General features: G+C 54.6%; 6 protein-coding genes across 9 annotated transcripts; all 6 read right to left on the minus strand.

Annotated features, from left to right (window-relative positions):
- Window positions 1–6,742: 6,742 nt before the first annotated feature.
- Window positions 6,743–14,144, minus strand: LOC101540825 (phospholipase A2-like). The gene is made up of 4 exons (XM_004611221.2): window positions 14,111–14,144; window positions 9,703–9,868; window positions 8,387–8,514; window positions 6,743–6,867 (listed from the first exon to the last, which is right to left on the minus strand). The coding sequence occupies exons 1-4, from the start codon at window positions 14,142–14,144 to the stop codon at window positions 6,743–6,745; spliced, it is 453 nt and encodes a 150-aa protein (XP_004611278.2).
- A 3,695-nt stretch (window positions 14,145–17,839) lies between these two features.
- Window positions 17,840–22,975, minus strand: LOC101540453 (phospholipase A2-like). Its single transcript, XM_055147099.1, has 5 exons — window positions 22,942–22,975; window positions 20,207–20,363; window positions 19,705–19,761; window positions 19,451–19,575; window positions 17,840–17,967 (listed from the first exon to the last, which is right to left on the minus strand). The coding sequence occupies exons 1-5, from the start codon at window positions 22,973–22,975 to the stop codon at window positions 17,840–17,842; spliced, it is 501 nt and encodes a 166-aa protein (XP_055003074.1).
- A 4,658-nt stretch (window positions 22,976–27,633) lies between these two features.
- LOC129407012 (phospholipase A2-like) lies at window positions 27,634–33,028 on the minus strand. Its single transcript, XM_055147100.1, has 4 exons — window positions 32,995–33,028; window positions 30,375–30,531; window positions 29,391–29,515; window positions 27,634–27,770 (listed from the first exon to the last, which is right to left on the minus strand). Exons 1-4 carry the CDS (start codon window positions 33,026–33,028, stop codon window positions 27,634–27,636), a joined length of 453 nt encoding a protein of 150 aa, XP_055003075.1.
- Window positions 33,029–37,066: 4,038 nt separating this feature from the next.
- On the minus strand, window positions 37,067–43,124 carry LOC129407138 (phospholipase A2-like). The gene is made up of 4 exons (XM_055147546.1): window positions 43,062–43,124; window positions 40,265–40,424; window positions 38,936–39,066; window positions 37,067–37,194 (listed from the first exon to the last, which is right to left on the minus strand). The coding sequence occupies exons 1-4, from the start codon at window positions 43,093–43,095 to the stop codon at window positions 37,067–37,069; spliced, it is 453 nt and encodes a 150-aa protein (XP_055003521.1). The 5' UTR covers window positions 43,096–43,124.
- Window positions 43,125–46,063: 2,939 nt separating this feature from the next.
- Window positions 46,064–53,475, minus strand: LOC101542848 (phospholipase A2-like). The gene is made up of 4 exons (XM_004611076.2): window positions 53,413–53,475; window positions 48,276–48,435; window positions 47,550–47,677; window positions 46,064–46,245 (listed from the first exon to the last, which is right to left on the minus strand). The coding sequence occupies exons 1-4, from the start codon at window positions 53,444–53,446 to the stop codon at window positions 46,121–46,123; spliced, it is 447 nt and encodes a 148-aa protein (XP_004611133.2). The 5' UTR covers window positions 53,447–53,475; the 3' UTR covers window positions 46,064–46,120.
- Window positions 53,476–65,222: 11,747 nt separating this feature from the next.
- MSI1 (musashi RNA binding protein 1) lies at window positions 65,223–92,645 on the minus strand. Of its 4 annotated transcripts, none has more exons than XM_055147372.1 (15): window positions 92,350–92,643; window positions 92,139–92,179; window positions 91,501–91,582; window positions 91,277–91,361; window positions 87,962–88,003; window positions 86,382–86,474; window positions 82,979–83,027; window positions 81,547–81,629; window positions 80,679–80,796; window positions 75,062–75,142; window positions 73,528–73,584; window positions 70,758–70,826; window positions 69,077–69,231; window positions 68,624–68,684; window positions 65,223–67,088 (listed from the first exon to the last, which is right to left on the minus strand). In XM_055147372.1, exons 1-14 carry the CDS (start codon window positions 92,406–92,408, stop codon window positions 68,643–68,645), a joined length of 1,056 nt encoding a protein of 351 aa, XP_055003347.1. In that variant the 5' UTR covers window positions 92,409–92,643; the 3' UTR covers window positions 65,223–67,088; window positions 68,624–68,642. The 4 variants fall into 4 exon arrangements, with proteins under 4 accessions (XP_055003347.1, XP_055003346.1, XP_055003349.1 ...); XM_055147371.1 differs by having other exon boundaries at window positions 69,077–69,264; window positions 92,350–92,640; XM_055147374.1 differs by lacking the exon at window positions 73,528–73,584 and having other exon boundaries at window positions 92,350–92,645.
- Between the last annotated feature and the right edge of the window lie 46,098 nt (window positions 92,646–138,743).

The following is a 138,743-nucleotide window of genomic DNA, read 5'->3' on the forward strand; positions in this document are numbered from 1 at the left end:
TTATAGTCCAATAGGGATCTTGTAAATATCAAGCCATTCTCTATTTTTTTTTTTTGGCTTTTTGCATCACACCAGCGATGTTCTGGGGTTACTCCGGGCTCTGCACTCAGGAATCACTCCTGGCGGTGCTCAGGGGACCATATGGGATGCTGGGATTTGAACCCGGGTTGGCCGTGTGCAAAGCAAACGCCCTACCCAATGTACAATTGCTCCATCTCACCCCTTCTATTTTTGATGAGACCAAGATCACATCTTACCTCAGGGGTCAGAGAGACAGTGCAGTGGTCGAGGTGTTTGCTGTGCATGTGGCTGACCCCGGTTTGATCCCTGGCACAGTGTATGTTCCTCTTTGAGCACAGAACCATGAATGGCTCCTGAGCACAGCTGGATAGGGCCTCATGTTTCTTTCTCCCAAATCCTACTCCTACTCCCAAGATTTAAAAAAACTCACCGAAAAAAAAAAAAACAACTCACCTACAGTACAGCCACTGCAGTTTCAAAGCCAGGACCAGACCAAGGAACACAGGGGTCCTAGTACTTTTTGATTGGGGTGTGTGGACTGAGCCCAGGGCCTCATACATTCAAAACCTCATACATTTCCACTGAGCTTGATCCTGTGCCTCCACATCCTCTTTTTTCGGGGCGGGGGGTTGGTGGTGGTGATGAGAGGACTTCCCACACGATGCTCAAGATGCAGCTTTTTTCCTTTCCAAATGAACCGTGCTTGGGGCTGGAGCAATAGCACAGCGGGTTGGGCGTTTGTCTTGCACTCGGCCGACCCAGGTTCGATTCCCAGCATCCCATATGGTCCCCTGAGCACCGCCAGGAGTAATTCCTGAGTGCAGAGCCAGGAGTAACCCCTGAGCATCGCCGGGTGTGACCCAAAAAGAAAAAACAAACAAACAAACAAAAAACAAACCAAATGCACCGTGCTTCTCACGAGCCTGAAACTGGTTAGAAAAGTCAGAAGCAGACGTGGCAGACGCCAGCCGTGTTCCTGGCGAGGAGCCGAGGAAGGGTTCAAGTGCGGTGGGCGGTGAAGAGCAGGCGAGGCTGTCTGGGGCGGTGGGGGACGCCGGTGTTTGAGGGGGGTCACAGGCTCTTGTCTCCTCGGCAGGATCTGTGAAACCAAGCCTTGAGGGCCTGAGCAATGTTTGTTCTGTTTCTATTTCTTCCTGAGGTGGAATTCTTTCCACAAACCGCGACTCAAGAGGAACAATATTTCCTGAAGCTGCGGCTTCTCATGTCTCCTTTACATCCTCAGCCTTCTCACACACAGCACGCTAATGAGACCACTCCGAGTGGCCTTGTGGAGTCCCACACAGTCCACTCATGGGCATCACCAGCTTGTCACTGACCTGGTTCCATGGTTCGAAGGACAGAAGTCAGGCATGACGGTTCCTCCTCACTCCTCTCGTGGCTCCCATGGTTCTGCTCTGCGCTAATTCAATTTTTTATAGTTCCAGAGATTGAACTAGGGTTAGTCATAGGCAAGGCAAAATGCCTTAATCCAGCACTATTTCTCTGGCCGAGAGTGTTCCTTCTTTTAATCTGTGATCGCTTCTCACCTCTCTCTCTAGAGAGAGCAAATTTTATCCTCAGCACTGTGCAAAGCATTTTATCACACAGTATCTCACTTAAAGTGGCCACGAGAGGGGGCCAGAGAGACAGTACAGCTAGGAGGGCACATTTGCCTTACACAAGCCATAACACAGCGGTAGGGCATTCGCCTTGTACTCGGCCAACCCGTGTTCGATTCCTCCACCCCTCTCGGAGAGCCCGGCAAGCTACCGAGTAACTCACCCGTATGGCAGAGCCTGGCAAGTTACCCGTGGTGTAATCGATATGCCAAAAACAGTAACAATAAGTCTCACAATGAGAGACGTTACTGGTGCCCCTCGAGCAAATCGATGAGCAACGGGATGACAGTGACAGTGACAGGCTAAGGCCCACCAGGGGTTCGATTCCAGAATCTCCTATGAGTAATTCCTGAGTGCAGAGCCAGGAGTAATCCCTGAGCCTCTCTAGGGGTGGCACAAAAACAACCAATAAAACAAATCTTCCTACAGAAAATAGTGTATTGGGCTGGAGTACAGGGGTTAAGGCTCATGCAGCTGACCTTGCTACCACTGATCCCGGGCACCACAGCTAGGACCCTCTCCCTCCCCCTCCCCCAAAAGAAGAGTATCTTCCTTCCTCTTTCCCTTCAGGAAATGGGATTTACTGTACATTTACTATACATCAAGCACCACAAACGGCACTTTACAAAACACTCAAACTTGGGGCTGGAGCAATAGCACAGCGGGGAGGGCGTGTGCCTTGCACGCGGCTGACCCGGGTTCGATTCCCAGCATCCCATATGGTCCCCTGAGCACCGCCAGGGGTAATTCCTGAGTGCAGAGCCAGGAGTAACCCCTGTGCATCGCCGGGTGTGATCCAAAAAGCAAAACAAACAAACAAACAAAACAAAACACTCAAACTTGTGATCTGTGCAACAATAGATATTTTTCTTTTCTTTTTTTTTTTTCTCTTGGGCCATACTGGGTGGTGTCCAGGGGGCTACTCCCAGATCAGACTACATAGTGCTGGGTACCCAACGTGGGCCTCCCCGTGCAATGTTCTCTGCAACTCTAAATGGTGATCTGAAACAATGTGAACTCATAAGCTCTGAAAGGAACCTCGATGCAACTTGCTCAGGGTCGCCCACAGTGACCAGGGCAATAATCGAAACTCTCTTTGTCCAATTTTGTGGAAAACTGCACGGGGAGGGGGGTCACTGAGCAACTGGACACTGGGAATAGGGATAAGAAACTTTCAGCAGGATGAGAGAGACAGCACAAAGGTTAAGGCGCTTGCCCAGTACGTGGTTCGAATCCCCCGACACTGCACATGATCCCCTGGGCCCTGCAGGAGCGATCCCGGAGCACTGAGCAGAAGGAGCCCCTGAGCACCTCCGGGTGTGCCCCTAAAACCTAAAGAAACTTCCAGAAGTAGGGGCTGGAGTGATAGCACAGCGGGTAGGGCGTTTGCCTTGCATGTGGCCGACCCGAGTTCGAATCCCAGTATCCCATATGGTCCCCTGAGCACCGCCAGGGGTAATTCCTGAGTGCAGAGCCAGGAGTAACCCAAAAAGCAAAAAAATAAAAATAAATAAAATAAAATTTAAAAAATAAAGAAACATCCAGAAGCTAGCTATCAGGTGGGGAACAGGTCAAGTATTTCACGCATGGGGGCAACAACACCCTGCAAAAATACGACGGCCAGAGCTGCAGGTTCCCGCCCTTCGTCTCCATCGTGGAGGTGGGGCTGGGGGGATCCAAGTGTGACCCCACCGGCCGGAAGCCGGCCGGGGTCTGGGGGCGGCGGGACTGTCTGCGAGGAAGGGGCCCCGGGGAGACAAACACGTGCCCCGCAGGCTGGCCACGTGGCTGCACCCTAGTTTTAAGCGAAACACACTCATCTGCCCTTCCTGCGGGATGCTGGCTCGGGAATCGCCTTGATCAACCACTGCGCCTGCGCCGACGCGGCTCCACCCGCGGGGCGAGGGAGGCGGGGCCTGAGCCGCAGGGCGGGAGCCGGGACACGGACTCACCAATAGAAAAAAGGAACTGAGACCACGTGCTCAGAAGAGTCCCAATCACAGCTCCTTTTCGGAAATCTCCCCGCCGTCCCCCCCCACCCCCCCCCCCCCGCGTTCAGTCGGGCTCGGAGGGATTGAGTTATACACGAAGGATCACGTGACTTGAGAAAGTAAATACGGCCACGTGGTTTCTCCTTGTCTTGGGGAAATCTTTTTGGCCACGGGTGTCTTCTGGAACTTTATGGAATATGCATGCCAGTGTAAAGATACTCTGGCTGCTAGGAGATAATCCTGCTTTCAGTTTCTGTAGGTCCAGTTAATTCATTTAAGTCAGTGCGCATTTTTTTTTTCTCTTCCAATACCAGGGATAATGAAAAAAGTGGATTTTTATGTGAGAGCATATTCTTAGAGCCCTGCTATATAACCTTTAGTCCTTTTGTGGTTGATTTGTTTTTTGTTTCTTTTTTTGGGGGTTTTGGGGCCACACCTGGCGATGCTCAGGGTTTATTTCTGGCTCTACACAGAAATCACTCCTGGTGGTGCTCAGGGGACTATATGAGATGCCCAGGATCGAACCCGGGTCAGCCGCGTGCAAGGTAAATGCCCTCCTCACTCCTCACTGTACTATCGCTCCGGCCTCTCCTTTTATGGTTGAAAGACAGGAAGAAAAGAGCGAAAGAAGAAGGAAGGAAAACAATATGACGTTTTGTTTCCAAAATGTTGGAAATAGGCAACAATCTCTTAAAACCCAAGGATGTCCCATTACCCACAGATAAGGGTGATGCTACTAAAGAGCTTGTTTGAATGTAGGGAGTTTAGATATGGAATATTTCTTTGACTTTTGAGTCACACTTGATTATGCTTGAGATTTCTTTTTTTTTTTTTTTTTTTTTTTTTTTTTTTTTTTTTTTGCTTTTTTGGGTCACACCCAGCGATGCTCAGGGGTTACTCCTGGCTTTGCACTCAGGAATTACTCCTGGCGGTGCTTGGGGGACCATATGGGATGCCGGGGATCGAACCCGGGTCGGCCGCGTGCAAGGCAAACGCCCTACCCGCTGTGCTATCGCTCCGGCCCCTATGCTTGAGATTTCTGACCCTGTGCTCAGGGGTCCACATGCATTGCCATGGATCAAATCTAGGTCAACTGCTTGCAAGGCAAGTGCTTACCTTCTATTATTTCTCTGGCCCCAAGATGTGAAACATTTTTAGTACAGCAACGTTCGAGAGATAGTCCAATGAGAAGGTAATTGATTTGTGTACATCTGACCTTGGTTGAATCCCCAACAACAATATGGTCCCCAGACCCCCGCCAGGAGTGATTCCTGAGCACAGAATCAGTAGAAAGCCCTGAGGACCACTGGATGTGATCCAAATACAAAGAAAGAAAGAAATTAGAATCTGGGGCTGGACATAGGGCTCAGTGATAGAGAATTTACCTTGCATGTATGAGGACCTGAATCTGAATTTCAATATCATATGGCTCTTGAGCACCGAACATGGAGGATCCTGAGTGTGTCTCCACACCCGCCAATAAAAAAGAATCAGAAGCTTCTGAGAGTGTAGCTGGGTAGTAGAGCACAAGCTTTGCATATATGCAACCCTAGACTTGATCATTGATCACTCATATACAAAGTGGAGACTATTCAAGGTTTATTGCATTTGATGACCACAAATGTGAAAATCAGCTTTAAATGTGTTGAAGCCTTTTAACGGTTTGAAAAAGAAAAGAATTGTGGGTGTCAGAAAGCTGGTTTGAGGATAAGTTGCTTGCCTTGGGGTCAGAGAGATCGTATAATAGGTTAAGAAATTTGCCTCCTACACAGCGAACCTGGGTTCAATCCCTCACACCTCATATGGTCCCCCAAGTCCTTCCTCCATGAGTGATGCCTGAGCACAGAGCTTGGAGTAAGCCCCGAGCACAACCAGGTATAGCCCAAACTGCCACCGACACAAAAAAAAATGTTGCTTGCTTTGCATATGACCAATTGAAATTCAAATCCCAGCACAATGTAAGGTTTCCCCTAAGTACAGTCAGGAATTACTCTTGATCATAGACCAAAGAATAGCCCCTCCCTGAGTGCCTTCAGATGTGACCACAAAAGAAAGCAAGAGAAACAGTCAGAGAGAGCTATAGAAAATCCAGTTGAAAAAATGTAGGAGAGGGAAGATGGCTCAAAGGACTGGCATGCATGCTTGACCCATATTGGAAGCCCCAATTCAGATCCTCTGCTACTTAATAAACGCAGAACTTTGGGCAAGTGAGTCTCTGCCTAGGAAAATAAGCAATAGAAGGTGTGACTAGAGTCCCAAGCTCAAAAGGTTATTCAGGGAGGGATACTGGGAACATTGATGGAAGAGAATGGGCATGGGTGGAGGGATGAGTACTTGAACATTGTATGACTGAAATGTAATCATGAAAGTTTGTAAGTCTGTAGCTATCTGACAGTGATTCATTAAAATAAAATTTAAAAACATTTTTTTCTTTTTTTTTTTTTTTTTGCTTTTTGGGTCAGACCTGGCGATGCACAGGGGTCACTCCTGGCTCTGCACTCAGGAATTACCCCAGTGGGGCTCAGGGGACCATATGGGATGCTGGGAATAGAACCCAGGTCGGTCGCATGCAAGGCAAACGCCCTACCCGCTATGCTATCACTCCAGCCCCAATTTAAAAACATTTTTAAAAAAAAGGTTATGCAGAGGACTTAGCGACACAAAGCCATGGCACAGAGTAAGTGACAGTGGATGGTGGTGGCGAATCAGTCTTCAGGTCGCTTGGAAATATCACTGTAATTCAACAACCAAGACAGGAAGGAATGAGGGGGCCAGAGTAATAGTATAGCAGGTAGGGTGTTTGCCTTGCCCAAGGCAGACCCGGTGGCATATTGTTCCCCCAGCTGACAGGAGTGATCCCCGAGTGCAGAGCCAGGAGAGAACTCTGAGTAGAACTGGGTGTGGCCCCACAAAACCAACCAACCAACCAACCAACCAACCAACCAAGAAAGACCGGAAGAAATGAGGCATACAAGTGACATGAAAGAAGCTTTATTGTGTTCAGGAGACAAAGACTTAAACCATCTCCAAGCACAAGGTCTTTCAACAGATGCTTTGGTGCGGGGAAGGGAATCCAGGAGGCAGGCAGACTCCTCCCTCCAGAGGCTATGCTCATGGCTTACAGTACTTATTTCTGTCCAGGTTCTTGTACTCCTCGTTGTACGGGACCTTGGAAAAGCAGATGGCGGCAGCAAGGTCACAATGGCAGAGGAAATCCTCGCAAGGGTTGTTCTTGCCTGGAAAGAGCAGAGGAAGGGGACTGAGCAGGGGGAGGGACCCACCTGCTGCACGGAGCAGGGGCCGGACAGTTAACTGCAATGATCTGATAAAGTTTCCACTGCAAGTTTAGGGTTAATAGAGTTATTGAATCAAAGTACGGGAATGACAGCTACACAATCAAAGTGATTTTGGGGATCATGACTAAAAACTTATGTTCCTGATGTGAAACTCCAGTGGAACCCGGCAGCCTGTGCCTCCCCAGGTGATCGCAGGTGAGGCACCTCATACTCTCTCGGGTAAGTCTCTCCTCTGTCCCTCACGTCACCAAGGGGCTCACTGCCTCCAAACCCATCAACCACAGAGCGTGGATGACACGGGCAAGGAACTGTGAGGTCGGGAAACACTAAAACATATGCTCAAGGCACAGAGCATTGTACATTTCCTCTCTTTTCTCCTCCTCGTGCTCCTCTTCCTCCTCCTCCTCCTCCTCCTCCTCCTCCTCCTCCTCCTCCTCCTCCTCTTCCTTTCCTCCTCCTCCTCCTCCTCCTCCCTCCCCAGCTTCAATCAGGATTTACTCCTGGCTCTGAGGTCAGGGATCACTCCTTGTGGAGCTCAGAGGACCATATGTGGTAGTGCTGGGGATTATGCCTGGTCAATCACATGTAAAGCAAGCACCCTACACACGGTACTAGGAGTGATCCCTGAGGACACAGCCAGGAGTAAGACCTGAACACTGCTGATTATGGCCCCAAGTCAAAACAAAACAAACAACAACTGGGGCTGGAGTGATAGCACAGCGGGTAGGGCATTTGCTTTGCATGTGGCCAACCCGGGTTCGATTCCCAGCATCGCATATGGTCCCCCGAGCACCTCCAGGAGTAATTCCTGAGTGCATGAGCCAGGAGTAACCCCTGTGCAATGCTGGGTGTGACCTAAAAAGCAAAACAAAAAAACAAAAACAAAACAAAAAACAAAAAACAAAGCAACAACATCAGGGCAGGAAAGATAGTACAGGAGGTAAGGTACCTGTCCTCATGCCTCTATCCATGGTTCGACCCCCCACACCACTTAAGGCCACCTGAGGCTTACCAGCAGACAAAACAAATACCCAAACACCTGCAGAGCGATGTGGCTCAGGGGCAGAGCACCTGCCGTGTGGGTTTGACCCCTGGTGCTGCCCTATATGCCCGAGTGGCATCCCTCTGGCCCTGCTCTTTGTGATTTCAAGTGACCCCAGTCATCACAGTAGCCAGAGCCACTAGCCACAGGCAGAGGAGTGCAGAGAAGGACAGGAAGAGAACAGACACCACTCCTTGCTCAATTTAGGTCCTGGGCAAGTGGCTTGGTCTTCCGAGGCTGAGTTTCCTCCCCAGTGAGTGGGGGCAGCAGCTCTGCCTACCTGTGAGGCTGTTTCGGGGCCAGAGGGGACCAGGCACCTAGGGAACCGTGAACCATAGCTGAGAAGGGGCTGCCCACTGTGTGCATTGCAATGATGCCACCCCAAGCCTGCCAAGGTCAACCGGGAGGTAAACTTACTACTGCAGACGACCTTGGACTTGGTGCAGGAGTAGGAGTACCACTTAAAGTAGGGGTGGTCCAGGAGAGAGCTGCAGTGTCCCAACTTTGCAGCTTGGCCATAGCAGTTGTCGTGTGTCAGGCAGCATCTGGAGAAGACAAGGGGCCAGGAAAATCAGCCTTTGCTCCTTCAGGAGCAGGTGATGTGACACGGGAGATATCGGCCCTTTGGCTTGAGAAGAATGACATTTTATCCGGTTTATGGAAGACAACTTACAAACGGTTGTAGGAAACCTCACCCAGGCTGCTGAGGGGACCGTTGTGAAGAGCGCCAGGGGACAGCTGAGTGGGCCCTGTCTCTCTGTTTTACAACGTTTCGCCTCTAGAGGGCAGCAGCAATCACCGCCTAAGACCTTGGATTCTGCTTTTCATCCCTAGCAGTGTTTTGATTTTCTTTTCTTTTCTTTTTTCTTTCTTTCTTTCTTGCTTTTTTCTTTTTTTTTGCTTTTTGGGTCACACCTGGCGATGCACAGGGGTTATTCCTGGCTCTGCACTCAGGAATCACTCCTGGCGGTGCTCAGGGGATCATATGGGATGCTGGGAATAGAACCTGGGGCTGGCCGCGTGCAAGGCAAATGCCCTATCCACTGTGCTATCACTCCAGCCCCCAGTGTTTTGATTTTCTATCACTGTCCCTGTCACTGTCGTCCCGTTGCTCATCGATTTGCTCAAGCGGGCACCAGTAACGTCTCCATTTTGAGATTTGTTACTGTTTTTGACATATCGAATACACCACGAGTAGCTTGCCGTGTGGGCGAGATACTCTCGGTAGCTTGCTGAAAGTAAGCTCTCTGAGAGGGGTGGAGCAATCGAACCCGGGTTGGCCTTGGGCAAGGTAAACACCCTACCGCTGTGTTATCACTCCAGATCCTATTTTCTACTATTGAATGTTATTATATTCATAATGTTAGAATTCAGATTCCTTTTAAAAAAGTTATTTATTTATTTATTTATTTATTTATTTGGCTTTTGGGGTCACACCCGGCGATGCTCAGGGGTGACTCCCGGCTCTGCACTCAGGAATTACTCCTGGTGGCGCTTGGCAGACCACATGGGATGCCGGGGATTGAACTTGGGTGCTTGCCTGCCAGGGAAATGACACACCCGCTATCCCTCCAGACCCAGGTTCTTATGTTAATGACAAGAAGTGAATGACGGTGCTAATGTTCCAAATGTGCCTCCTCCCTCCGTGCTCCCCCGCCCCCACCGTGAGCTCCATGCATTGGACCTGCCTCATGCCATGGGCTCGCTGCTCCTCCTGCCCATCCCACGCTCACCTGTCCAGTTCGTCCACGGGGGTGCCGTATCCACCTATGCCACAGTAGCAGCCGTACTTGTTAAATTTCAAAGGACTCATGCTAGGGATCAGGCACGAGATCATTTTGCCGAACTGTGGAATACTTTGCGCGTTGAGAGTGCTGAGACCGTCCACTGTAGTGGCCACTGCAAAAAGGACAGGGAGAGGGGCTGGAGCAATAGCACAGCGGGTAGGGCGTTTGCCTTGCACGCGGTCGACCCAGGTTCGATTCCCAGCATCCCATATGGTCCCCTGGGCACCGCCAGGAGTAATTCCTGAGTGCAGAGCCAGGAGTAACCCCTGTGCATCGCCGGGTGTGACCCAAAAAGCAAAAAAAAAAAAAAAAAAAAAAGGACAGGGCGAGCTGAGATCCCTCCTGGTGGGCGCTGCTGGTGCCTTCTAGCCACCCCTGCCTGCTTCCCTCCCAGCCCTCCGCACTGGGCAGCGGCGGAAGAGCAGAATCTGGCGGAGTGAGCAGGGTTTCTCTCCTCTCTTTGTCTGGTTTTTGGGTTTTGGCCACACCTGGCTGTTCTCAGGGCTTGCTTCTAAATTTTATTTATTTATTTATTGTTTGCTTTTTGGGTCAGACTCAGCGATGCACAGGGGTCACTCCTGGCTCTGCACTCAGGAAACCATATGGGATGCTGGGAATTGAACCTGGGTCGGTCGCATGCAAGGCAAACGCCCTACCTGCTATGCTATCACTCCAGTCCCTCTCAGGGCTTGCTTCTGGCACTGTGCTCAGGACTCACTCCTGGGGGGCTCAGGGGACTCTGGGATGCCAGAGATTGAACCCAGGTTGGCTGAAGCAAGGCCATGCCCAAAACAATGGGCTGTGGGTCCAGTTCAAAACCAGACCTTTCCTGACCGTTCAAGCAAAGAGGCCACTGTGCTCTCTGATCCCTTCATCCCTTCATCCCTTCATCCACTTTCCTCCGCAGAGCCTCCAGCAACCAGGAGGCGCCTCTTTGCCTCATGCCTCCCCCTCCCAGGACCAGCGACGCAAGGAGGGGTCTCGGGATTCTGAGGCCCCGAGTCAGTGGGCTCAGACGTCTGGAAGGCAAACAAAAGGCCTCATCATGAGGCTATGGAGCGTCTCCCTGGCACGGACTAGAGGCCCAGTAACTAGGACTGGTAAGTGACAAGCGATAAGTGATAGGTCACATCCGCCTGCAGCGAGCGCTGAAGCCCAGCCCTGCGGGCAGGGGGAGCAGGGCACTTCCCCCTGACCCCCCCCCCCCCAGAGCTGGGCTCCTTCAAGAGAAGCCGCCAGGAAGCGCTTTGGGGGCCACACGTGGCTTCGCCTCCCGCCCGGCCCCTTCTCTCTCTGGCTGCCGCTCACTGTGAGAGCCGGACTCCAGGGCATGGGCGGGAGGCGGCTGGGGGCTGCAGCCTGTGGGGGACGAGGCCCCATCTGGGAGCTGAGGCTGAGTGACCTGCCCACTGGGCGTCTCCAGCTCCCCCTGCTGCCCCCGATGCTGTTTTGCTGCTCCCCCCGCAGCCCACCTGCTCTTGGCAGAGGACACACCCACACAGGGCCCAGGGGGGCTCCAGGCACTGGGAGTGTCTCCCTCTGAGTAACCAGTCTCTGCCCAGCCTGGTGCCACGGGGGCTCAGCTGCCTGCAGTCTGAGGGGAGGGTGAATGACTGAAGGCTGCCTGGAGGAGGAGGGATTTGGGTTCCAGTGTGAGTGGTTTCCCTCACTCACTCCAGACACAGGGCGCTCAACAGCCAGACTCTCTGGAGTCCTGGGGGTCCCACTAGGCATTGGGGAAGCAGGAAGGGACAAGAACAGGAAGTCAAGGTAGGAGCTGCTGAGACCTTGACGAAGGCCAGGAGGAGGAGAGAAGAGAGGGGCTCTTGGCCGGGGTGCGTCTGCCTTCTGAGGGCTAAGCTGAGGTTCAGGGATGAAGGTAAAATGTGCCTGAGAGGGGGACTTCAGGGAACCCCAAGAACAATTTTTAAGTAGTATTTTTTTCTTAAGTTTTTTTGTTTGTTTGTTTGGGCTGGAGTGATAGCACAGCGGGTAGGGCATTCGCCTTGCATGCGGTTGACCCGGGTTCAATTCCTCTGCCCCTCTCGGAGAGCCCAGCAAGCTACCGAGAGTATCCTGCCCGCACGGCAGAGCCTGGCAAGCTCCCCGTGGCATATTCGATATGCCAAAAACAGTAACAACAAGTTTCACAATGGAGACGTTACTGGTGCCTGCTCGAGCAAATTGATGAGCAACGGGATGACAGTGACAGTGACAGTTTGTTTGGGGGCCACACCTGAGGTTGCTCAGGGCTTTCTCCAGCTGAGCACCAGAAATCACGCCTGGCAGGGCTTGAGGGATGGAGTCCCAGGATGGAGTCTGGTCAGTGGGTCAAGGCAAGAGCCCTACTTACTGCACTGTCTCTCTGGCCCCATATATATATATATATATACATATATATATATGTATATATATACACATATACATATGTATATATATATATATATTTGTTGTTCTTTTTGAGCCATATTCAGTGATACTCAGGCATCACTTCTGCCTAGTGGTGCTCAGGGGACCATAGATGGCCCCAGAAATTAAATCAGGGTCCGCAACTTTCTAGGTCAAGAGCCTTCCCCACTTTACTATCCTCCAACCCTGAATGATTTATTGATTTATTTTGTTTTGTGTTGAGAGTAGAATCCAGTATCCGGAGCCAAGAGGTAGAAGGCTGCCCTGTGGGAGCCAGGTATGCGACATCCAAGGGAATTTCCCCTGAAGGAAGCCCTTTACGGCTGCATTTAGCCAAACTGTGTCTGTTTGACCAACAATCTCAGATATGCAAAGCATAATCCAAATAAAACAATATTTGTTATTCTCTCAGTGTTTACTGGCTCTAAGCGACACGTACAGCAAGCTGAGACAGTAAGGTCTCGGTCCCCGAGTCGCTTAGACCCTGATGCCGCGCTCTGTCTCTTTTATTCTGTCTCTTTTCTTTTTTCTCATTTTCTTTTTGGGTCACACTCGGAGGTGCTTGGGGGACCATATGGGATGCCGGGGGGTTGAACCTAGGTCGGCTGCGTGCAAGGTAAGCGCCCTCCCCGCTGTGCTATGGTTCTGGTCTCTCTCTCTCTCTCTTTTTTTTTCTTTTTGGGTCACTCCTGGCGCTGCACTCAGGAATTACCCCGGCAGTGCTCAGGGGACCATATGGGATGCTTGGAATCGAACCCGGGTAGGTCATGTGCAAAGCAAATGCCCTACCCGCTCCAGCCCCACTGTCTCTTTTCTTAATTCTCATAGCGCCCCGCTTCACAGTAAGATTAAGAACTTTACTGTCCTCAGCCTGCTCACCTGGGGCTGGTCCCCAGCAATTTGGGGGCCACACCTGTAGGTTTTCAGGGCCTACTCCTGACTACACTCAGGGATCACTCTTGGCAGGCACTAGGGACCATACGGGGTGCTGCGGATTGAATTCTACTATCTCGCTCTACTATCACCCTGCTCCCCTGGATGTAAATATTGACATTTTATGTTTTTCGGCCACCCCAGCGGTGCTCAGGACCTACTCCTAGCTCTGTGCTCAGGGATCACCCCTAGCAGAGCTAGGGGGCTATCTGGGATGTCAGGGATCGAATCTGAATCTGCCACCTGCGAGGCAAACATCACACCTGCTGTACTGTCTCTTCAGCTCCTTCATTTAATTTTAGGGGCCTGGAGAGATAGTACAAATGCCCTCATTTGCCCTGCACACAGCCAACCTGGGTTTGGTCCCCAGCACACTATATGATGGCTCCCCGAGCCAGCCAAGATTAATTCCTGAGTGCAGAGCCTGGAGTAACCCCGTTGCCAGGTAGGACCCAAACTCTTTAAAAATCATTCATGGGCTGGAGTGATAGAACAGAGGGTAGGGCGTTTGCTTTGCACGCGGCCGACCCGGGTTCGATCCCCAGCATCCCATAGGGTCCCCTGAGCACCGCCAGGGGTGATTCCTGCGTGCATGAGCCAGGAGTAACCCCTGTGCATTGCTGGGTGTGACCCAAAAAGCAAAAAAAAAAATCATTCATTTTTAGGGGAAGTATCCAATGATTCTTAGAAGTCCTTGGGGTACGACTAAAAATACTCAGCCGGGTTGGTGCTCTGGCCTGGGGCTTGTTGCTGCTCAAGGTCAACATATCCAGGGGCCACTGTGGGCCATTCCTGGTGGGGAGGGAGGGGAAGGGGGGCCATGATGGGACTCGGGGTCTCCTGCACACAAGCCTGTGCTCCAACCCTTTGACGGTCTCCCTGACCCACACAGACACCAGTAGGCCTCGGGGGAGCCCCGAATAAGGGCCTCGGCTCTGTCTCCTGTAAGTGGGGGCCCCTTCCAGAGCAGGCAGCTCTTGGCCGCACTCGGAGGGAGGAGGGGGTCGCCTACCTGAGAGCCAGGCAGCCAGCACGAGCAGCTTCATCTCGTCTCGGCGGGGAGGAAGAGAAAGCCCTGAAGCCGCCCGGGCCTCCCTCCTTGTACCTACTCAAAGGCCCCAATGAAACTCGAGTGTTTGCTTTGCTCACAGCTGACTCAGCAAAGGCCGGCCCTGAGACTGTCCGCACTGGAATGAACTTGACCATCAAGATTGTAGGTGCTAAAATGGTGGCAGCGGCAGCAGCCACGCGGTGAGAGCCACCCTCTAAGACCCCTACACCAGGAGGTAGGACTTTCTCTAGTGACGTAGCCTGTAGGTGATCCTGGGAGGGGAGGTGTTCCCGGCGCGCCTTCCGCCCAGAGATGAACCAAGAGCCGCGGCACGAGAAGCAGAGCCTCCCGCCTACTGACTGTGATCCTGAGGTCTCCTAACCCATTTTGGCACCAGAGCAGATTCTTGCAACCATCCATTTTGACTGTGAACTGAGCTAAAATATTAGAAACCCAAAACCTTCAAAGTCTTCACTTTTACCAAGGAAGAGAAATTATTAGATGATGCTTATTCAGCAGGCCTGATTGTTGGGGAAAATTTCCAGTCAACAATAGTGAGTTCTGTATGGAAATATGAAATGTACTCAATATATAGAGAGAATAATGGGAATATCATCAGCTACTTGGATGGGGGGTGGGGTGGAGGGGGGTGTATTGGGGTTCTTGGTGGTGGAACAGGTGCACTGGTGAAGGGATGGTGGTTTAATCAGTATTTGACTGTGACTTAAACCTGAAAGCTTTGTATTTTTTTGTTTTCACGGTGGTTCAATAAAATATTTCTTTAAAAATAAAAAAATAAAAATAAATAAAAAAAAAAAGATTGTAGGTGCTGGAAAGGACTGGAAGGCCTGCAGGCCCTGCCAGCAAGGGGCCATGGGGACGGGGCCTGTGGCATCATCGGGATTTTCTGGTGAAAGGAGCCAGGTCTGGGGTGCCCAGTCTTGAGTCCCCACAGCCTCCAGCTCTCTGCACTCGCCCCGGGGGGAGAAGCCAAACCCCTGTGGGACAGCGGGGACAAGGGGGCTGACCGGAAGTGCCCGGCTCAGGCTGCCGGTCTCTTCCCAAGAGTGGGGGGAGACGGGCACTTGGAGGAAGCGGCTCAGAGCCGGGGAGGGACCAGCCTGAAGTGACCCTGCAGCCCGGGGAGGAGGAGCCGCTGTGGGTGCGTCTGAGTCTGGGGCTGCTCCTTCCCCTCTCTCTCCCCTACCCGGCCCCTTCTTCCCACCACAGTGTGGCCTGGAATTTGCAAGGCCTGGTCTCACATGAAGAACAAAACACAGGTTGGTTTTTTTTTTTTGCTTTTTGGGTCACATCCAGTGATGCTCAGGGGTTACTCAGGGGCTCATGCACTCAGGAATTACTCCTGGTGGTGCTAGGGGACCCTATGGGATGCTGGAAATCAAACCCGGGTCGGCCGCGTGCAAGGCAAACACCCTACCCGCTGTGCTATTGCTCCAGCCCCCAAAACACAGTTTTTTTTTTATTTTTAATGATGAGTTCAAAGATCTTTATATGAAATCATGTGGGTGGGGAGGGTTTGGGCTTAGCCAGTGTGATCAGGAACTACTGCCGGCTCTGGGCTTGGGGGTCCCCCATGGGTGTTGGGGGTCCATAGGGTGGCTGATACCTAACTCTGCATTACTCAGAGTTACTCTTTGTAACAGCGCTGACAACGATGGGAGCCTTGTGGTTTCAACTGATTAATTAATTTACTTATATAAACACCCTTAAGGATAAAATCATTATGGTCAGTGGACCAATATCAACATAGTTTTCCTCCCAACAGTCATGGGAGAGACCCCAGGGCTGTGGCTTCTTCAGAGTCCCCTGCTTCATCCCCAGTGTTCCCTTCTCTGTCCCAGGGCCCAAAGCAGCGCCCAGGGCTGCTCCTCCCGCCCATCCGGCTCCTCCTGGCATGGCAGCGTCTCTGCCTCTTGTGTCATTAACCTTGACGGGGACACGTGCCGCTCACCCCTGTCCTTAGTGACCCTCGGTTGGGATTTGTCCAATGTGTTCTCGTGTCTAGATGCGGCTGGTTGGGGACACAGGGTTTGGGGACGGAAGATCATGGTGGAAATTGTCCTTGTCATCACCCGACCAAGTTCTGTTGATTCACCTCGGGGCCACTTTGCAGAGGAGACGGGGAGGGGGTGCTGAGATGGCCACGCTGCCCAGACTCCCCCACCCCTCCAGCCCCCCAACTCCCCCTGTCCTTTCTCTCCACCTGGGAGAGGGGTCCTGGGTGTGAGTCGGTCTAGCATGAGTGGCCGCACTCTGACTGGGGCCCAGAGTTCACTCCGGGTCAGCTGGACGCTGAGCTGGTCCCCCAAGGAAAGGCTTTTCCTGGTGAGCCCCAGGCTAGGAGTCCTGAAAGGGTCTTCCAGATGATGAGATAAAAACCATGAACAGCCCTTAGTAGCAGACAGGTAGACTGAGGCTCAGAAAGGGACATGACCAATAGGCTTGGACCAGTCCCCATTGGGACCCGGTATGCTTCATGCCTCTGCACGTGTGGGCACTGAGGCCTGTCCAATATGGTGGCCATCGCAGTCAATAAGTCAGAATTGGGGTTCTTGGTCCCATCTCTGGGTCTCACATTCCATGGTTACATGAGGCTGGTGGTCACTGTCCGGGACAGGGACACTGAGAGCATCTCCACCCTCTGGACAGTTCTATGGTGCTGAGCCGATCAGGATGGACTGGAGCCTGCCTGGGACCTGCTGCCCCGAGGCTGGTGGGGGCTGTCAGATCTACTGAGGGGGCCGAGGAGATCGTCCAGGGCCTTTGTCTTGCTCTGCACACGGCCGACTCTGGCTCCATCCTCTTAGGGTCCTGTGAGCACAGCCAGGAGTGACTGTGACCACAGAGCCAGGATAAGGGCCAGAGAAAGTGCAGTGGGCAGGGTGCTCCCCTCACACACAGCTGCCCCAGGTTTGATACCCAGCACCCCACTGGCCCCCAAGTACAGCCAGGGTCATGCTTTGCATAGAGAAAAAAATAACCCCTGAGTCCCTCAAGGTGTGACCTAATCACTGAGAGAGACAGAGACAGAGACAGAGACAGAGACAGGCAGACAGAGTAACAGACAGAGTGTTCTAGAAAAAGGCTCTAGTTTTAAACAGCGGCGGCCGGCGGATGGACAGGGAGGTGCTGGGGGGCTCGGTGCTTCCTCTGACGAGCCAGCCCCACCCGACCCTCTGCTCCTCACCCGTGAGACTCTGGCTGAGTGAGTCTCTGCCGAGGAGAGCCAGTGAGGAGACCGTGCGGCTGGAGGCCAGGGCTGTCGGGGGACAGAGACTCAGAGACGCTGAGCCCGGCGCAGGGTGAACACCAGGAGGTGAGGGGGTGGGTCACTCTGGGTCCCACGGGACTCGCCCTCTAACTCACAACCAGGACTGGAGGGAACGAGGCAAACCCACGACAGGGAAGGACCTTCTAGTGTTCAGGACACAGAGATAAATTGATCTCTAGGCTAGAAACTTTCTCTCTTTTTTTTTAATTCTTTATTATTGAATCACCGTGCGATAAAGTTACAAGCTTTCATGTTTGAGTTTCAATCATACAATAATCAAACACCCATCCCTCCACCGGTCCACATTCTCCACCGCCAATACTCAAGACTTTCTATAGATGCTTCATTGGGGGGTAGGGGAGGTTAGAGACCGACAGATCCTTCTCCCGAGGTGACACTCAATCCTGACAGTACTTCTTTCTGTCCAGGTTATAGTATTTTTCTTGGGGCCTTGGGGCCTTGATAAAGCACATGGCTGCAGTGCGGTCACAATTGCAGATGAAATCCTCGCAAGGATTGCTCTCGCCTGGAAGAGCAAGCAGAAGAGACAGTTGTCGGAATAAAGGGATAACAAGTTCCAGTGCCAATTGAGTGCTAATACATGTATTGATTCAAAGAACAGGAATGACAGCTACACAGGCAATGTGACTTTGGGGACTGTGACTAAAAATGTGTTGCTTATGTGAAACCCCAGTGGAACCCGGCAGCCTGTGCTTCCCCAGGTGGTCGCAGGTGAGGCTGCTCATAATCCTGCGGGAAAGTCTCTCCTCTGTCCCTCACGTCGCCAAGGGGCTCACTGCCTCCAAACCCATCACCATAGCGTGGATGACACGGGCAAGGAACTGTGAGGTCAGGAAACACTAAAACATATGCTCAAGGCACAGAGCACTGCACGCTTCCTCCTCCTCTTTGTTCTCCTCCTCCACCTCCTCCATCTCCTCCTCTTCTCCTTCCCCCCCAGTTGTGATCAATCTTACCCCTGGCTCTGAGGTCAGGGATCTCTCTTTGTGGGGATCAGAGGCCCATATGTGGTAGTTCAGGGGATTGAATCTGGGTCCACCACACACAAAGCAAGCACCCTACACACTACACTATCACTGTAGTTTTGGCGTTGGTTCCAGGTTCAATCATCTGCACCCAATCTGATCTCCTGATCCCCTAGTACACATTCAGGAGTAGGCCCTGTATACTACTGAGTATGGCCTCAAACCAAAATAAAACCAAGGGGCCGGAGCGATAGCACAGCGGGTAGGGCGTTCGCCTTGCATGCGGCCGACCCAGGTTCGATCCCCGGCATCCCATATGGTCCCCCAAGCACCGCCAGGAGTAATTCCTGAGTGCAAAGCCAGGAGCAACCCCTGAGCATCGCTGGGTGTGACCCAAAAAGCAAAAAAATAAATAAATAAAAATAAATAAAATAAAACCAAAAACAGGGCAGAAGAGATGGTACAGGCGATCTCTCACATCACATATGGTCCCCCTATTATTACCAGGGACTCTCCTGATGAGCACAAAGCCAGGAGTCGCTCATGAACAGCGGGAGATGTGTCCCCAAACAAATCAAACACCCAAACACCTGTGTAGTGACGTGGCCCAGGGGCAGAGCACCTGCCTTGGGGGCAGGAGGTTTTGAGTTTGATCCCAGTTGCAGCCCAATATCCCCGAGTGGCATCCATGTGCCCCTGCCCTTTGTGACTCCAAGTGACCCCAGTCATCACAGGAGTCATAGCCACTAGCTATAAGGAGAGGAGTTCAGAGAGGAAAAGGAAGAAAAACACACACCGCCTCTTGTCACTTAGTGCCTGGGCAAGTGGCTAGGTCTTCCGAGGCTGAGTTTCCTCTCCAGTCAGTGGGGACAACAGCTCTGCCTACCTGTGGGGCTGTTTCAGCATAGGATGGGACCAGGCACCTGGGGAACCAGGAACCGTAGCTGAGAAGGGGCTGCCCACTGTGGGCATTGCTGTGAAGCCCCCTCAAGCCGGCCACAGTCAGCCAGGAGGTAAACTTACCACTGCAGGTGATCACAGAGGCGGCGCAGAAGTAGGAGTAGGATTTAATGTAGGTGTCCAGGGTAGAGCTGCAGTTTTCCATCTCTGTGGCTTGGTTCCAGCAGCTGTTGAGTTCCTGGCAGCACCTGGAGAGGGGGAAGATTGGGGGATCAATCAGCCCTCGCTCACCCAGGTACAGGTGACACGACCCGGAAGGCATAGATCCATTGGTTGAAAATAATGACATTTTATGGCGTTTACGGAAGACAGCTCACAGATGGCGTAGGACAACCTCCCCTAGGCTGCTGCTGAGGACACAGATGTGAGCATGGCTAGCGGACAGCGGAATGGGGCTGTGCAGCCATTACAGCGTCTCGCCTCCAGAGGGCAGCAGCACCCACGCCTTGGAGCTCGGATTCTGCTTTCATCCTTCAGAGAAACTTCCAGTATGGTTCTCTTGAAGGTTTTGCTTTCTGGGAGACACCCAGCAGTATCCAAGGATCACTCCTCTTCCTGAACTCAAGAATTATTCCATCTGGTGTTTGGGGGACCAAGTGGGGTGCTGGGCGGGCATCCAACCCGGGTTGCTTCCGTGCTGTCGAATGACACTAGCTATCACGGCGTACCTAGTTCTTTCCTTCTTATGACAAGAAGTGAAGACCTGTGCTACCATCCCAAATGTCCCTCCTTCCTCTCGATGCTTCGCCTTGAGCTCCGTGCAGTGGACATGTGTCCCTCCCACAAGCTTGTCGCTCCTCCTGGCCATCCCACACTCACCTGTCCTGTTCGTCCACGGGGGAACCCGATTTACCCCCACCACAGTAGCAGCCATACTTGATATAATCTGTTGGAGGTATATCAGGGTCCAGACAGGCGACCATTGTCGCCATCTGCGGAGAAATCCCCACGCTGAAGACATCCTCTGTGGTGGCCACTGCGAAGGACAGGGAGAGTTGAAATCCCTCCTGGTGGGCTCTGCTGTGCCTTACACACCCCTGCATGCTTCCCTCTAAGCCCTCCGCACCTTGCAGCTGCCTATCTTGAAGAGTGGAATCTAGGGGCTGGGGCCATAGCACAGCGGGTAGGGCATTTGCCTTGCACGCGGCCGATCCAGGTTCAATTCCCAGAATCCCATATGGTCCCCTGAGCACCGCCAGGAGTAATTCCTGAGTGCAGAGCCAGGAGTAACCCCTGTGCATTGCTGGGTGTGATCCAAAAAGCAAAAAGAAAAAAAAAGTGTGGAATCTAGTATCTACTAAAATAGTATTTCTCTCTCTCTCTCTCTCTCTCTCTCTCTCTCTCTCTCTCTCTCTCTGTGTCTCTCTCTGTCTCTCTCTCTCCCTCTCTCTGCTACTGTTTTGTGGCCTAATCTTCCTATGCTCAGGGCTTATTCCTAGCACTGTACTCAGGACTTAGTCCTGGCGGGCTCAGTGGAACAATGAGATGCTGGGGATTGAACCCTGTTGTTTTTACAAGTAAATGTCCAAACCAGTGGACTATGGGTCCAGCCAAAAGTTTGACCTTTTTTACCTTTGTTTTTTTTTTTTTACCAACTGTACTATCTGACCATCAATCTAGTTTTTGTTTAGTTTTTGTTTTTGCTTTTTGAGCATGTCCAGTGCCTCTCAGGGATCACTCCTGGCAGTGCTCAGGGGATGATGGACAGTGTTGAAATTAAACCGGGGTTGGCAAAGGCTAGCTTTAGTAGCATTCCCACTCCCCAGTCCTGGTTTGTTCATCTATTTATGTATTTTGTTTTGTGTTGGATGTCGTATTGGATATGCCAAAAACAGTAACAATAAATCTCACAATGAAGACGTCACTGAAATCCGCTCGAACAAATCGATGAGCAACGGGATGACAGTGTTGGATGTCAGATTCCAGTATCTGAAGCTGGAAGGGGGAATGCGGCTCTGGGGGGCAGCCCCAAGTGATGGGTCTCCTAGAGAGTTTTCCCCAAGGAAGCTGTTGGCTTCATTGTTTACCAAATAGTGTATGTTTCACCAACAATCTCAGAAATGCAAAAATTTGATCTACAGAAAGTTTGTTGTTCTCCTCACGTTTACTTGTTCTAAGGGATACCTACAGCAAGTGAGGGCAGTAAGGCTGTCAGTCAGAGTCTCTTAGCCCCTTAATGCATGCTTTCTCTCTCTGATTTTTTTTTCCTATTTGGGTCACACCTGGCAATGTACCAGGGGTTACTTTTGGCTCATACACTCAGGAATTAATCCTGGCAGTGCTCAGGGGACCATATGGGATGCTGGGAATCGAACCCAGGTCGGCCGCGTGCAAGGCAAAAGCTCTCCCCGCTGTGCTATCGTTCCAGTCCCTCTCTCTGACTCTATCTCACTCTTTTTTTAAAAAAAAATTGAATCACTGTTACATACAAAGCTTTCATGTTTGAGTTTTAATCATACAATGATCAATCATACACCCACCCCTCCACCATGCACATTCTCCACCAATATTGTCCCCAGTATTCCTACCCTTTCATACTCCTCCCCCAGCCTCTATGGCAGACAATTTCCCCCATACTCTCTCTCTACTTTTGGGCATTATGGTTTGCAATACAGATGCAAAGAGGCTATCACGTTGGGTCCTTTTTCTACTTTCAGCACACAGCTCCCATCCCCAACGAATCCTCCAACCATCACTGACTTAGTGATCCCTTCTCTATCCCAGCTGCCTTCTCCCCCAGCTCATGAGGCAGCTCCCAACTATGGGGCCATATCTGGGGCCCTTGTGCTGCTGTCGTTGGGTGTCAGTCTCGTATTATGTTATTTTATATTCCACAAATGACCATAGTGGGTGCTGAGGGCTGAACACGCCATCTGGCTCTGCTTTCATTCTGGTCCCCTGAATTGATTAGTTTATTTAATATGATTTAGGTCACACCCAGTGCTGCTAGGGCCTACTCCTGGTTCTGTGCTCAGGAATCACTCTTAGCAATGCTTGGGGACCATATGACATGCCAGGGATCAAACCCAGATCAGCCACATGCAAGGGGCAAACATCCGACTCACTCTACTAGCTCTCTTCGGCCCCTTTATACATACATACATATCTATATACACATACACATACACACATACATATATATATATACACATATACATACATATACTGCACCATACTATTGCTCTGGCCTCATTAATATATTTTTAGGGGGGGCAGCCAGGTGATTCGAGTCCTCAGGTTATGACTAGAGATACTCAGCTGGGGTTGGTGCTCCCTGGAGATGTGTTGCTGCTCGGAGTCCAACAGTGCTCAGGGGAACCCCAGGGCCATTCTTGGTGGGGATGGAGGGGGAGGGGGGCCACCATGGGACTCGGGGTCTCCTGCACACAAGCTTGTGCTCCAACCCTTTGACTGTCTCCCTGACCCCACACAGACATCGGTAGGCCTCGGGGGAGCCCCAAATAAGGGCCTCGGCTCTGTCTCCTGTAAGTGGGGGCCCCTTCCTGAGCAGGCATCTCTTGGCCGAATGCGGGGGGAGGCGGGGGGTCGCCTACCTGAGAGCCAGGCAGCCAGCACGAGCAGCTTCATCTCGTCTCGGCGGGGAGGAAGAAAGCCCTGAAGCCGCCCGGGCCTCCCTCCCTATATCTGCCCACAGCCCCCACCAACGCCGGTGTTTGCTCTGCTCACCGCTGACTCAGAACGAACTTGATGGCCAACAGCCAGTAGGTGCTGGAAAGGACTGGAAGGCCTGCAGGCCCTGCCAGCAAGGGTCATGGGGACGGGCCTGTTGGCATCCTCAGAACTTTCTGGTGAAAGGAGCCATTTCTGGGGTGCCCATTCTTGAGTCCCCACAGCCTCCAGCTCTCTGCACTCGCCCCGGGGGGAGAAGCCAAACTCCCGTGGGACATCGGGGAAAAGGGGGTTGACTGGAAGTGCCCGGCTCAAGCTGTGGGTCTCTTCCCTCGCGTGGGGGGAGACGGGCACTTGGAGGAAGCAACTCAGAGCTGGGGAGGGACCAGCCTGAAGTGTCCCTGCAGCCCGGGGAGGAGGAGCCGCCGTGGGTGCATCTGAGTCTGGGGCTGCTCCTTCCCCTCTCTCTCCCCTACCCGGCCCCTCCTTCCCACCACAGTGTGGCCTGGAATTTCCAAGGCCAGGGTCTCACATGAGGAACAAGAATAGGTCTTTTAATGATGAGATCAAAGATCTTTATAGGAAGTTTTGTGGGTGGGGAGGTTTTGGGCTTAGCCAGTGTCATCAGGAACTACTGCCAGTTCCAGGCTTGGGGGTCCCCATGGGTGCTTGGGGGTCCATGGGGGGCCTGATACCTAACTCTGTGGTACTCAGGTTACTCTCGCTTGTGCTGAAGGATCACACCTGGTGGGGTTGGGGGGCCCTGTGGGTGCAAGGCTGGAACAGGAATCAGCCGTGTGCCCGCCAGTGCCTCAGCCCCTGGACTCTCGCTCCAGCCCCTTCTGTTGAGTTTGATGTGACCTTTGTAACAGCCCTGTGAATGATGGGAGCCTGTGGCTTCAGGTGAATAATTCATTTTCTTATACAACCACCCTTAAGGATAAAACCGTATGGTCAGTGAACCAATATCAACATAGTTTTCCTCCCAACAGTCTGTGGGAGACACCTCAGGGCTGTGCTTCTTCAGAGTCCCCTGCTTCATACCCAGTGTTCCCTTCTCTGTCCCAGGGGCCAGGGCTGCTCCTCCAGCTCCTCCTGGCCAAGGCAGCATCTTTGCCTCTTGTGTCATTAACCTTGATGAAGGGGACATGTGCTGCTCACCTGTATCCTTAGTGACCCTGGGTTGGATTTGTCCAATGTATTCCTCAAGTCTAGATGTGACTACTTGGATACACAGGGTTTGGGAACAGAAGACCCAGTGGAAATTGTCTGGTTCTTCAAACAAGTTTTGTTGATTCACCTCTGGGCCACTTATTGAAATGCATCTAGACTGTGAACTGAGCTGAAATATTAGAAATCCAAAACCGTATAATCATATAATCTCCATTCTCAGCAATGGTAAACAAATTATCAAATGATGCCTTTTCGGCAGGTTTGATTGTTGGGGGAAAATTTCAAATAATAATAGTGAGTTCTCTGTTGAAGGATTGAATGTATTGAAAATATAGAGAGAGTAAAGTGAAGATCATTAGCCACTCAGGTTGTGGGGGTAGGTGTGGGAGGGGCGTATATTGGGGTTCTTGTGGTGGAACATGTGCACTGGTGAAGGGATGGGGGTTGAATCATTATATGACTGAGACTTAAACCTGAAAGCTTTGTAACTTTTTTCACGGTGATTCAAAAAAAAAAAAACTAAGAGAGACAGAGAAAGCGACAAAGAAAGAACCAGAGAGACAGAGATGGAGAGAGACAGAGAGACAAACAGGCAGAGTAACAGGCAGACAGAAGTGCTATAGAAAATAGCTCAAACATTAAACAGTGGCGGCGGCAGATGAACAGGGAGGTGCTGGGGGGCTCGGTGCTTCCCCTGATGAGCCAGCCCCGCCCGACCCTCTGCTCCTCACCCGTGAGAGCTCTGCCGAGGAGAACCAGTGAGGAGAACGTGCAGCTGGAGGCCTGTGTAAAAACACAAAAAAGAAAAAGGAAGAGCACTTCGCCGCGCCTGCCGCCCCAGTATGACCGAGGAGGACAAGGGAGCTGCTTTGGACACCAGCAGCCCACTGGACAACTTGCAGTATGTGAACTGAGCGTTTCCGCCAGGCCGCCCCTGCGGGGGCCCAGTATTTCTCTAGGTTTTCCCATCTTATGAGCACCATAAAAGGGTAAAAGATTGTAGCAATAGAATTGCAGGCAGAATTTTCCCTGGACTTTATACAGAAACCCAAAACCGCTCGGCCGCTGCCGTGGCAGCGCGACCTAATATCATCTAATCATCAGCAATATGAAATGGTTCCCTCTTAACGGGTCGGACTTTGGTGGGAAACCCTAACAAGAATAGTAAGTTTTTTGTTGAAATATTGAAGGCAACCAAAGTGGTAGCCATCTCTCTAGATTGAACTAAGCCATACACCCACGCCAGCTGAGAAGAAATATCCTTCTTTCTCGGGAAGAAACGCGGCGTGGCGTTAACCATAGTATTATGTCCATTAAGTTGACACGGACCTGGTGGCATGGGAATGGGATACAAGGGAATAAAGTATTATGTACATGGAACAGCGGGACGCTGGTGGAATCTCGAGCCGGGGCAGATACCAGCGCACTACTTTTGGTTCCAGAAACTGCAGACTTTCTACCAGACTATCAACTAAGCCAGAGCCCCACGCCGGCTGATGACGGGAAATAACCATCTTTTTCATTTTTTTTTCCCTTTGTCAGGCAGCGTGGTGAATACTAAACAGGCATGAACTCGGTGGCGCGGGACGAGGGGGAAAAAAAATAGTAAAGTTATGTAACAAACAGCGGGACTTAATATCTCTACATTCTCAGCAATGGAGAACTATCAAATGCTTCCTTGACAATAGGACTGTCTTTTCTTTTTTGGGGGAAACCCCAGCAACAACAGCGAATTATGTGTTGAAACATAGAATATAACCAAGATAAAGCGTAAATGAAGTCAAACTTATCACTTACAAGGGCGGAGAGGGGGGGCGGGAGGTATACTGGGGTGGTTGGTGATGGAATAGGGGCACTGGTGAAGGGAAGGGTGTTTGAGTATTGTATAACCGACATAATCCTGAGAACTATGTAACCCTCCACATGGTGATTCAATAAAATTTTTTTAAAAAAAGGAAGGGGCGAAGAGCGCCTCACCGCACCAAGCAGGGACAGGGCACAGGGCAACGGTGCTGACTCTCCCGCCACCCAAGTTCGGTAGTCTCCAGCCGCTTCCCCCCGCCCCCCGGGGGAGGTTGATGGCGATGATGAGGCAGGCAAAGGAAGGAATGGAGGCAAGATGGTTGGTCTCAATCGCAGTTTATTCCAATCTCTCTATACACTCCCATCTCTCTCTCTGCTTCTTCCCCATCCCCCTCATACAGCCACCTTAAATCCCCCCTGCATCCAGCTCCGGTTATGCATAGGTGTGGTTACAATCAACAGGGGGTAAAGTTCTATCCCTTAGGGGATGCTTTCACTAGGACAGAATTTCTTTCAGCAGGACACCTGCCCAAGAGCGGAATCCCATGGGTGTGTTGCTCCTCTCTTTGTCCAACTAACATATAAGTATTCATATTATAAGTCATTTTGTATGGACATAGCAAGAGATGCATTAAGCTTATAGAATTGCTCTCCCGGGGTCACCTCGATCTCAGACTACAGTGCTCAGGCCAGATTAGTCTTTCCCAGCCCTAGCAGGGTCCTAGTCTTACCGTTGCTTCTGGATTATGACATGACATGTCCATGAACAAGCTCTTAACATATAGTTAAGCATTAGGCGCTTTGGCCAGGCCCATCTCGATGCCAGGGTAGCACACAACTCACCGCTTGCCCTGGGTCCGTCCCGTCCCTTTGTCGGGACCCTGCTTTTGGGGGTGCTAGGAAGTAAGGGCAGCTGAGGCTTAAGTCCAGAAAGCAGATGCCCGGGAATGAATAATATTTGAAGCCAATTAAATCCCATGTTGCCAAAGCATATTAATAAATGTCTTTCTTTATCCATACAAAAAAGGTATTGTTTTAAAGTAAACTATTCAAAAGACATAAGAGAGGAGAAAGACAATATTAACTTACAATACAAGTTCACTGTCCTAGCAAGGTCTGACCTTACAAATTAACAGAGTTTGATTAGGGGAAGAGCAGATAAACTCGTAGAAGTGATTACAGATAAACAAAGGAATGGGAGTGACTCGGGAGCACTTTGATGGGCGTGACTGATATACCTAAGCTCCTAGTGGCAAGGGGAGCAGGACATACCAATGTAGTCAAGAATTGTTTATAGATTATTACCAGATAAGCCCAAACTCTGTGGCAAGGGAGAAAGGACAAACCAATGATATCCAACAGAGGCCAGGGCTGTCGGGGGACAGAGACTCAGAGACGCTGAGCCCGGAGCAGGGTGAACACCAGGAGGTGAGGGGGTGGGTCAGTCTCGGGTCCCACGGGACTAGCCCTCTAACTCACAATCAGGACTGGAGGGAATGAGGCAAACCCACGACAAGGAAGGACCTTCTAGTGCTCAGGAGATAGAGATAAACCGATCTCCAGAGTCGAGACTCTCAGCGGATGCTTTATTTCGGGGAAGGGAAGGCAGGAGGCGACAGATCCTCCCTCAGAGGCGACGCTCAAGCCTGACAGTGCTTCTCTCTGTCCAGGTTATAGTACTCCTCCCGGGGCCTCGGGGCCTTGGCAAAGCAAATGGCAGCAGCGCGGTCACATTTGCAGAGGAAATCCTCGCAAGGGCTCTTATAGCCTAGAAGACCTAGAGGAAGAGACAGTTGTCGGAATAAAGGGATAACAATTTCCAGCGCCAATTGAGTGCTAATACATTTAGTCATTAAAAGAACAGGAATGACAGCTACACAGGCAATGTGACTTTGGGGACTGTGACTAAAAATGTTTCTTATGTGAAACCCCAGTGGAACCCGGCAGCTGTGCCTCCCCAGGTGATCGCAGGTGAGGCTCTCATACTCCTGTGGGAAAGTCTCTCCTCTGTTCCTCACGTCGTCGCCAAGGGGCTCACTGCCTCCAAACCCATCAACCACAGAGCGTGGATTACACGGGCAAGGAACTGTAAGACCGGGAAACATTAAAACATATGCTCAAGGCACAGAGCACTGCACACTTCCTCCTCCTCCTCTATGTTCTCTCCTCCTCCTCCTCCTTTCCCCCCAGATGTGATCAAGTCTTACTCCTGGCTCTGAGGTCAGGGATTTCTCTTTGTGGGATTCAGGGGTCCATAATGGTAGTTCTCGGGATTCAATCTGGGTCCACCACATGCAAAGCAAGCACCCTACACACTACACTATCACTGTAGTTTTGTGTTCGTTCCAGATTCAGTCACAAGCACCCCATATGATCTCCTGATCCCCTAGTACACATTCAGGAGTAAGCCCTGAATATTGCCTGGTATAGCCCCAAATCAAAACCAAACAGGGGACTGGAGCCATAGCACAGTGGGTAGGGCATTTGCCTTGCACACGGCCAACCTGTGTTCGATTTCCAGCATCCCATATGGTCCCCCGAGCACCAGGAGTAATTTCTGACTGCAAACCAGGAGTAACCGCTGTGCATCGCCAGGTGTTACCCAGAAAGAAAAAAACAAAAAACAAAAGAAAGCAAAAAGCAGGGCAAGAGAGTTCATATAGGAGCCTGGTTTGCTGTCCCACACCAGCATGGTCCCCTGAGCATCACCAGGAGACACTCCTGATGAGCACAGAGCCAGGAATATCTCATGAGCAGCGGGAGATGTGTCCCCAAACAAAATAAAGCACCCAGGGGCTGGAGCAATAGCACAGCGAGTAGGGCATTTGCCTTGCACGTGGCCGACCCAGGTTCAATTCCCAGCATCCATAGGGTCCCCTGAGCACCGCCAGGGGTGATTCCTGAGTGCAGAGCCAAGAGTAACCCCTGTGCATTGCCCGGTGTGACTCAAAAATAGAAACAAACAGACAAACAAAAAACAAAGCACCCAAACACCTGTGTAGCGATGTGGCTCAGGGGTAGAGCACCTGCCTTGTGGGTTTGACCCCTGGTGCTGCCCTCTGTGCCCGAGTGGCATCCCTCTGCCCCTGCCCTTTGTGACTCCAAATGACCCCAGTCATCACAGTAGCCATAGCCACTAGCCACAGGCAGAGGAGAGCAGAGAAGGACAGGAAGAGAACAGACACCACCCCTAGTTCAATTTAGGTCCTGGGAAAGTGACTCAGTCTTCCGAGGCTGAGTTTCCTCCCCAGTGAGTGTGTGCAGCAGCTCTGTCTCCCTGTGAGGCTGATTCTGGGTCAGCCTGAAACAGGCACCTGTAGCTGAGAAGGGGCTGCCCACTGTGGGTATTGCATGAAGCCACCTCAAGATGCCACGGTCAACCAGAAGGTAAACTTACTATTGAAGATGACCTTAGAGTCGTAGCAGGAGATTGGGAACAATAGAAAGTAGCTTTCTATGAGATCGCTGCAGTGTCCCAACTCTATGGCTTGGTCCCAGCAGCTTCTGTGTTCCTGGCAGCACCTGGAGAGGGGGAAGGATGGTGTGGGGGGGGGGCGGTCAACTAGCCCTCAGTCCCCCAGGTACAGGAGACGTGACCCGAACTCATCGGTCCTTTGTTTGAAAATAAGGAGTTTTGGGGGGCTGAGCAATAGCACAGAAGGTAGGGGTTTGCCTTGCACGTGGTAGACCCGGGTTCGATTCCTAGCATCCCATATGGTCCACTTAGCACTGCCAGGAGTAATTCCTGATTGTACAGCCAGGTGTAACCCCTGTGCATCGCCACTTGTGACCCAAAAAGAAAAAAAAAAGAAAAGAAGGAGTTTTATGGCGATTACTGAATAGGGCATTTACTGAAGACAACTCACAGATGGCGTAGGACAACCTCACCTGGGCTGCTGCTGAGGGCAGTTGTGACCACGGCTAGCCGACAGCTGATGGGGCGGTCTCTCTACGTTCCGCCTCTAGAGGGCAGCAGCACCCACACCTTGGAGCTTGGATTCTGCTTTCATCCCTCAGGAACTTTGAGTCTAGCTCTCGTGAAGGTTTTGTTTGTTTAAAAAATTACCAATTTTTATTTGTTTTCTGGGACTCCTTCAGCAGTATTCAAAGATCAAATTTTCCCCTGCACTCAGGAATGATTCCATATGGTGTCTGGGGGACCACGTGGGTTGCCGGACATCGAACCCAGTTGATTTCATGCAAGGCAAATGACACTTTTTACACTGCACCCCCAGTTCTTTCCTTTCTATGACAAGAAGTGAATGATGGTGCTAACCTCCTGAATGTGCCTCCTCCCTCTCGGTGCTCCCCCGGGAGCTCCCTGCACTGGACCTGCCTCATACCACGGGTGCGACACTCCTCCCGCCCATCCCACACTCACCTGTCCAGTTCGTCCACCGGAGAACCTGATCGACCCCCACCACAGTAGCAGCCGTACTTAATGAATCGCGTAAAAAGTATCTCAGGGACCAGAGAGGAGATCATTTTGTTCAATTGCTGAGTAGTTCCCAAGCTGACGACGCCCTCTATGGTGACCACTGCAAAGGACAGGGAAAGCTGAAATCCCTCCTGGTGAGCTCTGCTGTGCCTTACACACACCCCTGCATGCTTCCCTTGGCCCTCCGAACCTTGCAGCTGCCCCCTTTAAAGAGAGGAATGTAGTAAAATAGGATTTCTCTCTCTCTCTCTCTCTGTGTGTGTGTGTGTGTGTGTGTGTGTGTGTGTCTATGTCTCTGTCTCTCTCTCTTTTTTTTTTTTTTGCTATTGTTTTGCGGTCTCATCTGGCTCTGATCAGGATTTACTCCTGGAGAGCTTCGTGGAACAATGAAATGCCAGGGATTGAACCTGGGTTGCTTGAAGCAATGCAATGACCAAACAATGGACTATGGGTCCAGCCAAAAGTTAGACTTGTTTTACCTCTTTTTTGATCAACCGCACTCTGACTTCCAACACAGTTTTGGTTTGGTTTTGGTTTTGGTTTTTGGAACTGTCCAGTGCTTCTCAGGAATCAGTCCTGGCAGTGCTCAGGAAACCATAGATGGTGCTGAAATTAAATCAGGACCAGCAACATGCTAGGTCAAGAGCCTTCCCCACTGTAGCACTGTAACACTGTCGTCCCGTTGTTTCTCAATTTGCTCAGGCAGGCAAATTATTCCATATGCAACTTCTCCATTGTGAGACGTGTTGTTACTGTTTTTGGCATATCAAATATGCCACGGGTAGCTTGCCAGATTCTGCCATGCTGGCGGAATACTCTTGGTAGCTTGATGGACTCTCCAAGAGAGATGAGGAATTGAACCCAGTACGGCCGCGTGCAAAGCAAATGCCCTATCCACTGTGCTATCGCTCCAGGTCCTTCCCCACTGTACTATTCTCCAACCCTGAATTATTTATCTATTAATTTATTTTGTTTTGTGTTGAATGTCAGATTCCAGTATCTGGAGCCAGAAGGTGGAATGGTGCCCTGGTGGGCAGCCCCAGGTGTTAGGTCTCCTGGGGAATTTCCTTGGCTTCATTGTTTAACCAACCCGAAGTGCATGTTTGACAACAATCTCAGGTTTGCAAAAGCCTGAGCTAAATAAGCAATGTTGTTGTTCTCCTCCTCTTTACTGGTCCTAGGGGATACCTACAGCAGTGAGGACAGTCATGCTCTCTGTCCCAGAGTCGCTTAGACCCTGATGCCAGGCTTTGTCTCTCTTGTCCTCTCTCTTCTTTATATTGAATCACCATGAGAAAGCTACCAATCTTTCATGTTTGAATTTCATTCATACAATGATCAAACACCCATCCCTCCACCAGTGCACATTCTCCACCACCAATGTCCCCAGTATAATGTCCCCATTCTACCCCTCCCCCTGCATCTATAGCAGACAATTTCCCCCATACTCTCTCTCTCCTTTTGGGCACTATGACTTGCACTATAGATACTGAGAGGCCATCATGTTTAGTCCTTTATCTACTTTCAGCACACATCTCCCAACCCGAACAATCCCTCCAACCATCATTGACTCAGTGATCCCTTCTCTATCCCAGCTGCCTTCTCCCCCGGCTCATGAGACAGGCTTCCAACTCTGGGGCAATCTTCCTGGCCCTTGTGTCAACTGTCCTTCAGTGTCAGTCTCATATTATGTTATTTTATATTCCACAAATGACTGGAGTCATTTTATGTCTCTCTCTCTCTTTTTTAATTTTTTGGGTTTTTAGGTCACACCCAATGATGCTCAGGGGTTACTCCTGGCACCTGCACTTAGGAATTACTCCTGGCAGTGCTCAAACCAGGGTCAGCTCTGTGCACGGCAAATGCCCTACCCGCTGTGCTATCACTCCAGTCCCATGTCTCTCTATTTGTTTCTGACTCATTTCACTTAGCATGGTACTCTCCATGACCATCTACTTAGAAGCAAATTTCATGACTTCATCTTTCCTAACAGTTGCATAATGTTTCATTGTGCAGAGGTACCAAAGTTACTTAAACCAGTCATGTTCTCGAGCACGCGGGTTGTTTCCAGATTCTGGCCATTGGGAACAGTGCTGCAATGAGCAGACAGGTTCAGAGGTCATTTCTACGTTGCTTTTTTGCCAGGAATTGAACCCGGGTCGGCCATGTGCAAGGCAAACGCCCTCCCTGCTGTAGTATCATTCCAGCCCCCTTGATATATTTTAGGGGCCACCCATAAAGTCCTCAGGGTTACGACTAGAAGTACTTGGCTGGGTTGGTGCTCTGGCCTGGGGATTGTAGCCGCTCAAGCTCAGTGTACCCAGGAGCCACCACTGAGGATTCCTGGCGGGGACGGAGGGGGAGGGGGACCACGATGGGACTCAGGGTCTCCTGCATACAAGCCTGTGCTCCAACCCTTTGACGGTCTCCCTGACCCACACAGACACCGGTAGGCCTCGGGGGAGCCCCGAATAAGGGCCTCGGCTCTGTCTCCTGTAAGTGGGGGCCCCTGCCAGAGCAGCAGCTCTTGGCTGCACTCGGGGGGAGGTGGGGAGTCGCCTACCTGAGAGCCAGGCAGCCAGCACGAGCAGCTTCATCTCATCTCAGTGGGGAGGAAGAGAAAGCCCTGAAGCCGCCCGGGCCTCCCTCCCTATATCTGCCCACAGCCCCCAACAATGCCGGTGTTTGCTTTGCTCCCAGCTGACTCAGAACGAACTTGATGGCCAATGCCAGTAGGTGCTGGAAAGAACTGGAAGGCCTGCAGGCCCTGCCAGCAAGGGTCATGGGGATGGGTCTGTGGCATCCTCAGAACTTTCTGGTGAAAGGAGCCATTCCCGGGTGCCCATTCTTGAGTCCCCACAGCCTCCAGCTCTCTGCACTCGCCCTGGGGGGAGAAGCCAAACCCCCGTGGGACAGCGGGGACAGGGGGGCTGACTGGAAGTGCCCGGCCCAGGCTGCGGGTCTCTTCCCTCGAGTGGGGGGAGACGGGCACTTGGAGGAAGCGGCTCAGAGCCGGGGAGGGACCAGCCTGAAGTGTCCCTGCAGCCCGGGACGAGGAGCCGCTGTGGGTGCGTCTGAGTCTGGGGCTGCTCCTTCCCCTCTCTCTCCCCTACCCGGCCCCTCCTTCCCACCACAGTGTGGCCTGGAATTTCCAAGGCCTGGTCTCACATGAGGAACAAGAAACAGTTTTTTTCCCCATTGTTTGTTCAATTGCTATTTACTTCTTTCTTTTTTTTTTTCTTATTGAGTCACCATGAAAAACGTTACAAAGCTTTCAGGCTTAAGTCTCAGTCATACAATGATCAAACCTCCATCCCTTCACCAGTGCACATGTTCCACCACCATGAAACCCCGTATACCTCCCATCCCACCCCCGCCCACACACACACACACACACACACACACACACACACACACACACACACACACACCTGTGTGGCTAATGATCTTCACTTTACTCTCTCTTTACTTTGATTACATTTAATATTTCAACAGAAAACTCACTATTATTATTTGGAATTTTTCCTGAACAATCAAACCTGCTGAAAAGGCATCACTTGATAATTTGTTTTCCATTGTTGAGAATGAAGAGTATATGAGGTCGGTTTTGGATTTCTGGTATTTTAGTAATTAAGTTCAGAGAAGTTTCTGCCAGAAGTTGCATCGCTGCAAGCTCGTACCTCTGGTTAGTGGGTCTATAAGATGGCGGTCGCCACGCCACTGGCCAAAGGAAAGGCCGAGAGAGATAAACCTTCCCCTCCAGTGGCGGCATGGGGTCGCAGCTCAGTTCACAGTCTAGAGGCATGTCTGTAGAAGCTGCTGGGTGCTGAAAGTAGTTAGTGGGCCTCCGGGATCCTGGTCTTTCAGGAGCAGAGGAGCCGTTCCTGTGTGTCCGCTTGAGGTCTCGTCTGGGCAGGAAGCCAAGAAATAGTTTTTTTTTTTTTTTTTTGCTTTTTGGGTCACACCCGGCAATGCACAGGGGTCACTCCTGGATCATGCACTCAGAAATCACCCCTGGCGGTGCTCAGGGGACCATATGGGATGCTGGGATTTGAACTCGGGTCGGTCACATGCAAGGCAAACGCCCTACCCGCTGTGCTATCGCTCCAGCCCCCAAGAAACAGGTTTTTTAATGATGAGATCAAAGATCTTTATAGGAAGTTTTGTGGATGGGGAGGGTTTGGGCTTAGCCAGTGTGATCAGGAACTACTACCGGCTCTGGGCTTGGGGGTGGGTGCTTGGGGGCCCATGGGGTGCCTGATACCTAACTCTGTGGTACTCAGGTTACTCTCGCTTGTGCTGAAGGATCACACCTGGTGGGGTTGGGGGGCCCTGTGGGTGCAAGGCTGGAACAGGAATCAGCCGTGTGCCCGCCAGTGCCTCAGCCCCTGGACTCTCGCTCCAGCCCCTTCTGTTGAGTTTGATGTGACCTTCGAAACAGCCCTGTGAAAGATGGGAGCCTGTGGTTTCAACTGAATAATTCATTTTCTTATACAACCACCCTTAAGGATAAAACCGTCATGGTCAGTGAACCAATATCAACATAGTTTTCCTCCCAACAGTCACGGGAGACACCTCAGGGCTGTGCTTTTTCAGAGTCCCCTTCTTCATCCCCAGTGTTCCCTTCTCTGTCCCAAGGCCCAAAGCAGTGTCCAGGGCTGCTCCACCCGCCTGTCCAGCTCCTCCTGGCCGGGGCCGTATCTCTGCCTCTTGTGTCATTGACCTTGACAGGGGGACATGTGCTGCTCACATGTATCCTTAGTGACCCTCGGTTGGGATTTGTCTAATGTTGTCTTCGAGTCTAGATGTGACTACTCGGGCACCCAGGGTTTGGGAACAGAAGACCCAGTGGACATTAATTGTCTGGTTCTTCAAACAGGTTCTGCTAATTCACCTCTGGGCCACTCTGCAGAGGGTTCCGGGAGGGTTGTGCTCAGATGGCCAGGCCCTGGCTCCCCCACCCATCCATTCCCCCTCCCCTCCCCTCCTCTCTCTCCACCTGAGAGAGGGGTCCTGCTGTGTGAGTTGGTCCAGCATGAGTGGCCGCACTCTGACTGGGGCCCAGAGTTCACTCCGGGTCAGCTGGACGCTGAGCTGGTCCCCCAAGGAAGGGCTTTTCCTGGTGAGCCCCAGGCTAGGAGTCCCGAAAGGGTCTTCCAGATGATGAGATAAAAACCATGAACATGGGCCGGACTGATTGCACAGCGGGTAGGGCATTTGCCTTGCACGCGGCCGACCCGGGTTCAATCCCCGGCATCCCATATGGTCCCCCAAGCACCGCCAGGAGTAATTCCTGAGTGCAGAGCCAGGAGGAACCCCTGAGTATCGCTGGGTGTGACCCCAAAAAACAAACAAACAAACAAAAAACCATGAACAGCCCTTAGTAGCAGACGGGTAGACTGAGGCTCACAAGGGGACACGATATACAGGCTTGGGCCGGTCCCCACTGGGACTCAGTATACTTCATGCCACTGGACTTATGGGCACTTCGGGCTGTCCAATATGGTGGCCATCAGCAGTCAGTAATAGAATCAGGGTTCTTGGTTCCGTCTCTGGGTCTCATGGTCTATGGTTACATGAGGCTGGTGGTCACTGTCCGGGACAGGGACACTGAGAGCGTCTCCACCCTCTGGACAGTGCTGAGCTGATCAGTATGGACTAGAGCCTGTCTGGGACCTGCTGCCCCGAGGCCGGTGGGGGCTCTCAGATCTACTGAGGGGGCCGCAGAGATCGTCCAGGGCCAAAGGCCTTGCTCTGCATACGGCCGACTGTGGCTGCCCCAGGTTTAATACCCAGCACCCCACTGGCCCCCCTAGTACAGCCAGGGAGCCAGGGTCACTCTGAGAAGAGGGCCAAAAATATATATATATATTTTTGCTTTTTTTTTGGGTCACACCTGGCGATGCACAGGGGTTACTCCTGGCTCTGCACTCAGGAACTACCCCTGGCGGTGCTCAGGGGACCATATGGGATGCTGGGAATTGAACCTGGGTCAGCCGCGTGCAAGGCAAACGCCCTATCCGCTGTGCTATTGCTCCAGCCCCAAGAGGGCCAAAAATAATCCCTGAGCATGTCAAGGTACCAAACACAAAGAGAGAGAGACAGAGACAGAGACAGAGATACAGACACAGAGAGAGACAGAGACAGAGACAGAGACAGGCAGACAGAGTAACAGACAGAGTGTTCTAGAAAAAGGCTCTAGTATTAAACAGTGGCTGGCGGACGGACAGGGGGGTGCTGGGGGGCTCGGTGCTTCCCCTGACGAGCCAGCCACACCTGACCCTCTGCTCCTCACCCGTGAGAGCTCTGCCGAGTGAGTCTCTGCCGAGGAGACCCAGTGAGGAGACCGTGCGGCTGGAGGCCAGGGCTGTCGGGGGACAGAGACTCAGAGACGCTGAGCCTGGCGCAGGGTGAACACCAGGAGGTGAGGGGGTGGGTCACTCTGGGTCCCACGGGACTCGCCCTCTAACTCACAACCAGGACTGGAGGGAACGAGGCAAACCCACGACAGGGAAGGACCTTCTAGTGCTCAGGACACAGAGATAAACCGATCTCCAGAGTCGAGACTTTCAGCGGATGCTTTATTGCGGGGAAGGGAAGGCAGGAGGCGACATATCCTCCCTCAGAGGCGACGGTCATTCCCTACAGAACTTCTCTCTGTCCAGGTTGTAGTACTCCTCCCGGGGCCTCGGGGCCTTGGCAAAGCAAATGGCAGCAGCGCGGTCACATTTGCAGAGGAAATCTGTGCAGGGGCCATTTTCACCTGGAAAGAACAGGGGAAGGGGGCTGAGCAGGAGGGAGGGACTCGCCTGCTGCCCAGAGCAGGGAGGACAGTTATCTGCAATAATCGGATAACAACTTACTGCAAAGTGAGGGTTAATACACAAGAAAGTGACAAAGTCAATTGGGGACAGTGACTAAAAGTATGTTGTTTATGTGAAACCCCAGTGGAACCCGGCAGCCTGTGCCTCCCCAGGTGGTCGCAGGTGAGGCTGCTTATACTCCCGCGGGAAAGTCTCTCCTCTGTCCCTCACGTCGCCAAGGGGCTCACTGCCTCCAAACCCATCAGCCACAGAGTGTGGATGACACGGGCAAGGAACTGTGAGGTCGGGAAACACTAAAACGTGTGCTCAAGGCACAGAGCACTGCACACTCTCTCCTTCCCTTCTCTCTTCCCCTACCCTTCCTCCACTCTTCCTCTCCCTCTCTCTTCCTCTCCCTTCCCCTTTCTTACCCCTACCAAATCCCCCTCCTCCCCTCCTCCTCTCTTTCTGCTCATCCTCCTCTTCTTCTCTTCCTTCTCCTCCTCTTTCCTCCTCCTCCTTCTTCCCCTTTCTTCCTTTTCCTCCTCTTCTTCTTCTTCCTCCTCTTCCTCCTCTTCTTCCTCCTCACCCTCTTCCTGTCTTCTTCCTCTCTTCCTCTTCTTTTTTCTCTTCTTCCTCTTCCTCCTCTTCTTCTTCTTCCTCTTTTTTTCTCACTTCTTCCTCCTCCTCCTCCTCCTCCTCTTCTTCTTCTTCTTCTTCTTCTTCTTCTTCTTCTTCTTCTTCTTCTTCTTCTTCTTCTTCTTCTTCTTCTTCTTCTTCTTCTTCTTCTTCTTCTTCTTCTTCTTCTTCTTCTTCTTCTTTCTTCTTTCTTCTTCTGCGATCTGATTTACTCCTGGCTTTGAGGTCAGGGATCACTCCTTATGGGGCTCAGAAGCTGGTATGTAGTGGTGCTGGCAATCAAATCTGGGTCAGCATGCAAGGTAAGCACCCCACCCACTGTACTATCTCTCTAGTATCTGATGTTGGTTCCAGGTTCAATCCCCAACACCCTCCATGGTCGCCTGAGCCCCCCTCCGTCAGGAGTGATGTCTGAGAACACAGCCAGAGGTCAGCCCTGGTACAACCACAAATCAAATCAAAATCAAGCAAACAGAAGGGTAGAAAAGACAGTACGACAGGTAAGGTGCTTGTCCTCATGCCACTGACCATGGTCGATCCCCCACACCACATATGGTCCCCTGAGGGTCGCCAGGGGACACTCCTGATGAGCACAGAGCCAGGAATAGCCCACAAACAGTGGGAGATGTGTCCCCAAACAAAACCAAGCACCCAAACACCTGCGTAGCCATGTGGCTCAGGGGCAGAGCACCTGCCTTGTGGGTTTGACCCCTGGTGCTGCCCTCTGTGACCAAGTGGCATCCCTCTGCCCCTGCCCTTCATGACTCCAAATGACCCCAGTCATCACAGTAGCCATAGCCACTAGCCATAGGGAGAGGAGAGCAGAGAAGGAAAGGAAGAGAACAGACACCACCCCTTGCCAAGTTAGTGCCTGGGCAAGTGACTCGGTCTTCCGAGGCTGAGTTTCCTCCCCAGTCCGTGGGGACATCAGCTCTGTCTCCCTGCGAGGCTTTCCCAGGGTCAGCGGGGACCAGGCACCTGTAGCTGCAAAGGGGCTGCCCACTGTGGGCATTGCCGTGAAGCCACCCCAAGATGCCACGGTCAACCAGGAGGTAAACTTACTACTGCAGGTGATGTCTTTGTCGGTGCAGGAGTAGGAGTATATTCTCAGGAGGGTCATGAAGCCCAGGAGAGAGCTGCAGTGTCCCAACTCCACGGCTTGGCCCCAGCATCTGTCGTGTGTCTGGCAGCACCTGGAGAGGAGAGACGGGAGTGGGGGACGGGAGCGAGGGGGGTGGGGAGGTGTCAATCAGCCCTCGCTCTCCCGGTACAGGCGGCGTGGCCCGCAAGACAGCAGTCCTTTGGCTTGAAAACAATGACATTCCATGCGGCTGACCGCAGACAACTCACAAACAGCGTCGCAAACCTCACCCTGGCTGCTGCAGAGGGGACAGTCGTGAGCAGCGCCAGGGGATCGCCTCGCGCGGCTGCCTTTCGGTCTTGCAACGTTTCGCCGCTAGAAGGCAGCAGCAACCGCGGCCTCCGAGCTCGGACTCGGCTCTGAGCGCTCAGAGAAACTTGCAGTACGGTTTGATGGGCGTGTTTTTTTTTCTGGTTTGTTTAAAAAATTATTTAGGGGCCGGAGCGATAGCACAGCGGGTAGGGCGTTTGCCTTGCACGCGGCCGACCCGGGTTCGATCCCCGGCATCCCATATGGTTCCCCAAGCACTGCCAGGAGTAATTCCTGAGTGCATGAGCCAGGAGTAACCCCTGAGCATTGCTGGGTGTGACCCAAAAAGCAAAAAAATAAAATAAAATAAAAAATAAAAAATTATTTATTTCTTTTTTGCTTTCTGGGCCACACCTGGAAGTCTTCAGGGGTTACTCCCGGCTCTGTACTCAGGAGTCACTCCTGGTGGTGCTTGGGGGACCCTATGGGTTGCCGGGGATGAAACCTGTGTTGGAAGCGTGAAAGCCAAATAACACACCTGCTGTCGCTCCAGACCCAGGTTTTTATGTTGTGACAAGAACTGAACAACTTACGGCAAGAAGTGAGTGATGGTACTGTCACTGTATCACTGCATCACTGTCATCCTGTTGCTCATCGATGTGCTCGAGCGGGCGCCAGTAACGTCTCCATTGAGAGACTTGTTACTGTTTCTGGCATATCGGATATGCCACGGGGAGCTTGCCAGGCTCTGCCGTGCGGGTGGGATACTCTCGGTAGCTTGCCGGGCTCTCCAAGAGGGGTGGAGGAATCGAACCCGGGTAGGCCTCGTGCAAGGCGAACGCCCGACCCGCTGCACTATGGCTCCAAGATTACTTATTTAGAATGACGGTACTAACGTCCCAAATGTGCCTCCTCCCTCTCGGTGCTCCCCCGAGAGCTCCGTGCACTGGGCCTGCCTCGCAGCACGGGCTCCCCGCTCCTCCTGCCCATCCCGCACTCACCTGTCCAGCGCGTCCACGGGGGCGCCCTTTCCACCCCGGCCACAGAAGCAGCCGTACTTGTTAAATGTGTGGTAAGGTGAGATGTTAGGGATCAGACACGAGATCATGTTGCCGAACTGCCAGAAGGCCCTCGTGCGGGCTCCTCCCGCCGTGTCGGCCACTGCAAAGGGCAGGGAGAGCTGAGCTCCATCTGGGGGGCTCTGCGGTGCCTGACACACCCCTGCATGCTTCCCCCTCAGCCCTCGCACCTTGCAGCTGCCTCCTCGAAAGAGTGGAGTCTAGTAAAATAAATAGGATCTCTCTCCATCTCTCCATCTCTGTCTCTCTGTCTCTGTCTCTCCTTGTTTTTGTGCCACATATGCTATTCTTTTTTTTTTGCTTTTTTTGGATCACACCCGGCGATGCACAGGGGTTACTCCTGGCTCTGCACTCAGGAATTACCACTGGCGAGGCTCAGGGGACCCTATGGGATGCTGGGAATCGAACCCGGGTCGGGTTGCTCCAGCCCCACATCTGCTATTCTGGGTCTGACTCCACCTTTTTTGTGCTGTGCTCAGAACTCACTGCTGGTGGGCTCAGGGCTCAAGAGATTGAACCCAGGGACTGGAGCGATAGCACAGTGGGTAGGGCGTTTGCCTTGCATGTGGCAGATCCGGGTTCGATTCCCAGCATCCCATAGGGTCCCCTGAGCACCACCAGGAGTGATTCCTGAGTGCAGAGCCAGAAGTAACCTCTGTGCATCACCACGTGTGACCCAAAAAGAAAAAAAAAAGAGAGATTGAACCCAGGTTGGCTGAAGCAAGGCAAATACCCAAGCCAACGGACTAAGTGTCCAGCCCCAATTAGACCTCGCCTGAGGAAAGCGAAGAGGCCACTGAAGTCTCCCGTCCCTACATCCACTTTCCTCTGCAGAGCCTCCAGCAACCAGGAGGCGACTCTTTGCCTCATGTTTCCCCCTCCCAGGACCAGTGACGCAAGGAGGGGTCTCGGGATTCTGAGACCCCGAGTCAGTGGGCTCAGACGTCTGGAAGGCAAAGGAAAGGCGTCATCATTAGGCTGATGGAGCGTCTCTCTGGCACGGACTAGAGGCCCAATAACTAGGACTGGTAAGTGACAAGTGATAAGTGATAGGTCACATCCACATACAGTGAGTGCCCGAGCCCAGCCCCGAGGGCATGGGGAGCAGGGCACCCCAAGAAAAAATTTTTAAAAATTTTGTTTTGAGGGCTGGAGTGATAATACAGTGGGGAAAGCGTTTTCCTTGCATGTGGCCAACCTGGGTTCAATCCCCGGCATCCCATATGGTTCCCCGAGCACCACCAGGAGTGATTCCTGAATGTAGAGCCAGGAGTGTAGATGCTCAGGAACCCCTGAGCATCGCTGGGTGTGACCCAAAAAGCCAAAACAATGTTTTGTTTCGGGTCACACCCAACGTTGCTCAGAACTTTCTCCAGGCAAGTTTGAGGGAAGGAGTCCTGGGATGGAGTCCGGTCAGGGGGAGCAAGGCAAGAGCACTACCTACTGCACTGTCTCTCTGGCCCCCGATATATTTTTTGTTTAGTGTTGTATTTTTTTTGGGGGGGGAGGGGAAGCAAATCCAGTGACTCTCAGGAATCACTCCTGGCAGTGCTCCTGGGACTGTACAGGGTGCCTGAAATTAAATCAGGTTGGCAACTTGCAAGGTCAAGAAATTTCTCCACTTTCATCAGTTATACAGTTGGGGATGGGGGGCCAGGGGCGGGGGGTATACTGGGTTTTTTTTTGTGGTGGAATATGGGCACTGGTGAAGGGACGGGTGTTTGAATATTGTATAACTGAGACAGAAACCTGAGAACTTTGTAACTTTCCACATGGTGATTCAATAAAAATTTAAAAAAAAAAGAAATTTCTCCACTGTACTATCTCTCCAGTCCTGAATGTATTTACCGATTTATCTATTACGTTTTGGAGCCACCTTGGGACTCTCTCAGGCCTCCCCCTGTCTCTGCAATCAGGGATCACTCCTGGCGGCGTTGATCCACACAGGTTCCGAGGACGGCACTCTGCACTCCCGCTCTACTCCGCTCTCCTGAATTTATTTATTTATTTTGGTTTGGGGGTCACACCTAGAGGTGCACGGGGTCTATTCCTGGTTCTGCTCGGGGGACCACATGGGATGCCAGGGGTAGAACCAGGATCAGCCAGCCACGTACAAGGTAAACATCCAACCCGTGCACCCGCTCTCTACGGACCCTTCATATATTTTTATTATCAATATATTTTTTTTTTGCTTTTTGGGTCACACCCAGCGATGCTCAGGGGTTACTCCTGGCTTCAGGAATTACTCCTGGCGGTGTTTGGGGGACCATATGGGATGCTGGGATTCGAACCCAGGTCGGCCTCGTGCAAGGCGAACGCCCTTCCCGCTGTGCTATCGCTCCAGCCCCCTATCAATATATTTTAATATATTTTTATTTTATGGGCAACCATGGTGACTCAAATCCTCGGGGTTACGACTAGAAATCCTCGGCCGGGTTGGTGCTCTGGGTATTGTAGCCGCTCAAGCTCAGTGTGCCCAGGGGCCACCACTGAGGATTCCTGGCGGGGACGGAGGGGGAGGGAAGCCACGATGGGACTCAGTGTCTCCTGCACACAAGCCTGTGCTCCAACCCTTTGACTGTCTCCCTGACCCACACAGACACCAGTAGGCCTCGGGGGAGCCCCGAATAAGGGCCTCGGCTCTGTCTCCTGTAAGCGGGGGCCCCTTCCAGAGCAGGCAGCTCTTGGCCGCACTCGGGGGGAGGAGGGGGTCGCCTACCTGAGAGCCAGGCAGCCAGCACGAGCAGCTTCATCTCGTCTGGGCGGGGAGGAAGAGAAAGCCCTGAAGCCGCCCGGGCCTCCCTCCCTATATCTGCCCACGGCCCCCAACAACGCCGGTGTTTGCTTTGCCCACAGCTGACTCAGAGACTCTCAGCTCTGGAATGAACTTGAATGTCAACAGCCAGTAGATTCTGGAAAGAACTGGAAAGGCCCTGCCAGCAAGGGGTCATGGGGACGGGGCCTGTGGCATCATCGGGATTTTCTGGTGAAAGGAGCCATTCCCGGGGTGCCCATTCTTGAGTCCCCACAGCCTCCAGCTCTCTGCACTCGCCCCGGGGGGAGAAGCCAAACCCCCGTGGGACAGCGGGGACAGGGGGCTGACCGGAAGTGCCCGGCCCAGGCTGTGGGTCTCTTCCCTCGAGTGGGCAGAGACGGGCACTTGGAGGAAGCGGCTCAGAGCCGGGGAGGGACCAGCCTGAAGTGACCCTGCAGCCCGGGGACGAGGAGCCGCTGTGGGTGCGTCTGAGTCCGGGGCTGCTCCTTCCCCTCTCTCTCCCCTACCCGGCCCCTCCTTCCCACCACAGTGTGGGTTTGTCAGAGGACCCTGGACTTGGCGTTTTCAGGCTTGCATCTGACATGAGGAACAAAGGCAAGTTTTTCAAAGGATGAGATCACAGACCTTTAGGGCAAGTCTGTGGGTAGAGAGGGTTGCTGCACCCAGTGCTGATCAGGAACTATTGCTCGTTCCGGGTTTGGGGGCCCCTCATTGGGGTGCTTAGGGGTGCCTGATAATCAAGTTCTGTGCTACCAGGGTCTACACTTGGCTCTGGGCTCAAGAATCACACCTGTGAGGTTGGGGGGCCCTTTGGGGTGCCGGGGATCAACTGTGGTCAGCTGCACTCAAGGCCATGGCTCTAGCTCCTGGCTCCGCCCCTTCTCCTGTAGAGGTTTTTTTTGGTTTTTTTTTTTTTTTTTTTTGCTTTTTGGGTCACACCTGGTGATGCACAGGGATTACTCCTGGTTCTACACTCAGGAATTACTCTTGGCAGTGCTCAGGGGACCATATGGGATGCTGGGATTCAAACCTGGGTTGGCCGCGTGCAAGGCAAACGCCCTCCCCGCTGTGCTATCGCTCCAGCCCTCTCCTGTAGAGTTTTATGTGATCTTTGTCACAATCCTGTGAATGATGGAGGACTTGTGGTTTTACCTTAAGTAATTCATTTTTATATGTATAACCCCCCCTTAAAGATACATCTATTGGGGTCAGAGGACCAATATCAACATAGTTTTCCTCCCAACAGTCATGGGAGAGACCCCAGGGCTGTGGCTTCTTCAGAGTCCCCTGCTTCATGCCCAGTGTTCCCTTCTCTGTCCCAGGGCCCAACGCAGCGCCCAGGGCTGCTCCTCCCGCCCATCCGGCTCCTCCTGGCATGGCAGCATATCTGCCTCTTGTGTCATTAGTCTTGACGGGGACACGTGCCGCTCACCCCTGTCCTTAGTGACCCTCGGTTGGGATTTGTCCAATGTGTTCTCGTGTCTAGATGCGGCTGGTTGGGGACACAGGGTTTGGGGACGGAAGATCCCGGTGGAAATCGTCCTTGTCATCACCTGACCAAGTTCTGTTGATTCACCTCGGGGCCACTTTGCAGAGGAGACGGGGAGGGGGGTGCTGAGATGGCCACGCCCAGGCTCCCCCACCCCTCCTCTAGCCCCCCAACTCCCCCTGTCCTCTCTCTCCACCTGGGAGAGGGGTCCTGGGTGTGAGTCGGTCCAGCATGAGTGGCCGCACTCTGACTGGGGCCCAGAGTTCACTCCGGGTCAGCTGGACGCTGAGCTGGTCCCCCAAGGAAGGGCTTTTCCTGGTGAGCCCCAGGCTAGGAGCCCCCGGAAGGGTCTAACAGCTGGTGAGATAAAACCATGAAACAGCCCTTAGTAAGCAGATGGGGAGACTGAGGCTCTGAAAGGGACATGACCAATAGGCTTGGACCAGTCCCCATTGGGACCCGGTATGCTTCATGCCTCTGCACTGCGGCCTGTCCAGTATGGTGGCCATCGCAGTCAATAAGTCAGAATCGGGGTTCTTGGTCCCATCTCCGGGTCTCACGTTTGATGGTTACATGAGGCTGGTGGTCACTGTCCGGGACAGGGACACCGAGAGCGTCTCCACCTTCTGGACAGTTCTATGGTGCTGAGCCAATCAGGATGGACTGGAGCTGCCTGGGACCTGCTGCCCCGAGGCTGGTGGGGGCTGTCAGATCTACTGAGGGGGCCGAGGAGATCGTCCAGGGCCTTTGCCTTGCTCTGCACACGGCCGACTCTGGCTCCATCCTCTTAGGGTCCTGTGAGCACAGCCAGGAGTGACTGTGACCACAGAGCCAGGATAAGGGCCAGAGAAAGTGCAGTGGGCAGGGTGCTCCCCTCACACACAGCTGCCCCAGGTTTGATACCCAGCACCCCACTGGCCCCCAAGTACAGCCAGGGTCATGCTTTGCACAGGGCAAAAAATAATCCCTGAGCCCCTCAAAGTGTGACCTAATCACTGAGAGAGAGACAGAGACAGAGACAGAGACAGAGACAGGCAGACAGAGTAACAGACAGAGTGTTCTAGAAAAAGGCTCTAGTTTTAAACAGCAGCGGCCGGCGGATGGACAGGGAGGTGCTGGGGGGCTCGGTGCTTCCCCTGACGAGCCAGCCCCACCCGACCCTCTGCTCCTCACCCGTGAGAGCTCTGCCGAGTGAGTCTCTGCCGAGGAGAGCCAGTGAGGAGACCGTGCGGCTGGAGGCCAGGGCTGTCGGGGGACAGAGACTCAGAGACGCTGAGCCCGGCGCAGAGTGAACACCAGGAGATGAGGGGGTGGGTCACTCTGGGTCCCACGGGACTCGCCCTCTAATTCACAACCAGGACTGGAGGGAACGAGGCAAACCCACGACAGGGAAGGACCTTCTAGTGCTCAGGACACAGAGATAAACCGATCTCCAGAGTCGAGACTTTCAGCGGATGCTTTATTGCGGGGAAGGGAAGGCAGGAGGCGACAGATCTTCCCTCAGAGGCGACGCTCAAGCCTGACAGAACTTCTTCTTGTTCAGGTCCTTGTACTCCTCGTGGTATTCGGACTTGGAAAAGCAGATGGCAGCGGTGCGGTCACAGTTGCAGATGAACTGCTCGCAAGGGTTGTTCTTGCCTGCAAAGAGCAAGAGATGGGGACTGAGCAGGGGGAGGGGCCCACCCGCTGCTCGGAGCAGGGGCCGGACAGTTAACTGCAGTAGTCCAGTGTTTTGTCAGGGTGAACAGAGTTACTGCATCAAAGCATGTAATGACAGCTACACAATCAAAGTGACTCTGGGGACTGTGACTAAGAACGTGTTGCCTATGTGAAACCCCAGTGGAACCCGGCAGCCTGTGCCTCCCCAGGTGGTCGCAGGTGAGGCTGCTCATACTCCCGCGGGAAAGTCTCTCCTCTGTCCCTCACGTCGCCAAGGGGCTCACTGCCTCCAAACCCATCAGCCACAGAGCGTGGATGACACGGGCAAGGAACTGTGAGGTCGGGAAACACTAAAACATATGCTCAAGGCACAGAGCACTGCACACTTCCTTCTTCTCTTCCCCCTCCTCCTCCTTTCCCTTCTCCGTGTTCCTCTGTCATACTCATCTTACTCCTAGCTCTGTGCTCAGGGATACTCATCTTACTCCTAGCTCTGTGCTCAGGGATACTCATCTTACTCCTAGCTCTGTGCTCAGGGATACTCATCTTACTCCTAGCTCTGTGCTCAGGGATACTCATCTTACTCCTAGCTCTGTGCTCAGGGATACTCATATTACTCCTAGTTCTGTGCTCTGTGCTCAGGGATCATTTCTGGCTAGGACTCGGGAGTGGGGGACTTTATGAGGTGCCAGGGATAAAACCCCGGTCAACCCCATGCAAGGCTAACGCCTTACCGGCTGGGTCCCGGGTACAGGTGCCCGGTGTAATCCCCAGCATCCCATATGGCCTCCTGAGCCCCACCAAGAGACACCTCTGTGTGCACAGCCAGGAGTCGATCCTGAGACTGCTGAGTGTGGCCCAAAACAAAGCAACCCAACATCAGGACAGAGGAGACAGCAAAGCCGGTGCTGGTCCTGCACACGTCTTCCGAGGCTGAGTCTAATCAGCAGCCGGCGGGGACAGCAGTGCCCTCTGTTTCGGGGTCAGAGGAGAAAAGTCCTCTAGGAAATCACAGCTGAAAAGTCACTGTTGGCTTAATATTATTTATTATTATTATTATTATTATTATTATTATTATTATTATTGCCATACCCGGCAGTGCTCAGGAATCAGTTCTTTCAATGCTGTGAGGACCATGTGGGGTGCTGGGGGATGAACCTGGGCCGGCCGCATGCAAGGCCAGTGCCCTCCCCCCTGGACAGTGGCCCTGGCCCTGGCTGCTCGCTCTATACACCCCCGCAAGCATCCCGGGTGCCCTGGGCCAAGGAGGAGAGGGAACTTACTGCTGCAGGTGATCTCGCCGTCTTTGCACGAGTAGGAGTACATCTCGGTGTAGGGGTTATCCAGGAGGTACCTGCAGTCGGCCATCTCCCTGGACTGGCTGTAGCAGTTGTCGTGGGTCTGGCAGCACCTGGAGGGAAGGGGAGGGGTCAGTCAGCCCTCGCTCTCCCAGGACACGGCCCAGGAGATATCGGCCCTTTGGCTTGAAAACAATGACATTTTATCCCGTTTACTGGAGACAACTTAACAAATGGTTGTGGGACAACCTCTCTCGGGCTCTTGAGGGTTAGGGTTAGGGTTAGGGTGAGCAGCGGCCGGGGACAGCGGAGCGGGCGCCGTCTCTCTGTTATGCAACATTTCGCCTCTAGAGGGCAGCAGCAACCACGACCTCAGAGCTCGGGTTCTGCCTTTCATCCCCAGCAGGGATTCTATTTTCTATTCTTGAATGTTATTCTATTCATAATGTTAAAATTAATATTCATTTTTTTCTTTTTCTCTCGCATACCCGGCGATGCTCAGGGGTTCCTCCTGGCTCATGCACTCAGGAATTACCCCTGGCGATGCTGGGGGGGGAGGGGGAATGCTAGGAATTGAACCGGGGTCGGCCACATGCAAGGCAAACGCCCTCCCCGCTGTGCTAGCGCTCCAGCCCCTAGAGTTCATATTCCAACAGGTGTGCCTCCTCCCTCCCACGGGCTCGCCGCTCCTCCTGCCGGCCCCACACTCACTTGTCCAGCTCGTCCACGGGGGTGCCGTATCCGCCCAGGCCGCAGAAGCAGCCGTAGTCGTTATACTCCAGCAGAGGCCAGCTGTCCGGGAGCACGCACTTGATCATCTTGCGGAACTGCCACACCGCCTTCGTGCTGTCTTCGCCCTCTGCGGCAGCGACTGCAAAGGACAGAGAGCTGAGTGGCATCCTGGGGGCTCTGCTGGGGCCTCACCCCCCCACACACACACCACATACACACGCAAGGGGGGAAAGGCCAGAGAGAGAGCACAGCTGACCCCGGTCCAATCCCCAGCACCCCGAGAGCACCACCAGGAGCGAATTCATAGTTCAGAGTCAGGAGTAAACCCTGAATATCGCCATGTATGGCCCCCCCACACACACACCAAAATTTGTTTGGGGGCCACATCCCACAGTGCTCAGGGAGTTACTCCAAGCTCTGTGCTCAGATGGTGCTCAGAGACCCCTATGGGGTGTCAGGGATCGAATCTAAGTCAACCACGTGTGAGGCAATTGTCCTACCTACTGTACCATTGATAGGATCCTGGATTATTATTTTTTGGGGGGGAAGGGACACACCTGGTGGTACTCACGACTTAGTCATGGTCTTATTTTATTTATTTATTTAATTTTTGGTTTTGGGGTCACACGGCGATGCACAGGGGTTACTCCTGGCTCTGCACTCAGGAATTACTCCTGGCGGTGCTCGGGGGACCATATGGGATGCTGCGATTCGACTCCAGGTCGGCTGTGTGCAAGGCAAAGGCCCTCCCCACTGTGCAATTGCTCCATCCCCATGACTTAGTCATGGTTTTTTTGTTTTTGTTTTTGTTTTTGTTTTTGTTTTTGGGTCACACCTGGCGATGCACAGGGGTTACTCCTGGCTCTGCACTCAGGAATTACTCCTGGCGGTGCTCAGGGGACCATATGGGATGCTGGGATTTGAACCCGGGTCGGCCGCGTGCAAGGCAAACGCCCTACCCGCTATGCTATCACTCCAGTCATGGTTTTAAACTCAATGATCACTCCTGATGGTGCTCAAGGGACCATATGTGATGTCAGGGATTGAACCTGGGTTGGGTGCATTTTTTTTTTTTTTTTGGAGGCAGGTGCCTTCCCACTATACAATCTATCTGACCCCGAGGTCTGCTTTTGAAGGAAGGCACAGCCTTACATGCTAGAGGAAAGGGCAGCTCAGACAGAGAAGGGAGCACCAAGTAAAGGGTACTGGAAGGATCCACTCAGGTTGGGAGCTGCCGAAAATGGGCTATAGACCGAACACGATGGCCACTCAATACCTCTATTGCAAACCACAATATCCAAAAGGAGAGAACAGAAGGGAATGCCCTGCCACAGAGGTGGGATGGGGAGAGGGAGGGGGCGGGGGGAGGGATACTGGGATCATTAGTGGTGGAGAATGGGCACTAGTGGAGGGATGGGTGGCCGATCATTGTGTGACTGAAACGCAAACACGAACATTTGTAAGTATGTAACAGTAACTCATGGTGATTCACAAATAAAAAAAAATATTAAGGGGTGGTGAAAAAAATCACTGTCACTGTCATCCCATTGTTCATTGATTTGTTCAAGCGGGCACCAGTAACGTCTCTCAATGTGAGACTTATTGTTACTGTTTTTGGCATATCCAATACGCACGGGTAGCTTGCCAGGCTCTGCCGTGCAGGCGCGATACTCTCAGTAGCTTGCCGGGCTCTCCAAGAGGAGCGGAGGAATCGAACACGGGTCGGCCGCGTGAAAGGTGAAAGCCCTACCCGCTGTGCTATCGCAAAAATGTTTTTTAAAAAATTAAAGAAAGGCACATCCCCAGGCAACCACTAGGAGTGAACCTGCACACTCCTTAGCGGTGTGGCCGTCCCCTAGCCCTCACAAAGCAACCACCGGCTCAGTGGGTTTTCAGTATATTCACAAGGTTGTACAATGATTAAGACTGGACTTCCGGGCTGGAGCAATAGCACAGTGGCTAGGGCGTTTGCCTTGCACGCAGCCAACCTGGGTTCGATCCCCCGCATCCCATATGGTCCTCCAGCACCGCCAGGAGTAATTCTTGAGTGCAGAGCCAGGAATAACTCCTGAGCATCGCTGGGAATGACCCAAAAAGCGGAAAGAAAAAAAAAAGAAAAAGACTGGACTTCCTTCCCACCATCCCCCTGTTCTTCCTGGACCCTGGCAGTCATGCCCACAAACTGCCTCTGGCACCATATAAGCTCATTAACCAGCCGAGATCCAGAGGCTCACGATTCTCGGTAGAGATCACCAAGCTGCAGAGATGCCTCAGACCCCAAAGTCCCCATCCAGTTAAAATTTAACTCCAGCTCTATCACCCTATTTAAAATTTTAGAATTCCTGGAGTGCGGGATATCTCATACTCTGTACCACTGATGTACCAGGAATAGCACACATTGGATAGGATATAAGGTAGAAGGTAACCAAACTCAATTAAAAAAAAAAAACATTAGCACACAAGGCTCAACCTGTAACAACATGTTAGTCACTGTCATCCCATTGCTCATCAGTTTGTTCGAGCGGGCACCAGTAACGTCTCTCATTGAGAGACTTATTGTTACTGTTTTTGGCATATCCAATATGCACGGGTAGCTTGCCAGGCTCTGCCGTGCGGGTTCCATACTCTCGGTAGCTTGCCGGGCTCACCGAGAGGGATGGAGGAATCGAACATGGGTCGGCCGCATGAAAGGCGAACGCCCTACCCGCTGTGCTATCGCTCCAGCCCAACATGTTAGCAATCTCTTATATAAGGGCTTACTGGCTCCAGGGTGAGATACAACAATCCGCACGCACTTTCCTTTGAGGAAATCCTTTTTCATCACTTTAAGAGAATCATGCATAACAAGTAATACATAATAAATTATTTAGGGCCTGCTATTGAGGCAGGCTTGGGTGGAGGCTGGGAAAATTCGAAATAATGGTGGTGGGTAAGGAAGGTATCATGGTGGTGGGACTGGTGTGGGAATACTGAATGTAAAAAGTTACTGTGAACAACCTTATAAAAATAAAATTTAAATTTACAAAAGACTGGATTTCCTTCTGGGGGCTGTGTGAGGTGAGGCACTCTCCGTGGTATTTGGAGGTGTTTTTTTTAAGTGTTTTAATTTTATTTCTATATTTTGCTTTCTGGGTCACACCCGATGATGCTCAGGGCTTACTCCTGGCTCTGCACTCAGGAATGGCTCCTGGTGGTGCTCAGGGGACTATAGGGGATGCTGAAGATTGTACAAAACCCTGCCCCTTGTACTAGCACTCCGGCCCCAGGTGTTTGGAGCTCTTGCTGCAGGGGAACCCAGGGCTTCCGCATGGAAAGTTCCAGATCTTTGAGTCATCCCCTGACTCCCTTCCTACATTGTGTTAATTGTGACTCGCGCTACTATTTATATTTGTGAACTATTACACCACCCCCCCTGGGCCTCCGTTTCTAAGAGGGGAGAGTTAGAACCAGGCCCGACGCCTTTCTGAGCAAACATTCTTCAAGACCCCACCAGGGTCAAGTCAGTATTCTGGAGCCGGAGATAATTCTGTAGCACTGCAGCCCTGTCGTCCCGTTGCTCATCGATTTGCTCGAGCGGGCACCAGTAACGTCTCCATTGTGAGACTTGTTGTTACTGTTTTTGGCATTTCGAACACGCCACGGGGAGCTTGCCAGGCTCTGCCGTGAGAGATACTTCAGTGAACAGAAACAACCCACCCAAGTCCCTGGCACGGACTGGAGGCCCCATAACTAAGACTGGTGAGTGACAAGAGCTGCCCTCTGCCTGCAGGGGGCGCCCAAGCCCAGCCCCGAGGGCAGGGGGAGCAGGGTACTGCCCCCTGACCCCCCAGAGCTGGGCTCCCTCAAGAGAAGCCGCCAGGAAGCGCTTTGGGGGCCACACGTGGCTTCGCCTCCCGCCCGGCCCCTTCTCTCTCTGGCTGCCGCTCACTGTGAGAGCCAGACTCCAGGGCACAGGCGGGAGGTGGCTGGGGGCTGCAGCCTGTGGGGGACGAGGCCCCATCTGGGAGCTGAGGCTGAGTGACCTGTCCACTGGGCATCTCCAGCTCCCCCTGCTGCCCCCGCTGCTGTTTTGCTGCTCCCCCCGCAGCCCACCTGCTCTTGGCAGAGGACACACCCACACAGGGCCCAGGGGGGCTCCAGGCACTGGGAGTGTCTCCCTCTGAGTGACCAGTCTCTGCCCAGCCTGGTGCCACGGGGGCTCAGCTGCCTCCAGTCTGAGGGGAGGGTGAATGACTGAAGGCTGCCTGGAGGAGGCGGGATTTGGGTTCCAGTGTGAGTGGCTTCCCTCACTCACTCCAGACACAGGGCGCTCTCCTTGCTTAACAGCCAGACTCTCTGGAGTCCTGGGGGCCCCACTAGGCGTTGGGGGATCCCGCAGGAAGGGACAAGAACAGGAAGTTGCAAGATGTAAGTTAGGACCCCATCCTGAGGCAGTGCGTGTAGCGTGTGCAGGGGTGCGCAGCTGAGCTGGTCCTGCCTTCTGAGGGGTGATCTGGAGCTCACCCAGATCTGCCGCTGAAAATGTGCCTGGTTAAGGAGAACTTTAGGGACCCCCACCGTACAGGTTATAGCTTTTTTGTTTTGTTTTTTTGTTTTGTTTTTTTGTTTTTTGCTTTTTGGGTCACACCCGGCGATGCACAGGGGTCACTCCTGGCTCTGCACTCAGGAATTACTCCTGGCGGTGCTCAGGGGACCCTATGGGATGCTGGGATTCGAACTCGGGTCGGCCGCGTGCAAGGCAAACGCCCTCCCCGCTGTGCTATCGCTCCAGCCCCGAGCTTTTTGTTTTTTAATTATTCTTATTATTTTGGCTTTTTCGGTTTTCTGTACTCAGGGGAATCACTCCTGGCAATGCTCGAGGAACCTCAGTGTACCCAGCGGCCACCACGGGCCATTCCTGGTGGGGAGGGAGGGGGAGGGGGGCCACGATGGGACTCGGGGCCTCACAAGCCTGTGCTCCAACCCTTTGGCTGTGTCCTGACCCCACACAGACATCAGTAGGCCTCGGGGAGCCCCGAATAAGGGCCTCTTCTGTCTCCTGTAAGTGGGGGCCCCTGCCAGAGCAGCAGCTCTTGGCTGCAAGCAGGGGGAGCGGGGGGGGGGGGGAGTCGCCTACCTGAGAGCAAGGCAGCCAGCACGAGCAGCTTCATCTTGTCTTGGCGATGAGGAAGAGAAAGGACTGAAGCCTCTCAGGGCCGCTCTCCTTATACCTGCTCAAGACCCCAAGATAAGACTCGAGTGTTTGCTTTGCTCGCAGCTGACTCAAGTCGGCCTTGAGACTGCTGGAATGAACCTGATGGCCCGAAAGCCTATCAGTGCTGGAAAGAACTCGACGGCCCCAGGGCCTTGCCAGCAAGGGTCATTTGGATGGGGCCTGTGGCGTCACCAGAACTTTCTGACGAAAGGAACAACTTTGAAGTGCCCAGTCTTGGACTCTCAACCACCCCCCTTCTAAGCACTTGGCCAGGCTTCCCAGTTCTGGGGCAGGGAGGAGCCATCACCCCAATGGGCCAGGGGGGACAAGGGGGCTGACCGGAAGTTAAGGCTGCTGCCCCCAGTGCCTGCTCAAGATGCAAGATGTGGGTCTTTTCTTTCTTTTTCATTTTCTTTTTCAGTCTCATATTATGCTAATTTTTTTTTCTTTTTGGGTCACACCTGGTGATGCTCAGGGGTTATTCCTGGCTCTGCACTCAGGAATTACTCCCAGCAGTGCTCAGGGGACCATATGGGATGCTGGGAATCAAACCCGGGTCGGCCACATGCAAGGCAAATGCCCTACCTGCTGTGCTATCACTGCAGCCCCCACAAAAAATCACTTGTATCACTTCACTCATCCTGTTGATCTTTGATTTGCTTGAGTGGGCGCCAGTAACCGCCATTTGTCCCTGTCGCGTGCTAGTGCAGCCCAATGATATCTGCTCGCTCCAGGAACAGGAAGAGCCTCAAATCGCTCATTCAGGGATTTGATGAAGAAGTCTGACCATCTCGTTGGTGGGCGGCTATATGGTCTTTTGACATCCCATGGAATCCAGTCGGTAACAGCTCTAGTCCAGCGGTCATCTCTGAATCGCATTACATGACCGGCCCATCTGATTTTTGACGCCTTGGCAAACGAGACAGCATCCCTGATTCATGACCATCGACGGAGGTCAGAACACCAGATTCCTTCTCTCACTTGAGTGAGACATGATACTCTTAGCATAGCTCTTTCGATTCCTCTTTGGGATACCCAAATAGCGTTCTCATCCTGTTTGCGTAGGGCCCAGGTCTCTGAGGCGTATGTTAGTGCAGGAAGAACGGTGGAATCGAAAAGATGTGCCCAGAGTTGAGGTTCTTTGTCCTCTTAACCACTTCTTCGACGCTCTTGAAGGCATTTCAGGCTGCTCTCTTCCTCCTTCGCAGTTCTGACACCAAGTCGTTCTTCATGTTGATTTCTCGACCCAGGTACACATAGCTGCTGCATTCGGAGATGTTCATTCCATTGAGAGCAAATGGAGCTTCAGGGACTAGTTCGTTTTTCATGAGCGTTGTCTTGTTGGGATTCAGCTGCAATCGGACCTTTCCACACTCGTGGTCGAAGTCGGCCAGAATTTGTGCCGCTTGGCTAATGTTTGGCGTTATTAGAACGATGTCATCAGTGAAGCGGAGGTGGTGTAATTGCTGACCATCTATCTTCACTCCGATTTCTTTCCATTCCAGTTGTCGCATGATGTTCTCGAGGGTGGCACTGAAGAGTTTCGGTGAAATGGTATCATCCTGCTGCACCCCTCTCTTTACATCAATGATCACTTCCTTATAGAATGGTGAGATCCTGGTGGTGAATCCACAATACAGCTCGAGGAGGATTTTGATATACTGAGTTTGAACGCCCTGTTTGGCTAGGGCTTCAATGACTGCTTCAGACTCAACAGAATTGAAGGCCTTCTTTAAGTCGATGGACGTTAGACAGAGCGGCACCTTGAACTCTCGCGAAACTTCAATGAGTTTGGTCACTGTGTGGATATGGTCTATCGTGCTGAATCCCCTTCGGAACTTGGCTTGCTCGCATGGTTGTCCTTCGTCTAGTGTTCTGCCTATTCTATTCAGGATGACACGAGTGAGCAACTTGTAGACGATGGACAGCAGACAGATTGGACGATAGTTGCCGATGTCGTGGATGTCTCCCTTCTTGTACAACAGAATCGTCCTACTGGTTTTCCACTGAGACAGAACCTTGCATTCATACAGGTAGCGTGTAAAGAGCTGAGCCAATGTATTGATGAGTACTGGTGGCAGATTCTTCAGGTGTTCGGGTCTGACCTTGTCTGGACCAGGTGTTGTACGAGTCTTTACCAATGAAACGGTGTGTCGGATTTCGGAAGGGAGGACGTAGGGAATGACATATCCATCCTGCAGAATTTGGTATGTGGGCATCTGGACACAGCTGTCAAAGAGATCTGAGCAGAAGTCGTGAATAATCCTCCAAAAAATAATTTTTGAATTATCAGGTGAAAGAATTTTATAGAAATTTTCTGGGGTGGAGAGGGTTTGGGCTACACCCAGTGCTGGTTAGAAACTACTACTGGCTCAGAGCTTGGGACTCGGGGGTCACTCCTGGGGAGTCTGGTGGTCTGTGTGTGTGGTAGAGAGTAAATACGGTGGTACTTGGCATAGTTGGAGCGAAAGTACCGTGGCTAAAGCACTTGCCTGGCAAGTGCCTGACCTGGATTCAATCCCTGGCATTCTATACGGTCCCCTGAGCACCACCAGGAGTAATTCTTATCTCTAGAACCATGAGTAACCCCTGAGCATTGCCAGACGTGACCCAAAACCAAAGGCAACAAAAACAAAAACAAAACAAACAAACAAACAAACAAAAAAACACCTGGTGGTGCTCATAGCTGACTCCTGGCTTTGTGCTCAGGGATTTTTCCTGGTGGACTTGAGGGTGCCTAGAGGGCTTTAGGGATCAAACTGAGGTCAGACTCATGCAAGGCAAATGCCTTTCGCCCTGGACGATCTCTGCGGCCCCCCCAGTAGATCTGACAGCCCCCACCAGCCTCGGGACAGCAGGTCCCAGGCAGGCTCCAGTCCATCCTGATCGGCTCAGCACCATAGAACTGTCCAGAGGGTGGAGACGCTCTCAGTGTCCCTGTCCCGGACAGTGACCACCAGCCTCATGTAACCATGGAACGTGAGACCCAGAGATGGGACCAAGAACCCTGATTCTATTATTGACTGCCGGGGGCCACCATACTGGACAGGCCGCAGTGCCCATACGTGCAGAGGCATGAAGCATACCGGGTCCCAGTGGGGACTGGCCCAAGCCTATTGGTCATGTCCCTTTCTGAGCCTCAGTCTACCTGTCTGCTACTAAGGGCTGTTCATGGTTTTTATCTCATCATCTGGAAGACCCTTTCAGGACTCCTAGCCTGGGGCTCACCAGGAAAAGCCCTTCCTTGGGGGACCAGCTCAGCGTCCAGCTGACCCGGAGTGAACTCTGGGCCCCAGTCAGAGTGCGGCCACTCATGCTGGACCGACTCACACCCAGGACCCCTCTCCCAGGTGGAGAGAAAGGACAGGGGGAGTTGGGGGGCTGGAGGGGTGGGGGAGTCTGGGCAGCGTGGCCATCTCAGCACCCCCCTCCCCGTCTCCTCTGCAAAGTGGCCCCGAGGTGAATCAACAGAACTTGGTCAGGTGATGACAAGGACGATTTCCACCGGGATCTTCCATCCCCAAACCCTGTGTCCCCAACCAGCCACATCTAGACACGAGAACACATTGGACAAATCCAACCAAAGGTCACTAAGGACAGGGGTGAGCGGCACGTGTCCCCGTCAAGACTAATGACACAAGAGGCAGAGACGCTGCCATGCCAGGAGGAGCCAGATGGGCGGGAGGAGCAGCCCTGGGCGCTGCTTTGGGCCCCGGGACAGAGAAGGGAACACTGGGGATGAAGCAGGGGACTCTGAAGAAGCCACAGCCCTGGGGTCTCTCCCATGACTGTTGGGAGGAAAACTATGTTGATATTGGTCCACTGACCATAATAGATGTATACTTAAGGGGGAACTGTAAAAATATTGGTTAATTATGCTTCAGAATCAATTTGTGTTTTATGTCCTTCCCCCCAGTATTGTAGAGCAAGTCTTGTGTTACAAGCCCAGTGTGACAGTGTCATGATGTAGTAGTGTCTTACTGGTTTTTTAATAAATTCTTTTGTATAAAAAAAATATTAGGGGGCTGGAGCGATAGCACAGCGGGTAGGGCGTTTGCCTTGCACGCGGCCGACCCGGGTTCGAATCCCAGCATCCCATATGGTCCCCCGAGCACCGCCAGGAGTAATTCCTGAGTGCATGAGCCAGGAGTGACCCCTGTGCATCGCTGGGTGTGACCCAAAAAAGCAAAAAAAAAAAAAAAATTAGTTAATTAAGTTAAAACCACAAGGCCTCCATTATCCACAGGATTGTTACAAAGATCAAATAAAACTCTACAGGAGAGGGGCTGGGGTGATAGCACAGCAGGTAGGGCGTTCGCTACCCGGGTTTGATTCCCAGCATCCCATATGGTCCCCTGAGCACCGCCAAGGGTAATTCCTGAGTGCATGAGCCAGGGGTAACCCCTGTGCATCGCTGGGTGTGACCTAAAAAGAGAAAAAAAATACCCAAAACTCTACAGGAGAAGGGGCTGGAGCACTAGCACAATGCTCGGGCACTTGCCTGGCACACGGCTACTTGGTTCCATCTTGGCATGACATCTGACCTCGTGAGAGCTGCCAGGTTGATTTCTGAGCCAGGAGCCAGGAGCAAGGGCTGGAGAGATAGTAGAGCGGGCCGGGCACTAGCCTGGCACAGTGTCAATCGGGATTGATCCCCAGCACCCTGTCTGGTTCCTTGAGCACCACCGGGAGTGGTCCCTGAGCACAGAGCTGGGAGCCAGCACTGTTGGCTGTAACCCTCCAAACAAATAAAGAAACATCAGCATCCAAAGAGCTCCTGAGGCAGAGAAAGACCCAGCTCTGCTCCCGTGAGGAGTGAAGGCTGTTTGGGGGCCAGCAAAATGCCAAGTCTCGGGCCAGAGAGATAGTACAATGGATAGGGCGTTTGCCTTGCACACGGCTGACCCAGGTTCAATCCCCGGCATCCCATCTGGTCCCCTGAGCACTGCCAGGAGTAATTCTGGCGTGCAGAATAATCCTGAGTGCAGAACCAGGAGTAATCCCTGAGCATCGCTGGGTGTGACCCCCCAAAAAAATAGTCAAGTCTCTCTTATGGGGTCTTTCTGGGGTCTCTGCTTCTTTGGGGGTGCTCTGGGGTCAGAATGCGGCTGCCACTTCCAGGTCATTTTTTTTTGCTTTTTGGGTCACACCCAGCATCGCACAGGGGTTACTTCTGGCTCTGCACTCAGGAATTACTCCTGGCAGTGCTGGGGGGCCATATGGGATGCTGGGATTTGAACCCGGGTCGGCCGCGTGCAAGCCAAATGCCCTACCCGCTGTGCTATCGCTCCAGCCCCATTTTTTTTTTTCTTAAGGCAGGTAAGTTTTGTTTTACAGAAGGCGTGGAAACGACAGATGACACAAGTCAGGAGAACAGAGGCACGAGCAGAGGTGAGTCCTGAGGTGACTGCACCCCCCAACACAGGGTGCCCGGCCGGGCTTCCCTTCCGCCCGCCCCTAGCGCTGACCGCCCCGTCCAGAGGAGAGCAGTCCTCCAGATGAGGGGACCCCACTTTCCAGGAAGGAGCTGCAGCCTGTGGGCAGCCGTCTGAGTTGGTCGGCAGGTGCCAAATGCAGTCAGGGTTCCTGAGTCAGCTGGGGTGGTCTTACAGCTTTGGTTGGCTTTTGTTTTGGGGGTTGCGCCCGCCAGTCCTGGGGACTACTCCTGGCTCTGTGCTTTGGGACCGTGGGGTGCTGGGAAGGCGTGAAGGCTTCCGGCCTGACGTCTGCCTTCAGAACGCTGCCTCTGCCCCTCTCCCAGCTGGGGCCCGGCACCGACCACTGAGGCAGGCCTGCCCCCCTCTCAAGCTAAGACAATGAAAGGGGCCAGGGAGATTCATACAGGGAGCGCATCTGGGCGTACCCCTGGAGGTCCCCAGCACCACTAGGGTGACCGATGGGTTCCCTGACGGCATCACATCCTTGGTCGAATACTGTTGACCAAGTACCACTCGGAGAGGCCCCTGGGTTCCCTGAACACTGTGTGTATGTGCACACAAGTATGCATGTGTGCATGTTTGCATGTGTGTGTGTGTGTGTGTGTGTGTGCAGGGTGGTGAGAGTTGTGGAGAGAGAGGTGAAAAGAGAAGGTAATTGAGACCCAGAGAGGTTAAGTGGTTATTCCAATATCGCCCAGCAGGACCAAGGAGACAGAAGTTGCTGGCTCCTCTTCTTCTCCTTCCTTTTTTTTTTTTTTTTTTAAAAAAAAAAGCTTTTGGGGGGCTGGAGTGATAGCACAGCGGGTAGGGCGTTTGCCTTGCACGCGGCCGACCCGGGTTCGATTCCCAGCATCCCATATGGTCCCCTGAGCACCGCCAGGGGTAATTCCTGAGTGCAGAGCCAGGAGTGACCCTTGTGCATCGCCAGGTGTGACCCAAAAAGCAAAAAAAAAAAAAAAAAAAAAAAAAAAAGCTTTTGGGGGTCACATCTATGATGCTCAGGGGTTCCTCCTGGCTCTGCACTCAGGAATCACTCCTGGCAGTGCTCAGGGGACCCTATGGGATGCTGGGAATCGAACCCGGGTCGGCCGCGTGCAAGGCCAACGCCCTCCCCGCTGTGCTATCACTCCAGCCCCATTGCTGGTCTTCAGGACAGGGCTGGCGGGGAGGGGGGGCAGGTGGAGCCTCCCAAAGCCCCCTGAGGCCTGCCCCCCTCTCCCGTGCCCCCCGGCTGGAGACCCCCCACACCAGCAGGCCAACAGTTCCCACGTGCCACTCCTGCGGGGCTCGGGCACAGCCTCGGGGGTGCGGGAGGGCTTGGGCGGCCCCTGCCGCGGCCTGTCCCTGGACCCGTTCAGTGCAGTGTCCGCCCGGCAGGAGCCCTCGGCCCGGCCTCGTGCCGCTCCGCCTCCGAGCCCAGGTGTGCAGTGTCCCAGCCAGAACCCTCCCCGGTGGAAAAAAACAGCCCAGGGTGGCTTCTCGGCTCCTCAGGTGACAGCGTACCCACACCCAGCAAGGTCAGCCTGGCCGGGCCCGGGCCACAGGCTGCTGCTTCTGGAAAGTGCTGAAAAGGCAGCAACCAAGTTCCCTTTGCCACGGGCCTCAGGGTGAATGCTGGGTTCCGGCTCTCCTCATCTGGTCCTTTAGCTATTTTTTGGGGGGAGGGGCACATCTGGGATGCTCAGGGGTTACTCCTGACTCTGTGCTCAGGGATCATTCCTGGTGGTGCTCCGGGGACCATACAAGATGCCAGGAATCGAACCCAGGTCGGCTGTGTGCGAGGCAAGTGCCCTCCCGCTGTGCTATCGCTCTGGCCCTCTGCTTTTTATTACTGTCCTTATTTTTGAGGTTTGGGGTCATACCCTGTGGTGCTCAGGGTTTGCTCTCGCTTCTGTGCTCAGGGATCACTCCCGGTGGGCTCAGGAGACCATACGGGGTGCCAGGGATAGAACCCCGTTGGGGCCACGTGCAAAGCAAGCGCCTGACCCGTTGTCCTGCTGCTCAGGTCCCTGGCCTTTCGGCCTAAACACTGTGTCGTCTGACACTTTTCTTGTCTTCCTCCTTCCCCTTTCTTTGACCAAGGTTCAGAGGGGTTAAGTTACTGGCTCCGAGTCACACAGCTGTCCAGTGGTGGAGACAGGACTTGAGCCTGCTGGCAGGTGCCCGCCCCGGTCCCGGGCTCTCTTCAACAAAATCATGAGAATAAATTTATTATTTTGGTTGTGCTTTGGGACAGGGATTGGGGCTCGGGATGGAAACATCCCAAATATGGTGGTGGGAAGGCATCATGGTGGTGGGATTGGTGTCTGAATATTACATGTCGTCAAATACTGTGAACTACCTTATGAAAAACACAATAATGAGAAGACAGTCGTTATGGGGCTGAAGTGGTCTGGGTCAAAGCCCAGGTTGGACTCCCAGCACCTCACGCATCCACAGCAATGCCAGATGTGACCTCCGAGATGAGAGAGATAAAATTTTATTATTATTATTATTATTATTTGCTTTTTGGGTCACACCCAGCGATGCACAGGGGTCACTCCTGGCTCTGCACTCAGGAATTACCACCCCTGGCGGTGCTCAGGGGGCCATATGGGATGCTGGGAATTGAACCTGGGTCGGCCACGTGCAAGGCAAATGCCCTACCCGCTGTGCTATTGCTCCAGCCCCAAATTTTATTTTTTAATTAGATTGATTTGGGGGGGCGGAGTAATATTACAGCAGGTAAGGCACTTGTGTGTGGCCAACCTGGGTTTGAGCCCCAGCACCCAGTAAAGCGCCCCCCACCCCTGTGGCCCCCCAGGAGTGATTCCTGAGGGCAGAGGGCCAGGAGTCAGCTCTGAGCGCAGCTGAAAGTGGTTCCCCAAAACAAATAAAAAGAAAACTCCAAACTCTTTAAGTCTGTTGCATGTGGGGGCACAGAGCTGGCGGTCCCCAGGGACTACTCCCGGTGCCGTGCTTCAGGGGTGGGTCCTGCAGTGCCCGGGGTCGATCCCAGGCCTCCTGCACTCAAACTACGCTCTCAGCCCTTTGTACTGTCTCTCAGGCCCTGTAAAGCCTCTTGAATTAATTTTTGCACATGGTGTAAGATAAGGTTTCCTCTGCATTTCTTTGCATTTGGATGTTTAGTTTTCCGAACTCGATTCTTGGAAGAGACTGTTCTTTCCAAGCTGAGTGGCCTTGACCCTCCTGTGGATTATTTGTCCACCATCAGTGAGCTTTTTTTTTTTAAGGCTCTCTTTCTAGACAGTGAGTCAGATGGCTAACTCATTGTTTTAATTACTGTAGCTTTTGCAAAATGCCTTGAAACCAGGAAGTGAGACACTTGCAAGGTTTTCAAAATTTTTACCTGTGCTGGGTTCCTTGAGATTTCATTGGAATTTCGGGGCTAGAGTGATAGCACAGTGGGGAGGGCGTTTGCCTTGCATGCAGCCGGCCTGGGTTCGATTCCCAGCATCCCATATGGTCCCCTGAGCACGGCCAGGAGTAATTCCCCAGTGCAGAGCCAGGAGTGACCCCTGTGCATTGCCAGGTGTGACCCCCAAAAAGCAAAACAAAAAAAAACAAAAAAAAACAAAAAAACAAAACAAAAAAGATTTCATTGCAATTTAGAATGACTCCCCTTGCCTCCTCTTCATCCCCCTGCCCTCCCCTCTCCTCTCCTCCCTCTCCGTCCCCCTCCCCTCCCCTCCCCTCTCTTCTCCCTTTGCCCCATGTTTGGTGGTGCTCAGGACTTAGCCCTGGCTCTGCGCACAGGAATCACTCCTGGAGGTCCTCGAGGGACCGTGTCTGGGGTCACCTTCACCCTTGCCTCTCTCTCTGTTGGCTGAGAAAGCGCCTTGGATTTTGACAGGCACCTCCTGGACCCAGCAGATGGCTTTGGGTCCTCTGGCCATCTCGGCAACACCGCGTTTAAGCCTTCTAACATGGGACCTGGGGCTTCGCTTGGCCTCGGTCCCCCCATGGGGGGCTGATCTCTCCCCTCCCTCCCACGCAGGCGTCTCCGGCACAGCTGGACTCATGAGAACATCCCCCCCGTGGAGCACGGCCCCCGGGAGAGCCGGCCCGTCCAGCGCCTGCGTCTCCTGGAACCCGGGCCCGTTTCCCACCCACTCCCGCCCCCAAATCCAGCCCCTGCCCCTCCCCTCACCCCCCCACCCCAGCACCTCTCGCTCAGATGACCGAAGCAGCCCCTTCAGTCTCTCTCTGCTCACTTTTACCACAGCTGCCCTCAAACCTGCACCTCGGGGCTGGGGCAACAGCACAGCGAGTAGGGCACCTGCCTTACATGCGGCCAACCCAGGTTTGGGTTCGATTCCCAGCATCCCATAGGGTCCCCGAGCACTGCTGGGAGTAATTCCTGAGTGCATGGGCCACGAGTAACCCCTGAGCATTGCCGGGTGGGACCCAAAAAGAAATTTATATAAAAAAAAAAACCAAACTGCACCTCCGTGCAGGGCCTCAGGATCTGCCCCAGGGCCAATCTGATTACGTCATCCCCGTCTTTGCGGGGGACTCGGGGCCACACCCAGCGATGCTCAGGGGTTACTCCTGGCTCTGCACTCAGGAATTACTCCTGGAGTGCTCGGGGCACTATATGGGATGCCGGGGATCAAACCTGTGCCACGTGCAAAGCAAACACCTTCCCCTCAGCACTCCAGCCCCCCAAATAGGTACTTTATTTTCACTTTTGGGGTCACTCCCGGCGATGCTTAGGGATTACTCCTGGCTCTGCATTCAGGAATTACTGGGAGAGAGGGGGAGGGCTCCGAGCAGCTGGGGCGTCTCTCACTCTTGTGTTCTTGCTGGGGCTGGTGGTCCCGGGAGGCCAGGTACGCCCTCCGGTTCCACCACAGGGGAGCTTTCCCTTTGTTTAAAAAAATTTGTTTTAATGTAGGAGTACTGCTATTTATTCAGCCATTGATTAAGCTGATTGAATTGGGCATGAACTCCACATTACTTTCTTTTAAAAAAAATTTTAATTGGATATCCATGAAAGACCATTACAAAACAGTTCATAATTAGGTTTCAGCCATACAACGATCCAGCACCCATCCCTCCACCAGTGTGCATTTCCCCACCCGACCCCCAGGCCCCTCTATGGGAGGCACTTTCCTTATTGCTCTCTCTCTCTCTTTTTCCTTTTGTGCATTATGGTCTGCAATATAGATGCCAAGAGGGCATTCAGGGCATTTGGTATTTTTATCGGGACGGTAAGCCTGGAGTAGCTTTTCAATCAGGTGGCTGCTTTGGGGTGTGGATGTGACTGCCGAGGCTTCTGGAAGTACAGGGAGTAGGGGGGAGGTAGCCCGTCCCAACGCTGAGAAAGCCTGGAGATTTCAGTCACAAAACCTGCATGCCAGTGTTTTCAGTAGGTTGTATCTTGGTGAGGTCTGTCCTGAGACGGTGGAATCAAGCCAGGGATATGGCGGTGATCAGGGATTGTGGATTGTTTTCCCTTTATAATCCAGAAACATCCCCGGGGAGTAAAGACACACTTGTTGGGCTGGAGAGATAGTTCAGGAGGCATTCTTTTCTGTTTGTTTGTTTGTTTGTTTTTAGGAGGCATTCTTCTAATTGAACACTGCTGGGTATGGCACCCCAAGAAAAAGAACAAAAAAATAGGACACCCCGTTTCCCTCTGTTTATGGCACGTGCCTTCTCACACACTACAGGCTGTGATTGTTTGGACCCCAGGCTATGGGTCCTTGTGGAACAGGCAGGGAGGGGTCACTGCTTAGTTCCTGTGGGGCATTTCTGGCAGCTATTAGTGTTTTTTTCTTTTTGGGTCACACCCGGCGATGCTCAGGGGTTCCTCCTGGCTCTGCACTCAGGAGTTACTCCTGGTGGTGCTTGGTGGACCCTCTGGGATGCCGGGGATTGAACCCGGGTCGGCCACGTGCAAGGCAAACGCCCTCCCCGCGGGACTATGGCTCTGGCCCCTTTCTTTTATGTTTGGAGGAAACAACCTTCGCAAGGCAGACCCCTCACTTTGCTTTCCTGCCAGCTGTGTACGCAGAGGGTTCTCGTTTCCGCCACCTCTTCACTGCTAAGTTATTTTCCAGCTTTGCTTTTCCCTCCCCAGGGGGTGGCTGTCCCACAGGCTGCAAAGGGTGCACCTGGTCCAGCTCTGAGGCTGGGAGATGAGCTGGGACGGAGAGTCAGGAGTCCCTGTGTCGCCCCCACCCCCACCCCTGAGAATAGGAGAGGGTAGGGGCGGGAACTGGGGGATGAACGGAGGCTCAGGCCCAAACCCACAGAGACCCGACTCACTTGCGCCCAGCACCGTTTTCAAATAATTTATTAGGAATTTAAAACTGAAAATAAAACCTGGAAAAAGAAGTTACAGATGTGGAGAGAAGAGACACCGGAGGGTGGTAACTTGCTGGCTTCGAAACACCATGTAACATCTTTTTACAGAATTCCCCAAACAAATCAGAAAACGGAATTCTAGGGCCCTGAGCCCCACGGGGTGGGCCCAGAGGGGGGCGGGGACGGGGGGGGCGGGGGGTCTGGGGAGGGAGAGAAAAGGGAAGCTCAGTCTCTCAAGTGACTCAGCTCAAACGTGTAGAAAATTAAAAATAAAAACCAATAAAATGCAGCTCTTCTTTTATTAGGAAACATTAAAAACAAACCCCCCCCAAAAAAAACAAAAAACAAAAAACAAAAACCGGAAAGAAAAAAAAAAAACAACCAAAAAACAAAAACCACAAATAGCCGCGCATCTCAGTAACAAAGATTATTGCTTTGTGTTCTCGGGGCTAGGAGGGCGAGCACCTCACACAGTTAACTCTCCACAGGGGCTTGAGGGGATGACAGGGCGCGTGACGGGGGAAGAGACACAGGGGGCGCCGGGCGTGGGGGAGAGGGGGGGGCGCAGTGCCCGGGGTGGGGGGGGCCCCCCCAGCCCCTGAAGAGTCGGCCTGAGTCTCGATTTTTTTTCCTTTCCAGGGGCCTTGGGGGCTGCCAGTGGGCTCTGGCTGCGGGACCATCGAGCTGTGGGAAACTGCAGTGAGAGAATGTGGGGGTTCCCTGAGAAGCCCTTCGCTTCCCCCTGGGGTCCGCCCCTTTCCAAAGTGCCCCCCTCCCACCCCCACCGCCACCGCCGGGTGGGGGTGGAGGGCTCAGAGCAGAAACGGTGGAGGCCCGGGGCGGCCTCTGGAGAGTTCCTTCCTGTCCAGCACTGGGCAGGGGGAGACCTTCCCTTCCCTCGCCTCTCACCCCCAAGCTTCTGGGGTTCTGGGGGGGGGGCGTGACTAGGCCCAAGGCCTTGACCCCTGCGGCCTGAGAGATTGGGGCCTGCCGCGGCCACGGAGAGGCCTGCAAGCTTACAGTAACGGTGTCTGAGGAGGGGGCAGAAACTTGTGTGTGGGAGGGGGACCTTTGCCGGCGGGGGAGGAACCGGCCAGTCCTCACTCCCGAGAGGTCTTCAAGAGGCTGGGGGCTTCACCTCACAGTATTTACATATGATACAGGACGGACGGACGGACGGACGGGATGTCCCAGGGCCTCAGGGCCTCGGCCTGGCCTCCGCAGCCCTGTCCTCCTCTCCAAGGCCAGAGCAGGAGGCCAGGGGCCCACACCCACAGACATTTGTTCTCGGCTGGTGGGGGGCACCGGGCCCCTGGCCCCCCTGCGGCCTGGGGCTTCACATTCACAAACCTAGAAATAGTTCAGAACAAAACAACGAAAACCAAGGTTTCTTTAAAAAAAAAAAAAAAAAAAACCAAAAAAAAAGAAACCAACCAAGGAAAGAGAAAAGGAGGGGAAGCCAGAAAACAGGGTGGGCCTCGGCCCGGAGCAGCCCCTCGCCTCACTCTAGCTATGCACAGGTACAGAGGCCTCCTGGGGTGGGCCCGGGGCGGTGCGACGGGGCGGGAGGGGCGCCGGCCCCAGAGGGGAGGCCCGGGGGGGTCGAGGGCAGGGGTGAGGGCTACCAGCTAATCCAAAATAAATAAAAGCGGGCCGGGCGGGGGGCCAGGAGGGCAGGGGAGGGGAGGCGAGAGGAGGGTTAGTAGGAGCCAGGAGATGTCCAGGGGTGGCGGGGCCGGGCCGGCCCGGGGAGTGGGGGGCAGGCAGTCGCGGTCCGCGGCGCTGCGGCTGAGCTGACCGGCCCCCTCGCTGGCTCGCTGGGTCCTCAGTCAGCTGCAGGCTGGGGCGCTGGAACACAGGGCGCGGCGGGTGGGTCGTCCTGCCCCCCGGATCCCTCCAGGACCCCCCCAGCTCACATCAACCCTCAGGGCTCTCCCGGCCCTCTCGGCCCCCAAACACTGGCCCCTTCTCAGAAGCGACTTCTGGAATCCAACGCCATAGCCTCGGACCCAACAGGGAACTCTGGCCTGTGTGTGTGTGTGTGTGTGTGTGTGTGTGTGTGTGAAGAGGCCTTGTCTCTGTGTGTGTGTATATGTGTGTGTGGGCCTTCCCTCCCAGAGGCCTTGTGTGTCTGTGTCTGTGTGTATATTAGGGGAGAGGGGCCTTGCCTGTGTATGTGTGTGGGGGGGTTGCGAGAGGCCTGGGGTGTGTGTGTGGGGGGGCGAGAGGCCTGGGGTGTGTATGTGTGTGTGTGTGTATGTGGGGGGGGCGAGAGGCCTGGGGTGTGTATGTGTGTGTGTGTGTGTGTGTGTGTGGAAAGAGGCCTTGCCTGTGTGTGTGTATGTGTGTGTGTGTGTGTGTGTGAAGAGGCCTTGCCTCTGTATGTATATATATGTGTGTGTGTGTGGGCCTTCCCTCCCAGACGCCTAGTGTGTCTGTGTGTATATTAGGGGAGAGGGGCCTTGCCTGTGTGTGGGGGGGTGGGGGTGGCGAGAGGCCTGGGGTGTGTGTGTGTGCGTATGTGGGGGGGCGAGAGGCCTGGGGTGTGTGTGTGTGTGTGTGCGTGCGTGCGTGTGTGTGTGTGTGTGTGTGTGTGTGTGTGTATGTGGGGGGGGAGAGGCCTGGTGTGTGTGTGTGTGTGTGTGTAGAGGGGGCCTTGCCTGTCTTCTACATGGCTCCTCCCTAGAGCCTCCTCCTGCTCCATGGCAGGTGCTCACTGTCGTGTTGGAAGGAATAGACACCAAGCAAGCCTGGCTGTCCCGGTGCGTGAGCCCCGGGGGCGTCCGGGTGTGGTCAGTAAGGGGGGCCAGTTCCCTCAGGGTTGCGCACGCCTTGATCCAGCCCCCACGTGCCCGTGTGGCGGCAGCAGGCTGCTGCTGGGGGGGAGCGTGGGGGGCACCAGAAGGGGCCTGGGCAGGGTGCGAGGCCGACCCCACTGCCCTGGTGCTGGATTTCCCGTCACTGTGTGGTGCAGGGGCAGGGCCGTCCCTGCCCCCCCCCGCCCCCCCCACCCCCCAAGGTATTTTCCCAAATCAGTGCCCAGGAGAGGGATGGCCCAGCCAGAGGCAAATGCCTACAATCTGGATAAACACCGGGTCTGCGCTCCGGAAGTCTGGCCCGGAGGCTCGCCCGCGGCCTTGGCAGGGCCCGGCGGTGGCGGCAGTGCCCTTCAGCCCACCTTTGCCCAGTGTATGGGGCGAGGGGGGTGGAGCCCCAGCAGAGGCACGGGCGGGCTAAGAGGAGCCTCGTGACCACCGGCCACTGCCAGCAGGAATGTCTGCGGCCCCCACTGGATGGTGGCTCGTGAAGGTGGGGGAGGGGATCTGCGACCCGGAGGGGGTGTCCAGAACCAGCCCAGGCCACCCCCCCCCCCCGCCTCTCACCTCCTGCCTCCTGCCGCCTTCAGTGGTAGCCATTGGTGAAAGCTGTGGCAATCAAGGGGCCCTGGAAAGGAAAGAATCGGACTCCTGAATTTGCCAGGGGAGACCCAGCGGTGGGCTGGGGGGGGGGTCTCCAGCCCTCCCTTCACCGCCCGTCTCACAGCCGCCCCCGCCCCTTGCGAGAGTCTCTGGAGCACGCCTGGAAACTGGCATATTAGCCAACAGGCTGGTCAGGATCCAGGCAGCCCAGAGCCAGCCTCCACGCAGGGGCGAGGCCGGGAGAGTCGCGGTGACGATCCCCGCTCCCGAGTGCCTGGCACCCCTCCCACCCCCCCCCCGAGTGAACGAGCAACCCCATGGGGGCCCCTGCGGCCCCCGGTGACATCCCTTGCCCCTCTGCCACCTCCCGAGACACAAGCAGGGGGCCCGGGGAGGCGGGCAGGGCCCGGCACTTACCCCGAGACTGTGGCCGAAGCCAGTGCTGGGGGCGGGGCTGGCAGCGCTGATGTAGCTGCTGAGCCCCGAGTCCTGGTTGGCGGCCCCATAGAGCTCGGCCATGGGGCCGGGGCTGGTGGTACCCAGGAAACCCCCCGTGCGGCTGGGAGTCGAACCTGGAGGGGGAGCCATCGTCCAGGGGTGAGAGCCTGGCAACCCAGAAAGAAGAAGGTCATAGCCCCGGTGCCCACGGCGGCCCACCCCTGCCATCCCGCGCCCGGGCCCCCCACAGCCTCCCCGCGAGCCCCCCTGAGTCCCTCCAGCCTCTCGCTTGGTGGCAGCTGAGTGAGTTCCTCCCACTGGGCTCTACCCCGTTACCTCAGTGGCCCGCACACCCCCCCTTCCTCCCCGCCACCCCCGCCAGCTGGCCTCGGAGTCTTCTGTTTGGTTTTTTGGGTCACACCCGGCGATGCTCAGGGGTTACTCCTGGCTCTGCACTCAGGAATTACCCCTGGCGGTGCTCCGGGGACCATATGGGATGCTGGGAACCGAACCCGGGTCGGCCACATGCAAGGCAAACGCCCTCCCCGCTGTGCTATCGCTCCAGCCTCTGGGCTCTGAGTCTTGGCACATGTTGGTCCCCTTCAGCCCAGAAGCCAACAAGTGCTTCCTCCTGGAAGCCCACCTCTCCCACCCCCCTGCGGCGAGCATCTCTGGAAACTGACCCACAAACCCTCAGGTTTCGGGCCAGTTTCATATCTACAGAGAAACGGGCCAGTGCCCCAGTGGCACGTCCTCTGTGGGCCAGGGGCCACGCCAGCCTGGGCGGGGGCCAACAGGTGGGGGTACAGGGTCTGGCATGGAACAGGTGCTGGGGTAAAACTCAGCACAGCGGGCGGGGGGCTTCTCTGGCACTCGGCCCACCGGGGCCTGTCCCTGGCACCATGTATGGTCCCCTGGTCTCCGCCAGGAGTAACTCCTGAGTGCAGGGCCGGGAGTGAGCCCTGGGCACCGCCAGGTGTGACCCCCAAGCCAAAGCCAAACAAACAACAGAAACTCCCGGAGAGTAAGAGAACCCCTCTAAGGGGCTGGAGTGATAGCACAGCGGGTAGGGCGTTTGCCTTGCACGCGGCCGACCCGGGTTCGATTCCCAGCATCCCATATGGTCCCCTGAGCACCGCCAGGGGTAATTCCTGAGTGCAGAGCCAGGAGTGGCCCCTGTGCATTGCCAGGTATGACCCAAAAAAGCCAAAAAAAAAAAAAAAGAAAGAAAGAAAAAGAGAGGGGCTGGAGCTATAGCATAGCGGGGAGGGCGTTTGCCTTGCACTCGGCTGATCCGGGTTCGATTCCCAGCATCCCATAGGGTCCCTCAAGCACCACTAGAAGTAATTCCTGAGTGCATGAACCAGGAGTAACCCCTGTGCATCGCCGGGTGTGACCCAAAAAGCAAAAAAGAAAAAGGGCCCGAGGCTAGAGTGGTGAACAGCCTCGAGGCAGGGTTCGAGCCCCGCGTGCGGCTGACCACGACCACGAGACGGGAGCCCCAGCCCACCCCACCCTGGTCCCCTGAGCCCACCGGGACAGGCCCCTGAGCACAGAGCCACGAGTAAGACCCAAACAAAACAAAATAAAATGATAAAAAGAGGTGCCTGGCTGACCCCGCTCCAGGCTTTGGACCCCGTGCCCCCCGGGGAGGCCTCACCTGTCCCCCGAACCACGGCCGCCGCGGCCGCCGCTGCCGCCATGGGTCCGTACGCAGTGAGAGGAATGGCTGTAAGGAAAGGGTGGGCGCTCAGAGCAGGGGCGAGGGGCGCAGGCGGGAGGGGGTGCCCCCCCAGCCAGCACCCCCCGCCCCCGGAGGCCGTCTGGGCCCTTCTGAGCCAGGACGGAGAAAGGAAGGAGGGAGGATGGAATCCCCACCACGGGGCCAGCCTCAGTTTCTCCCCCGGATGCAGGGGACCCCCTTGAACAACCCGAAACTCACGCAGAGCCGGGGGGCGTTTAGAGGGGTCAGCCTGAGACCCCAATGGGCTGCAACCAAGCAGACCACGAATCCTGGAGCACTGGGGGGTGACTCTGCCCCAAGGCCCCCCACCGTATGGGAGGAGTCGATCACGCAGTTGCGGGGGTGCAAAAACGCTGGCATGTCTGGGGGGGGCCTCCGAGGGGCAGTCCTGAGCAGGAGCTCCCCACGGGGTCTGCCCGAGGCCTCACACCCCGGCCTGCGCCCCTCACTCCCCCTCCCCCGAGAGCAGACCCTCAAAGCCTGCACACGAGGAGCCCCGGCTGCACTCCGCGTCCCCCTCCCCACCAGCCAGAAATGTCTGCTCCTGCCCTCAAGTGCTCCGGGCCCTGCACTCAGCAGACGCAGAACATGGGACTCCACTGAAGAGCACTGGGGGCTGAGCCCGGAGCTGGGAGGTGAGCGCCCCCTACTGTGCGGCCCAGCCCTGGGGCCTCTGACTTCTCAGCTGACAGTGAGCACCTGCCCCCAAGAACACCAGGGCCCGCCACGCCTACGATCACCGGGCAGGGTGCTCTCACTGTGTTATCTGTGCTATCACTCCAGCCCACACACACACAATAAATAAATAAAACTAAATTTAAAATGGAGGGAAGGGGCTGGAGTGATAGCACAGCGGGGAGGGCGTTTGCCTTGCACGCAGCTGACCGGGGTTCGATTCTCAGCATCCCGTATGGTCCCCTGAGCACCACCAGGAGTAATTCCTGAGTGCATGAGCCAGGAGTAACCCCTGTGCATTGTGGGGTGTGACCCAAAAACAAATAAACAAAAAAAATGAAATAAACGGAGGGAAGAGCATGCCCGCAGACGCCGGCAGGGGATCGGGCAGGGCGAGACTGAGCAGCTCCTGGGGGCTGGGCTCTGCAAGACGCTCCTGCTTTCTGCAGCCCCGGGGGTGTCCCGCGCTTTTCGCTGAGTATTTATTTATCCTGCTGTGAACGAGGGGCCTGGCCCTGTGTCCCCGTCCCCGGAGCTCCTGTTCTCACGGAGGGAGAAGCACTTGAGCGAGGACATAAGCTGTAAATGCGAGCGTCCCCGAGGGGGCAGCGCCACAGGAAGGCGGAGGGTGGCGCGGTGCGAAGGGGACCGGGTGGCCTCAGCGAGGGGAGATGGAGCCTTCTCTGTGTGGGTGACGGCTGTGTGGCCTTAGCGGGGGCCATAGCCGCCTGTGCCCAGCCTTCCTCCTGGCGGTGCTTAGTAATTACTCCTGGCAGGGCTCGGGGGACCCTATGGGTGCTGGGGCCTGAAGCCGGGTCGGCCGCATACAGGGCAAGCGCCCGTCCCGCTAGACCCTCCTGCCCTCGCCCAGGGCCTGCAGAGCCCCGGCCCCGTGAGTGTCTCAGGCTGCTCCTCTGGGCTCGCTCGTGCCAGTTCGGAGCCCCCTGCTCCGAACACCCTGGGCCAGTGCTCAGGGGCACTCCTAGTGCTGTGCTCAGGGGCCCACGGGGTGCAGGGAACAAATTCGGGCCTTCTGCACGCAGGGCCTGTGTCCCTGGAGCCAGCACCTCAGCCCCACACAGAGTTCCCAGGTGGGGTGGAAATCACCTTCAGCCACCCCCTCATCCCACAGCTGGTCACCCCCCCACCCCTGTTCCAGAAACAGCCTTTATCCTCTCCCACCAGGCCTCTCTATCACGCCCCCCTTCCTTTACCGCCCAGGTCCCGCTTGCACGTCCCCGTTTGGGGGGACTCCTGAGCACCCCTTGGAAGGAAGATCTCATCTACAGCCACATCCACACTCAGTCCTCCACACACGGCCAGGGAGAGGGAGGTCCGGGGCGGGTGGGAGAGAAGCAGGCGGGGCGCGGGGACCTGCGGGGCCCCTCCCCTGCACACACAGACCCCCCCCTCCACCCGGGACTCACCCACACCCCCAGCTCCTAGCCCGGCTGGCCGGGCCCCCGTGAGGCCCCACCTCGGACAGCCGGGCACCATCACCCCACCTGCCCAGGAGGGGCCGAGGGCCATCCAGAGGGCGCGTAGCCATTCTCCAGAGGCCCCGACTAGGCACAGCCCTTTCCAAACTGGGAATCTGCTGCCAGCGTTCGGAAATATTTCAAAGATCCACTCCAGCGCCACAGCCGGGGTGCTGGCAGGTCTTGGAAGGGGGCACCCGGACGCCCTGGGTCTGCCTTCCACCCAGCACGGTGGGCTGGCACGGGAGAAGGAATACGGGGTCCTGACTGCCAGGCGCCCCCCAGCTCTACGGCAGAGACCCCGGCCTGTACGCCACTGGCTCCGAGGGTATGTGGGCCTGGGGCTCCCAGGAGGTGCTGGGTGAATGCGGGCTCAGTGGACGCGGGGGACCTCGCTACCCTCTGCCAGGCCACCTGCCCCCTGGGCTGGCGGGCAGGAGAACGGGGACCCTCTAGGTTTCCCTGGGAAGGTTCCCTGGGTCCTTCTCTCTCCCCAGGAGGCCTGCAGGGTGCACGAGATCCGAGCCACTGACCTGTAAGCTCGGGGAGGACGGGGGCGCTCGGGAGAGGGGTCCGCTCTACACGGAATTCTAAAATGAAACGTAAAACAGCTTAGGAAGATGCAGGGGGAGACTTGGGCATGGCCCAGGGCGGACGATGCACCCACAGGGACACTGGGGCGGGGCAGGGGGAGGGACGCTGGGGGGGACAGGCCATGCACAGGACCCAAGAGCCGGGGATGGGGGGAAGGGGGCAGGGAGAGCACAGTCCCAGCAGGCAGAGGAGGGTGTGGGGAAGAAGACAGGCAGAGACAGGGAAAGAGGAAATGGGGGCAGAGTTGCCACCTGGACCCTGGGCACAGGCTAATGCTGGACTTAGCACTCCCGAGGGGGGTCTTCAAAGCTTTGGGGCTATCCCCAAACCATGTCCCAGAATCCCTTGCTTTTTTTTTTTTTTTTCCTTTTTGGGTCACACCCGGCAATGCACAGGGGTCATTCCTGGCTCATGCACTCAGGAATTACCCCTGGCGGTGCTCAGGGGACCATATGGGATGCTGGGATTCGAACCCGGGTTGGCCGCATGCAAGGCAAACGCCCTACCCGCTGTGCTATCGCTCCAGCCCCCCAGAATCCTTGCTTCTGTGTTTCTCTGGGGAACGAGGAGGGGAGGCATGGATAGCGAGGGATGGCGAGTGAGACCACGACAGGCTTCCAAGCTCTGGGTGTGGGTCCCCACAAGCTCTGCCCTCGCTTCCCTATAAAAGGGGGGAAGCAGCCCAGGAGGTGAGGGAGAAAGCGCTTAGGGCACTTTTTTTTTTTTTTTTGCTTTTTGGGTCACACCTGGCGATGCACAGGGGTTACTCCTGGCTCTGCACTCAGGAATTACTCCTGGCGGTGCTCAGGGGACCATATGGGATGCTGGGATTCGAACTCGGGTCGGCCGCGTGCAAGGCAAACACCCTACCCGCTGTGCTATCTCTCCAGCCCCTTAGGGCACTTTTAAACGAGAGGGGGGTGGCGGATAAAGCCCCTGGAAAAACAATGATATTTGAGAGTTCAAGGGAAACAACACTGAAAAGTCCTCGTGGGACAGTCTGGAATTCTGCTGGGCTTTCGGCCGCTTATTTTTGGGCCCGCTGTTATTTTTACTCAGAATTACAAATGAAGGTGGGCCGGGCGGTGCTTCTCCAGGGTTTCTAGGGCGCTCACGGCGCTCGGCCTGGCCCTGCCTGGGGTCTCCTGTGTCCATCCCGGCGAGACCCCAGCAGGGGTCACAGGGAAGGCCTCCCCGCAAGCCCGGTGCCCTTGTGGGTGAAAGTGGCAACCCCAGAGTGGGGCGGGGAGAGAAGGGGAAGGGGAGGCAGAGACGGGCCTGGGGGGTGGTGGGCACCATGCAGAGCCCAAGGGAGCCCCTGGCCAGGAGGAGGGGGGGCAGGGGGAGAGGCTGGGGCGGGAGAGGCGCGCTTCCTCAGACATGCCCTTCCTTCCAGGCCGCCAGCAGGCAGGGCCCCGCCATGCACCCGCCGACACCCCCCCGGGAAGCGGGCACGCGCTGGCAAGGACTTACCGGGGAACTGGTAGGTGTAGCCAGGAGCGAGGCCCGTGTAACTCCGGCTGGCGTAGGTTGTGGCTTGGAAACCAGGGTAACCTGAGGTGACGAGGGGGGTGAGGGTCAGAGGTCACATCTCGGGCTCAGACCCAGCTCCGTGGGAAGGGTCTAGGCCATGAGTTTCCCCCTGCCCCCATAGCCAATAATGAATAACAGTCACCCCAATATTCTTGCAGGCTAAGTAAGCCCCATGCCAAATCGATGGCATTTTCTTTTTATTTTTTTGCTTTTTGGGTCACACCTGGCGATGCTCAGGGGTTACTCCTGGCTTTTGCACTCAGGAATTAATTACTCCTGGGGACCATATGGGATTCTGGGGACCGAACCCGGGTCGGCCGCGTGCAAGGCAAACGTCCTCCCCGCTGTGCTATCGCTCCAGCCCCATGGCACTTTTTGGGGAGTGGAGTGTCATAGACAGGGATGACCTGAGCTTACACCTGGCTTATTCAGAGATCACTCCTGAGGGCTGGAGCGATAGCACAGCGGGTAGGGCATTTGCCTTGCATGCAGCCAACCCGGGTTCTATTCCCAGCATTCCATATGGTCCCCTGAGCACCGCCAGGATCTCAGGGGACCATATGAGTGCAGAGCCAGGAGTAACCCCTGTGCATCGCCAGGTGTGACGCAAAAAGCCAAAAAAAAAAAAAAAAAAAAAAAGCAGAGATCACTCCTGGATCAGGAGACCACAAGAGGTGCTGGGGATTGAACCTGGGTTGGCCGAAAGGCAAGTACCCTACCTCTCCAGCCCTCGAGAGATTCATTTTTGTTTTTATTTTTGGGCTACATTCAGCGATGCTCAGAGGTTACTCCTGGCTCTGTGCTCAGGGATCACACCTGGCAGGCTCAGGGGACCATATGGGATGCTGGGGATCAAACCTGGGTTGGTCATGTGTAAGGCCAGCGCCCTCCTGCTGTGCCATCTCTCGGGCTGAGAGTTTCTTATCAGTCTATTCGGGCCGGAGCAACAGGACGGGGGTCTGGTGCTCAGGCCTCATGGTGCTTGGGGCCACTTGGGCCAAACCCAGTTGTGCTGGGGCTGAAGAGACACACAGCCTGTGACAAAACTCAGCACATGCTGGGCAGAGGTGCTACCATTAACCCATTATCTCCCCAGGTCTTTTTTTTTCTTTTTGGGTCACATCCAGCGATGCTCAGGGGTTGCTCCTGGCTCTGCCTCAGGAATCACTCCTGGCAGTGCTTGGGGGACCCTATGGATGCCAGGGATCAAACTTGGGTGGGTTACATGCAAGGCAAATGCCCTCCCCAGGTTTTTTTACCTTTTAAAAAGAAATTTTTTTTTTTTTTCTTTTTGGGTCACACCCAGCGATGCTCAGGGTTACTCCTGGCTCTGCACTCAGAAATTACTCCTGGCGGTGCTTGGGGGACCATATGGGATGCCGGGGATCGAACCCGGGTCGGCCGCGTGCAAGGCAAACGCCCTACCCGCTGTGCTATCGCTCCGGCCCCTTAAAGAGAAATTTTAGAGGGGCCGGAGAGAGAGTATAGTAGATAGGGCATTTGCTTTGCACGTGGCTGACCCGGGTTCAACCCCCGGCATCCCGTAGGGTCCCCCAAGCACGGTCAGGAGTAACCCCTGAGCACAGGGCCAGGAGGAACCCCTGAGCATCGCTGGGAGTGGCCCCAAAAAGAAAAGAAAAATGTAGAGGTTGGAGAGACAATACAGCAAAGAAGGCACTTGCCTTACATGCAACCGACCCGGGTGCGATCCCCGGCACCCCTAGGTTCCCCCGAGTCTGCCAGCAGTGATTCCTGAGTGCAGAGCCCGGGGAGACCCTGAGCACTGCTGGGTGTGGCCCCCCATAAGATAAATTAAGCCTCCATGATTTGCAAAGCCGTTCCTAGCTTTGGACAGACCGTGCTGCAGCGCCAACCTACCACCAGTGTCTTCCTCCCCCAGCCCGGGCCCCCAGGCGCCCACCCACCCCTACACCCCCACCCCCGCAGACTGTCCCCTTCACAGGCATCGATGCTCAGGGGTCACTCCTGGTGGTGCTCGGGGGACCATAGGGGGTGTCGGGGCTCGAACCCAGATAGGCCGTGTGGAAGGCAAACGCCCTCCCTCCTGTGCTATCGCTCCGGCCCCCAAGGCACGGTTTTAAGTTTGGCCATTGTGGTTCGGGGCTCCTGCTCCCACTGCTGCTGACTCTCTGGTCTGGGGGCATCAGCAGACCACCCCCTCAGAGCACGCCTGCACCTGCCCTCCCTGCCCCCTACCGCATCTTGTCTGCCTCTTCTCCCCGAGATTTCTCTCCTCCTTCGTCTTCTCCTCCCGGGAGCCCAGGGTGAGCCGGGCATCCCCCCCTTCAAACACCACATCCCCAGTTGTTCTATGTGCCACGTTAACTTCCCTTTTATTTATTTATTTATTTTATTTATTTATTTGCTTTTTGGGTCACACCTGGCGATGCACAGGGGTTACTCCTGGCTCTGCACTCAGGAATCACCCCTGGTGGTGCTCAGAGGACCCTATGGGATGCTGGGAATCGAACCCGGGTCAGCTGCGTGCAAGGCAAACGCCCTCCCCGATGTGCTATCACTCCAGCCCCTAACTTCCCTTTTAATCTCATTTTATTATTTGGGTTTGGGGGCTCAGAGGCAACCCCTGGCAACAGTCGGTGTGGCGAGAGGGACTCGGCCCAGGGCTCCTGCACGCAAAAAAGTGCTCCCCCACTTCAAGCTCCCTCCCTGGCCCTGCTCTCGTCCCACCTTTTTAGTGAGTGGGTATGGGGTGCCAGGCAGCAACACCCGGGCCAGAACTATACCAACAAGGGTGGTGCTCAGGGGGCGATGCGGTGCTGGGCTCCCCCGGCACGCCTGCCCCCGGCCCCCTGAACCCTCTCTCTCTCGGGCGCCTAGCTTGTGCTTGTTAAATGAGCCGCCGGCAAGAGAAATTGTTCTCCGTGTTCCAGACCAAATGAGATGCGACAACTAAAGACAAGAGCTGAGTCCTACCTAGACTGTGTCTGGAGGGCAAAAATACGCTGCCAAGAACAGTATTGGAGCGGGGCTGGGGATGTGGCTCAGGAGTTGAGCATTAGCACTGCGTGTGTGAGAGTCCCTGGGGCCGATCCTTGGCAACACACACACACACACACACACACACACACGCACACACACAATGAGAAATAGTTAAGCTCAAGTGTCACGCTGATTCTCATTTATGATGTCGATAACAATACTGTGGTTACGTTAAGGATATCCTCAGTCTCAGGGGCCAGAGAGAACGCCTGACAGGCCGAGTGTATGCGCTGCACGGCTAGGACACGCCCTGACTGGGCACAGGGCCGGGTGTAGCTCAAGCACCACCAGGATCGTCCCCAAGTAGTAAAGCAGACAATCAAAAGAATAACCGGGGTGGGGTGGGGGGGCTGGAGCGATAGCACAGCGGGTAGGGCGTTTGCCTTGCACGCGGCCAACCCGGGTTCGATCCCCAGCATCCCATATGGTCCCCGGAGCACCACCAGGGGTAATTCCTGAGTGCAGAGCCAGGAGTGACCCCTGAGCATTGCTGGGTGTGACCCCCCCCCCAAAAAAAGAATAACCTGGGGCGGGAGGGATCATGCCTCAGGTAGGATGCTTGACTCGTCCACGACCAACCTGGGTCTGAACCACATCCGGTCCCCCCAGAACCACCAGCCGTGACTCATGAGCCAAGAGCCAGGAGTGACCCTGAGCACTGCTGGGGACAGCCCAAGTCTCCCCAGCCTGCCCCCCTCAAAAAAGAATGAAAAAGAATATTCCTAATCGCAGGGAATGGACATTGATGGATTTTGGGTAAAGAGCCAAAGTATGTTAGTTGCTCTCAAGTTAGTCAAAGACATCACAAATGTGTATGTGTAGATGCACATATGTGCATCTACACATACCATACACACACACACACATACACACACACACACACACACACACGCACACATACACGTGAGAGAAACGATAAAGCAAAATGGGGCAGAGTATTAAATTAACCCTAGGGGCCTCTGGGGAGAGACGCACGGGTGTCCTGGCACTGTTACACATTTTCAGATCTTCCTGTTTTCGCTCTGCCAGGGAGCAGACCCAGGGCCTGGCACACGAAGGCCGGTGCCCTAGTCCTGAACTGGCGCCTCCCTCCTGCTGTTTCCAGATCTTCTGAAAATTTCAAATTAACGTTTAAGAGAAAAACCTCAAGGGGCTGGAGTGACAGCACATCGGGGGGTAGGGCGCTTGCCTTGCACGTGGCCGACCCAGGTTCGATTCCCAGCATCCCATATGGTCTCCTGAGCACCACCAGGAATAATTCCTGAGAGCAAAATCAGGAATAACCTCTGAGCATCACTGGGTGTGACCCAAAAAGCAAAAGAAAAAAAAAAAAAAAGAGAGAGAAACCTCAAGAAAAGCCCCTGCCTATTTGGGTGGGTTTTCATTGCTGTTGCTGATGTTTGTTTGTTTTGAATCTTCTGGCCACACCTGGCAGTGCTCAGGAGTCACTCCTGGCTTGGTACTCAGGAGTCACTCCCGGCGGTGCTCAGGGGCCCATAGTGGATGCACTCAAGGCCAGCGCCTTACCCGCTGTACCATCCCTCAGGCACTCCCTCCTGGTTCTGTGCTTAGGGACCCTCCGGGCAGGCTCTGGGGGCCACAGGGGGTGCTGAGGTGGGCTGGGTGCAAGGCAGCAACTCTGGAGGCTGAACCCTCTCTCCAGCCTCTGAGGAAAGAGCCTGGTCCAGCTGCAGGGGGCGCTCGCTCCCGCTCCCCCTGGCCAGGCCCCATGCCCGCTCCCTATCCCTGTCCTCTTTCTGGACGCCTTGTCTCTCCAGGGAGACTGGAGCCTGTGGGGAACCAGCTCAGATTTCTGGGCCTGGGTCCAGGGCCCCAGGCAACGGTGACTTCTGGGCTCTCCGCGGCCTTCACCTCCTGCAAGGTGCCTCCTGCTTCAATCTCCGCCCCCTTCAGGTCCCCAGAGTCTCCGACTGCTCCCCCGAGGGGTACACTGCTGTGTGCCCCGGTCCCCCGCCCGATGGGGAGGCAGCTCACTGCCTACGCGGGGTGCAAACACGCAGCAGCCGGCCTGGCGGGCTCTCCACGGCCACACTGCTAGCTCTTCCTCACCCCTCTCCCTTTCCCTTCTCTCCCCTCCTCAGCTACCACTCGGCCCCCAGGCTCCGCTTTAAGCTGCTTCTCCCGTTTCTCGGTGTCCGGGTGAGAGTGCCTAAGGTGTGAGCCGGCACCGTCCACCGTTCACCTGCTTACGTACGCTGCCCCTTCTCGGCCCTGCCACGCCTGGCCTCCAGACTGACAGGTACAGTGGCTTGGCAACTGTTTTCCCAGATGGACAGACAGATGGACGCGCTCTAGAGGGAAGCCCGACGGGTGGGTGGGTGGGTTGGTTGGTGCGGATCAGGCCTGTTCTCCTAGCCGCCACCAGAGGGCAGCGCCCCCCCAGTTTGGGACGGTCTGAGCTCGCAGGCCCCCCACTCCCGGGCGGGAGGGCCGGGCACAGAGGGCATGAGGCTGGCCAGCGGGGAGGCTCAGTCCTGAGCAGGAAGAAGCCACAGGGGCGGGCCCGAGCACATACCCAGCATGCCGATGCCCAGCATGAAGGCGTCCATTCCGTAGGGCATGACTCGTGACCTGCCCCGGGCGGAGCCCGTCGGAGACATCACCTCTTTGGGCTGCGCTTTCTTACATTCCACCTGCAACACAACTGGGGGTCAGTCCGCAGCCACTGCTCATCACCCCACCCCGTTCCCTGTAGGCCTGGGGATTTTTTTTTTTCTCTTTTTGGGTCACACCCGGCAACACACAAGGGTTACTCCTGGCTCATGCACTCAGGAATTACCCCTGGCGGTGCTCGGGGGACCCTATGGGATGCTGGGAATCGAACCCGGGTCGGCCGCATGCAAGGCAAACGCCCTTCCCGCTGTGCAATCACTCCAGCCCCTGGAGGTTTTTTTGTGTGTTCGGGGGCCACAGTTGGCAGTGCTCAGGGCTCACTCCTGGCCCTGAGTCAGGGATCACTCCTGGCCAGGCTCAGGGGACCACGTGGGATGCAGGGGGATTGAATCCAGGTCGGCCGCCTGCAAGGCCAACGCCCTCTCTGCTGTCCTATGGCTCCGGCCCCAGGCCTGGGTATTAAATAGCAGGTGACTGCCAATAAAACGCCCACGACATGTGAGGCGCCGTGCGTGCAATTGTTCATCGACTGTTTAACCCGACCCTTGTGATGAGGACGCTATTGTCACTCCCCTTTGAAGATGAGAAAACTGAGGCAGGGTGGAGGGGTGGCAGGAGGAAACCTCACTGTCCGATGCCTGGGAGTCGTTTGTTCTGACGCTCCATGGCAGAGTCAGGTGGGCGGGAGGACGGGGGGAGGGTGGCTTGGGTTTTCTCGTGCCTGCTGGATTCTCACCTATCCCCGCTGTCCCCGCATGCTCCCAGCTCACCATTTTGTTGTTGATCTCGTGGAAGTGGATTTCGCACACTTTCTCCACGATGTCCTCGCTCTCAAACGTGACGAACCCGAACCCTGGAGGGCGGTCAAGGTGGAACAGCATGGTCAGGACCGGGTCAGAACCAACTCCAGCTCTGCGTCGGGCCGGGCAGCACCAGGGAGCTCAGGAGAGGCTCTGCCCACAGCCGCCGCCCCCGCTCCACCCCCCCAGACAGAGGTTCCAGTCCCGAATGTCACAGCGAAGAGAGCAAGGGAAGTGACGGCTGAAGGTCACCCCAAAGCATTAAGGCAGAGCCACAGTGCAGCGGGGACGGCGCTGGCCTCACACGTAGCCCGCCAGGAGTGATCCCTCAGCGCAGAGCCAGGGGTCAGCCCGAGCAGAGTCAGGTGTGGCCCCCAAACCAATAAACAAATGAATATACAACATTATAACACAAAGAAGGCAGCACTGTGAAGAAAACCCCCTCCTTGGGCCTTTTCTCTGCTCTGATGCTTTTTAAAGAGGAAAAAATAATACACAGACACACACACACACAATTATTCAGACTTACGCAAAGATGCACACATCGAAGCCCAGACACACATATACACAAGAGGAAGTGCACACGTCCCTAAATATTCATAAATTAGACTTCCCACAAAGGCCTCTGCCCATACACAGCTACCCTGATACTCAGACATGTAATTATTTAGACCCTTCATGCACACACACACACACACACACCACACACCCTACACACCACATACCCTATGCCCCGAAGGTTAAAAAGCCCAGAGCAGGGCTGGGGCAATAGCACAGCGGGGAGGGCGTTTGCCTTGCACGCGGCCGACCCGGGTCCGATTCCCAGCATCCCATAGGGTCCCCTGAGCACCGCCAGGGGTAATTCCTGAGTGCAGAGCCAGGAGTGACCCCTGTGCATCACCAGGTGTGACCCAAAAAGCAAAAATAATAGCCCAGAGTTTGAAGACTTTCCCCTGGGGTACACCCTCCCCCCAACCTGGGACAGGCCAAGGGCTAGACTGGGACACCTCAGAGGGCAGGGGAGTCCCTCGGGAGGAAGATGCTGGCCCAGAGGCCGGCAGGTCCCGGGGCGAGGGGTGCGGTGGCCGCGGGCTGTGCAGTCGCCCTGACCGCAGGGCAGCCTGACTCCGGCTCTGCTTCTGGGGGGAACGGGGACGAGGTAAGCCCCACGGACACTGGAGCCGGGCAGGCAGGGCTGCGGCGGGGGTGGGCTGTCTGCAATTGGGCAAGTGTCTCGCACAGGAAGCCGGGGGACAAAAGCCTTCTGTAAGGCCGGGCCCGAGAGAGGAGGCAGATCCTCGGGATAGGATGTCGGGAGGCGAGATGAAAGGGCAGCCGTGACCTGCAGGGCCCCTGGCTGACCACAGGCCCCGGGCCCGGTGGGGGAGGGCGCCCCGCTCACCTCGGTGCCGGTTGGTGGTTTTGTCGAACATCAGCATGGCGTCATCCACCTGAAACAGAGGCTGCCGTGGAGACCCCCCAGACGGCAGGAGCTGCCAGCCCCGGCCAGGAGCGAGGTCCGGCAGCCTGTCCAGCCCAGCCCAGCCCGACCGGCACCGCGTGCGCACGCGCGCCGGCTTTATCTGCACCCCAACTCCCTGGGCTAGGCAGGGGACCACTGTCCAATGCCGGCCCCCCGCCCTTGCTGGACCCTCCAGCGGCCGGTCTGCACGGAGCCAGCTCCCGGGACCTGCCTGCGTCCCATCACCCCCTGCCCAGTGCTGGCTGGGAGCCTCGGTGTATGGAGACCAGGAAATGGGCTCAGCGGGACCAACCTGGGAGGAGGGGGTGCAGGGTGGGTGCTGGTGGGGGGCAGGCCAGGAGCAAATCCCTCTGAGCAAGAGGCCAGGAGGACAGCTCCTGCCAGACGCCCCCCTCTCCCTCTCGGGTACAAAGCTGCCCCTCTAATTGAGGTTTCCTCTTGCTAGAGGCTGTAATTAAAGCAAGTCGAGTTCAGGGCCTGGGCTGTTTGCCTCCCACTGACAGGGGGGGAGGGGAGCGGGCCAGAGGAAAAGGAAGGTTCTACCTTGCCCACTCCGGTAACCCCCTTGGGCCCAGCCTTCTCTTCCTGCTGCTCCCTGTGGCACCCCCCCATTAACCCCCCCAGGGACCAGAGCTGTGCTTCCCCCCTGTGCTCCCTCCCGAGGCCCCATCTGCCACTGCCTCCTCACCCCTCTGGCCTTCAGCCCTGGCAGCTGTCTCATGGGGGTGAGCCGAGGTCCGGGGGCACCCCGGGTGGCAGACCCGAGCGCCTCTGGTGCCTGGTCCCCCCCACACCCCGGCTCCTGGCCTCCCCCCCTCACACGGTCAGACACCCAAGGGCAGAAGGAAAACTTCCTGTGTCAGGGGCGGCAGGGGGGGGGGGGATGCTAAACTCTCCTTCCTCCTCACAGGACCCTCCTGCCCTGAACTGGGGCTCCGACAGCTCAAGCTGCAGGTCAGGTCTCTGATGTACCTCCTGGAGACAGCAGACAGCAGGACCCCCCCCACCCCATCCCTGGGGACTCTGCGGGGGGGGGGGCAATGACATCAGCCTCGCTGGAGCAGAGAGCACCCTCATCTGAACAAGCGAGACCCTCCGATCCAGGGCCTCCGCCCTCCATCCCGCTCTCCGCGCTTAAGAGATGGAGTCGGAAAGTGGGAAAGACAGACGCGGAGAGTGATCCGGACACCAGCTCAGCGCAGGACAGACAGACAGCCCCGGAGCTGCGGGCCCTGCTTGCTGGCTGCGCCTGCCAGGCCAGGCCAAGGCACTTCCGGCCCGTCTGACTGGGCTCCGGCTGTCAGGTGGGCTCCTCGTGCACAGAGGCCGTGTCTGTGTCCCGGGAGCTGACCAGCTGCTACTGCTACGACCTTGACGGGGGCAGGGTTTGCCTACAGGTCACTTGGGGGCACGGTGGCCGCACGGGGAAGGCCAGCAGCGCCGTGCTGCTGGCCCTGGCTGCTCTGGGAGGTCAGTGCCAGGCCTGCGCCTGTGAGGACTGAGCTGCTCCATCCAGCACCCTGCCCTGCCACTGAGGGCTGAATGAATGAATGGATGGATGGATGGATGGATGGATGGACGGATGGATGGACGGATGGTTGGAGGAAAGCCACGCCCTCCTTCCTACTGCTCCAGTTTCAAGTTCCTGCCTGACCCACAAACTAATTCAGCCCCAACAGGGGTGGGGGGTGGGGACGGCCCTCCTGTCTTCACCCCCCCTCCAATGTCACTGGCCCTGGGCCTCCATTGGACAGACCCCCCTGGTGGGGCTGGGGTGGGGTTGAGGCCAGGGCGCCGCTGCAAGGAAAGGGGCGCGAGGGGGTCCAGGGGACCCCCACCGGTGTCCCCTCCTGGGGCCAGCCGAGGGGAGGGAGGGAGGCTCCGGGCCCAGTGTCCTTAATAGGCTTTGGTCTCCATGGGAACCCGGGGGGCAGGGGGCCGCGGGCGCGGGGGAGGGGAGGCGGCCGGGGCCCCCGCTGACCAGTGGGAGCCGCCAAGTTCGGTGGCCGCTAAGCCTGAGTGGCAGCCATGGCGGCTGACCATTGTTCCCCCTCGGCGGCTGCGGCCCCTCCATCGGGGCGGGGGTCCCCACCCCCACCCCCGCCGCGGGGCCCTTGGCATTCCCGGCTGTCCCCCTCGCTCCCTGGCAGCCTATTCTCCGGCTCCCCCTGGCCTCCCCGGGCCGGTTTCACATGCCAACGCCGATTTAGGCCCGAACAAAAGACGCGGCCGCTGACGGCTTCTCCTGGGGCCCGGTTGCCATGGCAACGCCGGCCCCGGGGGCAGGCGGCCTCCAATCACAGCTGCTGGATCAGATTAGTGCGAGCTCTAATGCTCGGCGCTCAGACACAAAGACACCCCGCCGGAGCCGAGCGGGGCCTGCGCGCTTCCCAGGAGCGCCCTTCCCTCGGGGCCGGCCGCCGACCTGCCCGCGTCCCCGCGCCCCGGGCCGGGCCCCGGGGGGCCTCCCACCCACCCACCCACGGGCCCTGCACACGCACCCAGTCTCCAGCCCCGCGGCGCAAGCCACCTCTGGGCTCTGCCTGTCCATCTGTCCCTCTGTCCTCTGCCTGCCCGGGGACCCGGCCCCAGGCCAGTGTCGGGGAACAGCCGGAGGCGCCAAGCCCGGCGCCCCCTGCCCCCTGCCCCCTGCCTCCCCTCCCACCCGGGCTTCCACGATGTCCCTCCTGGGCCTCTCTCCATGGTCCCAAACCGCTCCCCTTTCTGGGGACCCCCCCCCAGCTCCCTCCCCGACCCACCTCTTCCATAGTCAATCAGTGTCTGCACTCTCGCACCCTGGCACCCTGTGGGGAACTCAGGGCGCTTGCTCTCAGTGAGGGGACGGGGCACCCACCTCGCACACACCCAGCTCCCACCTGCGCGGGCCGGCGAGTCCCATTTATTGCCTCCTTATCATCCCCACTAGGAAGGAGCAGGGGGAAAGGCGCAACGGCCCCCGTGGCCTGAGCAGGTGCAAACTCCCGGGAGGCCCAGGGGACTGGATTGAACTGGCTGCGGGAGCAGGAGGCCTCCCTCCGGGAGAGGGAAGATAAGCAAGAGAAAAACACCAGGGGAAGGGTGACACCAGGGCCAGCGTGGCTGGGCTCCCTGGGGAGGTGGCCAGGGTCGGAGACACAGGGAGCTACAGGGAGCTGGGCCGGAGGCTGGCTGGGCCTCACCCACAGAAGGCCCCGGCTCCCCTTCCACCTTCTGCAGGAACTGGAATGACCTGCTGGGCGCCCTCCCTGCCCCCATCCCCCGCTCCCGATCGGATCCGGGCCACAGGCCCCGGCTGGCTGGCCGGGGCCCCGTCCTCACCCACCTTTCCGAACTGCTCGAAATACTGCTTCACGTCGTCCACTGTGGTGTTCACGGACAGCCCCCCCACGAAGATCTTCTTCGTCCGAGTCACCATCTGTCGGGGAGAGGGAAGGAGAAGGTGGGCATGAGAGGCGGGTGGCCTACTGCCGCCAGCGGGGGCTCCAGCCCTCCTGCCAAGGGCCAGCTGCCAAGCTCTCGGTGGCCCCGGCGACTCGGAAGGCTCCCCCCCCCCCCGGGACCCCCGCCTAGAGCCCTGCCATGGGCAGCTGTGCGCCCCACATCCTGGCTGGCGGAAGCGCGCGCCCTCCTGCCTCCCTCCCTGAGGTCTGGGATGGGAAAAGCCCTTCCGGAAAGATCCACCCCAGGAAGGTGGGGGGCAGGCGGAGGAGCCCCAGGCCTGCAGGCTTCCGAGACCCCACCAGACCTCCCCTGGGGGAGGCCCAGCCCATCCCTGGACCCCCCTGGACTCAATGTCGTCGACATTTTCTCCATCCGCCTCCTCCCAACTCCACCTCTGGCAGCCCCGTGGCCCCCGTCCTGTTTTAGGACGAACACATGGTCCTAATTACCCCAGGAGCGCATGGCTAATCCACGGCAATTCCCAGCCCCATCCTAACACTAAAGCACCTTCTGTCACCAAACTGCTTAATGGAATTAACCCAATTCCGACCATGTGCTCCCTGGTGCGGCTTCCTTCGAATACCTGCTCCGTAATTGCTTTCAGGCCCTCTGCTGGACCCTGCTCGAGATGTCCCTTCCTGTCTGCTGAAACGTCTCCCCTCCCTCCCCCCTGCCCCCCCCCCCCGTGTGGCAGGAGCTGGGTGCAAAATCGGGCTCCAAGACTTCATGCCCAGCAGCTCCTCTGCCAACAGGGAGCCCTGGAGAGGAACCGCGGCCTAGGACACATGAGAAGTGACCCAGCTCGGAGGTTGGGCAGGGGTGGGCCTGGCTCCTTCTACCGTCCCCTTGAACTTGGCCGCTTCCACAAAGACCCGGATAACTGGCCTAGGGTCTGCAACAGAATCTTTAGCCATGGCCCCACACCCAAAACTTTGCAGGCTCAACTGTCCAGAAATAATCACTTACACACACACACACACACACACACACACACACACTCGCCTGAGCATCAGGGGAACAAGACTTTGGGAGGGCGGCCAGCTACACAAGTTGAAACACAACAGGCAAAAACTTCCCACCCTCCTCCGCGAACCCAAGCCTCCACTCCCCAGAGGAAGGCAGGCTCTCGGGAGAGGGGGTCCCTGCGCTCTCCGGCGGCGGGCTCGGCTTGTCCCTGGGCACAGACACAGGCGGTGATGCCTCAGGGCCATTAAAGACGGGTGCTGCCTTCTCCCAGCAATGGCAGCCCCTCGCTTGCTCCCCAGAGCACAGCCAGCGGAAAGACACGGTGTCTCCGAACAGCGGAGCGAGGACATCAAGGACCACCCCACAGCCCCCCCCACACACACACAACACACACAACACACATCCCAGAAGCACCCGGAGGGTCCAGTAGCCTCTTCACAGAAAGGCATGATGGGAAGGTTGGGGCCCACAGTGACAGGACGCAGAGACACCCACCTTAGGCTGTGCTCGCCGAGGAAAGGCCACCTTGGGATCAATCTGCAAAAAACGGGAGGGGAGAAGAGGCCTGGGTTAGCCCACTTCAAACGGGTGGGGGGCCGGGGGGATGCACAGCCCTTACACCTGAGGCTCTCTCTGATCCAAGGCCAGGGGTGACATGGAGGTGACAGCCACTGTCCCCAGAAGTGAACAGCAAAGGGTCCTGGTTAAGCACGGAGGTGCCTGAGAAAAAGCCATTGGGTTTGAACTGGGTTTGAAGCCCCCTCCCCCTTAAGCAGCTTCCCGGCTGTGAGCCCTGGGGTGGGTTTCTCCACCTCTCGGAACCCGCAGGGTCTCTGCAAGTTCAGTACCTAAACTCCACCTCACGGGGTCGTCTGTGGATTCTTGGAGCTGGGACTTCAAACACCACTTGGAGTGGGGTCCCGCGCCCAGCCAAGAACCAGGAAGATGGGAGCCCAGTCTGAGCCCTCACGCACCAGGTCCCGGGACCCCCGCCCCGCCCCCTGCCCAGCTGAGCGCGCAGACTACCCACCTCAAACACCTTGCGGACCACACCCTCTGCCTGGAAAAAGGCTTTGATACCAGGGCTCAGGAACCCCAGGAGCAGGACCAGAGCCACAGGACAGCGGGGAGGGCACTTGCCTTGTGGGGCCAACCCAGGTTCAATCCCCGGCATCCCACACGGCTCCCTGAGCACCGCCCAGGAGTAATTCCTGAGAGCAGAGGTAGGAGGAACCCCTGGGCATCGCCGGGTGGGGCCCACCCCCCTCCAAAAACAAGAAAAAAGGCAAAAAAGAAAAGAAAGCAAAGGAGCAGACAAACTTCTGCCCCCTGATGCCATAAGCAACCAGCTCTCCACCGAGCTGCCGGGCCAGGGGAAGGGCAGAGCAAGGCCTTGGAGCCGCCCCAGGACACAGCGGGCGGCACGGACTCAGCAACTTTGGGCCCCTGCGGCTTCAATCACTCACTTGACCCCCTGCTTGCGTTTTGTTTGTGTTTGGGGATGAGGATGCTCAGGGCTCACTCCTGGCAACCTCAGGGGTCCTTAAAGGGGTATGGGGTGGGGGTGAAACTAGGTCAGCCCAGGCCAGGCAAGTGCCTTTACCCGCCGCACTACTGTTCCAGGCCCTCGCCTGAGCCTCAGTTCCCTCATCTGCAAAGTGGGGACAGCCACACCCACTCCTCCCAGGGGCAGCTGTGGGGACTCAGACCGATCACGTGGGCACGAGCAGCCCTTTATGAAAGGCATTGCACAAACACAGGTGCAAGGACCAGCGGGTCACCTTTGCCCTTGGCGGGGAACACCCAGCGTGGCAGAGCCAAAGGCGCATGTGGGGACCCCAGGGCTGTCCCCATGCTGACGACAGGCAAAGCCGGAGCCCCTGTCCTAGATCTGGAGGTCCGAGGCCCGGTCACGCCAGCTTCTGGCCACCCGCCCGCTGGCCTTTCACTCGGAAGTTCCCCAGCCAATCACGGGGAAGAATCTATCTTTTCCCAAAGTTCCTTCCGTTCGAAACTCAGCCTCGTTCTAAGCAACTGGCTCCGGCGTCCTCCGCCCGAGTGGCCCGGAGCAGTCTGCCACCGCCCTCCCGGCGGGAACCTGCCCACGGACGGGCCTCCTGAGTTCACACGTCAGGAGTGAACCCATCTCCCCGGGGTCTCCAGAAAAATCAGAGCTCCCCGCTCGCCCTGTTCCCCGAGGTTCGGGGCAACGTCTCCCCTCTCCCTGACATCCTCCTCACGATTTTCCCAGAACACACCGCACGGTGCCCTGCACACACCCTCCTGGGCAGATGGTACCCACGCCGTGGCCCACAGACCACGCACGCCCCACCTCCACTGACTCACAGCTGGCAGCATGCATGAAGCCCAACAAGTAAATAAAAGGTGAAAGTCAGAACCCAAAATAGACTCCCCACCATAAACCTCCCTCCCGGCCCCCCTGCGCCAGGCCCGGGAACTCCCAACACAAAGCAAGTCCTTTTGCCCCTTGCCAGTCCCCAAACCTCAGAAGGAGACCCAGCTCCCGGCCTGCCTCTTCTTTCTCTCTGTTCCCCTTATCCATCTGCTGTGCCCCCCCGTATCACGCCCCCCTCGCCCCCCCCCCCCGCCCGGCCCCACCGGCCCTGAATCTCTGCTTCCTGGCCGCGGCACTGCACTGTTGAGGACAGGGGATGGTAGAACAGGCAGCCTGATGGCAGATAATCACCAAAAACAATAGGCCACTGTCTCTTCATTCCCAGGCTGGGTCACTCAGTCAGAGCTGGGCAAAAGTTGAGGCCTGGCCTCATTCGCTCATTACCGCAAACCGGGAGTGGGAGCCACTGGGCAGAGATAACAGGAGCTGGGGACAGGCGGCAATTTAACAAATTCTTGGGCACAACCAGCTATTGTTGCAGGTAAACAGGAGCCAGGGACTGACCCAAGCTGGGAGGCCCAGGGCTGGGGTGGGGTGGGGGGGAAGAGGGGGGCAGTGTGGAGAGAGAGCCCAGTGTTCCGGGCGTCCTGGAAGCGGGTCACCCCATCACAGGGTAACCCCCTCCTCTGACTTTCCCCCTTCTCCCTCTGCCCAGGGGCTGGGGCCGGGTCGGGGCCAGCGCCCCCTGCAGGGCCGTGGACCCAGGGAGCGGTGGGGCCGGGCAAGCCCAAGTGTTCCAGGAGTTTGGATGATGCCAAGCCAGCAGCTTCCCCTCAGCCTGTAGCCCTGAGAAGCGCCGTTTCCCAGCAAGCTAGTCCCCTTCTCATCAATCAGGGGCAAAGCCAGGGGCACAGCAGGTCTGCGCCTTGCACACAAAGCGAGACGCTTCTGGACCTGGGCAGAAAGTCAGAGGGGAGAGGGGAGGATGGCAGTCCTGGGTGTGTGTGGGGGCGGGGGGAGGGCGTCTCAGGGATGCTGAGCGGAGGGGAGTGGGGTGGGTACACCAGATCCCAGTTAGAGTTCACAAAAGTCACCGGTGGGTGGGTGGGGGGCCTGACTCACCCCCTTTGGGCTGGGGGAGGGACCTAGCTCCACCCCAGGCTCCTGTCCAAGACATCCAGAGTAGTACTTAGGGGGTGGGGTGGGGGGTGGACACGGCCCCAACTCTGAAGGATGGGGGGGAGCAGGGGGTGGTGCAGCATCTCGGCGCGGCCAGGAATATTCTCCTCCCTCTGCCCTCAACTCTCCTGACAAAAGTTTTCGCGTCGGGCGGCCCTTCGCCGGCGAGAACTCCTCCAGGCCGCCGCCGCGCTCCCGCGGCCCGACCCTCCCTCCGCCCCCGCGGCCTCCCCGCTCCCCCCAGGACGCCCCCCGGCGCCCCGGGGGCCACTCACTGTTTTGGAGTCCAGCTCGTGCCGCGATTGCGCCAGCACTTTATCCACCCCCGCCTGGTCCAGGAAAGTGACGAAGCCGAAACCCCTGCGCGCCGTGGGGAGGGAGAGGCAGATGGTTACGAGGCAGCGCGCGGCGGCGGCGGCGGCGGCGGCGGAGGGACGGGGCGGGGAGGGGAGGGGGCGAGCCGGGCGCGGGAGGCAGAGGGGGGGGAGAGGGGGCTCACCTGGATCTCTTGGTCAGGGGGTCCCGCATCACCAGACACTCCTTCACCTCCCCGAACTGGCCGAAGTACTCGCGCAGCCCTTCTGCAACCACACACCCCGCCTTCGGACCCGCGCGGGCCGCGCGCCCTTCCCCCCCGGCCCGGGGCCGCTGCCCCCGGTGACCCCCGCGCGGCCCGGCCGCCCCCGCGCCCGGCGGCGGCCCGCGCGCCGCCCCCGGCGCCCCCCGCCCCGGGCCGCCCCCGGGCCCGGCGCCGCCTCCGGGCGCCCGCCGCGGGCTCCCCCGCGGGCAGCCGCGGGCCGCGCGGGCCGGGCAGGGGGGGGCCGGCTCCGGCCGGGTTCCCGCCGCTCCCGGAGGCGCCTCACAAAAGTTTGAGCCGCAGGTGCGAGAGGAGTTGGCGCGGCCGCCCGCGGGTCCCGGGGGCCCGGCGCGCCCCCGGAGGTGCCCGGCGCCCCCCGGCGCCCGGCGCTCCGCCCGCCGGGCCGGGCGCGCCGCGCCGCTCGCCGGGCGCCGCCGGGGTCCCCGGGCGGGGCGCGCGGGGTCAGCGGGGCGCGGGCCCGGGCGGGGGGCGCGGGGCGCGGGCGCCGGGGGGTCCCGGGGGCCCCCGCGGGGCGCGGCGGGGGCGCGCGGCTCGCTCACCCTGCGTGGTCTGCCAACTGAGTCCCCCGATGAACATCTTGCTGCGGGAGGAGCAGAGACACAAAGGGCCCGCGTGAGCGCCGGGCGCCGGGGCGCGGGGGGGCGCGGGCCCGGGCCCCGGGGAGGCCCGGCCCGACCCGGATCGGCCATGTTGGCGGGGCCGGGGCGCGCGCGGGCCGGGCGGGCCGGGCCGGGCCGGGCCGGGCCGTACCAGGGGTCGTGCGGCGAGTCCGGGGAGGCGAGGCCGGGCTGGGGCGCGTCAGTCTCCATCGGGAGCCGCGGGCGGCGCGGGCAGCGGAGCGGCGGCGGCGGCGGCGGCGGCGGCGCTCGGCGCGGGGCAGATGAGGAGCGCGGCGAAGGGGGCCGGACGGACAGGCCATGCTGCCCCCTCCCCCGACCCCGCTCGGGCGGGCGGGCGGGGACGGCCGAGGGGAGGGCCCGCCGGGGGCCGACCTGCCGGCTCCTCCCCCCGCCGCCCTGCGCGCATAAAGCCCCGCGCTCGCCCGCGCGCCCCGGCGCCCGGACCCCGCTCCCGCCCGGCGAGACCCCCGAACCCCGCGGCGGGCCGGGGCCCGGGCGCGGCCGCACCCCCACCCCACCCCACCCCACCCACCCCCACCCCGCGCCCCCCGCTCCCCCCTCCCCGCCCCGCGCCGGGCCGCGGGAACGCCCTCCCGGAATGAAGCGCTTCCCGGTGCCTCCCAGGTAGCTCGGTTCCGGATCGGGGACCCCCGCCACGGGCGTCCCGCTCAGGTCCCCCGCCGGCCGGCGGAGTTGCCGAGGTGCCCCGACATGTCTGGGTGGTGGTGGTGGGGGGAGATCGCCCCCGTGCGCGCCCCCACCCCACCCCCTGCTCCCGGTCCTTACGTTCCAGCTGGCGAGAGGCGCTTCATCCACCCAGTCGGAGCGAGAAGCCGCCCTCGGAGCCCCCAGTGCCCTCCGAACCTAAGGTGCTTCCCCCCCAGTCCCAGACCCCCAGGTCCTGCTGGTGCCACGCGACCAGAGTGGGGGGCCTCCGCCAGCACCCCGTGGCAACCGCATCCGTTTCCCCAGGCCCTTGCAGCCCCTCCTGTCCCGGACTAGAGCCCCCCCAGCCCCCACTCTCTCCCCTCCAAATTCTTGCCTTCCACAGTGGAGGTCTCGGGTCAGTGGAGAGAATCTCGTGTAAGCAGCCTAGGTGGGTCCCTCCCGGTAAGGGGGTGTCCGTGCTCTCCCACCCTCTCCTCAGCCCCACTGGGACTTTGATGTAGGCTCAGGAAACCGGGGTCCAGACCCTCACCGTCTGCCCCCCACCACCCTGGGGGGAGAGGCCAGCGCTTCCCGGTTCCAGAGACCCGGCTCAGCAGGGGACCTTCTCGGAGCAAGCCCCTCTGCAAAGTTCTGTGGGTCACTCCCCCATCCGCGTGGGAGACCCGGGGCTGCCTGCCCACTCGTCTGCAGTGCCCTCTTTCGGGGTGTCCACTGGGGACTCCTCCCCACTGACAGCAAACACTTCCCTCTCCCTTCAGCTCTCCACGGGCCACCCTCTAAGAGCCGCTCCTGGGAGCCGCCCCACCCGCCCTGCCAACCCTCTCCTGGGCACAGCCGAGAAGGTCCTTTCCCGGGCCAGGGTCAGCAGCGCTGGTGCCCCTCTCCACAGCCCTGTCCTCAGTCCCGGCGAGTGCCCAGAGGAAACCAGTGAATGCGGGACCCTAAGCTAGCCCCCTAAACAAGCACCCGTTCCTGCTGAGGGTTTCAGTGCCACGGAAGCCACCGCCTCCTCACTCCCCTCCTGCTGGGTCACCCGGTGCCAACCCCTGAGGGCCAGCCCCTGGCAGCTCACCTTGACCTCCATCCCGCAGTAAGCCTTTGATTAATGGGTGCAGCAGCTCTGGGCACCACAGCCCTGCCCCCCGGACCACCACCCTCCCCCCCTGCCCCCTAAGTACACCTTTCCTCACCCCACACCTCCAGCCCCCAGCCCCCACGCAGAGAAGGCTGGGCGGGGGAGAGACTCTGGTGAAAGGTTTCCTTGGGGACATTCTGGGAACACTCAGCAGGTAGATCCTGCCTCCCTGGGTGCAGAACACTAGAAACCGCGGGGCCTTTTCCTGTTTTTATCACCCTCCTTGGGGGCTCCACCGTTTGTTGTGGTGGGGGGGGTGTTATTCATTATTTATTTATTTATTGTTCTGCCAGCCCTCGGGTACCTCACGCAGGGCACACATTTCACACCACCACCGCAGCTCTCACTGAAACGGCAGGTGGGGCCTGGACAGTGGCAGCTAACGCCTCCCTCCAGGATGAGGGAAAGGGGCCCTGTGGGAAGATGCAGAGAGGGGGAGCCCCAAATCTCCTGGAGTGCAGGTGGCCTGGAGGAGAAACGGAGGAGGGGTATTTGTTCAGGGCCAGCCAGCCCACGAGGTGTGGGGAAAGACCCAGAAGGCTCATGCGGTCCTTCTTCAGGATAGAGGGGCCCGAAGGGGGAGGAGAAGAGGCGGTTTGTCACTGCCTGGCTTGTGGGCGAGTAGTGTGTGGGGTGGGTTGGCAAAAGTCCCCTCTCCCTGAAGGCTCATCTCATTCCCCCTGCCTCGGTCCACTTTGCTCACAGTCGGGGCGGGTGAGTCTTGCTAGGGTGGGCCGTGCAGGACAATGCAGCTGTAAATGCATGATCCTCATAGTAAATTGAGGATCTCAGCGGTATTAAGGAAAAATGATCTTTAGAGCAACTGGCCCGGACTCCAGAATTAGGAGATTAGAGGATGCGGTTCCAGCCCTTTCTCTCTAGTGCTACACACACACAGAGCACCACTCAGAGAATTAAAGAATAATTTGCTTTTTAGGTTTAAAAAAAATCCCTTGGAGAAAGACAGCGGGCAACTGACATTATGCTCAAGCGCTCAGATGCAACTTGGCACATCCATCCCTTTCCCAAATATTTATTGAACAGCATCTACCTAGCAGAGCTTGTCTTCGGCGTATCTTCCTAGCACCTACCTACCTTCGCGAAGGTGCTTGCTCGAGTTGCATAATAAATACACGGATAGAACACGGATAGATAGGAGATACATAAATAATAATTAGATGTGGGTAAGTGCAACAGAGGAGGAAGGGCGGTAGGAAGGCGAGAGGCACAGGGAAGGGAGCGAAATGCAATTTTAAATCAGGAAAGTTCTCTCAGAGGGAAGCTGATGTTTTAGCAAAGAGTCGAAGGGAGTGAGGGGCATTCGTTTGTGTTATCCAGAACTGGCCTTCAAGTAGAATGTTTGCATATCTCTAGCGCAACGGTATCTGGCAGTCATCCTTGACTTTCTGCTGCTCTAAAACAGTAGGTTTTGTTTTGTTTTGTTTTGTTTTGCTTTTTGGGTCACACCCAGCGATGCACAGGGAATCACCCCTGGTGGTGCTCCGGGGACCATGTGGGATACTGGGGATCGAACCCGGGTCAGCCGTGTGCAAGGCAAACGCCCTACCCACTGTGCTATCATCACTCCAGCCCCTAAAACAGTAGTTTTTCAATGTGGATGGATTTTTAGCAAAATCTCCCCCTGACTTTAACTACGTGCAAGGTGGATGGGAGCACTGAAATTTGAGGGGATTATTTGTTTTTGTGTTGAGGTCACAGCCAGCAGTGCTCAGGGCTTACTCCTGGCCCTGCACTCAGGAATCTCCCCTCTCAGGGCTCAGGGATGCCAGGATCCAGCCTGGGTCAGCTGCAGGCGAGGCAAATGCCCAACCCACTGGACTGTCACTCTGGCCCCCCAAGTCTGCATTTTCAATTGTTTAGGTATTGTGCTGGGAGTGAGATGGGGGTGGCCCACCCCTGGCGGTGCTGGGGGGAGAATGCAGTTCCAGGCATGGGATCAAACCTGCCCTCCCACATGCAAACATGCAAAACTTGTGCTCAGCCTACTGGACTTTCTGAAATCTGCATTTTTATTTTTGGTTTTGGGGCCACACCTGGCTCAGGGCTTACTCCTGGCTCTGCACTCAGGAATTTCTCCTGGCGGTGCTCAGGGGACCCTATGGGATGCTGGGAATCGAACCCGGGTCGGCTGCATGCAAGGCAATGCCCTGCACGCTGTGCTGTTGCTCCAGTCCCCGTGGCTCTGTACTCTTACAGGGTGCTGGGGGATGGAACCAGGGTCAGTTGCCAGCAAAGCAAGTGCCCTCCCCGCTGTCCTATCGCTTGGGCCCCTGCAGTCTGCGTCTTTAAACCAGCACTTCTATCTAATGATACAGAGAGTTGAGGTTTTCCATGGGCCCCTCTTGAAGAAATTCTGCTCTAAAATAGACTGAGGAGGCTTCTAGAATGACAACAACAAAATTAAAGTTTAAATTACAGTCCATGTGGTTTTAGTATCGAGAGTATTTCACTGTGTTCTCATTCTCTGAAAATGCAATACCCAAGCAAATCCCTGGATTACCCAGAACATCCCATTTCTTGTCCATGCAGGAAAAGGGAAAATTGTTTGTAAGCTGATTAGGAGCCAAACATTTATAATCAGTCTGTTTTATGTCCTCTCCCCCCACCCACCTTTATTTTTTAACCCTTATTTTTTTCTCTGCTTTTTTTTCTTTCCCCAAATTTCAGACTCAATCAGCAGTCGATCGGCCAGGGTCATGAAAGCACTTGACCCGGATGCAAAATGTTCATGGGGCTGGAGTGATAATACAGGGGTTAAGGTGCTTGCTTTGTGTTTGGCCAGATCCGCTTTGATCCCCGGGACCACTCCTGAACACCTCCAGGAGGGATCCCTAAGCCCAGAGCCAAGAGTAAGCCCTGAGCACCACAGAGAGTGACACAAAAACAAAACGAGTGGAGAGCAGCATGCAAAGGCTAGGAAGTTCTAAGATGGAGCATTCCCGGGGCTGGAGCGATAGCACAGCGGGGAGGGCGTTTGCCTTGCACTCGGCCAACCCAGGTTCGAATCCCAGCATCCCATAGGGTCCCCGAGCACTGCCAGGGATAATTCCTGAGTGCAGAGCCAGGAGTAACCTCTGTGCATCGCCAGGTGTGACCCAAAAAGCAAAAAAAAAAAAAAAAAAAAAAAAGATGGAGCATTCCCTTATACAATTAATTTGATCCAGCTTAAATTCAGTTACCTTCACTAGGTTGTATGGTACTGGCATTTGGATATACATATAGATCAACCATTCCAGAAATAAACTTTCACACTTAAAGTCAACTGATTTTTAGGGGTGGGAGTGACGGTATAGTGGGTTGGGTGCTTGCCTTGCAGGCAGGCACTGGTGGGGTCAGTTCCAGGTTCCGGCACTGCCAGGAGTGATCCCAGAATGCAGAGCCAAAAGTAAGCCCTGAACACTGTCAGGGTGGCCCCCAAGTAAAAATTTAGTATATGATTTTTAATATGGGTAGCCATATAATTCAACAGAAAAAGAATTTGGGGCCAGATAGATAGTACAGCGGGTAAGGTGCTTGCCTTACAGGCAGCAGACTTCAGTTCAATCCCTGACACCTGGGGCTGGAGCAATAGCACAGCAGGTAGGACATTTGCCTTGCACGCGGCCGACCTGGGTTCGATTCCCAGCATCCCAGAGCAACCGCCAGGAGAAATTCCTAAGTGCATGAGCCAGGAGTAACCCCTGTGCATCGCAGGGTGTGACCCAAAAAAGCAACAACAACAGGGGCTGGAGAGATAGCACAGCGGGTAGGGCGTTTGCCTTGCATGCGGCCAACCCGGGTTCAAATCCCAGCATCCCATATGGTCCCCTGAGCACGGCCAGGGGTGATTCCTGAGTGCAGAGCCAGGAGTGACCCCTGTGCATCACCAGGTGTGACCCAAAAAGCAAAAAAAAAAAAAAAAAAAGCAACAACAACAACAACAAAAAATCCCTGGCTCCACACATGGTACCCTGAACATTGCAGAGTGATTTCTAAACACAGAGCCAAGAGTCCCGATAGTTGTGGCCCCAAAACAAAACAAAAACCAAAGAAAGAAGTCTCTTCAGTAAATATTGGGTGTTCGTTGTCAAAAGAACTAAGTTGCATCTCTACCACACACCATATACAAAAGCCAAGTCAGAACTGAATCAAAGACCTGAAGGTGAGAGCTAAAACTATAAAAAGAAACACGGGTGGGGCTGGAGAGGTAGCACAGGGCTAAGGAGCTGGCTTTTGGACACAGCTGATCCTGATTTTGATCCCTAGCGCCACACACGGTCCCCTGAGTATCTCCCAGGAGCGATCAGAGCCGGGAGCAAGCCCTGTGAACTGCCAGATAGAGAGTGTGCCACCTCCGGAAGAAAGAAAGGAAAATGAATGAGTCAGACCATTAAAATGAAAACCTTCATGGGCTGGGGGTACAGCTCACCAGGTTAACGAGCAAAGTTTGTGTGAGGAGACGGTGGCACAGGCTCACTTCACGTGGTCCCCCCAGGCACTGTGTGGAGCAACAGTCCACAGTGACAAGTGCCAGGTGAGACTCTAAAACAAAAGCAAAATTAAAAAAAAAAAATAAAATAAAGGCTTCAAAGAAACCATCCAGGGGCCGCAGCCATAGCATAGCGGGGAGGGCGTTTTGCCTTGCATGCGGCTGACCCGGCTTCCATCCCGGCATCCCATACGGTCCCCCGAGCACCGCCAGGAGTAATTCCTGAGTGCAGAGCCAGGAGTCACCCCTGAGCATCACCAGGTGTGACCCAAAAAGCAGGGGGGGGGGGGAAAGCAGAGAAACCATCCAGAAAATAATGAAAGGGAATTTTGACCAGGATAATGACCAGGAAGACAGGTCAAAGAGCTGAGGTACGTAGTTTCTATCCCCAGGGTTCCAGAATTGACTGACCCCAAGCACCTATCCAAGTACCATCCACCCTGAGCACCACCTGGTGTAGTCCAAAACCAAAAAGAGAGGACCAGAGGGATTACTCGCTAAGATTTGTGTATAGGAGACCCGTGTTTGATCCCGGGTACCTGGTGGTCCCCTGAGCACCGCCAGAGCACCCTAAGAACCAAGCTGGGAATAAACTGGGAATAACCTCTGAGCACTGCCAGGTGTAGCCAAAAAAAGAAAAGAAAGAAAGGAAAGCATAGCTTGAGGGGGGTGAGGGGGGTGAGGATGGGGATAAGTCAGGGAAGGGGACAGAAGTACAATGGTGGGACAGTGGGACAAGGGTGGTGGGAAAAAGTGACTGCCCTGGGGGTAGGCTGGGAGCTGAGAGGGAAACTGAGGACATTGGTGAGTGGACACTGGCTAAGGGGTTGGTGTGGGAATATTGTACACCTGAAAATCATGAATATGTTTGTGGTTCTGTAATTCACAGGGATTCAATAAGAAAAGCAATTAAAAGATTTTTGTTTTGTTTTCATTTTTTTTAAACTATTTTACTTTATTTTATTTTATTTTTGGGTCACACCCGGCGATGCACAGTGGTTACTTCTGGCTCTGCACTCAGGAATTACTCCTGGCAGTGCTCAGGGGACCCTATGGGATGCTGGGAATTGAACCTGGGTCGGCTGCGTGCAAGGCAAACACCCTACCCGCTGTGCTATTGCTCCAGCCCCGATTAAAAGTTTGAGAGAAAGAAAGAGCAGGTGAACAAACAGGACTGGAGATATATCTCAGCGGTGGAGCACTTGTCTTGAATACAAGAGGTTGCAAAAATTACAGGACACTGGGGCTGGAGCGATAGCACAGAGGGTAGGGCATTTGCCTTGCACATGGCTGACCCGGGTTTGATTCCCATCGTCCATATGGTCCCCTGAGCACCGCCAGGGGTAATTCCTGTGTGCAGAGCCAGGAGTAACTTCTGTGCATCACTGGGTGTGACCCAAAAAGAAAAAAAAAATACGGAAGACTGCAAAAATAGACAAAGATACAAAAATACAAAAGGCTGCAAAATTTAAAATATTACAAATAAAAATATGAGGCTGAAAAAAATACACTGCAAAAAAGTGAAAAAAAAAAACCATGAAGTAGAAACTTTTAGTTACTTGTACATTTGATAACAGACTTGTATCTAGAATTCATTTTAAAATGATACAACTCAACAGTGAAAAGCTGAAAATGAACAAAATTTCAGAATAAATATTTCCCCAAAGAAGATACATAAATTGCCACCATGAAACAACCCTCCCCACTCAAAAGGAAAGATAATAACAAGTGTTCGTAAGGATGCAGAGAAATAAGAACCTTTATATATTGCTGATAGGAATGTAAAATGGTGCAGTATTATATGAAATATTCTGGGGACCGGAGCGGTAGTACAGCAGGTAAGGCACTTGCCTTGCAATCAGCCAACCTGGGTTTGCTCCCTTAAATCCTATATGGCCTCCTGAGTACTAGCAGGAACAATCCCTGAGCCCAGAGTCCGGAGTAAGCCCTGAGCACTGCCAGGTGTGGCCCCCAAACAAAACAAAACTCTAAAAAGCAGAATCTAAAAAAGTGAAACCTGGGGGCTGGAGCAATAGCACAGCGGGTAGGGCATTTGCCTTGCACTCGGCCGACCCGGGTTCGATTCCCAGCATCCCATAGGGTCCCTTGAGCACCGCCAGGGGTGATTCTTGAGTGTAGAGCCAGGAGTAACCCCTGTGCATCGCCAGGTGTGACCCAAAAAGAAAAAAAAGTGAAACCTAAGGACTTTCATCAAATTCTGCAATTCCACTGTTAGATCTCTACCTCAGAGCACGGGAAACATATACAAACAAAACCTTGTATAGGAGAATTGTGGGTTTTTTTTTTTGTTTGTTTGTTTGTTTTCGCTTCACACACACCCAGCAATGTACAGGGGTTACAGGGGTTACTCCTGGTTTTGCACTCAGGAATCATTCCTGGTGTTGTGCTCGGGGGGGGAACCATATGGGATGCTGGAATCAAACCTGGGTTGGTTGCGTGCAAGGCAAATGCCTACTGGCTGTGCTATCGCTCCAGTCCTGTATAGGAGAATTGTGGCAGTATCATTCCTAAAAGTCCTGTCAGTGGAAGCAACTATAGTGGAATATTATTCAGTCATAAAGAAGAATGTACTGCATGTGTTTGCTACAACAAAGATTGAAAACAATACACTATGGACTAGAGAGTTGGTATAGTGGGTAGGATGCTTGTTCTCCACATGGTGGATCCCAGATATTCCCTGATATTCCCTTGGTTTCCCCTGATGTCCACTGGAGAAATTCCTGAGCACAGAGCCAGGAGTAAGCCCTGAGCACCACTTGTTGTGACCCAAAATCCACACCCCAGAAGGAAGAGAGAAAGAAAGAAAGAAAGAAAGAAAGAAAGAAAGAAAGAAAGAAAGAAAGAAAGAAAGAAAGAAAGAAAGAAGAAAGAGAAAGAAGGAAGGAAGGAAGGAAGGAAGGAAGGAAGGAAGGAAGGAAGGAAGGAAAGAAAGAAAGAAAGAAAGAAAGAAAGAAAGAAAGAAAGAAAGAAAGAAAGAAAGAAAGAAAGAAAGAAAGAGGGAGGGAGGGAGGGAGGGAGGGAGGGAAGGAAGGAAGGAAGGAAGGAAGGAAGGAAGGAAGGAAGGAAGGAAGGAAGGAAGGAAGGAAGGAAGGAAAGGAAAACAAGAAACGAAGTGGAAGAAGACAGAACGGAAGGTTACGTGTTGTAGATTTCCATGGAGAGGAGCTGACCGATAGCAAAAGCCCAGAACAAGGAAGCAAACCAGAAGTTGCCTAGAACTGAAGGGGCTGGGAACAGGAAAACTGGGGGGAAAGGGGAGTGCTAACGGGTAACAGGTTTATGTTTACAGGATGAAAATGTTGGGAAATTTGTGATGGTGATGATGATGATTGCACAGTTCCGTGAGTATACTAAAAAATACTGAATTGTATATTTTCACTGGGTAAACTGCATGGTATGTATGTGATATCCCAGAGTTGTTCCTGGAAAAACTATCACTGACATATTATAAACCTTTCTCTGACCCCAGTTACTACCGACCCTTTAAAATGAATTTGTGGGGCTGGAGCGATAGCACAGCGGGTAGGGCATTTGCCTTGCATGCGGCCGACTTGGGTTAGGTTCCCAGCATCCCATATGGCCCCCTGAGCACTGCCAGGGGTAAATTCCTGAGTGCAGAGCCAGGAGTAACCCCCAGTGCATTGCCAGGTGTGACCCCCAAACACAAAAAAGGGAAACAAAAAATAAAATGAATTTGCTCTTTTCTCCCCCTGTGCCTTGTTTTTATCTTTACTATTATTGTTATCATCTAGAAATTAAGCACTTTTCATATAACAGACTGTGTGCTGAGCCTTTTTCAGAGATCTTTTTAAAATTTAATTCTCCCTGCAGTTCTCTGTATAAGGTGAGGACTGTATATTAATTTTACTGATCGGGGAAAAACAAGCCTTCAAAAGTAATATGGGGGCCAGAGAGATGGTATAGCTGGTAAGGTGTTTGCCTTGTACATGCATGACTGACCTGGGTTTGATCCCGGCACCCCTTCTGGTTCCCCAAGCACTGCCAGGAGTAATTCCTGAGTACAGAGCCAGGCAGAAGTAAGCCCTGAGTACCGCCAGGTGAGGCTTCCAAATAAAGCAAAACCAAAAAAAAAAAAAAAAGTGTCTTGGCATTCATGGTTTCTGTGCTCAGGAGTCACCCCAGGTGGTGCTCACGGGACCAAACGTGATGTTGGGGATTGAACCAGGGTGCAATGCAAGGCTCCTTAATCTGTATCTTATGCCTCCGGTCCTGTGATTTTATTGTTATGTCTGATCAACAGATGAACAACCTGAGACTTACACACCTAAAAAGACTCACCCAAGGTCACACAGGAACAAGTGTGTGGAACCGGTCTAAGAAGCCAGCCTGATGTGTCTGATTCAGATGTCACACTCCATTCTTTACTATATCCTTGCTACTCCCCCAGCGCGCGCGCGCACACACACACACACAACACACACACACACACACACACACACACACACAAGCTCTGGCAGGTAGGGGATGAAATCAACCTTCTGCTAGTCTAGCTGAGCTCCCCCACCGATGTCCAGAGCTACTGCCGCTCCCACTTTCTCACTGTCGCTTCCAGTGTCCGTCAGAATCAGTCAGAGGTGCTGGTGCAAGGAAGACGCTCCGGATTTAGGTTTCCGCCCCCGAAGTGGCCTCTCTGTTGTAACTAGCCACTGGCCGTAGACAGGTCTGTTGGACCATCTCGAAGTTCTATTGAAACGTCTATCAGTTCCGTGTTTGCTGAAGACACAGTGGCAAAGAACATGCCTCCTTTCTTTTATTTTTTTTTTAATGTTTATTTGGGGAAACTGAAACTGCAGACCTGGAGAACAGAAACCACAGGTCTGTGGGTGGTGACCATGGGGGCGGGGATGCCCTGCTGTGGGCACAGGGGCCCCGGGCTGGACATAACACCCGGCTAGTGGGATGGGTCTGTCTCAGGATATCTTTTTTTTTTTTTTTTTTTGCTTTTTTTTTTGGGTCACACCCAGCAATGCACAGGGGTTACTCCTGGTTCTACACTCAGGAATTACCCCTGGCAGTGCTCAGGGGACCATATGGGATGCTGGGATTCGAACCTGGGTCAGCCTGGGTCGGCTGCGTGCAAGGCAAGCGCCCTCCCCGCTGTGCTATTGCTCCAGCCCCTGTCTCAGGATATCTGACAAAACAAAACACCCTTTCCTTGGAGACTGCAGCTGCACAGAATCCCAAGGACAGCACTGGACATTACTGGGCAGCGGGAGGGCAATTAGAAAGACAGCAGGTAGGGCGCTTGCCTTGCACGTGGCTGACCCTGGTTTGATCCCTGACACTCAAGTGTCCCCTAAGCACCACCAGGAGTGATCCCTGAATTCAGAGTCATGGGCAAGCACTGAGCACCTCCAGGTGTGCCCTGCCACACACACACACACACACACACACACACACACACACACACATAAGGAAAAGCCTTAGATGGTTCCGGAAGAGAAAGTACAGAGGTGCCTGCCTTGCATGTGGCCACCCCAGAGAGATCTCTGGCACTACATATGGTCCCACACTGCTAGGCATGATCTCTGGGTACAGAACCAGGTGCAAGCCCTGAGCAAGATGTACCCAACACACACACACACACACACACACACACACACACACAGCCTTAAACCAAGAGCCAGGAGCCTGGCATTCTGACTCTGATCTACAAGCGGCTCTCTGCGTCTCTGAGCCCTAGTTTATTTATGAGTGAAATGGAAGCTGGCCACATTGTTTTAGAAATGGGAAATTGGTTTCAGTTTTGCTATTGATTAGTGAGTAATGGCTGGGCAGGGAGAAAGTTGTCGTCCACTGGAGTCGGCCAAGGATGCGTGGTCTAGGTAGGAGAGGGAGCACCGTCTCTCTGCCCTCTCTCCGCCTTCTCCAGACTCCCCCTTCAGCTTTTCCAGATTTTGGTCCGCTAAAGACCTGAGAACAGGAGTTGAGGAGATCGGCTTTAGAACAAGAAGCAAGGGTCAATAGTTATTCAGTCACGGGGGCTGGAGCAATAGCACAGCAGGTAGAGCATTTGCCTTGCATGTGGCCAACCGGGTTCAATCCCCGGGATCCCATATGGTCCCCCAAGCACTGCCAGGAGTAATTCCTGAGTGCAGAGCCAAGAATAACCCTTGAGCATTGGGTGTGACCCAAAAAGAAAAAATAAAGAGTTATGCAGTCATCCCCAAGAGTCAGTTAAGGGAGGAACCAAAAAGTGGCAATTTGGGACTGGAGTGATAGCGCAGCTGGTAGGACGTTTGCCTTGCATGCGGCCGACCTGGGTTCAATTCCCAGCATCCCATATGGTCCCCTGAGCACTCCAGGAGTGATTCCTGAGTACAGAGCCAGGAGTAACCCCTGTGCATCGCCAGGAGTGACCCAAAAAGGAAAAAAAAGCAGCAACTTATTATTGTTTTGGGGGCCCACACCTGGTGGTCCTCAGAGGCTATTCCTGGTGCCTTGCTCTCAAGTCATTCCTAGCAGTGCTCAGGGAATCATACATTGTTGGGGACCGAACTCTGATTCTCCCACATGCAAAGCAAAAGATAGCTTTTTGAGCTATCTCCCTGGTCCCCAGCATGACAGTTTTATTAACTTGATTCTACGTAGGGAGGCAAAGGTCTGAAAGAATGCACAGCAACCCATAAACCATTAGCATCACACCATTAACAGGGAGAGGAGGGCATATACTGTGTGTTAGAATGCATATGGATTTCTTCCTGGCAAGTATGGATTCTTCTGATGATGAAAAAACAAGCAAGCGAGCTACGTATTCAAAGGAGAACATGGGTTTGAAGAGCAAGCTTAATGATGAAAAACCAGAGTACAATAATTTGAGCAAGACTAAAGACTTTTTCAAGAATGATCATAGCAGCATTTCTTCATAAAAGTCAAAAATTGGAAACAATCCAAGCATCCATCAATGAGGGAATGGGTAAACTATGAAATATTTATGCAATGAAATACTACACAAAAATAAAAAAGAATAAACAACTGATACACGAATAAATTTTAAAACTATTGTGTGACACAATAATAATGGCCTTGGCCATGCTCAAGGCCCCTCTCCACATGCTCAGACGAGCCTCACGCATAAAGGAACCGGCAGAGGAACCCAGGTGTGTGGGACCCGGGGCTGAGATCTCCAAGCCTGCTCAGATCAGGACTGGGCCTCTTCTGCCCAGATCCCCCATTTTTCAGTAGCTAGGCAATCACACCCACAAACTGCCCCAGGCACTGTGTAATCCCATCAACAGCCAACATCCAGAGACTATAAAACCAAGCTCCAGAAAGCATTTATAAGCATTGCGGCTGCACAACATCTGATAGCCTATTTCTCCTTGGAGAGCCTGGCAAGCTACTGAGAGTTTACTGCCCACGCGGAGTAGAGCCTGGCAAGCTCCCCGTGGCGTATTCATATGCCAAATACAGTAACAATGATGGGTCTCATTCCCCTGACCCTGAAGAGCCTCTAATGCGGCACCATTGGGAAGGACGAGTAAAGACAGGCTGCTAAAATCTCAGGGCTAGGATGAATGGAGACATTACTGGGCCCGCTCAAGCAAATCAATGAACAATGGGATGAGAGTGATACAGTGATACAGTGATTATGTGACATAAAGGAAGCCAAGACACTGGGGCTGAAGTAACAGAACAACAGGTAAGTTATTTGTGTTGTACACGGCTAACCCAGGTTGGATCCCCGGCACCCCATAGAGTCCTCTCGGCCCTCCAAGGAGTGATTCCTTAGTGCAGAACAAAGAGCCAGTGCTGAGTAGTACTGGACGTGGTCTTAAAACAGTACAAAGAGGGGCTGGAGCGATAGCACAGCGGGTAGGGCGTTTGCCTTGCACACAGCCGACCCAGGTTCGATTCCCAGCGTCCCATAGGGTCCCCTGAGCACCGCCAGGAGTAATTCCTGAGTGCAGAGCCAGGAGTAACCCCTGTGCATCGCCAGGTGTGACCCAAAAAGCAAAAAAAAAAAGTACAAAGAAGTCAAGTGTATATCTATATATGTATCTATTATTTATATGGTATTCTGTAACAAGACTAATCTGTGAAAAAAAACTGTCAAAATAGTGTTTAATTTTTGGGGAAAGGGGGAAGATTTTGTTTGGGAGGCAAGAGAGAATTTTCTGGAGTACAAAAATGTTCTGCACCAGGACCCAGAGGAATCAGGCGGGATTTGGGAGTAACTGCCTTGCAAGTATGTGGTCATGGGTTCAAATCCCTGGTGTCCCGTATATACCAATTATAAGTCTGTCCTCTCTGCTATCTGTGACCCCTGGCACCACGAGCAATTTCTGGCCACACTGCAGCCAGGTATGTGTAAGCCTCACCAAAAGGGTGCAGTTCCCCAGCAAGCACTGCAACTCAAAAGGTGTATGAGCACCACGGGCTGGAAGCGCAACCCTAGTGAGCTCTGTGACTGGATGTGCAGGCCTCCAAGAGTGCCTGGGACTCCCCGTAAGCGTGTGTGGAAGCGTCGTGGAAGGCGTGTAAACCTCAGTGAGCACCTTGGTGGGGTGTGCAGGCACTGTGACCTGATGCTCAATGCCCCGTGAGCACCACACATGAAAGGGAAATGGTGACAGGAATAAAATGATAGTTAGAGAAAACGTTCTCTCCCAGCATCGTCCAAGAGACGTCAGACGCAAAATACGAAATACTAATGCTAATACTAAACCGTGTGTGTAATTCTAAATGTTCTCGTGGTCACAAAAAAGCCAAAGAAGGGAGTTGGAGCAACAGGTGCACACAGCCCACCTGGGCTTAATTCCTGGCACCCCAGATGCCTCCCCCTAGCCTCGCCAGAAGTGATCTCTGAGTGCAGAACCAGGAGTAAGCCCCAGCACTTACTGGGTGTGGCCCCCAAACCCAAAAACCAACCAACAACAAAAAGTCAAAGAGGGCCTGGAGAGATAGAACAGCGGCTAAAGCGCTGGGTGGTGAATCCCGGAGCCACGTGCACAAATAAATGGTCCCTGAGCCCCCCAAAAAGTGAGTCCTCCTGAGTGCAGAACCGGGGGTTAAGTCCCAAGCAACGCTTTGTGTGAGCCCCAAACAAACAGAAAGTCAAAGAAATGAGGTAAAATTAATTTCAATAACATATTCAAAACATTACATTGCTTTTGGAGGGGGTAGGGGCCGGGCCACAGCTGGCTTCCGTCCTCGGGGGCTGTTTCTGGCTCTGTGATAGAGATCACTCCTGAAGTTCCTGGGATCAAACTGGGGTGAGCCAAGTGCAAGGCCATGCTATCTCTTTGGCCCCCCAAAACATTATATTTGGCCACACAAATCACAATGATCGCTATGGAGTGATAGCATAGCCAGTAGGGCATTTGCCTTGCACGCAGCCGACCTGGGTTTGATTCCTCTGTCCCTCTCGGAGAGGCCGGCAAGCTACTGAGAGTATCCCGCCCGCATGGCAGAGCCTGGCAAGCTACCCGTGGCATATTCAATATGCAAAAACAGTAGGAACAAGTCTCACATTGGAGACATTACTGGTGCCTGCTCCAGCAAATCAATGAACAATGGGACAACAGTGCGACAGTGCTACAATCACAATGAAATTATGAGAGGAGCTCAAACTGTTGGAGAATTAGCTTTGCCTCCTAGAGTCATAGGTCTGATTCCCCAGCCCGCGTGGTCCCCTTCATAGCCTCGAGTTCCTGAGTACTGCATCAGGAACAGCACAGAGCACCACTGGGTGTGGCTTTAAAACCATGTTTTGAGGGGCTGGAGAGATAGCACAGCGGGTAGGGCATTTGCCTTGCACGCGGCCGACCCGGGTTCTAATCCCAGCATCCCATATGGTCCCCTGAGCACCACCAGGGGTGATTCCTGAGTGAAGAGCCAGGAGTAACCCCTGTGCATGGCCAGGTGTGACCCAAAAAGCAAAAAAAAAAAACTTGAGGTACATTTATAGTTGCTTCTTTCTTCAACGTTCATCTCAAGGGTAGGTGTTTCTTAGGTGAGAGTGACCTCAGTTCAAGTGCTCAGTGACCACACATGGTGTGTGCTCACTCCAGGGGACACAACACACATCAATGTCTTCCTTAATCTGGGTTGTAATTATATAGGAATATCAGGGCTGGAGAGGTAGTACAGTGGGTAGGGCTCTTGCCTTGCATGTGGCTGAGCCGGTTTGATCCCTGGGATCTCATAGGTCCCCTGAGCACTGCCAGGTGTGAGCCCTGAGTGCAGAGCCAGGAGTAGCTCCTGAGCACTGCTGGGTGTGGCTACAAAACAAAACAAAAAGAGAGAGGAGGGGGGGGGCTGGAGCAATAGCACAGCGGGTAGGGCGTTTACCTTGCACGCGGCCGACCCGGGTTCGATTCCCAGCATCCCATATGGTCCCCTGAGCACCACCAGGAGTAATTCCTGAGTGCAGAGCCAGGAGTAACCCCTGTGCATTGCCAGGTGTGACCCAAAAAGAAAAAAAGAGAGAGAGAGAGGAAGAGAGGGAAGGAAGGGAGGGAAGGAAGGAGAAAGGGAGGGAGAAAGGAAGGAAGGAAGGAAGGAAGGAAGGAAGGAAGGAAGGAAGGAAGGAAGGAAGGAAGGAAGGAAGGAAGGAAGGAGAAAGAGAAAAATAGAAAGAAAGATAAAGAGAGAAAGAACGAAAGGTCATCAATGGCTGCAAAGATAGTGCAAAGGCCCAGGTGCTGGTCTGGCTTGCGGCTGATTTACCAGTTTGAATCTCACACTGCCGGGTGTGGTCATTGAGCACCACCAGACCTGGCCCCTGATCCATAAAAACTTCATTAAGCTATACATGAACTGTGTGCTTATTTTACGTTTTTTGTGTGGGGGAGGGCTGTTGAGCTCTCCTGGTGGGCGGTGCTCAGAGCCTCCTCCTGGCCTGAGGCATGGCGTTGTTCCTGGCCGTGCTCAGGGAGCCAGGCCATGCCGGGTGTCCAACCCAGCCTGCTGCAGGCCGAGCCTGTGCCCCAGCCCCTTGAGCATCGCCACAGACAGCTTGAATAAAAGAGAAGGAAAATGTTATCTTTCTGAAGAAGAAATACTTGGCTTCTGGGAGGAATTCACCTCCAAAATGTTTTTTCTTTTTTCTTTTCTTTTTTTTTTTTTTGCTTTTTGGGTCACACCCAGCAATGCTCAGAGGTTATTCCTGGCTCTGCACTCAGGAATTACTCCTAGCGGTGCTCGGGAGACCATATGGGATGCTGGGGATTGAACCCGGGTCGGCCGCGTGCAAGGCAAACGCCCTCCCCGCTGTGCTATCTGCCGGCCCTCCAAAATTTTTTTAAAGAAGCATGGATTTGAAGAAAGACACATTTGCATGTGTCCGTGGCAGCACTATTGCAAGAGTTAAGAACTGGGAACTGGGGGGCTGGAGAGATAGCACAGCAGGTAAAGCATTTACCTTGCACACAGCCGACCCGGGCTCGATTTCCAGCATCCCACAGGGTCCCCTGAGCACCGCCAGGAGTCATTCCTGAGTGCAGAGCCAGGAGTAAACCCCTGTGCATCGCCGGGTGTGACCCCCCCCCCCAAAAAAAAAAATAAAAGAACTAGAAACTGGGAGGATAGAGCAGGAGCTCAGGCACTTTCCTGGCTCTCAGCTGACTTGGCTTGATCCCTAGCATAGCCCGAGTGATCCCTGGGTACAGCACAGCCAGGAGTGACCCCTGAGTCCAGCCATCAGGAGTGATCTCGAACACAGTCAGGTGTGACCCAAAACCAAAACCAAATAAAACAAAACAGATCCGGAAATGATCTCTGTGCCCCTCAGCTAACCTTTACCGAGTGGATAAAGATGTGGTGGACACACGCAATTGAATCCTATTCAGCTCTCAAGGGGGAAAGATCAGATCTGTGACGTGAATAGACCTCGAGGGCGTGATGCTCAGAGACCAACACTGAATGGCCTCACTCAGGTGGCTCTGGACAGAGAACACAAACAGATGAGCTGAACAAAGTGAAAATGAGCGTTTGGACGACAAGAGCTATTAGTGGTTACCAGAGTGAAGGGTGGGCAGCCCCTCAGCACAACTCAGACAAATGGGGGGGCAAAGTGACAGCTCAGGGGACTGGCAGGTATACCCTTTGCATGTGGGAGAACCGGGTTCAATCCCTTGCACTGCCAGACGCGACCCCCCACCCACAAAACCAGTGCAGAGCCAGTAGCTCCTGAGCACCACCATGCGGGACCCCAAAAGAAAATGAAAGGGTGGGGACAAATGCATAATGGTGAGAATGAATGTAGTCTTACTTTTTTGTTGTTGCTGGGGTTTTTGTTGTTATTGTTGTTGTTTGGGTCATACCTGTTGGTACTCAGGGTTTTGTCCTGGCTCTGCACTCAGGATTTACTCCTTGAACGGCTCAGGGGATCATATGGGGTGGTCGGGGATCAAATCCTATATCCTGGGGCTGGAGTGATAGCACAGCAGGCAGGGCATTTGCTTTGCACACGATTGACCCAGGTTTGATTCCCAGCATCCCATATGGTCCTCTGAGCACCGCCAGGAGTAATTCCTGAGTGCAGAGCCAGGGTAACCCCTGTGCATCGCCAGGTGGGACCCAAAAAAACAAAACAAAACAAAACAATCCTGGATCCTGGTCAGCGAAGTGCAAGGCAAGGGCTCTCCCCAGTATCCTGTGTCTCGGGCCCTGAGAACTGAACTTGAAATGATGAACTGAGGGGAGTAGATGCGAGTGTTCATTTGCAATGATGCACAGTTGGAACAGAAAATGCCACTGTGCAATCAATGTTCTTTCAATGAAAACACCAATAAAAGAAAATAAAACCTGGGGAGTAGGTTTGAAGGGTTGGAGCGCACACTTGGCACGCTAGAGCTCTGGGTTCCGTCTCTGGCACCCCATGGCCCTTAAGGCACCACCTGTTGTGGCCCCTAAGAGCCAGGCTGGGAGTATCCCCGACCCCGGCGCTGCCAGGCCTGCCCCCAGCCAAAATCAATGAAGAAATAAGGGTGGGGAGAGGTCTCAGGGCCGGAGTACATGCTCTGCACCACCAGGAGCAAACCCCAACCTAATCTGGGAGTAGCTCCCCGACAACAGATAAGCAACAGTTTTTAAATAAAAAGGGAGCAGGGTCGGACCAATACCCATCAGATAAGGGGTTGATATCAAGGGTATATAAGGCACTGGTTGAACTCTACAAGAAGAAAACATCCAAGCCCATCAGAAAATGGGGCGAAGAAATGAACAGAAACTTTCCCAAGGAAGAGATACGAATGGCCAAAAGGCACATGAAAAAGTGCTCTACATCACTAATCATCAGGGAGATGCAGATCAAAACAACCATGAGATACCACCTCACACCACAGAGACTGGCACATATCCAAAAGAACAAAAGCAACCGCTGTTGGAGAGGATGTGGGGAGAAAGGGACCCTTCTACACTGCTGGTGGGAATGCTGACTGGTTCAGCCCTTTTGGAAAACAACATGGACGATTCTCAAAAAATTAGAAATTGAGCTTCCATTTGACCCAGCAATACCACTGCTGGGAATATATTCCAGAGAAGCAAAAAAGTATAGTCGAAATGACACCTGCACTTATATGTTCATTGCAGCACTATTTACAATAGCCAGAATCTGGAAAACACCCAAGTGCCCTAGAACAGATGACTGGTTAAAGAAACTTTGGTACATCTATACAATGGAATACTACGCAGCTGTTAGAAAAAATGAGGTCATGAACTTTGCATATAAGTGGATCAGCATGGAAAGTATCATGCTAAGTGAAATGAGTCAGAGAGAGAGAGAGACAGACATAGAAAGATTGCACTCATCTGTGGAATATAGAATAACAGAGTAGGAGACTAACACCCAAGAATAATAGAAATAAGTACCAAGAGGTTGAATCCATGGCTTGGAAGCTGGCTTCACATTCTGGGAAGAGGGCAGCTCAGATAGAGAAGGGAACACCAAGTAAAATGTGGTTGGAGGCCACGCGGGGGAAGGGTGACGCGTGCCGAATGTAGACTAGAGACTGAACACAATGGCCACTCAACACCCCTATTGCAAACCACAACACCTAATTAGAGAGAGAGAACAAAAGGGAATACCCTGCCACAGTGGCAGGGTGGGGTGGGAAGAGATGGGATTGGGGGGTGGGAGGGATGCTGGGTTTATTGGTGGTGGAGAATGAGCACTGGTGAAGGGATGGGTTCTCGAACTTTGTATGAGGGAAACATGAGCACGAAAATGTATAAATCTGTAACTGTACCCTCACGGTGATTCACTAATTAAAAAATAAATAAATTTTTTGAAAAAGGGAGCAGGGTCAGAGAGATTACTGTAAGTAAGGAGCTTGCGTTGCATGCGACTGACCCGGGTTCAATCCCTGACACCTCTTATGGTCGCCTGAGCCCTGCCAGGATAAAGTCCTGAGCACCACTGGGTGTGATCCCAAAACCAAAACCAAAACAAAACAAAACAAAAAAACTTGAAAGGGTGGGGCTGGAGCGATAGCACAGTGGGTAGGGCGTTAGCCTTGCACGCGGCCGACCCGGGTTCGAATCTCAGCATCCCATATGGTTCCCCAAGCACCGCCAGGAGTAATTCCTGAAGCCAGGAGTAACCCCTGAGCATCGCTGGGTGTGACCCAAAAAGCCAAAAAAAAAAAAAAAAAAAACTTGAAAGGGTAATAGATTATAGTGAGTGGGGTAACCAGAAAAAAAAAAAAAGGGCTGGAGTGATAGCACAGTGGTTAGGGCGTTGCCTTGCATGCAGGTGATCTGGGTTCAATTCCCAGCATCCCATTACTGCCATGAGTAATTCCTGAGTGCAAAGCCAGGAGCAACCCCTGTGCATCGCCGGGTGTGACCAAAAAAGCCACCCCCCCCAAAAAAAAATGCGCTACATCTATAAATATTTTTTTTCTTAGTAGGAAACTCCACTCAGAACCCCACCAGAGCTAAGACAGGGTCAGAAAACCAAAGCGGAGCAAATTCAGCAGAAGCAAATTCAGAGCACAAGTTTTGGCTTTTGCATTGACTCCCAATTTTCTACTGTTACCTATACCATGGGACTATAACTATGAAGCAGTCTGGAGTAATAGTGCAGTGGGGAAGTCCCTTGCCTCGCATGAGGCCAACATGAGTTTGATCCCTGGCACCTCACATTGTCCCCCAGAACCGCCAGCAGTGGTCCCTGAGTGCAGAGCCAGGAGTAATCCCCGAGAACCACCAGGCGAGGCCAAAAATACTAAAACAAAGAACAAAAAACCCCAGGTCACCGTAAAGGGACAATTTTTCAGCAGCATCGCTGAGATTTGGCCACATGTTCAGTTTCTCAGCCTGATCTTGTTAAACTGTTTCCAGAAGCCCCTGAAAGTCAGTTCCATTAGGAAATTCCCATTTTGGGAAACTGAGGCTCAATAACTGCCTTGGTGACTCTGCCCAGACTGACAGAGGGGGGCTTCAGTGCAGTCCTGCTTGGCTTCTGGCCTGGGGTCTCAACTACAACCTCAACTGCAGTGGCTTGAAAATGCTCTTCTGACTTTTAAAGAAATGGAGAAGAAGAGGGAAGGGACGAGTGAGCAAGAGTGGCTTCAGTGTGATGACTCTAAGCGTCACGCTTGCTCCCTGGCCACTGGATATGCTCTCCTGAGGAAAGCTTGGGCTATGCCAGACTTGGGGCGTCTTACCTACATGCCACAGATGTGTCTGTTGCAAAGGAACATCATTTATCAAGAGGATCCTGATTTCAGGGGCTGGAGCGATAGCACAGCGGGGAGGGTGTTTGCCTTGCACTCGGCCAACCTGGGTTCGATCCCCAGCATCCCATATGGTCCCCTGAGCACCGCCAGGAGTAATTCCTGAGTGCAGAGCCAGGAGTAACCCCTGTGCATCGCCAGGTGTGATGCAAAAAAGCAAAAAAAAAAAAAAAGAGGATCCTGATTTCAAAAAGGTTGAGACCAACTGCCCTAGAGATGTTCTGATGCGTGTAGATAGACATACAGAGATCTAAGGCCACAGTGTCCTTCGGGGGCAGGGGGGCAGACCCAGTGGTGCTCAGGGCTGATGCCTGGGTCTGTGATCCGGGATCACTCCTGGCTGTGCTCGGGGAACCCTATGTAGCGCCAGGGACTGAACCAGGGTCGGCCACGTGCAAGGCCAGTGCTTTAGCCTTTGTACCATCTCTCTCTCGGTCCCCAAGAGAAGTGTCCTGCCCAATGTTCTTGACTTTGTCACTCTGCAGGAATGAATCGCAGCCGTCACAGTTATTTCCGTCCGCTCAGGCACTTTGGTGGTATCCACAGTGGCAGAGGACTTGCTACGAGCTCCTGAGAAGTTGACCCTCTGATAAGGATATGCCTTTATATCAAGCCAAACCCGGGGATCTTAGCCAGCAAATACGGGAGGCTGGAAGGAGGAGGATCAGCCAGGACGCAGAGGGCGGGGAGGCTGGGCATGAGGCTGCTCGCACCCCACAGAGAGCCAGTCCCCGAGAACCTGTGCTGGATGAACTGTGTGATTCTTTTCCTTTCTTCCTTTTTTGGCGGGGGTGGGGGTGGCGGGAGCCGGTGGAGGCACACCCAGTGGTGCTCACGGCTTATTCCTGACTCTTGTACTCAAGGATCTTTTTTTTTTTTTTTTTTTTTTGCTTTTTGGGTCACACCCGGCAATGCACAGGGGTTACTCCTGGCTCTTTACTCAGGAATTACTCCTGGCTGTGCTCAGGGGACCATATGGGATGCTGGGAATCGAACCCGGGTCGGCCGCATGCAAGGCAAACACCCTACCCGCTGTGCTATCGCTCCAGTCCCTCAAGGATCATTCTTGACAGGCTCAGGGGACCATCCATACAGGCTGCTGGGGCTCGAACCCAGGTCTGCCACGGGCAAAGCAAATGCTCTCGCTGCTGGACTCTCTTTAGCCCCGTACTCATGCTGATTTCTGACGTGCCCAGCTGCTGCTTCTGTTGTCCTTAAGACTCAACCAATATTGATTGAGTGATTTTTTTTTTCTTGGGGGGAGGCCTACACCCAGCTTGTGCTCAGGGTTTACTGCTGGTTCTGTGCTCAAGGATCACACCTCACTCTGCATTCAGGAGACCATGTGGGTGCAGGGGATCAAACCCACGTCAGCTGTGTGCAAGGCAAGCACCTCACCTACTGCATTATCATTTTGACCCCACGTTGATTAAATGTTGGCCGACTGGAACTTATTCATCATAAATGGGAGAGATCGGGGGCCAGAGGGATAGTATAGCAAGGGCATTTGCCTTGCATGCAGCTGACCCAGGTTCAATCCCCAGCATCCCATATGGTCCCCCCAAGCAATGCCAGGTGTAATTCCTAAGTGCAGAGACAGGAATCACTCCTGAGCATTTTTTGTGTGACCTAAAAAAGACTAAATAAATAAATAAATAAATGAGAGAGATGGGTTCACTTATTCATGCAGTCAACAAACATTCACTAAATGTCAATTATGTTCCATGTGTAGCACTAAATGTTTCACCTTGAACAGATACACTGTCACCAGGCGCATCCCCTCTCTTTCTCTGATAGAACAATAAAAGTAGGAGTAGGAGTTCTAATTACCGTTTATTACATGCTGACAATATTCTAGGCACTTCTCTTAAGCAATTTTCATTACCGGACTCACTTGGTCTTGCCCCCCAAACAGAGGCAGGTACATTTATTATCTTCTCTTATACAAGAGGAGACCTCGGTACAGAGAGTATGTAATACCTTCAGGCTACACCGCAAAGAAGCAGGGAGCTGGGGGCAGGGGGAGAGAGTACAGCAGGTACTGCGTGCAAGACGAAATACTTGTCTTACGTGCAGCCCACCTGGGTTCAATCCCTAGTACCACATATGTATCACCAGGCACCACTAGGAGTGGCCTCTGAGCACAGAGCAAGAAAAGCCCTGAGCAGCACTGGGTGTGGGAAGAAAAAAAGGAAGGGAGAAGAAAGGAAGGAAGGAGGGAGAGAGGGAAAGGGGGAGGGAAGGGAGGAGGGAAGGAGGGAAGGAAGGAAGGAGGGAAGGAAGGAAGGAAGGAAGGAAGGAAGGAAGGAAGGAAGGAAGGAAGGAAGGAAGGAAGGAAGGAAGGAAGGAAGGAAGGATGGAGGGAAGGAAGGAAGGGAGGGAGGGAGGGAGAGAGCAAGGGAGGGAGGGAGGGAGGGAGGGAGGGAAGGAGGAAGGAAGGAAAGAAGGAAGGAAGGAAGGAAGGAAGGAAGGAAGGAAGGAAGGAAGGAAGGAAGGAAGGAAGGAAGGAAGGAAGGGAGGGAGGGAGGGAGGGAGGGAGGGAGCAAGGGAGGGAGGGAGGAAGGAAGGAAGGAAGGAAGGAAGGAAGGAAGGAAGGAAGGAAGGAAGGAAGGAAGGAAGGAAGATCTTAATTACACTTCCCAGATCTGATCCCTTCGACACATCTTCCCGTCCACCAGGCACTGTCTCTTCATCAAGCTGTCACCCTCTCAGCTCCTCTTCACACAGCCACAGTTGTCCTCTGTCCTGCTAAAATCCCTCCAGCGCCAGCCCCACACTGGTAGAGCCAAGCCCAAAGCCAGCTAAACTCTGCGGGATCCGCCTCTGTCTGTTTGCCTTTTCCACTTGCAGTACTTGACACAATGTGTGTGTGTGTGTGTGTGTGTCTGTGTCTGTGTGTGACTCTGTATGTGTGTCTGTGTCTGTGTGTTTGTATCCATGTGTCTGTGTGTGTGTGTCTGTGTATCTGTGTGTGTCTGTGTGTTTTACTTGGCTAGCCTAGGTCTTATGAGCAGTCTTGGTGAAAGTAAGGACGTCATTGTTTTTGAGTCCCTCCCAGGATAGAGACCAGGGCTGGAGGATGCAAAGCATGCGCTCCAGCCTGTCCTTCGGGCCACCTCCCTGGCCCCTGTTTCCTTGTTCCCTGCTGCATAGCTGGCACAGGTGGGCACTCTATAAATCTCACTTGGATGAGCAACTAGACAGATAGCGTAGTAGCTGCATCGCCCTGCTTGGGCCCGGGGTAATCAGAACCAGCGCTGCTCCTGGCGGCACCCAGGCACCCGCTCTTTCACTTCTGTCTCAGCTGACTGGGCGAGGTGGGCGGGATGTCAGTACCTCCATGTAGGGGTGAGCACACAGAGGTTCAGAGAAGAGTCTCCCCTTGGCCAAGGTGTCGCAAGTGGTAGAGGAAGAGCAGGGTCCCCCAGACCTGTCCCCAGCCCTCCCACCGTCTCATCATCCTGTCTCAGAACGGCTGAGTCCTCTGGCTGGCTCTCCTGTCCCTCTGTCCTCTAGTGAGGGGGGATGGAGTTGATGGCCCTACCCTGGAATTCTGGGATGTGGGGGACTCCCAAAAATTGTTTAGGGTCCCTAAGGAACACCCCTGGCAAGATCTAGACACATTCTGTCTTTCTCTCTCCCTCTCTCTCTGTCTTTGGCTTTTTGGGCCACACCCGAGGATACACAGGGGTCACACATGGCTCTACACTCAGGAATTACTCCTGGCAGTGCTCAGTGGACTATATGGGATGCCAAGGATCGAAACCACATCAGCCGCGTGCAAGGCAAATGCACTACCTGCGGTACTAACACTCCGCTCTCTCTCTCTCGCTCTCTCTCTCTCTCTCTTCCTTCCTTCCTTCATTCCTTTCTTTTTTTCTTTCTTTCTTTTTCTCCTTTCTTTTCCTTTCTTTCTCTTGCCCTCTTCCTTCCTTCCTTCCTTCCTTCCTTCCTTCCTTCCTTCCTTCCTTCCTTCCTTCCTTCCTTCCTTCCTTCCTTCCTTCCTTCCTTCTCTTTCCTTTTTTTTCTTTTTCTTTTTTTTTTTTGCTTTTTGGGTCACACCCAGCGATGCTCAGGGGTTAGTCCTGGCTTTGCACTCAGGAATTACTCCTGGCGGTGCTTGGGGGACCATATGGGATGCCGGGGATCGAACCCGGGTCGGCCGCGTGCAAGGCAAGCGCCCTACCCACTGTGCTATCGCTCCGGCCCCTTTTTTTTCTTTTTCTTTCTCTTGCTTTCTTCTCTTTTTCTTTCCTTCTCTCCTTTTCTTTCTTTTAAAAAAGAAGATTCAGAAGTGCTGGCAAGGAAGTGGAGAAATTGGAACTTTCTGTACATTTCTGGTTGGTATGTAAAATGGCACAGTGCTGTGGAAACACTTTGGTGGTTCCTCAAAAGTTAAACATAGAATTACCAGATGGCTCAGCTCCTAAGTAAATACCCAACAGAATTGAAATTAAGGACCAGAGAGATAGGACAGGGGTTAAATTACTTTCCTTGCATGCACCAACCCAGTTTGATCCCCAGCACTGCATATGGTCCCCGGAGCACCTCCAGGAGTGGCCCCTGAGTACTGCAGCTGTGACCCCCCCAAGCCCAAAAATAAAATAACACAAACAAAACCACAATGTGGCAAGAAAAGGGCACATGATATAGGTTCCATTTGATAGGGAAGGCCCAGGGTAGGCAAACCCAGAGGAACAGAAAGGCTAATCGTGTTGCTGCTGACAGGCAGAGGGAAGAAAGGAAAGACCGCTGGGCCTGAACTGTAGTACCCGGCCTTGCACACAGCCAGCCCGAGCTCCATCCCCAGCATCTCATATGGTCCTCTGAGCCAGAAATAGTGCTCTCTGAGTGCCAGGCCCGGAATAACCCCTGAGCACTGTAGAGTGTGGAAAAATGAAATGAAATAAATAGGGGCTGGGATGATAGCACAGCAGGTAGGGCGTTTGCCTTGCCCGTGGCCGACCCAGGTTCGATTCCCAGTATCCCATATGGTCCCCCAAGCACCGCCAGGAGTAATTCCTGATTGCAGAGCCAGGAGTAACCCCTGTGCATCGCCGGGTGTGACCCAAAAAGCAAAAAAAAGAAAATAAATAAATAAATAAATAAATAAATAAATAATAAAGGAAGGACTGCTTATGGGCACAGGTTTTGCTTTTGAAATGCTAAACAGTTTGTAGCTAGAGAGAAGTGGTGACTGGAGGCCAGAGAGGTGGTGAAGGGGTTAAGATGATTACTTTGCAGATGGTCAATCTCACTTCCACCTCCAACACCGAATATGGTCCCCTGAGCATTGCTGGGAATGACTCCTGAGCACAGAGCCAGGAGTAGTCCCTGAGTACCATAGGGTGTGGACCAAACTGCCCCTACCACCAATTAAATAAATTTCCCCTTTAAAAAAAAGAGAAGTGGAGAGATAGCACAGTGGGTAGGGCACTTGCCGGATTCGATTCCCAGCATCCCATATGGTCCCCTGAGCACCGCCAGGAGTAATTCCCGAGTGCAGACCCAGGAGTAGCCCCGTGCATTGCCGGGTGTGACCCAAAAAAAGCAAAAAAGAAAAAAAGGAAAGAAAAGAAAGAATGGTTACGCAGCACCATGAATGTAGTAAAAACAGATATTAGGGGCAGAGCTAGAGTGTTGACCTTGCACGTGGCTGACCTAGGTTCAATCCCCGGCATCCCATATGATTCCCTGAGCACCACCAGGAGTGATCCTTGAGTGCAGAGCCAGGAGTAACCCCTGAGCATCGCCGGGTGTGTCCCAAAAAGACCCAAACAAAACTTTTTTAAGATAGATTTTACACTTAAAATAATTAGCCTTAGGGGCTGGAGCAATAGCACAGCACGGAGGGCATTTGCCTTGCACGAGGCCAACCCGGGTTCGAATCCCAGCATTCCATATGGTCCCCTGAGCACCACCAGGAGTAATTCCTGAATGCAGAGCCAGGACTAACCCCTGAGCATCACCAGGTGTGGTCCAAAAAGAAAAAAAAATAATAATAATTAGCCTTAGGGGCCCAGGGAAAAGAAGCCACGCTTTGTATCCCCAAACCCCAGGTTCCATCCCAAGCATTGTATGGTCCCCTGGGAACCACCAGAGCAGCCAATGGGGAGTAGCCCTTCAACACCACCAGGTGTGGCTTAAAAGCAGAAAGAAAGAAAGAAAGAAAGAAAGAAAGAAAGAAAGAAAGAAAGAAAGAAAGAAAGAAAGAAAGAAAGAAAGAAAGAAAGAAAGAAAGAAAGAAAGAAAGAAAGAAAAGAAAGAAAGAGAGAGAGAAAGAAAGAAAGAAAGAAAGAGAGAGAGAAAGAGAGAAAGAAAGAGGAAGAAAGAAGAAAGAAAGAGGAAGAAAGAAAGAAAAGAAAGAAAGAAAGAAAGAAAGAAAGAAAGAAAGAAAGAAAGAAAGAAAGAAAGAAAGAAAGAAAGAGAGGAAGAAAGAAGAAAGAAAGAGGAAGAAAGAAAGAGAGAGAGAAAGAAAGAAAGAGAGAAAGAAAGAAAGAAAGAAAGAAAGAAAGAAAGAGAGAAAGAAAGAAAGAAAGAAAGAAAGAAAGAAAGAAAGAAAGAAAGAAAGAAAGAAAGAAAGAAAGAAAGAAAGAAAGAGAAAAACAAAAACTGTATGATCGTGGTAAGAGGGAAAAAATAGAATTTAGTTGGGGGGGACACTCCCAGCTGTGCTCAGGGCTTCCTCCTGGCTATGCTCAGGGGTCGCTTCTGGCGGTGCTCAGGGGACCACTTGGGGTGCCCAGGGTTGAACCCGCATTGGCCCCTGCAAGGCAAGCGCCTACCTACTAAGCGCTCACTCCGGCCCCTCAACCGTTCCTGTGCCCCTAGAAACGTGTCCTTCGTGCATGCATGTGTTTCTGTGCAGGCTGTGTTTCTGCTGCTTCTGTGTTCCGTGCTCACACTTTCCCCCTCTCTGTGCCAGGAAGTCACCCCTGGCCGTTCCATGCCCACACGTTCTTCTACTAGCACCGTCACGGGGAGAACTCCTGCTCTCCCCGGCTCTCCGGCCTCTGATCTAAGGCCCAGCCTCGGACCTCCCTGGCCTCTGGCTTCCTCCCTGGCCTTTGTGAGGAGTCAGTCTCTCTCCCAGGCAGCAGGTGCTTTTTTTTTTTTTCTCTCCCTTCCCCGGCCCAGTTTCCGGCCAGCTGCGGAGACTGTGCGATTCCGGGGTGCAGAGTCCTCCTCCCACTCGCTGTGCAGTCTGGGGCAGGTTCCCTAACCACTCTGAGCCTCGTTTCCTCGGCGGCGTGCTCGGTGGAGTAGCCGTTGGGCAGGCCGAGGCCGCAGGGCCCAGCTCAGAGCTGGCTGGTGTCATTTGATCTTTCGGGAAGGCAAAGTGGGCCCAGCCCGGGGGCCGGGGCCACCTGCCTTTGGCTGGGGTCGGGTGCTGAGGCGGGCGCTGAGGCGGGAAGGTGAGGCCGGCTGCGCGGCCTGGGAACTCGGGAAGGAGGCGAGGCTGGAGTGGAAACGATTAGAATGAGAACAAACTGGCTCCTGAATAGAAGCTTTTATTCCTGCCGGAGAGAGCTTTGTTCACCAAACACGTGACACACAAAAGCCTCTACTTGAATTCGGGAACCCTAATTGGTTCTCAGGTGGGGGAGGAGAGGGGTGTCCAGATTTAGGGATTCCTTAAAGGGACAATGCAGCGGGGAGCAGGGTTCAGGGTTCGGGCTCATTGTCAGGGGGAGGGGCTGTGTGGAAGGGGAGGGGGCCGTAGGGGGAGGGGGGCTGTGGGAGAGGGGGGCTTGGAGGAGGGGCGCCATGGGGGAGGGGGCCCCTGGGGGAGGGGCAGCTCTGCAGAGGAGGAGTGGGAGAAGAGAGGTGGGCACGGAGAAACTCACTGGTGCTGTTTGCCCCTGGGGGGCTGGAGAGAGGGAGGGAGGGAGGGAAGGAGGGAGGAAGGAAGGAAGGAAGGAAGGAAGGAAGGAAGGAAGGAAGGAAGGAAGGAAGGAAGGAAGGAAGGAAGGAAGGAAGGAAGGAAGGAAGGAAGGAAGGAAGGAAAGAAAGAAAGAGGGGCTGGAGCCATAGCACAGCGGGGTAGGGCGTTTGCCTTGCATGCTGCTGACCCGGGTTCGATTCCCAGCATCCCATATGGTCCCCTGAGCACCGCCAGGAGTAATTCCTGAGTGCAGAGCCAGGAGTAACCCCTGTGCATTGCCCATTATGACCCAAAATTTTTTTTAAAAGGAAGGAAGGAAGGAAGGAGGGAAGGAAGGAAGGAAGGAAGGAAGGAAGGAAGGAAGGAAGGAGGGAGGGAGGGAGGGAGGGAGGGAGGAAGAGAAGGAGGGAGGGAAGGAAGGGAGAAGGGAGGGAGGGAGGGAAGGAAGGAAGGGAGAAGGGAGGCAGGGAGGAAGAAGGGAAGGAAGGAGGCAGGGAGGGAAGGCTCCCTCCCCTGTCTCTGCCTGCCTGGTTAGGCTCCCTCTTCCCTCTCCTCCCTCTCCCAGTGCAGGCGGCAGCTCCTGGGACGGCTGACATCCCTATCCTGCCCCAGGGCCTTAGCTCTTGCTCTCCCCACTCCCAGACCAGCTTTCTCCCCTCCTCCCACGGCTATTCTGAAAGTCAGGCATCTCCTCTCAAGGGGTCGCCTTGGGACCCCCAGAACTCAAGCCCACCACGCGGGTCACTGTCTTCAAGGCCCTGTCACTCAGACAGTACCTGGTTCTTGTCAGTCTAGCTCTAGGAGAGGACGGCTCTGTGTGTCTGACTCAGTAGGCACACAGCAGGCACACAGTAGGCACACAGTAGGCACACAGTTAGGCACACAGCAGGAACATAGAACAGGCACACAGCAGACACACAGTAGGTACACAGCAGGAACATAGAACAGGCACACAGCAGGAACATAGAACAGGCACACAGCAGACACACAGTAGGCACACAGCAGACACACAGCAGGCACACAGCAGGCACACAGCAGGCACACAGCAGACACACAGTAGGCACACAGCAGACACACAGCAGGCACACAGCAGGCACACAGCAGACACACAGTAGGCACACAGTAGGCATACAGCAGGCACACAGCAGGCACACAGCAGGCACACAGCAGGCACATAGCAGGCACACAGCAGGCACACAGTAGGCACACAGCAGGCACACTGCAGGCACACAGCAGGCACACAGCAGGCACATAGCAGACACACAGTAGGCACACAGTAGGCACACAGCAGACACACAGTAGGCACACAGTAGGCATACAGCAGGCACACAGCAGGCACACAGTAGGCACACAGCAGGCACATAGCAGGCACACAGCAGGCACACAGTAGGCACCCAGCAGGCACACAGCAGACACACAGTAGGCACACAGCAGGCACACAGCAGGCACACAGTAGGCACACAGCAGGCACACAGTAGGCACACAGCAGGCACACAGCAGGCACACAGCAGGCACATAGCAGGCACACAGCAGGCACACAGTAGGCACACAGCAGGCACACTGCAGGCACACAGCAGGCACACAGCAGGCACATAGCAGACACACAGTAGGCACACAGTAGGCACACAGCAGACACACAGTAGGCACACAGTAGGCATACAGCAGGCACACAGCAGGCACACAGTAGGCACACAGCAGGCACATAGCAGGCACACAGCAGGCACACAGTAGGCACCCAGCAGGCACACAGCAGACACACAGTAGGCACACAGCAGGCACACAGCAGGCACACAGTAGGCACACAGCAGGCACACAGTAGGCACACAGCAGGCACACAGCAGATGATGAGAAGACTTAACAGTGGGAGTGGTCAGCTGGCCAGATGGGAAAGGGGTAATGGCCACCTGACCTCAGCACGCCCAGCACCCCAGCCCTTGAATTAACGGTCAGCCAGGACATGTGTCTCTCTTTGAAACTCCAGTGAGGTAGCCAGCGGCTTTAGCAAGTTACTTGTCTCTCTGTATTCCCTTTTTTTTTTTTTTTTTTGGTCATACCTGGTGATGCTCAGGGGTCCGTCCTGGTGGAGCTGGGGTGGGCCCATATTCGGAGCTGGAGAAGGAACTGGGTCTGGCCACGTGCGAGGCTGAACTGTCCTCTGACTCCAACTTCTTCTTCAAAAAAGTGAAGAACTCACTTCAAGTGGGTGTTCAGGGCTGAAGCAATAATACAGCGGGGAGGGCATTTGCCTTGCATGCAGCCAACCTGGATTCAATCCCCCGCATCCCATAGGGTCCCCCAAGCACCGCCAGGAGTAATTCCCGAGTGCAGAGCCAGGAGTAACCCCTGAGCATTGTTGGCTGTGACCCAAAAAGCAAAAAAAAGGGAAAAAATGGGTATTCTTTTTTTTTTTTTTTTTTTAAAAAAGGGTATTCTGAGGGTTGAAGAGCAATGTTAAGCTCTGAGCAGGGCTTGACATACACAGTATATAAAGAGACCTGACCAGCAACGGCCATGTTGGTGCTAGATGTTTCTATGGCAAGTGGAGGGAGAGCTCCTATTAGCTGAGCCCAAACACGTGACAGGCACTCACAAGGTCATTCAACTAATGCTTATAAACTATGTTTAGGGCAGCTTTGTTTGTTTTTATGACCTTTTGGTTTATTAATTTTTGTGGTTGCTGTCTTGCTGTGGTTTTAGGGCCGGGGCCACACGTGTTGTCACGGACAGCACATGGCTGGGCCCTGCATCACACTCAATGCATGCCAGCTGAGAGCCCCAATACGCATGGCACAGGCTCTCCCTGCGTCACATTCCCGGGGGCCTCTTGACACAAGGGTGTGTGTGTGTGTGTGTGTGTGTGTGTGTGTGTGTGTGTAAGTGTGTGTTTCAGCCACACCCAGGGGTGAGTGGGCCTGACACCCGGCTCTGTGCTCAGGAATTACTCCTGGCGGTGGGTGCTCCTAGGGGACCGTAAAGGATGCTGGGAAACAAACCGTCAACCACAGGCAAGGCAAACGCCCTCCCCGCTGTGCTAGGCCCCGGTGCCTGGGGCGGGTTTTGAGGGACCAGAAAGCAGCCCTGGAGGAGTTCAGAGTCTTGCCTGGAGAAAAGGTCAGAAGCAGCTGAGCTGGGATTTGAGTCCAGCCCCATCTCCGTGCTCTGCCCACTCGCCCGTGGGCCCTTTCTGGCCTCTGGTCCCGGGAGGTGGAAGGGCGGGTGGGTGTGGGAGGAGGAAGACCCTGAGGGACCCTCACAGCTGAGGTGGCTTCACCTCCACTCCCCGGGGCGTCCACCCGGGGACCTCATTTGGCAGGGAGGTGAAGTCAGGCCTGAGTTCCGGTGCCTCAGTTGCCTCTCTAAGGCTCAGGCCAGGCCCAGCTGTGAAGGGGATGTGCCTAGCGGGGCGGAGGAGGTGGAAACAGGAAGCCAGCGCAATCCCTGGGGAGGATAATCCTGGGCGGTTGTTTTTTCACCCCCTCTGGCGGTGGGGGCGGGGGCGGGGTGGCACCCACACTTGGCCAGTCAAAGGTATTATCAGGGTCTAGCCTGCTTCCAGCTCTGGCCTGGCTGGGCCCTGGGTGCAGGGGCCCTTTAAGAAGATCGTGTCTTCTACCCCCCCCACCCCACCCCCCGCCTCCCCCCCATAATTAGCCAGCTAAAGAAAGAGCTGGCTCGGAATGGGATTGTGCAGCCCCAGCTTTGGGCCCCAGGACGCGGGATGGGGGATTGTTATGCTAATCGCCTGAGATCAGCAGTTCCCGTGCCCTTCAGAGGCAGGTAGCAGGCCTGGCTCTGCCCAGTGGCCAGCTGCCGTCTGGCCAGCCCAGGGCTGGGCTTTTCCTCTGGCTTCCTGCTTCCGCCTCCTCCCCACCTACCTGTCAGACTCGCCCTGCCTGTCCTCCCACCTGTCCAGTGGTGGGGACACTTGACCTCTCCTGGAAATGGCCAGTCCGGCTCCTTCCCAGCTCCAAAGAGGAAAAAAAAAAACAAGGTCCGATGCCAGTTGTTTGCACTTGGGTGGGGTACTCGGAGCGGGGGTGGGGGGAGTACACAGAAGCAGGAAGCCCCCCTGCTCCTCCAGGCTCTGAACCTCACTGGTCCCTCCTGACCACCCCGCCCTTGCTCTGGAAGCCACACACAGGACCATGGTTTTGCCACTTACTATAACGCTGCCACCTTGAGCCATGCTGATTTGGCCTCCTCGAGCCTCAGTTTCCTCATCTGTTAAATGGGCTGATAATAACAGCGTCTACCTCAAAGGCCTTCAATGCGGGTGGAATGAGAGTCAACCTCCAACCTGCCTGGAGCTTGATGGGCGCTCCCAGGCAAGGCGCCCACAGCATGCCAGCCCCGTGCGGAGCCCATTTATAAGGCATTATCCCATTTTGCAATTCAGCCACCCGGGGAGGTAATGAGCCTGATTACCCCCCATTTCACAGATGAAGAAATTGAGGTTCAAAGCAACAAACTCAGTGGCCCATGATCCACCAGGAGCCGGCCTGTTCTCTTAAACGCCACCCTGCAGCTTGGCAGATGGTCACTGGACAATGCAGAAGGTGAAGTGGGTCTGGACAAAGATACTCCCAGAAACGGGGGCAAAAAGTTACATCTTGGGGGCCGGAGCGATAGTACAGTGGGTAGGGCGTTTGCCTTGCATGCGGCCAACCTGGATTTGATCCCTGGCATCATCCCATAGGGTCCCCCGAGCACTGCCAGGAGTAACTCCTGAGTGCAGAGCCAGGACTTAACCCCGGAGCATTGGAGCATCGCTGGGTGTGACCCAAAAAAACGAACAAACAAAAAGTTACATCTTTCATGTGCAGCAAAGAGAGGATGAGAGAGAGAGAGAGAGAGAGAGAGAGAGAGAGAGAGAGATGAAGCGAGCCTGTCGAGCTTGTGCTTAAGTTTAATAGTTTAGTGAGCTTCCGTCGGGACAATGTTGCAAATCTGCTCACAGCAGCTTTATTCAAAGTAGCCAAAACCTGGACACAGCTGAGACATCCATCAGCCGGAGAATGGACGGAGAAAGCGTGGTACAGCCACACAATGCTCTGCAGCCAGCAGCCCACGGGAACAAATGGCCCCGCCAAGTCCCAGCGCGGACGGCTCTCCCAGACAAAATGTGCCACGAAAGCAGCCAGACTCAAGAGAGCACGTCCCGTCGGACGCCCTTTATCTGAAGCGCGAGAATAACTGAAAGGGTCCTAGGGAAGTCAGGCGCAGGGCTGCTGCCCAGGAAGAGGTCCAAGGCTGGAGGCTTGAGTGCAGGGGGAGGCGGGGCGGGGGGTGGGGGTGTCCTTCTCTAGCCTGCACCCGGCACACTCACAGAGCTTCGAAAATCCGCTTCGAATCTGCCCAAGTTCAAGTCAGTCAAGTGGGCATCAGTCCATCAGGATCCGGATTCGAAAACACTCGATGCCCTTCTTAGAGAAAAGCGGCATCTCCATCAGAGTACTGGGTTCGGGCGCTCAGGACACGGCTCCCAGCCAAGGCCAAAGACAAGAAGTAAAACTCCAGAGCCTGAAAGAGGGCGGGGAGAGTAACCTGCATGCACCGTGCAGTGCGGGCCAGTGGCATTTCATTCCACCTGCCCACACCTCTTCCAGTCAGGCCAGGAAAAAAAAAAAAAACTCGAAGGAACTCGGCGCAGTTTGAATTTTGGATAAAAAAAATAAACTAATACTTTCATCCGGTAAGTATGTCCCATGCAAATATGCAAATAAAATACTTACATATGTGTGTGTGTGTATATACCCCCCACATATGTATCATATAGTACAGCTATCACATCTATGCTAGACTGGCATTCCCCCGTTCTCAGAAACTCGCGCCTTCCTGTTTGTATCTGTGGCCTCCCGTGCCCTCCCCTCGCGGGGCCGCGCCCGCCGCGCCCGCTCGCTGCCCGGTGCCCACCGCAGGCGGGAGCGCCCCGCGCCGGGCAGTCACGCCGGGCGCAGCCTGGCAACGCGGCCACAAAGGGAGCCCGGGAGGCGGAATCTTTCCACATGCCTGATCAATGCGGGCGCGGAGACGGCGGCGCAAACAGGCCCGAGACAGCCGCACAAAGGGCCGCTCCCGCCTTCCATTGATCCCGGCCTTTTGTGGCTCGGACAACGGGGGCGCCTCGTGGGGACTTGGCCCGTTCTCATTAGGGGGAGAAGACCCGGGAGGACCCTCGCTCCACCAGCCCACCCCGCCGCCGCCGCTCCCACTCCCCTGGGTTCCCGGGCCTCAGGTCTGGGGGTGTCCAGATCCCCCGCCCCGAAGGGCATCGGGCAGGGCAAAGGGGATGGGAGTAGGGGTGGGGGGTTGAGGGGGACTGGGGGACAGGCCCCTGGGAGGCTCCTGTTTTCCAGAAAGGCCTGAATCCAGCCGCCCAGATCCAGCCTTGGGAGACCCCCTGATCGGCCCTGGCAGGCTTGCTCTGTCCCCCTGGTTACTGGCAGGTCTTGCGTGGTGCCTAGTCTTGATTTATTTATTTATCGAGCAAATATTTATTGAGCGTTCGCTCCAAGCTGTTCCCTCTCTCCGGCCCGAGTGGCCGCTGCATGGGGCCAGCTCCTCCTCCCAGTCCCACAGCTCTGGGAAAGCATCCCTGACCCCTCTCCCCGCCCCCAGGTTCAGGGCAGGGGGTCCCCTTTTCTCTGTCTCTGTGTCCCCGTATCCACCCCCAGCCCCCAGCTCCTTAACTCGAGAACAGAAGCACCACCGGGTGGGTGCTACAAGGATCTCCAGTCTCCGAGCCTGCAAATCAAGCTGTGGATGTTAAGGGCATCCATCTCTCCAGGTCCCACACGCTGGCAGGTGGCAGAGAGGGACTTCAAACCCGGGCAGTAGATGCCAGAGGCCTGGATCGCCCCACACACACACACATAGTGTTCCTGACACAGGCACCAAGGGCGTAGTTTGATGTCTCACTTAGTCCATCGGAACATTTCCCAGCTGTGTTGTGTCTGTTTGCCTATTTGCCCCGTTTTTTGTTGTTGTTGTGTTTTGTTTTCCCCCACGAGATTGATAGCTCTGTGACCTCATCACCCACCACAAACAAGAAGCCCGCCGAAGTGTGTTTGCCGATCAGAGCCCCCCGGGCCCAAGCCTGGCTTAGACCCTGGTTGGCAAGGAGCAGGAGGGACCAAAGACTAGTCTTAGAGAGTTTCTGCCCACAAGTGAGCAGGGCGTCAGACCTGCAAATAGTCTGAGGAGAATTGCTGGGCCCTCAAGTCTGTTTCCTGCACCTTCTTTTAAAAGTAAATCAGGGCTAGAGCGATCACACAGCAGGGAGGGCGTTTGCCTTGCACGTGGCCGACCCGGGTTCAATTCCCAGCATCCCATATGGTCCCCTGAGCACCGCTAGGAGTGATTCCTGAGTGTATGAACCAGAAGTAACCCCTGTGCAATGCCGGGTGTGACCCAAAAAGAAAAAAATATTGTTTTTTCTGGGGAGGAGGCAGTTTGGGTCACACCCAGTGATACACAGGGGTTACTCCTGGCTCTGCATTCAGGAATTACTCCTGGCATTGCTCGGGGGACCATATGAGATACTGGGAATTGAACCTGGGTCGGCTGTGTGCAAGGCAAAAGCCCTACCCGCTGTACTATTGCTCCAGCTCCCCCCCAAATTATTTTAATTTTTTTTTCTTTTTGGGTCACACCTGGCGATGCACAGGGGTCACTCCTGGCTCTGCACTCAGGAATCACTCCTGGCATTGCTCAGGGGACCATATGGGATGCTGGAAATTGAACCCGGGTCGGGCGCGTGCAAGGCAAACGCCCTCCCCGCTGAGCTATTGCTCCAGCCCCCCCCCAAATTATTTTAAATAAATTAATTAATTAAACGTAAATCAACTTCAGGGGCTGGAGCAATAGTACAGAGAGTAGGGCACTTGCCCTGCACATAGCCAACCTGGGTTCAATCCCCAGCATTACATGTGGTCTCCTGAACCCGTTGAGTGATCCCCGAGTGTAGACCCAGGAGTAAGTCCTGAGCACCACTGAGTGTAGCCCAAGCTGCCCCCCCCCCCGCCAAAAAAGAAGAATCAACTTCAGCGCTGGGTAGTACAGTGGGTAGGGTGCTGACCCAGGTTCAGTCCTTGACACCATAGGTGGTCCCCGGAGCCATCAACCACCAGGAGTGATCCTTGAGCATGATGAGGGGCGGCCTCCAAACCCAAAGGAACGAAACAAAATTAAAATTAAGTAAATAAAATAAAAAGGCAACCTCACGGAGGTATAATTGCAGTGTAATAAAACACAAGCCTGGTAGGGTGCAGGTCAGTGACCAAAGACAAAGGCAGACCTCCAAGGAGCTTCCCTGTTTGATGTGAAACACTCCCGCCTCCCCCCAAGTCCCCGTACCCCTTGGCTCTTAATGCCTTCCCTCTCCCTCTCCTCCCAGGCAACTGCTGATGTGCTTTCTGTCACTCTGGGTCTGTTTGCATCTTCTAGAATGTCACAGAAATGAAATCATGCAAGAAACGCCAGAGCAGGTAGGGCCTTTGCCTTGCACGCAGCCGACCCGGGTTCAATCTCCAGCATCCCATAATGGTCCCCCAGCCCACCAGGAGCAAGCCCTGAGCACAGAGCCAGGAGGAAGCCCTGAGCATTGCAGTGTGTGGCCCAAAAACCAAAGAAAGAAAGAAATCATACAGGGGCCGGAGATTGTACAGCAGGAAGGGCATTTGTCTTGCACACAGCTGACCCGGATTCAATCTCCGGCACCTGATACGGTGTCCTGAGCACCACCAGGAGTGATTCCTGTGTACAGAGCCAGGAAAAATCACAAAACTATGGCCCCAAAACTAAATAATAATAATAATAATAATAACAACAACAACAACAACACCAATAATAATAATAATAATAATAAAATCATACAGTGTGGATTCTTGCATCTGGATTTTTATTTGTTTGTTTCTATGCTCACATGATAGTTTGGAGGTTTGTCCATGCTGCTGAATGACCCCTTGGTTTCCAATCCCTTCTCTTCTAAGGACCTACTGAGTTTAGCCACCTGGTCTATTAAAAAAAAAATGGGTGTGGGTACCTTGAGGCTTAGTTGAGAGAGTGTCTGCAGAATACCCGAACCGGCATGCAGTAGGCACCCAATGTATGTTCTGAGACAGAAGCTCCCAAGGGCCAGAGCCTTACCCGTTTTGCTCACCGCTCTCCACAAATGGGAGCAATGGCTCCCGATGGTGAATTTGGAGACCCAGAGATGTATAGCAAGCTCCCCAAGACCACACAGCTAATTAGAGACAGAGTTAGGATTAAACCGGGAAATGTACCTTGGTTTGGTTCGGTTTACCTTTTTTTATTATGCTGATGAAATATTTGAGATTCTTCCTCTTAACCACTGTACTAAACTGTCTTCCCTCCACTCTAGTAATTTTTCTCTTCTCCCACCATCTCCCCAAATCTTCTCTCTGAGGCTGGAGGGATAGTACAGTGGGGAGAGCATTTACTTTGCATGTGGCCAACTTGAGTTTGATGCCCGGCATCCCATATAGTCCCTCGAGCACTGCCAGGAGTAATTTCTGAGTGCAGAGCCAGGAGGAACCCTGGCAAAAAAACTTCTGTCTGGCCTCTCCCCCTTTTTGGGGGGGGCACACCCAGTTGTGGTCAGGGGCTACTCCTGGCTCTGTGCTCAGGGAATAGAATGCAAAGCAAACACCTTGGACTATGGCTGGACTATGGCTCCAGTCCTGTCTCGTTGCCCTGTGCTCAGCTGTCTCTCTCCGCTGAGGCAGCAGGACGTTAAGGAACAAGACTGCTCTGAATATTTTTTTTTTCTTTTTGTGTTACACCCGGCAATGCACAGGGTTTACTCCTGGCTCTGCACTCAGGAATTATCCCTGGCGGTGCTTGGGACCATATGGGATGCTGGGAATCGAACCCGGGTCCGCCATGTGCAAGACAAACGCCCTACCCGCTGTGCTATTGCTCTAGCCCCCTGCTCTGAATCTTTTGTTCTGTTTTTTTTTTGGGTCACACCTGGTGATGCTCAGGGCTTACTCCTGTCTCTGCACTCAGGAATTATTCCTGGTGGTGATTGGGGGACCATATGGGATGCCCGGGGTCAAACCCGGGTCGGCCTAGTGCAAGGCAAACGCCCTCCCTGCTGTCCTATCACTCTGGTCCCTGCTCTGGATCTTTTTAGTGGTGGGGGGCCCCACACTCAGCGAGCCAGTGACACTGTCTCCTGGCTCCTCTCCCCGGTTCCCAGAGTGCACGTGCCAGGCAGCCCGTACAGCTATTTATTCACGTCATTCCTAGCCGCGTTCTATCCTAGATTCTGTACTCCTCCCCATTTTACCTATGTTGGGAGGGCGGGGGCACTCTTAGTGGTACTCAGGACTTACTCCTGGCTCTACACCCACACATCAACCCCCGGCAGGACTCAGGGCACCATATGTGGTGCCAGGGATTGGGGTTCGAACTTGTGTTGGATGCCCATTAGGCACTCGCCTTTCCTCCTGTACCATCTCTCCGGCCCCTGCTGCCCGTTTATTTTATCACGGAGGGAACTGGCAGGTGGCAGAGGTCGTATGGTGTGTGGGTTTGGGATCTGTTTTGGGTTTTGGTTTTGGGCTCAGGGGTTACTCCTGGCTCTGTGCTCAGGGATCACTCCTGGCAGGGGACCCTATGAGATGCCAGAGATCAAACCCGGATCAGCCTTGTGCAAGGCAAAAACGCCCTCCCCGTGGTCCAATTGCTCCAGTCCCTGGATGCTCCCCCGCTTCTCCCCTCCTTGTGAGGCCCACCTTGCCATACACCCCACGGGATTTTGTGAGTCTCCCCTCACGAGCTGGGGGCGGGGGCGTTGTGCCTCTCCCTGACCTGCCTTCTTCCCCTCTGACCCTCGGCAGGGTTTCACCCCTGCCAGCTTGTGTCTCCCCGGCACCCCACCCCGGCTCCCCCGGCCTTGGCAGGCGCAGGCTACAATTTCAGAAGGAGCTGAGTCCCTTCTGGAAAGGGGCTGGGACCGAGCCCCTCCCCTGCTGTCTCTTCCCATAAATACCCCCTGTGTGTAGCACCCAGGGGCCCCAGGGAACCCGGCTGCTGACCTGTAATTAGAAACTCTTCTCCCTTCGCTCCCTCCCGGGGAGGGCAGGAGGGAAGGCCGGGTCTGGGCAGCCATTTTGTGTGTGATGAATTATTCAGGAGGTGGGGACGGAGCCGGCCCCTCTGTGGATGGGGCACCACAGGCTCTGCCCACGGGAACCCGAAGGCCAGGCACACGACAGAGGGAGAGGACCCTGCAACAGTCCAGCTCACAGGGCGGTCTGGACGCGGTGACCACTCACCCGGGCCTGGCGGGGCAGAGGGCAGTCAGGCTGGGATTGGAACCCAAGAAAGAGGTTGGACAAAGGAGGGGTCAGGGAGGAGAGCCAGCAGGCTAGTCAGGAGAGATGAGGTGATTTCCTTTCTCGCTTTGTCCCTTGCTCAGCCTCTGGGGTGGGGAGAAGGGGGTGACATGACAAGAATTAATGTTGTGGTACACCAGAGAAGTGACACGCAGTTACTGTGGTTGTTTTGTTGGTTTGTTTTATTTGGGGGGGTGGGGAGCCATGTTGACAGTGCTCAAGGGACACTGCTCCTGGCTCCGAGCTCGGGGTGCCCAGGGGACCTGCGTGGTGCTGGGGATCAAACCTGAGGCTGCTGCATGTCTGGTATGTGGCCTTTGATCCATCTTCCTGGCCCCCAGCAACCAGTGCTTTGTATGCAGTGTAATCCTCACTGGCTTCTGAGGAAGCTATTATTATGCCCATTTCACGGATGTGGAAACTGAGACTCAGCAAAGTCAAGAGAGTTTATTTGAGGATACAAACAGACCAAAGACTCAAACCTTACATACTTCTCCGCGGTTTACTATTTTCCTGTCACTCCCGTGGCTGCAAAGGCAGCACCACCAAGGAATCTTGGGTTGTTTTTTTTTTTTTAACTGCTGTGGGGTTCCACCCGGCCACATGTCACATGTGGTAGTGCTTAGGGGTGCATCACGTGCAGTGCTGGGGATTTCAGCATATGCCCTGTCACTTCAGCCACACCCCCGACCCAGAATCGTGGCTGTAAAACCCACAGCAATCTTTGGCTTGGATCTTCCTTGTGACATTTCTCACTGTCCCTGGCACCAGAGCCAGCTGCTCCTGTGGGACAATCCCTCTGAGAGTCATGAGCATCAGGATTCAGCGAGCCTTTCCTCAGAGTCCTTTTGGAGACTCAGGACAAAGAGACCGGCAAATCTGAGCGACAGGTTAGCTCTGAAAGTAACTCCCAAGGAAGCTGGAGGCACAGGATTTGCTAAAGGCCTGCCTGCTTCACTCCCTATTGCCTGCACAAACTTGGCCCATTCCTTAAACACTTTCAGCAACGCTCTACCCGTTGGAGATATTAAGTACATTAGAACTGATGCAAGGAGGGGCTGGAGCAATAGCACAGCGGGTAGGGCGTTTGCTTTGCACGCGGCCAACCCGGGTTCAAATCCCAGCATGCCATATGGTCCCCTGAGCACCGCCAGGGGTGATTCCTGAGTGCATGAGCCAGGAGTGACCCCTGTGAATCGCCGGGTGTGACCCAAAAAGCAAAAAAAAAAAAAAAAAAAAGAACTGATGCAAGGAGTAGCTATGCTAATGCATAAAAACCCTTGAACAGAGGGCTGGAGATACAATTCAGCGGGCTAGTGCACACGGGACCTGCAGGAGGCTCAGGTTTGATCCCTGACAGCTCATGGTTCCCTGAGCACCAGCTGAGACCCCTTTAACTCAAGCTGGGAGGAATTCCCTAGACTGGCGATTGCTGACGTCAGCCTCTCCTTGATTGGTTAATAGACAAATGACAAACACAGGATTTCTTTCTGAAAGAGCACTTAATCTTGCTTTTTTGGGTCACACCCAGCGATGCACAGGGGTTACTCCTGGTTCACGCACTCAGGAATAACTCCTGGCGGTGCTCAGGGGATCATATGGGATGCTGGGAATCGAACCCAGTTGACCGCATGCAAGACAAACGCCGCTGTGCTATCACTCCAGCCCCAACAGCACTTAAATTTAAAAAAAAAAAATTAAATTTTATTGAATCACCGTGAGATAGTTACAAGCTTTCGTGTTTGGGTTACAATCTCACAATGATCAAACACCCATCCCTCCACCAGTGCACATTCCTCACCACCAATATCCCGGGTATACCCCCCCTTTCCCACCTCCCCCCTGCCTCTACGGCAGACAATATTCCCCATACTCTCTCGGCACGCATCTCCCATCCCAACTGGTTCCTCCAACAGCACTTAAATTTACCGAGGGAAACGCGCCTGCCCGCTCTCGGTCCCGGTACCTACAGTGGGTGGGGCTTATTACACCCTGTGATCCAGCTGTGTCATCAGATTGGTTGAAAGATGGGCGTGTGACCCAACAAGAGCCAATCAGAGGAGTCCCTGAGATTTTACCGGGAGAGAGAGCCTCTCATCGCACCAGGTGGACTACGCAACCCCAAAGTTCCCAAGCGGTATTGAATCTGTCTGAGAAAGAAGCCCAGCAGAAAGCAGAGCCAAGATACGGCAAGAACACTGAGAGAAATACTTGAGTGGCTGAATCCAGTTGTGAACTACGAAGTCATAGATCTCATAAGCTCCTAGTTTTGGTTTTGCATTGGTTTAGGTTGAGTTTTCTGCTGACTGCAACCAAGAATTCTGACTAAATATGCCAATAATACATGCAGCCTCTCCATTTCCTCTTTCAATCTCTCTCAAAACACACACACATCTGTGCGTATATATAGTTGATTAAAATGACAGTGTACCTTGAAGACTCACTTCTAATTATTACTTTTGTTTTACAAACTTAGGTCAAGAGAGAATGTGGAGTATGACTTTAAAATTCACAACACCTAGGTACAAATTAAGGGCCTTTAACTCACTAAACTTATACTGTCATGGAGTCTCTGCATTAGAGTCCTGGCTTGGCTTTAACCATGGTTTTCCTTTCTGCTTTCAGGAAAACATTTAATTTCCAGCCTGGGCGTAGTCTCTCCCAGCTTCCTTGTGGTGCGCTGGTTCTGTCTGCCTTTTGTCTGCCTGCTGGTGGTGTCAGAGCCGGTAACTATCTGTTTACAGTTTCAGACAGAAGCATTAATTGCCTTTTGAACCTCCCATTTTTCTCTAAGAACTCCCAGCTCCACTGTCTCACTGTGCTTCCCTCTGCCCAAAAAGTAATGTCATGTCGGTGGTGGCTGTTTGCTTCATAAAGTCTGACCACCTCATGGGGGGACAGAGAAATAGTACAGCGGGGAAGGTGCTTGCTTGCCTTGCATGCAGCCCACCTGGGTCCGATACCCGGCATCCCATAGGGTCCTTCGATCACCGCCAGGAGTGATTCCTGACTGCAGGGCCAGGAGAAACCCCTGAACATCACCAAGTGTGGCCCCCAAACAAAACTAAAACCAAAAGTCTGACCACCTGCAAAACCTCACATGTTCTATTGTGAACAGCCACATGGGAGAAAAAAACACGTAGGCTGCAAATTATCTGCATTGAACCCAGTTTGCTGGAGAAGCTGCCATGACCCAGAAGTTTCTATGCCCAACAACAGAGCAGCCGTGGGTTGGTGGGAAAATAATCAGAACGAGGGCAAGTCCAATAGGTGATATTTATTTATTTATTTATTTATTTATTTATTTATTTATTTATTCATTTATTTATTTTGCTTTCTGTTGGCGTCACACCTCGCCGTGTTCAGGGCCAACTTCTGGCTCAGTGCTGCTGGTAGGTCACTTCCAGAGATGGCCGAGGACCCCATGGGGTGGGGAAAGGAAATTGAACCTGGGCCTCCGGCCTCCTGCATGCAGACCAGCTTGCTCCAGCTCTTAGGCTAATCCCCCAGCCTGTGCGTGTGAAATCCCTGGGGCTGGGAGAGAGCTCAGTGGGCTGTGCCTGGCACACAGGGCGCTGAGGTCCAATCCTTCTCACCTCAGGGCTCCCTGAGCACCGCCAGGAGCAACCCCTGGCACAGGGCTAATTGTAGCCCCCAGCACTGCTGGGTGTGTCTCTAATTTGTCAATCCTTCCCCTCCCTCCCTCCCTCCCTCCCCAAAACCCCCCAATATCTGAAATCTGGCCTTCTTGTTTGCTTGCCATGTGACCTAACATGTTCCCTCACCTTGCTGAACCTCAGTCTCCTCCCTATAAAATGGACGTGGTGGTACCCGCTGCACAAAGGTGGATACAAAGCCTTTCCCTCTGTCCTGGCTTGTCATGGGGTCCGATTAATAGCAAAGCTAGCTTTTATGGAGGACTTAACTCTTACCTCAGCATCCACTTCATCGCAGCCTTACAATAAACCCTGGCGAATCCCTGGGGCCGGATTGGCCGCTTCCTCGACAGAAGGAAGCAGAAGATCCGGGAAGAGCAAGTTGCTGGAGTCACACAGCAGACAGCTCAGTGGTTACTGTCAACGCTGACGTTTCTCTCCACAACTTTCCTGCCCCTACCACCTTATGGGATCCCCTAAGCTGGGTACCAGCCCCCCACTGGTGGCCAGAGAGGTCAAAGACTTGCTTCCTCCTCTGATGTCATTCCCTAGCCTCCACCCCCTGCTAACTCCCGAAGAACTCTCAGACCCTAGGCCCTTGGGAGATGGGGGGGGGGAAGCCTTGGACTCTGATCCTGGGGCCCTCTCTCGAGTCCCCGTTGGGGAAAAGAGTTCAACGGGGTCACTGCGGGCAGCTGAGTCGCTGGGCTCACCCCGCCCTCCCTTCCTTGCTCATTCATAGGCCGCATACCATCAAGTCATGGTCACAAGTGTCACCCACAGGTCCCTGCATCTCTGTGCACCCCTTTCCCCCTCCACCCACCCTCCCTGCAATGAATTCCTGCGTTTGCTCAGATCCCAGGCAAGCAAAAAGAAAATCAAACAAACAAACAAACAAACAAAAAAATCAAACAGGGTCGGTCAGGTACAGTGGCCCCCATTACTGAAACTTCTCTCCCGACCCTCCTCTCACCTTTTTTTGTTTTATTTTGTTTTGGTTTAGGGGCCATGTTTGGTGCTCAAGGGCTTACTCCTGGCAGGCTAGGGGGGACCCCATGGGATGCTAGGGATCCAACTCAGGTGGGCCTCGTGTGAGACAAGCGCCTTATCCCTGTACTATTGCTCTAGTCCCAACCGCTCACCTTTTTTTGTGCCTCAATTTCCCCATCTGCAAACAGAGGTCATGAAGACCAGCCCCACAGTGGTGGTGATCCGCCTTTAAGGAATGCTTTTACCCAGAAGGAGGTCCAGGGGCTGGAGGCTGACTCCGAGGGCAAGGGTGAGAGCAGAGATCAGCTAGGGGTGGTGAAAGGCTGGGGAAGGAAGGGGAGGAAGCAGGAAGGAGAGGGAGAGGGCTGCGCCCTGGCCTGGCCTGTTCACCCCCACCCCCCCTTCAGGAGCGCTGAAGCTGAGGGAATCCATCAGCTGAGTCCTGAGATTGTTCCAACCTGCAGTGACCAACCACGGGTATGTGCATCCTCGTGAGGGGTGAGGAACTTAGCTCAGCTAGTGCTCTTCAGCGGCGGGCAAGCCACCAGGACTCAGCGGCGCCCGTCAGCCACCAGCCCTGCCGGAACCACTCTCCCTTCCTCTCCACTCTAA

This window comes from Sorex araneus, chromosome 9 (genome assembly GCF_027595985.1).
Source record: "Sorex araneus isolate mSorAra2 chromosome 9, mSorAra2.pri, whole genome shotgun sequence".
Taxonomy (NCBI): Eukaryota; Metazoa; Chordata; class Mammalia; order Eulipotyphla; family Soricidae; genus Sorex; species Sorex araneus.

Excerpts from the sequence above, each read along its gene's own strand:
- LOC101540825 (XM_004611221.2), bottom strand. The coding sequence starts at position 14,144 with ATGAAGCTGCTCGTGCTGGCTGCCTGGCTCTCAG. Across the intron at positions 8,515-9,702 it reads CCCGTGGACGAACTGGACAG|ATGCTGCCTGACACACGACA; the intron begins GTGAGCGTGGGA and ends TGTCTTCTCCAG. Across the intron at positions 6,868-8,386 it reads GTCCAAGGTCGTCTGCAGTA|GCAAGAACAACCCTTGCGAG; the intron begins GTAAGTTTACCT and ends TGCTCTTTCCAG.
- LOC101540453 (XM_055147099.1), bottom strand. The coding sequence starts at position 22,975 with ATGAAGCTGCTCGTGCTGGCTGCCTGGCTCTCAG. Across the intron at positions 20,364-22,941 it reads GCTGGCTGCCTGGCTCTCAG|TGGCCACCACAGAGGATGTC; the intron begins GTAGGCGACCCC and ends TGTCCTTCGCAG. Across the intron at positions 17,968-19,450 it reads CTCTGTGATCACCTGCAGTG|GCGAGAGCAATCCTTGCGAG; the intron begins GTAAGTTTACCT and ends TTGCTCTTCCAG.
- LOC129407012 (XM_055147100.1), bottom strand. The coding sequence starts at position 33,028 with ATGAAGCTGCTCGTGCTGGCTGCCTGGCTCTCAG. Across the intron at positions 30,532-32,994 it reads GCTGGCTGCCTGGCTCTCAG|TGGTCACCATAGAGGGCGTC; the intron begins GTAGGCGACTCC and ends TGTCCTTTGCAG. Across the intron at positions 27,771-29,390 it reads CTCTAAGGTCATCTTCAATA|GTCTTCTAGGCTATAAGAGC; the intron begins GTAAGTTTACCT and ends CTCTTCCTCTAG.
- LOC129407138 (XM_055147546.1), bottom strand. The coding sequence starts at position 43,095 with ATGAAGCTGCTCGTGCTGGCTGCCTGGCTCTCAG. Across the intron at positions 40,425-43,061 it reads GCTGGCTGCCTGGCTCTCAG|TGGCCGACACGGCGGGAGGA; the intron begins GTAGGCGACCCC and ends TGCCCTTTGCAG. Across the intron at positions 39,067-40,264 it reads CCCGTGGACGCGCTGGACAG|GTGCTGCCAGACACACGACA; the intron begins GTGAGTGCGGGA and ends TCTCCTCTCCAG.
- LOC101542848 (XM_004611076.2), bottom strand. The coding sequence starts at position 53,446 with ATGAAGCTGCTCGTGCTGGCTGCCTTGCTCTCAG. Across the intron at positions 48,436-53,412 it reads GCTGGCTGCCTTGCTCTCAG|TCGCTGCCGCAGAGGGCGAA; the intron begins GTAGGCGACTCC and ends TGTCCTTTGCAG. Across the intron at positions 47,678-48,275 it reads CCCGTGGACGAGCTGGACAA|GTGCTGCCAGACCCACGACA; the intron begins GTGAGTGTGGGG and ends CCTTCCCTCCAG.
- MSI1 (XM_055147371.1), bottom strand. The coding sequence starts at position 92,408 with ATGGAGACTGACGCGCCCCAGCCCGGCCTCGCCTCCCCGGACTCGCCG. Across the intron at positions 91,362-91,500 it reads CCCCTGACCAAGAGATCCAG|GGGTTTCGGCTTCGTCACTT; the intron begins GTGAGCCCCCTC and ends CACGGCGCGCAG. Across the intron at positions 73,585-75,061 it reads CTACACCTACCAGTTCCCCG|AATTCCGTGTAGAGCGGACC; the intron begins GTAAGTCCTTGC and ends GTTTCATTTTAG.